Source organism: Mchenga conophoros, linkage group LG7 (assembly GCF_057382185.1).
Source record: "Mchenga conophoros isolate Kocher_MC1m ecotype Shallow Benthic linkage group LG7, M_conophoros_male_GT1.1, whole genome shotgun sequence".
Taxonomy (NCBI): Eukaryota; Metazoa; Chordata; class Actinopteri; order Cichliformes; family Cichlidae; genus Mchenga; species Mchenga conophoros.
The window spans coordinates 53,455,408-53,597,297 of NC_140532.1; the positions used below are offsets into that span (position 1 = coordinate 53,455,408).

Here is a 141,890-nt window from a genome sequence, read left to right on the forward strand (position 1 = left end):
CCAGAGCTATTTATTGTAAGAGCCTACACCTTTTAGCTGCTCTGAGGATGTTGTTAATCTGTAAGTACCTGCAAAAAGCTTTGTACTTCTGACACCTTCCAATTTATTAAATGTTGAAGAGCAAATGATTTCACATAGCAAACATTAACTTTTTGTAGCTTTTACCGAACGAGCTCGATGGACACTACACACTAAATATGCAGATATATTTGTGTGATGTAACCCGTTGGTTTGGGGACTGCTGACGTGAAGCCTTCAGTGATTTGTTGGAGCGCTAACTTGTCAACTAACACCAGACAAATGGCTGGGGGTAAAAGAAATAAGCTACAGAAATGAGGACTGACTTACTTTACTAAACAGCATGAAGTGGTAATTAGTGGAACTAAACTTTTGGTACTTCCATGTTGGCTGTTTTGTTCATTTTAAGGGCGTATGATTGAATTAAAGTGGTTCATATAAACTTAAAACTTTCCTTTTTGCTTCACAGTGCAAAACAGCATAGGTAATATAAAGTGGTGGTTGGCAAAGGAAGCAGAACATACAAGCTAAAGAGATGCAGCCTGATCTTTAAAGAACCTTAATCTGCCTAAATCAATATGAAAGAATTAGAAAAAAAAATTATTTGTATTAATGAAACTACAGGCAGAAGATGAAGAAACAGATGAATGTAATATGACACAGAAAAGCACTACTTTTTGTTTTCTGTTTGTTTATGGGTTACATGAAAACCTATGGAGTTGATCATTGAGCTTAGTGAGCAGTGAGTAGCTGTTTAACTTCAATTTTCTTTGGTTTATTCAACAGATATGAGCCTGCATCAGTCTAACTTTCTGCATGAGAGCTCCCAGCTTTGCGTCTAAAGCCTTGAAATTCTTTCTAGGGTAAATTTCAACATATAAATCAGTGAAGGCTTCTATGCTATGTATGTTTGTTTGCTGTTTATCTTTTCTAAATAACACGAATTGAACGTCTTCAAGATGAGCGACTGGGTGGACACAGATAGGCTGTGACACTGCCACAGATGGGCCCATATGTAACTGCTGTAACACTGGAGAACATGACTGAAGCATATGCTAGAGCTGTTGATCACAATTTACCGTCAGCTATACCTGGTTCCATGAGCACATATGGCAAGAGAGCTAAGAGCTTGTGCAATTTGTGCATGCCAGTCATAAATCCACTGTCCATCTCACAATTTTAAAGAAACTATTGATGAAAAAGTGCAAAATTTGGTTTTTAGGGTTTTCTCTATATTACTGTACGCTATTGTAAGCTCTTTACCTAATAATATAAAGCACCTTTGGCGCTATAATAATAACATTAAATTGCACTACATGTAAATATAAACTTAGCATATATCACATTTCTTTGCATTTATTTCTTATACTATTTAAATTGCTACATGATATTGTACAATGTATATTTCAATGAATTCTGTCTCTGTATAGACAAAGATCCAGACAAACGGTTCTCTTGCACCATCTATTGGCAGATTCTTTATATACAGTTCAAATACATAAACATTTTAACATCTCGTTCTGCTCACCGGGTTAAAAATAATTGATACCAACCAGTGGGACTTTTTGGTAAAATTTATTTTGCAAGTGTTTAAGTGATACAGGTTTTTGAGGGATTGTCTTAACAATGATGTCTTTCATCCTCCCCAAATAGTAGGAGAGTAAATGAAAAGAAATTTTGTTATTTTTCACACAAACTGTACAATATGTGAATATACTGTAGCACAAGGGATACAAATGTTTGACTTAAGTACCCCTGGTTAGATCCAAACTTATTCCATCAAGTATCAGAAACAAACAAAAGGCATACTACCAGTATTTGTCACATGTCTTTTTACTTGTATCCACTCTAAAAATCACATTCAGAGACTTTAAACAAATCTAATTTGCTCATCTCCGATTCATTAAACGGACCTTCCTGTGTGCTTCGATGCCCTGGCCCTGAACACATCATCATCAGCAGGTTTTCCTCTGGAGGAGCCAGCTTCAGGACAGAGATACATATCATGCTCCAAAGACATATGAAGGCATTTCATACAATCAAATATATTGATTAAAAACAGTCAATGAAACTGGTGCTTTACATTATATCTGCAGAAGCTATCACGGGGACTAAAGCAGATAAAACGTAAATCATAATTCTTATAAAAGACCAGCTAAATGAGAAGAACAGCACTGTGCAGCAAGATGTGTTTGAGTGATGTGAGTCATCTAAAAAACAAGCACTGTTTTATAAGTGCTTCACACTGAGGAGTCCTTTCACGGTTATTTTCAAAGAGCTTTCTTTTAATTAAAAAAACACAACAACATAAAGAAACCAATGAAAAGGGATGTGGCAGAGAATAGACATGGACAAGGATACAAAAAGAGCAGGGTCTTTTAGTTCAACCTTCATCTTTTGTGGTGTTATCCTCTAGATCCTCATCGCTGTCTAAATCACTGTGAACCCTCTTGGCCATAGTATTTCTGCTTCTCTGCTCCTTAGCCCCCTTCTTGATCTGAACTGGTAATGGTTTCACTGGTTATAAAAAGGGAAAGAAATATATGATAAGTCTAATACAAAACACTACTGCAGACAAACAAAAATGTTACTCCTTTTTCTCCATTCACCCTAGTTATTAAAACACAGCCCTCACCTGCTGATGGAACAAACTGGTCTTCAGCTCCACCGCCATTATTGCTGTGACTGGCGCTAACCGTCTCTTTCTGTTCTTCATCTGTGACGATTCTCTGTCTCGCACTCTCAAAAACAGACTTAATGACAATAGAATCCTCATAGATCTGCAGTGATTTACACACACAGACACACACACACACACACACACGCGCGATCAGAGTTTTTATAACAGGAACTGTGGAGAAAAACTATTTTGCTGCTTGTGAATGAAAGAATTCCTCCTGAAATCCCTTCACCTGTGATCCCTCCAGATTATAAGTCTGAGCATTGTGACACAGAAGGAAAATGTCCTTCTCCAGATCTCCCACACTTCTGTACTTGTGATTGCGAACACGTTCCTATGAAATACAGTAATAAAAACAGACAAATAACAACAACAATAAAACTATAAACTGATTTGGTTCATTATTTAATTTTTTAAAAAAGGACAAAAATACAAAGATACTTGATTGTCTCCTGAACTTTTCTAAAACACACTTATTCAGTTTTTTGCTGAGAATTAAATGAGAAAAAACTCACTCACTTCAAGTCTGTACACTAAATAAGAAATTAGACTTGTCAGTCATCTTAGCATTAAGACCTCAAACAGAGAAGGTAACAAAATAGCTACCAGCACCGTCACATGTCACATGACTACTGTTAATCTTTTTGCAGCAAAGCCAGAATGTAGACACAACAGGTTGTGACTTTATGGGAAGTTTGGTGCTGAAACTACATTTTGGCTGGCAAAGTGATATTCTGGAGTTAGTGCAGTGTATAAAATCTCACCACTAGATGTCAGTAGATTGCACATTGCAGTCAACTGAATTATGTTTTCTTACCTCTCCCAAGTGCATAAATCTAGCTATGGTGGCTGTTGTAGGACAAACAAGTCTGGTCGCCACCTACACTCACTGACCTCAGCTGTCAGTATGTGTCCATGTCTGTTAAATTTGGAGGAGGGTGTAAAGCTTTACAAAAGGAGTCCAATATGACTCAGTTAAGCTAACTTCTGTCCAATGACGGCGATACTGAGGTGAGTTGTTGAGAATATCCTGAACTTTTCTGTCGCTAAGTGCTGCCATTTTTGCTGTTGTTAGCCTCTGTTAGCTGCTGTTAGCCATTGTAAGTACGAGTTTCTTTGAAGTGGACTTGGACACTTAGTGAATAAATTCTCCTACGCTGCGAGAACGAAATCAAACTGTTTGTCAGAGGCAACGTTTGATTTTTGGGACATTCGAGCCTAACATTAGCTGGCATAAGGTTAGCTTATAACCAGCTGTTGTTGTTAAGTCAGCTTATTGGAGGCACTAATCTGTTGATAATAAGTAATTGCAACAACATTGGGTATAAATGAGCCTGTTTATATGTACAACATTTGTTTTTTCTAATCCTCAAAAATCAACTGACTTTAACTTTAGTGTGTAGTTGGCCTTTGTTGGTTGTTTTTATGTGTGTATTACATTAATTAAAAACAACAACAACAATTTTACACCACATGCTGTCTTTTCTACAGTCTGACTGTAAGGATGATGGGGGGAACATGGTAAACCTACGTGCTAAACCATCAGCTTAATAGAAACATGCTAGCGTTTAGCTCTTACAATGGCGATAAATAGAAAAGTTCTAGTTTTGTGGAGTCTGTTAAGCATAAAAATATTAAGGCTCTTTCTGTTCAACCCATGTGTATTTAACATACATTGACATATTTGTATTATATAGTATACCTAAGCTCTAGTTAAGTCCTCATAATCACTGTTTACTGAATGAAGGTTTTGAATACTGAATAGACTCCCACTTGCCATTGATGTATTATGGTTCACCCCCTTTTCATTCAATTTTATCTTCGTAGAAAAGGTAACTGTGAAATCTGTATTGTGTCGGAGTTGTGAGGGTATTCAGTGACACAAACCCTGATCCTTCTGAAGTCCACAGGCTTTCGGATCAGTTCGTAGTACTCAGGTACCTCCTTCTTAGAGGGAAGCTGCACAAAGCCTTTACTGATCTGCCGTCCCAACCTAGAAACACAATGTTTCTTTTAATCTCGTGACAATAGGAAAAATGTTTAATTATTCTGTCAATATCTGTAAGACATTTTGTTTTCTTATTCCTGATAATGTTTTCTTGCAGTCCACACTTACATACAATGTCTTTTCATGACTAAATTATGAAGGAGGCACAATCCCAAAATAAACTGCTGATTGATTCAATGTTCAGCATTCAAAACTTGACAAAGTGAGTAGGTGCACTGGGATTTTTAAGGCAGGTTTCCCTGAAATCCCTGTGAGGTATTAGGTTAGACTCGCAAAATGTTTAAAGCTGAAATTTTTTACTTCTGCTTCAATCCAGCAGCAGGGGGTGAGAGAAATAAGTGTTCTGGTTCCTCACTGAGTCGCTAGGCTAAAAAACTCTCTTGTTAAAACTCTCTTGTTAAAATATCCCACTGCACAATCCGTCCATCCATCCATCCATCCATCCATTTTCTGCAATGCAAAGATCATGCATCATACAGAAAGGTCCGGCTAGCTTCTTGCTGAGGCAACAGAACTAACCATTGCACTACAGTGCTGTTGTCCCTGGATAGACCAATTTACTTAAATATAATACTTTTAATAATAATGATAATATCAAAAGAATCCCTTAATCAATCAGTTTTAAAGGGGACCTACTACGGTCATTTCTAATTCCGTATTTCTAGTCTTGAATTCAGCTACAGTAGCTTCATCCTAGACCCTGGTGCAGTACCACAGTTTATTCACTGTATGAACTAAACTATTTTGGCCGCTTCCTTTGAACCAGCTTTGTTCTGGCTGGCTGTTCCTCGCAAACAGAAGGTTTGAACAGCAGGTGGGTGGGGGCCACTGGGCCTACGTTCGGAGCTGAGTGCCTGAAATGACTGCATCAGGGATATCCCCTCGCTTTGACACCATACAAACACAAAGAGCTGAAAACTCTGAGTGTGTTTATACTGAACCCTGAGCTTTAGCCTTTGGGATTACTTACACATATGCTGACTTCATTATACAAAAAATTGTCTAATAGGGTATAACAGGTCCCCTTTAAGCTGTAATCAGGTGTACAGTTTTGTAGGAATTGCTATAAGACCATCTCAACAAATGTAATTATAGAATCTACATGTGTTCTCTATTTGTCACAAGTGAAATATTTCAAGCCTTTTTTGTTCTCATTTTGATGATCATGGCTTATAGCTCACGGAAATTGGAAGTCCAGTACCTTAGATTAACAGAATCTTTTTCTTAGAGTTTAAATAGTGTGTATGTCTCATTTGAGTTCAGTACATAATGCCACAGTCACAGGAAGGATTGCTGACTTCACAGTTGTCAGAGGGCAATCATCAACACCCTCCACAAGGTAGGTAAGCCACAGAAGGTGATTAGTGAAAAGGGGTTGCTATATACAAAGTGCTGTACTAAAGTATATTAATGGAAAAGTTTATACAAGAACTTGGGAGAGCTTCACAAAGAGAGTCAGAGCCACTATGCAAAGACTTTCTTCAGGAAAGGGGCTACAACTGTTGCATTCTTGACATCGGCCAACTGCTGAACCAGATACAGCATCACAAACGTCTTACCTGGGCTAAGGAGAAAAAGAACCGGACCGTTGCTCAGTGGCCCACGGTCATCTTTTCAGATGAAAAGAAAATGCCGCATTTCATTTGGAAATTGAGGCCCTAGAGTCTGGAGAAAGCGTGAAAAGCCACTGAATCCAAGGTGTCTAGTGCAAAGTTTGCAGTCTGTCTGCTGTATTTTATCAAGGCTAAAGTCAACACAGGTGTCTACCAGGAGATTTTTACACCACTTCATGTTTCCATCTACTCATAAGCTTGAAGGGGATCTGGTTTTCCTTTTCCAGGAGGACTTGGCAGCACAGGCCCAAATCTATTTCCCAATTGCTCGTAGAATACATGAGGTTTCGTCAAACCGAAGATGAGAACCACCTAATACAGGCTAAGCCCTGCTGTCAAAGCTAACCGGGCTTCAGTCGCACCTCAGCAGTGCCCCAAGCTGATCACCTCCATGTCGTACCACACTGATGCGGTACAAGCCATAATAGTCAAAATAAAATCAAAAAAGCTTGAAATATTTAAATTTATGCATAATGAATATAGATTACATGGAAAAAAACTAACATCAATCAGTATGAATGAGATCATGCTCATCAAAAGGTTAATATTATCAAATAAAACATTATATTCATTTTTGTAATTAAAAAGAGATCTAAAAATAGTGACTTTTTTGACACAGCCCAAACGTCTTTCACATCCCTCACCCATCTTTGTAGTTCATGACCATATCCACCAGTGTGTTCAGTGTTCTGGTGAGTTCAGGTGGATTTGGAGGGAGTTTCTCAGCTGGTGGGCGCCCTCGCTTCCTTTTGACTTTCTCGCCAGTTTCTTGCCCAGCCTTCAGGTCTTTCACTGCTTGATGATCACCTTTACGCTTCTTCAGACTGATGTCCTCCTCCATGTCCTCTAGAGAACCGTTCTCTCTTGCCTCGAGCTGTGGGTGGGGAAATCTTGTAAATGCACATGTATTTTCTTTTTGTTTAGTTCCTACTTCAGCAACACAAAGACTGAGGAGGAGAGAGAATATTTGCTAGAGAATGGGAGGAAAGAGTTCATTTCAAAACTTCTATTTTCTGTTTATTCTAACTTGGCCTCTTTGATTTTCATGTCAAAGCTCTCGGGAAAACGCATAGTACGTGTTTTTCCCAGACGCAAACCTGAAGCGCTTAAGACGACAAACTGCAGATTCTAAATTTAAAACCTCCAAATTAAAGCACTCTAAGTCTCCATCTAATTAGCAGCTGGAATTCAGGCATTTGGAATTACAGAGCATGGTTTTGTATTCAAATGAATTAGGACTCATTTATTTATTACAATAGCATCTGAATTTATATGGACTGAAGCAACCCAGTGCCGTCTCTGCAAATTTAGGACAGATTATTTGATCTGTGGGCTTTGATGTGAGATGATTATCGAGGGGATGCTTATTTTTTAATGCACGATGAGTCGGAATGGATTCGAGGAAGCCCTTTTCTGTCAAAGCACAGAGTCTAAAAATGCCATTGTGCCATAAATATGAATCTATATTTTGCTGCTTTGCACTCAGCCTTGTGCATGCAAGACAGAGAGAAAAAAGAGAGCCGGAATCATTATTTTAGGTGTGTGGTGTTTGACAAGGGTGCGTGCTGCATCCCGAGTTATGTTCAACCGTTTCATCCGCTCCTTTTCGATTATGCAGCGACCACTGTGTTTTCCACAAAGGCAATTAGAGGCCAGAAACAAGAGTGAGTTGCATGCAGCACAAGCAGCTCTTGCAGCAGCAGCTGGAGGGGGGGGGTAGAGAGGGCATGCTGTCCAATCTGAACAGAATATTGATGCATCAATAATACAGGATCATACAGTACACACATCAGCCTTCACATCATATAATACAGCACGCCTGCTGATCTCTCAAGGACGCAAACTTGAGATATTTAACACACACTGATCCGAGGAGCAGCGAACGGTGCCATGCAGAATTAGAAAAAATGGAAAAACAATAACAATAACCCCCCCCTTCCCCCCACCTCAAAAAAACAAAAAAAAAAAAACAGGACTGAAGATACATGCCTGCACTTCCAACCATAAAAAAGACATAGCAGAAGCTGACTTAGAGGAGACAACAGCACTAGAGACAACAATAGAAATCCTGCTCATCATTGTTCGGGGCTCAAATGTAGGCTTTGAAAAGCCCCGCTACTCCCTCTAAGGGGAAGCAATCGTTCCAGCGGAATACTGGAGGGATAGAGGGTAATCCTCAAAGATGTATAACACAGCTGAGAGCTGCCTGATTGACTGTGCATGTGGAGTGGAAGGGTGTCAGAGTGTGCATGTGATGCTCCATGCCTGTGCTATCTCCTAACAAGCCTGCCTCTTCCCTGACTAATCTGGCAAAGATTCCCTCTCATCTGTTACAACACACACCTACACACTCTCTCTCCCTGCCTCTTGCGCACACACGCATACACTCTCTCTCTTTCCTTGGCGTGCGCGCGCACACACACACATACACACACATTTTATCCATCTCTTCCTCTCTTCCCATGCGATGTACCCTGGCTGAATCCTGAGCCTGTGAAGAAAAGACATGGAGGAGGATATTTACCTGACTGCAATCTGCAGGCTGGTTATCGGGATCGGCTGCAGCTGTGGGGGAGAGAATTAGCAAGCCAGCATAGCGGCGAGCTGCTAGTCTCTTCATCAGCTGATCACTCAGAAGCAGAGCCCAGAAGGGGGGAGAATAAAAGCGCTATGTTTTCATATACAAATCATTGGGCAGGGGGAAAATACAAATGCCATACCCATCTCCCGTCTGCAGCTCTCCGAAGTCTTTTTCCTGACTCTGGAAGGCCCCGAGCTTGTCTCCCTCTGCATGTTTTTAATATCGACTGTTGCCAGACGTTATTATTTTTTTCTTTCCTCTCTCTCTCTCTCTCTCTCTCTCTCTCTCCCTCTCTCTCTTTCTCTCTTCCTACCCCTCTGTTAAAGTTGTCGGGTCCTTTTTTATTTTTATTATTTCTTTTAAAAAAAATCTGCACTGTATTTTGGAGGGATCGTACTGTTCGTTATCAACTAAGGCAAGCAAGAAACTCCTGCTGGAACCAGGAGTCCAAGCCTGAAAGCAGCACGGACATTCATGAGTTCACTCGAGAGCACGTTTGAATGTGCAGCCGCCTCGGAATTCCAGCAGGGTGATTAATGCATAAATATTGACTCAGATTACACTTAATTCCTCAGCCGAGACAGCAAGGAAAGAAGAAAAAAAGTTCTCTGCAAAGTCCGAGCCGCTGAGCTGCAGCAATTGCAGAAAAAAAAAAAAAAAAAAAAGGGAGTTTTTCTACTTTAGGCAAGTATTCAAAGCCACGTGGTTTCTGTAAAGCAATTAGTTTTCTTCCTAACATGTGCACAAAAAAACAAGCCAAAAAGGCTGCTGCTGGATAACAGCACATGTAACAGCACAGAAAAACATATGCAAAAAAAATTTAAAAAAATGTCTGATGTCAGAGCAACATCGTTTTGTCCAGTGGAAATACTTGTGAAGTGGAGGATCTCAGCTGAATGGAATTCAGTGAGAGAAAATCATAATGCACGAGTTACAGACTATTTGTCATGCCATGCTACCCTACTACAGTATACATACACTCCTATATTCGTCCACTTTATTAGGTACGCCTACTCTTATGCGCCCTAACACGAATATATGGTGAGCCAATCATATGACAGCAACTCAGTGCATTTGGGCACGTAAGCATGCTCCAGGCGATCTGCTGAGGTTCAAACTGAGCATCAGAATGAGAAAGCGTGATTTAAGTGTCTTATAATGTGGTATGGTTGTTGGTGTCTGATGGGCTGGTAGGAGTATTTCAGAAACTGCTGATTCTCTAGGGATTAGCAAATGGTCCAAAAAAAAAAAAGAAAAAAAGAGAGAGAGAGGGGGGAAATAGTTCTGGGTGAAAGTGATTTGTTGATGCCAGAGTTCAGAGGAGAATGGCCAGACTGATTTGAACTGACAGGAAAGCAATACCAACTCGAATAATCACTGCAGAGATGGCAGAAGAGCATCTCTGAAGGCACATCACATTGATCCTAGAAGTAAATGGACAGCAGCAGCAGAAGACCACAATGGACACAATCATTCAACAATGAAGGAGACACACACACACACACACACACACACACACACACACACACACACACACACACACACACACACACACACACACAACATATATATACATATATCTGAGTTTGATTGGTTTATCGCGAAAATATTGATTATAGCTGTTTTATATCAAACTGATTCAGGGAAATATGTGACATCACCTTTGCCAAACAACTCCCACCCACTTCAATAAACCAGTAAGAGAAGCACATGACCAATGGCTCTGAATGTGCGGTCAGCATAAAACCCAGTACGTGGTGCCACATTTGATTTAACTTATTCGATTTGACTTGTCCACAGCAAATCAAAGTTTCTGCACTGTCTTTTCCGAATCCAACAAATGCATTTATTAGTTAATTTAGTGTTTGTGGTTTGTTGGATCTTGGTCCCAAATTGACAAATGGCCCAAAACATCAAGAATGTTTCACAGACATTGTTGCAGCGACTGTTTTTCAAAACCTTTCAAGTCTCAGTTTTATGATATGGCACAAAACTAATAATTACTAACTCTTACAGTATTTTTATCACCCAATATGTAACCTGATTTAAATGTGAGCCTTATTATGACATATTGAGCTGCACAGTAACCCAAACATATACACAAGGATGGTCTGCACCATGAAATAACGAACCATCTGATGTAGAAGTCCATACATGTCACATGCAACATATTGTACTGAAGACACATGTACCCTTCTGACAGGAACATCCATATCTTTTGATGGCATGTGTCAGTGTACAAAGGGCTTCACTGGCATGAAACTGTGACTGCTGAATGTCCTTGCATGCCAGCTTCATATGACATTCATTAGGGTTTTACAAAACAGTTTTGTTTTGCTTTCAAGATTGCTTACATCGGCATCTATTCTACTAAATAACATGGTAGCGGTGACGCTTAAACAAACGGGGAAATTAAATGAACGGATTAGCTAACCTCGGTGAAATAGAGATATCTTTCCAGACTAATGTTCCCAAGAATCACTTGCTGAAAACTGCTGACTGTTACCATGGCAACAGCAAATTTTGATGGTGGACCTTGTATATCATTGTGTTTTATTGCTGTTGCTGGGAAATGATTCAGAGTGCTCTCAGTCACACAAGCGCTCAGGAATTGGAGACAAAGTGGTACACTGGGGAAACGAGTGCAGCGGGAAGCCGAACAACATAATTTTATAATCTGTCTTTTCATGGAAGCTTTCTGTCTTGTGCACCCAAGCACTGCTTTAAAAAAAAAGCTCTGGAAATGGGCAAAATATAAATCACATGAGTAGATGAAGAAAACAAAAGGAAGAGGAAATACAACAAACTGACTGTGAGATCGCATGTTTCACTGATGAAAACATCGTACTTCGTAAACGGTTAAAAAAAAAGGTTGAAAAAAAACGAGATACCCCTTAATCTGTTCTTTCTTTTATTTTATAACTTGTCACATGTTCACTCACCAACAGTGCTGTAGCGTAAAATTAAACAATGATAATCTCTGAGCTGCAGGACTGCTGTAGAATTGAATTATCACCACACGCTCTCTCTTCTCACACCAATGAAGCTCGTGGGGAATATTAATTAAAATGGTGAGAACTGTAGGGCACAGGTTATTCTGAATGGTTGATAAATGATTTACAGCTCATTCAAAGCTGAAATTCGCTTTTAATTTCCAGTAGTACAAACGCCAAGAGAGGCAAGACTACTCTGATGAGTTATCAAGGCCAGGTTTTGCAGTCTAAGGTCACAAACTCACCTAATAATTCAGTCATTAATAGTCATTTTTTGAAAAAGGTCTACATAATCTTGCTTATAGGGGAAAAAAGGCAATGGTACTTTACTGATAGACATCATAGTCAACAGAGAAGGGACAGGATGAACACTGGGGGCAATGCCTGGTGAGGTGGTAGAAACGAGGTGAGAATGGTGGGTAGTTTCTGTGTAAGAGAGCTCACAGCGAGCATCAGAGCCATCTGACCGGCCTGGGCAGCAGAAGGCAGGAGTCAAACACAGGAAGAAACAGGGTAAAAGAGCTGGGTGTCAGGATGAAGAAAAATTGGTGCCTGCCAAACCAAAAAAGGAAAGAAGTGTTCGTGCTTCAGCCAGGCACGAGCCTGGTTGAGATACTTCAGGTGGAACAGTGGTAAGCACTGCTGTCTCACAGCAAAGAAGGTACTGGGTTTGAATCCACCAGCTGGTTGATAAATCTCTTACACAATGACAGAGCTCACGTGACCCTTCCTTTGTGTGTGACTAAAAACATTATCAGAGGCTCCATTTTTCCTTTCCTCCAGCAAATGTGTAACACATATAACACAATAACGTGCTACCTTAAAATTCCTTACTATTAAACAAACATGGGACTAATCTTGTCATCTGTCAGACTGTATTTATTTATTACATTGCTGATATTTATTTGTACATTTTGTCCATGATTGGTAGAAAAGGATGTGCTACAGATATGTAGTAGTTTATGCTGCATCTTCTTACCCTGTTTACATAGTATAAAGTAAAAGCTTTGCCAAAAAATAAACAGTTTTTAAAGATTACAAAACATATAAATAAAAAGGCCACTTGGGTTGAATTGAACTTTTGTTGGAATCATGAACAAAAAGGGTATTTTGACATTTACAGTAAACAACAAGTAATCATGCATTTCAACATAATCTATAATCCTTATGAATTTAAAATAGTAAACTATGTTGCCATGCATCTATATTCCTGTAAGTTATAGTAATGTACACAGTATGGTGTCAATAACTTTAGTATATTTAATGAAGTCATGCAAACCTTTACTATGGTATCATGGATATTTTCTGAGGTACAGATCCTTTAAGTACGAAAGGGCTGGGTCAAGATTTTGCACTTTGTAATTTTTGTTACTTTTACCCCAGCACATTTGAGCCCTGTGACTTTACAAATAATATGAGATTTAAAAATAGTACAAAATTTCACCTTAGCACCAAGTAAAACCCAATTCCAAAACTGCTGGGATGCCGTATAAAAAATAAACAAATAAATAAAAAAGCTATGATTTGCAAATCTCTTAAACCAATAACTTTTCACAATAGTACATAAAAAATAAATCAAATGTTTAAATAAAATGTACTATTTAAATTTTAATTTAATGGAGCAACATAACTCAAAAAAGTTGGGAATGGGCAACAAGAGGTCAGAAATTTAGAGATACTAAAAAGAAACCGCTGGAAGAACAAAAGATTAACTGAGAATTTGTCAGTAACACGATTGGGTAAAAAAGTGCAGCTTAGAGACGCAGAGTTTCTCAGAAGTGAAGATGGGAAGTATCTAGAAGATACAAATTATGGAACAATTTCAGAATGATATTTATCACTGTGAAGAGTTACTCATCATCTACAGTATATAAAAGGATTCCTGCAATCTGTAGAAATCTCTGTGCAGAAAGGAACAAGTCTGAAAATCCAATAGTGGATGCCTGTGATTTTCAGGCCCTCGGGCATTGAAAACAGCCACTATTTGGATTTGTTATGGAAATCACTGAATGGGCTCAGGAACACTTCCAGAAATCACTGTGTGTGAACACAATTCACCGTCCCATCCACAAACGCAGGTTAAAGCTCTATCATGCAAAAAAAGAACCCCTATGTGAACATGATCCAGAATTGCAGCTGTCTTCTCTGGTCAAAGCTCATTTTAAGAGAACTGAGGCAAAGTAGAAAGCTGTTCTGTGGTCAGATTTTTTTGGAAAACATAAATGCTGCATCCTCCAGACTAAAGATCAGAAGGATCGTCTGGTTTATTATCAGCACGCAGCTCAAAAGCCTGAATCTCTGATGTTTTTTTGACATTAGTATCTATGAAACAGCAGCTGGCACTTCTGAAAAGGCACCATCAGTGCTGAAAAGTATGTACAGGTTTTAGAGGAAAATATGTAATGTCTTTGCTGCTGATATAATCTTAGCATACTTCATATGCTGAGACCATGCTACTGCATCTATTGCAGCAGCATGGCTTCATAGAAGAGTTTGGATGCTGAAACAAAAAGTACAACAAAGACAACACACAACTGTTGAGCAGTTAGAATCGCCTATCAGATAGGAATGAGGCAATTCTCCTCTACCAGAGGGTCTAGCAGCTGGTCTCCTCAGTTCCCAGATGTTACAAAGAGACGTTACAGAGTGTTGCTAAAAGAAGAGGGGATGCCCCGCAGTGTTAAACATGGCCTGTGCCAAAGTTTTTAGATATGTTCTGGCCATCAAATTCAAAATAACCTGATTTAAAAATAAGAATAAAAGGTTTGACATGTGTTCTATGTTCCACCTTCAATAAAAAAAAATGGGTTGAAATGATTTGCAAATCATTGCAATCTACTTTTATTTCCATTTAACACAGCATCCCAGCTGAAGTGCATCTTAACTTGGGGACTTTGGATAATTTTGCATGCTCTCCTTAAATATACACACATGCACTATATTAAATTTACTGTAATACACATTTCTTTGTATGAAATATGAAATTAGCAGTCTTATCATATACACATGTATGCATACCGTGCTACTAGATAATGAAAAGCATTTTGTCAACTGCTGAATTATGACAGATAAATATTCAACTGAATTCTCTTGATAAGATTGAAACTGACAAAGTTATACACAATGTCGGCTTTGATATTGAATCATCTGAAAATAAGTTTCATGTAGCATCAAATCAGAGTTTGGGGGGATCCCATCATTCAAAGACGTGTCTATCACTGGAAGAAGAAAGAGACCTGCCACTGTGACGACCAGTTGCCTGATAAGAAACACACAAACACCAAAATGCATACAATGTAAAAAAAGATGCAGAAACACATTTATATTGTGTGTTAATGTAAAAATTGACTCACATACCCCTGCGTGTCCTTTGGAGAAGTTGGCATGAGCATAAAGAAGCACTGCAATGTCATTGTGTCCTGCCTCTAATGCGATGGACATGGCTGTGCTTTCATCCTGTTTATGCACAAAATACACCACAAGAGCTTCTGTTGTTTATCGCACAATAACAGACAGAAAATAAACAGCCTCAGTATATTTAATTACATACCATTTCTATCCCTTTTGTTTTCTCCTGACACACTGAATGTGTCTTCTGTAACAAATGGTTACTCTCTGCTTTTGTAATATAATATCTAAAACAAAGTAAGAGCGCTTCTGCTTCACAGCTTGAGGCCACCGGGCTCACAGAAGCTGCAAAGTAGAGGCAATGACTCACATACACTGTCAGTCAGGGTGGCATCGCACTCCGGCTGTGCCAGCAGTAGTTTAACAATGTCAGCGTGGCCATGCTCGCTTGCACACATCAGCGCTGTGGAGCCCTCATCATCCTGGAGATTGACCTCCGCCCCTTGTGCCAGGAGTGCCTGCACCATGTCCATCCTGCCATGGCTCACAGCGAGCATCAGAGCCGTCTGACCGGCCTGGGCAGCAGAAGGCAGGAGTCAAACACAGGAAGAAACAGGGCAAGTAATACTGAGTCACACATCTCCAAATATAAAGATACAGTCAGTAGACGACTGGGGAAAGGAAAAAAAATGAGCGGGACAGTGAAGCTAGTTCAGTTATTTATTCTTTCTTATATTGATTCACTGAATTTCAACTACACAACACAAATGTAGCCACTGGATGAATATTTTCATCTTTTTGAAAGTTTACATTTAATTGAATTATTTGCAAAATGTTCTCAGTCTCGTGGTTTGTTCTCTCTTCTTTTGGACACAGGAAATGTAATCAAACATAAAAGGTTAAACGTGCATTGCAGATTCTAGCTTGTGATTCATGCAGTGAATGGAAGTCGGCTTAGGACTGATCTTTTCGCGTAGGAGTGTGGCCGCTCCTCTGTATCAGCATATCACAGCAGCTGCGCCATCGGTTGCTAAGCCAACAAGCCTCGGACGTAGCATTTCCTCAGAGGTGCATATCCAGTAAAAGTGACAAGTTGCAGATCTCAACTTTGTGAGGAATTCTGACGCACATAATCAGGCGTTTGTTTGGCAGTGCTGTGATATCTGCAGGATTTTTTTTAAGCAGCTAAAGACAAAGGAAAGACTGTTTTCATTGTATTTATATTTATGCAAGCAGTTACATTTATCTGTCTACATAAAATAAACTCCAAAAATTATTAAGATTAAAATCAGTCAATCATCTTATAAGGAAAGTTGCTTTAAAATAAAATAGTTGCACACAGTTCCTCCTATGTTTCATCTTCTGACATCACATAGGAGAGTAGGTTGAGTGATGCATTAAATCATTTTGACAATACCCACATTGACTGAAAGCCATGAGAGCTGCAGCAATTTTTAAAAAATTGTAAAACTAGTTTGTAAAAAACTTAAACTATAGTGTAATGTGAGAGCCAGCTAACCACTCCTCACCCACAACCTGAGAACATACTGACCTGGCTGGCCTTGGCGTTGACATCTCCTTTAGTGAAGAGCTGCTCGACTACTTTCATGTTGTCTGGATTATCCACAGCAGCAAGTGCAGCCAGCATGATGGGCGTGTAACCTGCTGAATTCTGCTGATTCACGTTGCACACCTCTGTAGTGATTGGCGGTCAAATGGATGGCAGTGGAAAAAACAAGCAAGAGGAAGAAGAATGTATATTATTTTGTACTGATAACAATTCACACTTGTTTTAATCATACAAATGCCAAGTTTTATTTTGTAAGGAAGACCTGTTCCAGATAAGCTTTTGTGGTGAGTGACTAAAAATGACAAAACTGTTATAATAATAATAATAATAATAATAATAATAATAATAATAATAATTATGCAATATAGATTCACAGAAAAAGGCTGGCGCTTAGAGATATATATTCTGAGTGATATACATACACAGAAGCTGTTCAGTCGGGCACCCAGTGCAAATATCAAACTGTCCTGACAAACTAAATAATTAAGTGACTGTCCAGAATAGTGTTTCTGCCTTTCGATCCCTTTCATACTCATTCACAGCTGGAAAAATGGTTGAAAGGAGCCATTATGATTTTCAAAAGGCAATCTCCAGCACATAATTTCTTATTAAAAAAAAAAATCGTATTTTCCCCCCAAAAAACACCATCTCGTTTATCAGCTACCCAGCAGTCAAAAATGTATTCTATTGCCCATGCTGGTTTAAGAAACCAGGGTCTTCTTTTTTATCAATATTTTCCCGTTTTTGACAGGAGCACTTTGTATCTTACCACACACAGAATTCGCTTGCTGCTGGTATTTTCGCCACCTAGTGGCTATTAGAAAGAATACTAAAATGTTCATATGATATGACAAATCCAGATTATACATGGGCTTCTGAGCAGTACAGCTGAATTACACAAGGCGTTTCCACCCTAAAAAACTGTGAGCTTGCTTGTTTCTCTGATTTGCTGGGAGATTCAAATTAAAAGGACAACTCTTGCGGCATTTTGTAGAAGTTAAAAAAAGCCCTGGCAGCATAATTTGTCTGTAATCTTATTTTAAGCATGTCCAGACTGCAAAGAAATAAACTTAATTCTCGTGACATAGAGGGACAGAGAAAAACAATATGTACTTGGGGTGGTGTGGTGATGTACCTGGATTAAGCAATTTCTTCACAATGCCAAAGTTCGAGTGAGAAACGCTGTAGTGTAGAGCTGTGTTTCCATTGCCGTCAGCCATATTAACTATGTACTGCAATACTGAAGGTGAAATGGCCTGAAACGTAGATAAGTAGTCCTCTACAGTTTCAGGAGATGCTGACTTGTGGCTGGACACAGAGAACCACTCTTGCTGGAGTGTGTGCAGACAGTCCTGCTGCAAGAGGAAAAAAGGATGCATTATATATGCAAAAACAGCACTTCTTTTTTTAAACATTAGTTTAGTAGAGCAATCAGGACTGAATAGACACAATCCTCCCATAATTACAGGGATGTGAATGAAAGAAGACAGACAAACAGCATAAAGCAACAATTCTATAAAAGACATCATAAAAGAAGAGGAATCTGTCATTATTTCAAACATAAAAAGGCATGTCGAGAGTTCTTGTTATTCTTTTTAGTGTTTCAGCTTTCACAATGGAAGCTGTCAAGAGTTACCTTGCTGATATACTTCCCTTGAATTCCACTTCTTCTTACCTATTTTGCATTTTACTGTGAAAGTGAGTAGTCTATTTCACTTAGAAAGAAAAACATTCTCAAGTTGAAGCAAATGATATGGCTAAAAATTCTTCTACTGACGAATTCTTTTCATATCCAATGGCAAGGATACTTCTTTAGAAACGATATACTTTCAACCACCATGGCCCAGCATCTCTCCGCACCCATGCTAATCAAAACACATACAGACAAACAAGGCCCGTGGTGACTTTCAGTGGCTCTCATACTGAATATAGTAAAACAAAACATACCATTTCCCTGTTGGATAAAGCTGTGTCATCACTCAGGTGCGTCTTTAAGGCTTGACAAGCAAAAAACATCCGTTCGCTCATCCTACGTCTGAAAATAACCAAATTCTATTGGTTACTAGATGTCAGTTCAGATTTGAAAGGACTCCCACAGTAATGCAGACTGCTGTTGCGAAGCTTTTTATTGTTGCAGTTTTATTTTCTCCCAGATTACCTCTGCTGTGTATACACTCTCGCAGCTCCTTTTGATCCCTTGTTGTCTTTTTCCTTTCGTGATTGGGCAACATCTTGAGGAGATTCCCTAAATGTTCTTTTTATCTTTCTGTCCACATCATCATGCTCATAATTCGACACTGGGTCCAGCCTAAGGACAATAAAACAAGAGCTTAATATCTATGAACATACCACATCCATCATTTCAGAAATAAAACATTTGTTTAGACATTAGACACCTACCCTGTAGTCACACCCAGAAACTTCATGCTCTGCCTGTTGCTACTACAGCACTGGTTACCATTCTGTTTCTTTATTACATTCCTTGGCTTACCAGCATTATCTGACCTGTCTAGAAATGAGTACAAAGCACTTTTATTCTTAACACAAATCACACAGTATGTTGCATTAAATGCATGTATAGCAAAACAGTTACAAGGCTAGCTAGGTCACGTTCAGAGTATATGAAAACACACGATTCTTTATGCATTCGTTCACATCTAAAAGCCTCGGTGGAAAAGAGAAAGCATTCTTTTACACCAGCTCCTCCCACAAAGCAGTTCAATTTTAGATCTTAAGCCACAAAGTGCTATGTGGCACACAACGTCTTCCAAAACCAGATATCATTCCACACATCGCAAATGCATCCCTCAAAAAGGGAACTTGCCCAGCTGAAGCCAGCCACTTCCCCTGAACCTAGTTCAAGTTTAAACTGGGCGCCGGGAGTGGCTTCAAAATAAAATATTTTTATACTAAAAGATTTTTAAACTTCCTTCACTGAGACAAAATTCCTACTAACTGGATATTTACTAAATATCTCATGAAAAAAAGGATTTGGATTTATAACTAAACATAAATAAATAAAAATATTACCTTGTAAACCAGAGGACGTCTGCTGTTCTATCATTTTAATCATTCTTTTCACCTCTGAATCATTACTGCTCTGTTGACACAGTCCTGCTTTTGCTTTGTCACACTTAGAGGAGACAAGTGAAAGTTGAGACTGGGACTGAGAGTCTTTGTTTGCTGCATGAAAGTAAGATAATAGTAGACAGAAACGTATAAACATAACATTGCAGATTTGAAAAAAAAAATGTTAATTGCATCACCTACTTTGTGTAGATAAAGGGTTTTTTTTAATGTGTAAAAATCTGGAGCTATGTCATTCTATACAAATGACAGCAATAATGCAAGCAATACAAGCGCAAACTGTTCAACCTATTCAGAATGTATAGTAATAAATTAGCAGGAAATTTGGTATCAGCTTTGCAAATGTTTTATGAAGAATCAATGTTTTTGGTTTGCTGTGTTACCTGCTGGTTGAGAACTGAACATGTGGATGTCTGTCCCTCCTTGTGCCATAGGTTTTCTATTGCAGGAGCTGGGATCTCCTTGGCCACTGTTATGATCAGGACAGTCCTCTGTGAGCAGGTCCCCATGCTCCATGCTGAGGAGCCTCTGCAACTTCTCGATGTAATGGTTCAGCTCATGGTCCCACTGCAACTGTGCAGGTTTCTGGAAATTTTGTCCAGGTGTCCTGGATGAAACTGAAAAATCCCTTATCCGCCCTTCCCCTACACCAACACTCTTTGTTTTGACAGGGTCAGGTAGATGGGACGGTCCGGATGCCATATTTCGAGTTTTCAGTCCAACTAGGAAATTCTCATTAATGTCTGTGAATCCAACTCCAGTGTCTCGAGTTACCCTGGTGACCGCTTCTGGTGTTTGCTTTGAAATACTTTCTACTGCATTTGCAGTTCCTACACCGATTGTTCGGGTCTCTGTGGTGCATCTGATGTCTCGGACCCTATTGCCTACAGATACTGTCCTAGTTGAAGTGTGAGTGGTGTTGGTGTGCTTGTCTTGGGTGCTGAGGAGCGTATTCGTGCTGGAGTCAGTGCTGAAGGCGTGCTTGGTGTTGGTAAAGCGAGACACTGAACTACATACAGTGTTGGTACGCTGCGATGCTGTTTGGGGTGATACCATGATTCCGAGCTCAACTCCTCTGACTCGATCTGTAGTCATACACTGTGAAACTGCTTCCTTTGCCTCGCAAATGGTCACATCGACAGAACAATCCCCACAAGCCACTGAACAATACTCTTTCTTGGACCTCAGATTTGCCAGTGGCGCCTCTGTGTTGCTTTCTGCATCACATACCCTTATCTCTGTCCCAACTCCTTGTGTGTTTGTAAAAACGTGCATTTCCACAGCCTTGTCGCTGGTCTCCACTCGCTCCCTGACCTCCCAGAGGCTCATGGGTACATCCAGTCCTGTGCAAATACTCCTCATCATAGGTTCACAGGATACTCCTACAGTTTTTACCTCCTTTTCCTCGCCTGTGGAAGAATCTCTGAGCTCTGTGTGATTACCCACTCCCTGGCTTTTGGTGTGTGGCCTTGCATCTGAGCCTATGCTTACAGTGGACGGTCTGGCACAGCAGGCCTTGTCAACCCGGTTCCTGGCTCCTGCAGCCTGAAGTTCCAGTTTCAGACGAATCAACTCCGTCTCCAGAGCTGATTCTTTCAACTCTATTTCTAAGTGACAAATTCTCTCCTTTAAGGCACTGTTTATTAATTCTTGGGCATCACGCTCTGCCTCCTGTTCTGTGTAAATTCCCAGACTGACTTCAGATACTTCTGTTGCAATGGACCTCATCTCTACCTGCTCAGTGTATGCATATTTGTTTTCTTTTGGTGGCTTAGACAAGATGATATCCATATCGTTGTCAGTTCCCACAGCGACTGACTTAAATGTTTTGTCATGAAGAGGGTTACATTTTTCATGCAATGTTCCCAACTGTCCCACTTTGATGGACCTTTCCAGTTCTCGCATGTCTTTGGTCAATCGCCCAACCTCCTTCAGATCTGTGCAGCTACTTTTAACTTCAAGATCTTTTTTGGTATTTCTGTTGATCTCAATTTCAGACCCTTCAATGGTATACGGGCTGTTCCAGGTTACATCATTGACGTTCTCTCTCTCAATCAAGTCCTTGAGCTGACAGCTTAGTTGCCTCTTTTCCTCCTGAAGGACTGAGATCTTTACCTGGAGGATTGGGATGATTTTCACTTGCTCCTCTAACTCTTTCAGTCTTTGTAGCGCAACCACCATTTGGTCACGGACATGTTGCAGGTGCATGGGGACTGGAGTTGTTCTACCTGAGCTCTGTGGACTTACTCTCAGACAGCCTGTGCTGCCTCTACTGCCCAGGGATGAGCCGAGTTGGACCTCGGGTCCAGTGCCAGTAGGCTTATTGCCATTATTGTTCTGATTATATGCACCTAGGCCAGTGAAAGGTGAGAGTGACCCAGGGGAGCTCACACCTCCGAAGCTGGCCAGTCGTCGACGGGGATAGGGCTGGGGTGGAGAAAGTCTTGTCACCTCCTGATTCAAGGGTTTGTGGGTCTCCAGAAAGGCCCTCTCCATCACAGGGCTTTGACTTTGGAAGAGAGATCGTGCAGCTGGCTGAGGCTTTGGCTCAGTTAGTATCTGAGAGGTTCCCAGACTTTCATTTCTTTTATTATTATTATCCAACAAGGAACCATGTGGTGGAGGAAGAGGTGGTCTACCTCGAGCTGCAGAGGACATGCCCAGTAGTTTTGAATCATCAGCACTAGATGATGACAAGGACTCTGCAGAATACCACTGACTAGATGAAATGCCCCTCTGCGTTTTGTCCACATTACTGCCGGCCACCCTGGGCCTCCTTTTTAGGCTTAGTCGCTTAATGGTGGCGGCGTCTCAGAAACTGTCCACACGCTTGATGCAGTCCACTTCAGACTGATAACTGTAATCAATTTCAAGGTGGTTAGGGAACCAGTGCTTTGGCCTGTTAAATAGTTGGACAGCTGTACTTTAATCTTCCTCTCTGAAAAGAGTAGTCAGGGAAGCAAAAGAATAAAAATAAAACAGCAAAAATCCAGACCAAACATTATGCAGAAAGGTGGAAAATCTTTAAAAAAAAAATACAATAAATAAATCTTACAGAAAATAAGAAGTTGTTGTAAATTTAAGTTTTAAATAACATTTAATCATCATGAATCATCATGAATACACAGTAAAATCTTGAAGGCTTTAGGCTATATACTCTTCCCTTTTCTTTCCTTACCTTAGTATGTGTTGATCAGTGACCATTTCTCTGAGTCTCAAGCCTTCCTTCACTTCAAAATGTTTCTGACTCTAATCTCTCTGAGCCTGTCCCACAAGGGGAGGAGGGAGAGAGGAGTGTCTACCAATCCTGCAGACACTTTTTTCAGTAGTTACTTCTCTCCCAATGGTATGTCTCTCTCTACATAGACTGAGCCCACTCTATAATTACTCTGCAACTCTCCCTGTAAATGCCCAACCATTCTCTTGGCAGGACTTCTCAACCACAAACATATTCCAAGTATTTTAGCCACTGAATATAAAAGCAAAGAAAATACCTAGGACAACACAATTCTAACCTATAACTATATTTAAATAGTAAATGTTAAATGCATTAAGCTGGAATTGCAATAAATTCCATCATACAACCCCTATTATCAAAAAGTACATTTCATGCATTACTTCCAGAAGCATGTACAAATTACAAACATTTTTGTGACTCTAAAGCATTTAGGTTAGTGGTAATTATATCAGTTATCATTACCTGACATATTCCTCAGGACTTAAAAACCTTGAACGTGTTTCAGAATATCTCAATAATGATTTAATTCCTTTTTCATTCAGCCTAAACTTTGAATAAGTCTGCAAATAAAAGAAAAACACATCAAATTAACTTTGAACCTTGGTGTTGCTGTCTCATTCGTATGAGCTCCTTCTCTCTCTCATCCCAGGTCTGACAGTCGATAACAGCTAACATTACAGTGCTTGCATAAAGGAAATGCAATACTGAGACATGGTTATTTCTGCACAACTACAGGAGGATGGGGCTTAGCCTCAACACACTGTCATTGCAATGCTATCCCCTATCACATTTTCATTGATAAGCACCTTTCGGTTCTCAGCATGCTGGTGTTTTGAGAAGGCTTCCTCTCTTCTTCTCCCTTCATAGAAAGTCAGTTTAAAGAATTACTGAAATCTATATTTAATATATATATATAATACAACAATCTACTCTAATATAATATAATCTGATATAGCATTTATAATTAACATGCATAAAATAATGACTTATGTGAGGAGCAAGCCAAGTGGAGTTGGAAAAGGAGGATTTAACAACTTGATATCTTTTTTGTAAGCTGCCTGCATTTTTCTACATTTTTTAGAACTTGATACCCCGAAAGAGTCAAAACTATGTGAAGCCCAGCAAATGTGTAAGTAAATTGGTGTGTACAAAGTCAATCCAAACTAAACATCAAAAACACAGACAAGTTGCTATTGCATACTACTGAGACATAAACAATCTGAAAAATACTGTTTATTTTGCAGAACCAATGAAAATGGTATTACTATGAAATAAATTACAGTTTTCTCTGGCTGGAGGTAAGGTTGACTAATCATCTGCTGATTCAAGTGTTTGTGGGTCTCTGTAACAGCCTGTTCCATCACAGGGCTTTATCTCTACAGCTGGTTTATCTGACTTGACTCATCTGTGGCTAATCTGAGGTTGCTGGACTTCTCAGTCTTTTTGTGTTATCCACTGAGAAGCCACGTGGTAGATCCACCTCGAGTTGTAGAATGAACGGATCGTCATTCTACAACTCGAGGTGCTCCCTTCAGGATTTATTTGTTTTTCTTATTTTTTATTGTGAACAAGTGAGAACAAGTTCTTGCCCTAAACTTAATAACTGGTTGTGCCACCCTTGGCAGCAGGAACTGCAATCAAGCATTTGTGATAAGTGGCAATGACTCTTTCACATCACTGTGGAGGAATGTGGAGGGATTTTGGCCTAATCTTCCTTGCAGAGTTGTTTAAATTCTGTCACACTAGAGGTTTTTTTTGTTTGGTTTTTTTAACATGAACATCCCATTAAAGCATCTTAATTGGATTTAAGTCCAGACTTTGACTAGTCCTGCTGCATAACCTCAGTGTGCATCAGCATCATGGCACACATAGATGATGGGCGGACATTCTCCTTCAGGATTTTGTGGTAGAGAGCAGAATTCATGGCCCCAGATCATCACACTACCACCACCATGTCTGACTGCTGGTATGATGTTCTTTTCATGAAATGCTGTCTTATTTTTACAAAATATGTAACAGGAGACAACCCTTCCAAAAAGTTCAGCTTTTGTCTCGTCAGTCCACCGAATACTTTCTCAAAAGTCTTGCAAAAACATTTTGAGAAATGTGATATGAACCTTTGTGTTCCTTTTAGTCAGCAGTGGTTTTCTCCTTGGACCTCTTCCATGGAAACCCTTTTTACCCAGACTCTTTCCTATTGTTGACTCATGAACGCTTACCTTAAGTAAGGGAAGTGAGGCGTGCAGTTTTCGGTTCTTTTGTGACCTCCAGGTTGAGTTGTCATTGCACTTTTGGAGTAATTTTGGTAGCCCTGCCACTCCTGCCAAGATTCACCACTGTTGAAATTTTTCTCTATTTTGGATAATGGCTCTCATTGTGGTTTGCTGGAGTCCCGAGGCATTAGAAATGGCTTTATAACCCTTGCCCAACTGATAGATATCAATGACTCTGCTTCTCATCTATTCTTGTTCCTTTAAATTGTAGCGAGATGTGTTGATTTTTAAGATCCTTTAGCATATTTCATTTTTTCAGACAGATTCTAATTAAGTCACTTCCTGATTCAACAGGTCCGACAGTAATCAGGACCGGTTGAGGCTAGTGCTATCCACAAAATGTTATCAATCACAGTTAACTCGTGATTTAACAACAGGGCCAATTACTTTTTCACACAGGAGCAGATAGGTTTGGATAGGGGACTGCAGCCACCAGCAAAATGGAAAAGCCCTACAAACTAGAGATGGCACGATACCACTTTTTAATGTCCGATACTGATTCCAATATCATAAATTTGGATATCTGCCGATACCGGTATGAATCCGATATAACGTATTTTGTAATCAATAAAACAGTTTTTTTTATAAATATCTTGCTGCATTTTGTATAAGTTCATACTCAAGTTTTAAAAAACAAGAGACTGAAGCTATTCTGTTATACCTTTATGCACAAAATACACTCCACCCAAAACATTTTATAGTTCAGCAACACTGATCAATCTAATAAATTTAAACCTACACCATCCTCCCTATTCTGGTATTTTAAAGAGTACTTACCTACCTAACAAATAGGGTTGCCAACTCCCAGCAAAAATATTAGGGAACCACCCCCTTAATCGATGTAATCAACTTTAATTTAATGCAAGTGTAAAACAAATGCACAGAAATCAATTATTTTTCTACAGTAATTAAATAGATTCAATATCTTTCTTCAGCAGAATTGCAGACTGCACAGATGGTACCTTCCCAAAGGAAAAAGTACTATAGCTTACTAGGGTGTATATTAGACTTATTAGTTACTATATACAATAATGGATTCTATACATTTACACTATAGATAAAATTGAATTGAATTGAATACATGTAATCAGATGACCACTTTTTTTTGTAAGATTCAGATAATTATTTATTCAAAATTTTTAAATGACATAACAAAGAAAAATATTTCTTTGTGCCCCCCTCTCCCTGTTAATGCCCAACCTGGCTCCCGACAAAACTTTGCTAGACCCGCCCCTGCACAGTTACCAGCCGTCAGCTACTTAGAAAAGAATCCTGGTGTTATTTGTCTCTCAGAAACAGTTCATAACTTTCCTTCAACTCATTCATGTCACCTAGAAGGTAAACCTGTTTCTCCATCACCTGTTCAGCTCTGATGATTTAATAAGAGCATCTCCTGGTTTCATCTTCATGCTTCCCTCTCACCACATATCCAAACGGATATCATGACCAGCAGCTTTTACAGCTGTGGCTCCAGCAAACATCAGCTGATACTAGAAAGTAATATTAAATAAATTCTAACAACAGCTTATCACGCTTAAACGTGTTGCTGTTGTTTATCCACTGGTCTCCTCTTGCTAGCGCAAAGTGGGCGATAAACAAACAAGAAAGACGGGACTTGCAGCAGAAAAGCCGATCAGCTGATCATTGATCAGTTTCATGTTTGAAGTAATAACAGGAGAGCAAGGGGGAGAGAATGAGCGAAGTAGATGCAACTGCGCAGCAAAGACAGAATAACTCCAGCTTTGTGTCTATTTTTTAATTCTAGCTGAAGTACGGGACAAATCACTTCCTTTTCGCCTCAATATGGAACTCCAATGGCCAGTCCAGCTGTGGCTCCATATATCAGTTGTTAAGCTTAACATGGAAATACTATGCAAACATTCAGGGATGAACTTATACACTTGCTTTACTTCTCTGGGATTCTTCTCTGATTTTGTGATACTTCGGATCGGATTACATTTTTTTTCTCTCCGATATCCGATCCAGTAATTTAGGTAGTATAGGACCGATACCGATACATAATATGGATCAGTCCATCTCTACTACAAACGCACGCTAAATACAGAAAACAGAACATGAAGGATTGCATCGTCACACTTCAAAGAAGCAGCGGTTTATCAGTGATGTGAAGGAGCAAAGTAAAGTGTGCTTTAATTGCATGAGTGACATAGTAGGGGAGACCGGGGATAGTTGTAACGTGGGTCAGTTGTAACACTTCCAATTTCTCCAATCAGGGCTAAGTTTCAAATGATGTGACTCATCCTGTGCATGCCCAATTCAGTTCTGCTATCACACGTGAAAAATCAGCACATTTTGTCAAATACAGACAATTTAACATGAAAAAAAGTAATTTGTATGCCAAAAAGTAAGTTTTTCTACTTTATTTCAATTTGTGATAGCATTATCTGCTTTGCAGTTAAACTCATCAAACTTAAATTATGTTATTTGTATGTCTATGGGGATATATTCTGTGTAAGTCTTTAGTGCTAATGTTTTAGCCGTTGGCTGTAATGCTAGCTAGTTCATGGCTATAGGAGTCTGGGTCAGTTGTAACAGCAACAGTCTGGGTTAGTTGTAACAATAATGCAGATGTTACAACTTACCACACTATTACTTTAACTTATATTAAACAAGTTGGGGCAACGACATCAGCAGAGAGAGGTTCACTGGTCGCATTTGTATATGCGGTTAATGCCATTGGCAACACAATTCCTCCACTGTTTGTGTTCCCACATTATGCAGACCTCTGTGTCAGAGATGGACCAGTAGGAAGTAGTGGTAGTGGAAATAAATCAGGATGGGTGCAAGAAACAGATTCCCTCATCTTTCTGAAGCACTTTGCAAACCACACCAAGGTAAGCCATGATAAAAAGTAATGGAATTGCGATGCTGGTGAACAACTACATTTTTTCAGCTTCATTGTTATGTTCAAAATTGGTGCAAGAGTTGTAAGTTATAATGCCCACTGAGCCAATGAGGCCAAACTCAAGGAAGACCAACCAAAATTAATGAAATATTCAGTTGCAGAAAATTCCATAATATGTCTTTTTTGGGGGGTTGGAATATGTTCAAAAGCTAGATTTCTGCATTCTGTCACACACACACACAGCTACATAAATGGATGTAAGTGCATTCATGTGTTGAATAAACAAAGATTACATGTTAATGTTTTGTTAGTACCCTTATTTCATTGTGTTACATTTTACCCCAGGATGTGTTACAACTAACCCAGACTATGGGGTTAATTGTAACATTTCACTCTTTGTGTTTGAGACCATACCATGCAATGGGTAATTGTGCTGCAGAGAAAATAGCTGCATTATTTAATAGCAGAGACATGTAAATACTTTGCATTACATTTTGAATCCACTACCTTAAAAGAGCTCCAATTTACAGACAGAAATGTCAAAAATGTTACAATTATCCCCGGTCTCCCCTACTGTCACTTCCACAGCTGTTTCCCCAAAAACATGTCCGTTTTGTTTCACTGTTTTTTGTTTGTTGTTGTTGTTGTGTTTTTTTTTTTTGTTTTTTTTAATGGAAATTCCGTTGGGTTTTGTGCCTTTTTGCAGCATTTTTTAATTTGCTGGTGTTTTCTTCAATTACAGTGCGTTTGACCTCTCAGGGCCACCATACATTTCTCACTGACAAAAGTGCCAAGCGATTATTAATAAAGGGTAAAACTTTGTATGATAAAAATATAACTAATATTAATATTTGAACTTTTTATAAATTGACAGATAACTGCAGCCCTTCCTCCTTCCTTACTTCAAATTGAATGTTTTATTCCGTCGTGTTATAAAAAGTTAGCCTCTGTTTGCTTAACATGAGAAGAAGTAAATCACCTGTGCATTCGGAGAGGAGGTGGACAAATACAACATGCTCGTGTGATGCAAAGTTAAATATTATGAGTATTATTAACAGCTTACCTTATCAGTTGGCACGTGTTTTTTTTAAACGTGTATTTTTGACGCTAACAAGACCGCTTTCCCCCCCTTTTCTCCTTTCTCAATAATTTTTCGATATTAGACGAACTTTTCCTCTGCATCTGTGAGATGCAGACCGCGCATGCGCGCAGAGCTGTCGACGCGCACAGCAGATGCTCACGGGAATCAGTCATTAAAATATTGATGAGGCGCTTTCTTCTGTTGACTCGATTACACAGCATAAACACCACATCATTTCGGTCTCAGAATCTGGTTTCAGGGGTAGTAATTACCGAACTAATTACCTGAGTTATTTTTTTTTTCCAGTGACATAACCGGGAAATAAAGTTAAACAGTCATTTTTATGTAGTTTCCATATATTTAACTGTATGCTTGGGATAATGGCACCTGCTAAAAATAAGTCACTCTTACATCCTGCAGGGTGGTGCTGTTTGTAGAGCTGTTTTAATAGTGTGAAAGTTTAATCGATTCGGAGCACCAGAGAGCTCTTATGGAATATATCTTTTACCAGACATTCCACATTTTCAAGCTGAACTGCGACATCATGTGGACATAGTGCAGCAATACATCCTGCACTCTAATACACTTTGAGTCCAAAGTTGTTCCTGCGGAGTTTTTGAGGTATTCCCATGCGAAAAATATCCCCCAAATGGATTAACTGACTGATGCTTACGGACAAGGTGTCTAGCGCCTGCTGCATAGTTTTCTCACACGCTAGCCTTAAAAAGTCTCTCTGAAACCTCTTGTTTTTTTGTGTTTGCTTTTTTAAAATACTTTATTGACTTGAAAGCATGCTTGCAGCATGTTACTACCCACCTCACATTACATTACACTGGAGGTTTTTATCCTACCTGCTATCTTTTAAGTCCAAAGTTTAACTTTGGTTTGTGAAACAGCTCTCTAACTCGTTTTGTGTAAGCTTAACTCAAGCAGCACCATTGATTGTGTGGAGTCCTTTAACTTTTTTAAAAAGTTTGATGATTTCCCAGACAGAGACTACCATAACCTAATTATCTGCATGCAGAGACACAGTGACACACTCCACCAGTTCATGTGAATAAATGTGACTGTTTATTTTCTCGTACATAGTTGTATTAACCCATCGAAAATTAACACAGAAGTCAGGTAAGATTGCCTCGTACAATGAGTCCTATCATTTGAACTTTGCACCTCTTCAGGATCACGCAGGGAAAACATGTTTACATGCTTGAAAGTGCTGAGTTCGTTGGTCCGGTGTAAGGTGTTCACCAGATTTTCTATAATGATCTGAAGGTTTCTGAGTAACAGAAGTTTATTAAATCTCACAAACTGACAGGGGCAAAACTACAGACAATACATGGTCGGTTTAAAAGAGCATCTGTAAATGAAATGAGCTTGGTGCTGAAAAGCTTAGCTGTTTCTATTAAAAGATCTGAGTGCAGTTACGTACTTCAGTGAAATGAATGCAGTTAAACAAAATCAAGTTGCACTGAGACTGAAATCCACTTTAAAATATTGAGTTGTGCATGCTGATAAAAAAAACTAAAATGTTCACTATCTTTGAACTTTGCTCTTCAAACCCACAGTCACAGAAGTGATCCAACCAGCATCAGAAAGGACACTAGTGATTGGTTAGAAGAGTTGCACACCCCGGTCCCTACCCCTATCTACAGTCCACCCTTTTTAAACTTCGGTGAAACACTTACCTGTTTCACTCAGGGCATTAGGTCTCAGTCCCACGCCTGACAGCAACATGTCTGACAAAGGAGCTTTTGATACCAATGTGCAGACGCTCACCAGGTTTGTTCTGGAGGAAGGCAGAAAGGCCCAAGGAACAGGCGAACTGACAAACCTGCTCAACTCCATCTGCACAGCTGTCAAAGCCATTTCCACTGCTGTCAGAAAGGCTGGGATTGCTAACCTGTGAGTACTACATTCTTTTTTTTTATTCAGACTCTGAAAGGTAGCAAAAAAAAAACCCCAGATGCTTCTGAATATTCAGGAAGTTTTCACCATTTAGCCCTGCAACCAGTGGTTATTTATTTTTCTTATTGAATATACTGTACAGTTTAATTATCTTTTGATATTTGGCTTTAGTGCAGCTACATGCACTGCAGCATGCAATCCAATAAAGCAGTTTTAACTTAACCCCAGGCCAAAGGTAAACCTTGCACAAGTGTGCACAAATCCACCTGGGGTAGAGGACAAGCAGATAATAGATTGTAATAGAATATTGTTATCATATTTATTTTATTGAGTTCTTAAATAGCTTCAGAGTGAATAGTTTGTATTTGTGCTTTGAAGATATGGCATTGCTGGGAGCACCAACGTGACAGGGGACCAAGTAAAGAAGCTGGATGTCCTCTCCAATGACCTAGTCATCAACATGATCAAGTCTTCCTTCACCTCCTGTGTGCTGGTCTCAGAAGAAGATGAGAAGGCCATCATTGTGGAACCGGACAACAGCGTATGTGGACTCACACCTATAGATGTATATTAATGTCTGAATAGGTCTATGTGTTCTTTTACTTTGAGAATAAAAAAAATCCTCTTCTCACCTGACAGGGAAAATACATCGTTTGCTTTGATCCGCTCGATGGCTCCTCCAACATCGACTGTCTTGTCTCCATAGGAACAATATTCGCCATCTACAAAAAGGTCAGTGATGCTGGTAATGCATGCAGATTCCAAGCACATCGGCTTGTTGTTGTTCAACACTGTAGAGCGGTGTCCCGATCAGCCCTGAGTGAACTAACAACAATTCGAATGACATTTAAGATAAGATAAGATAACCTTTATTAGTCCCACACGTGGGAAATTTGTTTTGTCACAGCAGGAAGTGGACAGTGCAAAAGTTATGACGCAAAAATTAGAATACAATAAGAATAAATACAGTACACAGCTGTACAGAATAGAATAAAATAATATACTATATACAGTAGAATAAAATAGAATAAAAATATACAATAAGATAAAAATAGAATACGAATGCTATATACAACTGAGTAAAAATACAACGATGCCAGAAAAGATTATTGCACTTAGTGTTATTGCACTATTTATCTTTGCAGAGAAATAATTGGTCGTCAGAGAATTAAATGTACTCAGTATGCTGACATACCATAAACATAACAGCCAATTCAGTACCAGATCAACACACATTGCTGTCCCAGGGTTAACTGAGAACTAAATAACAGCTGCCAGTAAGGTGTCCTTGTCCTTACCTGTCCTAACAATATGTGATAGCCTGTGGTTCCAATAATAACTTTAAAGTTTTTGATATCTTTCCACATAGACCACAGATGGGGAGCCATCTGAGCAGGATGCTCTGCAGCCAGGAAGAAACATTGTAGCAGCTGGTTATGCCCTGTACGGCAGTGCCACCATGATGGTCTTGTCCACTGGTCAGGGAGTGAACTGCTTCATGCTCGACCCTGTAAGTTAATAGATGTCGTCAAAACTGTCACCTGACCGTGCGTATATAAGACAGTATACTGCTTTTCCCCCCTCTGTTTTCCAGGCAATTGGCGAGTTCATCTTGGTGGACCAAGATGTGAAGATAAAGAAAAAGGGAAAAATCTACAGTCTGAATGAAGGATATGCACAGCACTTTTATCCAGATGTGACCGAGTACCTACAAAAGAAGAAATTCCCAGAGGTAAAGCCAATAAAATAAATAAATGAGAATCCTAATGTGGAATTGACCACCATAAAGGTCAATCTCTAATGCTGCATTGAGGAGTAATATGAAGTTAATCTAAGCATAAATTCTACATTTACTTGTTTTCAGGATGGCTCTGCCCCATATGGCAGTCGATATATTGGATCAATGGTGGCAGATGTTCATCGTACTTTGGTGTACGGAGGAATCTTTTTATATCCTGCTAATGTCAAGAGCCCCAAGGGCAAGGTGAGGAGGTGGAGCGTCTAGAAATGGTGATTTAAAAAATAAAAGAGAAAGATTTTCTGATACTTCATATTCTTATCATGTCACTACTGTTTTGTTTTGCTTTTCAGCTGAGGTTGCTTTATGAATGCAACCCCATGGCCTTCATCATGGAGCAGGCAGGAGGCATGGCCACTACTGGAGCCATGAACGTTTTAGACATCAAGCCCACGAGTATCCACCAGAGAGTACCCGTGGTCCTGGGATCCCCTGATGATGTGCAGGAATACATTGCCATCTACAAAAAGCACAACAAATGAGGTACTTGTGTGATTTTGCTTTGTGTACTCATGAAAGGATGTAACATGTAGGACAATAACTACATTTTTTTTTCAATTTCCCCAAATTTAGCAGGTCAAATGTGGTGGTGAGCAGCCTAAATCGGCAATGACAACACAATCCAGAGGCTCAGTCAGCACATTCACTGCATTTTTCTCGGTCGCTCTGTTGCACTGATGAAGAAACCAGGGGCTTCAGTGGATCTATGAACTCATACTGTGCTGATTCTGTCCTGTTAAAGGGTGTTATTTGTGGAGCGTTACCCTGTATTTTTTAAATAAAAACAAAATGTTTTTCCACGTTCTTCTTACTGAGGTTCCAAAGTCCAGTATGTGCATATGGGTTGTTAGGTATGTCTTCGTGTAAAAACAATATTTTTTCCTATAAGGACAAAGGTCACATTTCAGATCTGAAAGAGAAAGAACTGCTGAATCCCAGTTTACTGAACAAGCCCAATATTCTGGAGTGGACACTTACACATATTTACATGAGAAAGAAGTCCAGTACATCAAGATTTTTGCTTAAAAATGTGTTCAGTGATGGTAGCATGGGCAGAGCCTGCTCTTTTTCACGCTCTCCGCCCAGGTTTGAGTAACCATGCTAGGAATGCAAGCAGTCTGCTTCTTTATGAGCTCTGACCTTTCCTGAATTTGAGCAGCTTGTGTCATTTATACATAAAAACAATGGTTTCCTTTGATACCGCTGCTAAAAATGCTAAGCAATCAACCCATTTCATTACATCTTAACTCAATGGAACTTTAAAAATGAAGTCCAGACTTTCCAGGACAAGGAAAATTATCCAATTACTTCCCAGCTGTCTAAATACCTATAAATCAGCGAGGAGAGGAGTTGATCAAATGTTTAAACAAACCAAAGCAAAAATACAGAAGAGAAATTTAAGATAAATCATCCCGGAAGAGACCACTCCTGTGACGATTAGGGTTGCAAAGGGGCGGAAAATTTCCGGTAAATTTCCGAAAAGTTTCCGGTAAATTTCCATGGTAAGTTAAGCTTGGGAATTTTGGAAATATTCCATATTGGAAACTGTCCATGGAAATAATGGGAATTATGGAAATTAATGGGAATTTAGGAGAACTAACTGGGAATATATTATTTCCAAGCATAAATATAAACAGAAATCATAAGAAAACCTCCATGCAAAATGTTTTCAACAGTTATTTCAACAGATTTATTTGTAAGTACAGTAGAATAGAACACGTTTCAATAACTTGTTTCATGGATGAATAAAAACAGAAATGTTGAGTTCAATATTACCATCCCCTAACCCCGCTCATTCAAAAATGCCCCCTGTCCAAAAATCTCCACAAAGTCCCATTCTAAAGGTTAAAAGAAAAATGCCACTTATCCTCCAAAACGTCCCATTAAACATGCAAATCTTCCTTCAAGCAATCGTCTTTTCTCATTTTTGCTCAGTCAATAGACTCTTCCTGGACCTCATCATCATCCAACAACATGTTCACTTCCTCAGCATCCAACTCTGAGTCTTCCTCTTCAGTGTCACTTTCCAGCCTTGTTGAGGATGGCTCTGTGTCAGGCTCAAAGAGCCGTAGGTTTGCCCGAATGCCGACCAGCTTTTCCACTCTCACATTTGTGAGCCTGTTGCGAACCTTTGTGTGGGTGTTGCCAAACAGTGACCAGTTGCGCTCGGAGGCGGCTGATGATGGTGGGATTTGGAGGAGGATGGAGGCTACAGGTGCAAGGGCCTCAGATTCACATAGTCCCTTCCACCAGGTGGCTGCAGATATGTGCTGGCATGACTGCCATATTCCATCCCCTTTCCAAAGACCTTGCTTTGTTCGATACTTTGCCAAACTGCCTAGAACTTTGCCTTTATCGAGACCCAGGTGGTCAGACATGGCTGTAATGACTGCATAGGCACCGTTGATCTCTTCCCCAGAAAGTATGCCCTTGTCATATTTGGGGTCCAGCATGTATGCTGCATGCACTGGCTTCATGCAGAACTCCCTCCGCTGTTCCAATGACTTGACCACAGCTGTTTCCTCTGCTTTCAGTAGTAGGGAAGTGGGCAGAATTGTCTGGATTTCTTCTTTGAGTTCTGCAAAAAGGCACTGGACATCTGACAAGATGGCACCATCCCCATCTATCTTCGCCATTGCTGCTGCAATAGGTTTGAGGATTTTCTGACTGCTAGATACTCTTTCCCAGAACACATCATCCAAGATGACCTTCTTGATGTCACTGTCGATGCCTACAGACTGGGATATGGCCATCTCTTGCAGAGACTCCTTTCCCTCCAGAAGGCTGTCAAACATGATAACAACACCACCCCATCGCGTTATGCTGGGAAGCTTCAGTGTAGTACTCTTGTTCTTTTCCTTTTGCTTTGACAGAAATGTAGCGGAAGTTACTTGTTTGCCTTTAACATATTTCAGAACTTGCTTCACTCTCTTATTCAGAGTGTCCATTGGTTTTAGTGCCATTATGTCTTTTAGGAGAAGATTTAGTGTATGGGCTGCACAGCCAATAGTAGTTATATGAGGGTAGGTCTCCTCCACATGTGCCCAGGCAACCTTCCTGTTGGCTGCGTTGTCAGTGACCAGTGCAAAAACCTTATCTGGTCCAAGGTCATTGATGATCACTTTTAGCTCATCTGCAATGTATTGGCCTGTGTGTCTGTTTTCCTTTGTGTCTACACTCTTGTAGAACACAGGCTGAGGAGTGGTGATTATGTAGTTAATAATTCCTTGTCCCCTGATATTGGACCATCCATCAGAGATGACTGAAATACAGTCAGCTTGGTCAATGGTCTGTTTCACCTTTGCTTGAACTCGACTGAACTCTTCATCCAGTAGATGAGTAGACAATGCATGTCATGGCTTATTTAGCATCTAACAGATGCTAGCATTTTATTTAGCATCTTATCAGATTGCTATCTACCAGATTAATACATTTTATGTGATATTCACAATTTAAACATTTAATGAATATATTTTCCCATAATATCATCAAAACTTACCTCACTTGTTAAGTCCACAGGCTCAAATGTGTGCCTTCAATACTCTTTGTCCTTCAGGCTCAAAAGTGTGGTCCATGTGTACATGTGATGGAGGCATGCACAGTGCCAGTAGGTGGTCTCAATAGCCATGCAGCAAGCTTGTGCTCTGTACATGTGATTAAGGAATGGCATGGATATTCAAGTGTATTTGAATTGCATTTGTTTGTTTTTGTCAATATTATGCTAAAATATACTTTGCTCAACTATATTTAAGTTCCCTAAGAAGAGCCAACCTTCAATTTTGAAAATTCCCACTTTATTCCCATAAATTCCCACTTTATTCCCACTTTATTCCCACTTTATTCCCACTTTATTCCCATAAATTCCCACTTTATTCCCACTTTATTCCCATAAATTCCCATAAATTCCCGTTAATTCCCGTTTATTCCCATAAATTCCCGTTAATTCCCATGGAAAGATTCCATCTTTGAAAATTCGCAACCCTAGTGACGATAGAAATGTTCCATCTTAGGATAAAGGTTATCAGAAGAACTTTCACTTTAAAAAAGGATTACTTGTGAAGAAAGTTATTAATGAGGTTTTCTGGACTAATTTGGGACTAATTTGGGATACACTGACTTCATTATTGCTGGCACCAGGTTAGAGTCCCTTTTAGCTTCAGAACTGTCTTCATTCTTTGTGGCATACATTTATTGTATTGAGATCCAACATAGCATATTAGACTCTGAAGACCATTTCAGTAGAGTGAATTCACTGTCGTGTTCAAGAAAGCAGATGATTTGAGCTTTCTCACATGTATACTCTTACTGGAACTCAAGTCATTAGAAGATGGGTGCACTTTGTTCATAAAGGAACGGGTATGTTTAGCAATGATCCTTAAAAGTCCTGACCCTTTTTAGCCAAAGGACAAAAAATGGCGACTTCCCAGAAATGGTGTAAAAATATCACACAGTAATATTTTTCCACTTTAAATGACACAGTCATTTTAAAACTACTTCAGCCTGAAATATAAATATTAAATATTAATTATAGTTTGTGGACTCCAGCTGAGGTGGAGCAGCGGCTGCAAATGGACACACCGTGGTCTTTGCAAGTAAGCGTCCCAGAAGGTGCTGCCAGGTCTTCTCTTTTTCATCCGTGCAAAAGTCACACTGCCCTTACATTGGCTGAAGAAAGGGGCTTGCAGCAGCACCCTGCAGATTTGAATTGATTTGTTTTTGGACCTGTAGACACAGTCCAAAATGAGCATCCCTACATAAGCCTGCAGTTCCTCTGTATCCACATGAGCCTCTAAGTGTTTCCCATGCAGGTTTGCCTTGGCCAGGATTTCATCCATCGGCAGCAGTGCATAGCTGGTGGTTACGTGTGTAGGTCCCAGAATCAAACCTCTGGCTGCTGGGACGTAGCGCTGCAGCCTTTGTGGGAGACCAAAATATGCTAATGACCAAAATATAGAGATGAGTCAGAGTTGGATTCCAGCTGATCTCTTTCTTCATCTTCACACGATCATTTCCAGAGCCTCCTGTGTGCTGTAGTCTTGCCATCTCCAAAATGAGTGCATGAGTGCACTACTGCTCATTACCAAAACAAAGTCCAATTTTGTTTTGGTTCTTGCTGCTGAGATATCTTTGAAGCTCTGAAAGGTTGTTTTTTAAATTATTGAATTAGTTTATAACACAGACTGTGGCCTTTTAAGAGAAAAGACTCAAAGGTGGATGTTACACACACACACACACACACACACACACACACACTTGGAATGGAATGTTTGAATGGAAAAAATAGTGCCACCTGGTGGAAAAATCCAAAAAATGAAATTGAAGGCCAGTAGTCCAAAATAAAATCTTAACATAAAGAAATGCATTAGTTGATGTCAAAATAAATGTGGGCTCAAAAATTGTATTTTGAAATATTTTTGGCCTTAGGATAAAATGTGGCAGTTTTTGCGTAGCTTAGAGATATGCCACAAAAAATAACAAAAAATAACAATATCCTCTGGGAAATATCAGATTCATTCAGCACAACCAAAATAGCCTGAAAATAAACAGACAGAATGGCACAAACTATCTCCAGGATCCCTAACCCCCAGGTTAAATGGTGTTCAGTTAGTCCATTATTGTAGGGTATACCTTACAACATAAAGCACCTTGAGGCAACCGATGTTGAGACCCAAGTTAGCTGTTTGTCCCGGTTTCCCCTTTTTACGCTGAGCTAAAGTAACTGGCCACTGGCACTGATCTCAAATGAAAACTTCTGTTTTAAAAAGTGAGCTTTAGCAATGAATGGGGAAGAATATGACACATTTGAACAGGTTTCCCCTCTTTATGCTAAGCTAAGCTAACTAGCTTCTAGCTCCAGCTAGAGGAGGCGCACTTGAGAGCAACAGCAGTCTGTACAGACCCTTCTATTATTCATCCATAATGCTGAGCACATTTCATTTCTTTGAGCCTTTGTGGTTCTTTGCTAGCTCCTGGTGATCTTTGGCAGCAGCAACATGCTGACAGGCTTCAGCAGTGCCAGAAATCTTTGAGCTTTGCCACAGCACTAATGAGCCATAAAGACTCACAGAGAAAAACAAAAAGATCCAGCAGAAAATGCCTCATTCAATCAATCAAGTTTATTTAGAAAAGCAGTCACTGCTGTGTGTAGAACAACAGCGACTACAAAGTCAGCATATACAGGCTGAATTATAGCCTACAGTAGCTTCCATCACGGAAAATAAAAATAAGTATGTCTGGAATACATCTGAATGAATTGAACACTGTCGCAACACAATAATAACATGGTTGCGTGCATCGATGGCTGCTGATGTCACTTGGAAATTTACTGTGAAGTCTAAAGCTCCCCTGAGAGCATAATGGAATTATTATTACTTAAATTAAAAAATAAATAAGATGTGAGAAAATTGTATGTGACTCATAAAAGCTAACCGTTGTCAACTTACAGTTTTTTACAGACGCTAGGACACATTTCTCAATACTTAGGTCACTTTTGCAAAACTCTTCACACAATCCTCCTAACTGACCGTCAGCTTGGCAAAGCAGTTCATTTCACATTCAAAATGCACTACAACTACCAAAACACTTCATTCAGGTCTCAAATAACCTCATTCTTCCAGAACACTAGCAAAGGTTGACAGCCGACAAACACACTTTGTCACCCACAAAACAATGACCTAAAAAACACTAACAACATGTAGCATTACACAGTGTTTTCTTGTGTAAAACAAGGACACATCTCTGTTTATAATTTCAATATATGTTACTGGAATGAATCAGACATCATGCAGAATTCGTTAATATTTGTTTATGTATTTTTTTATTTTTTTGCACTAAGTAATCCCAAAATACAAGAATTTGTATACACACCATCCACTGATACACATACAATAGTAATGCTAATCTACTCGGTCTTCTCCATTTGGCCACAGGTTCTCATCCACATCACATCTCATGTCATCTAGGGCAATACACCTAGGAAAGAATCTTCTGGCATGCCAGAATTGAAGGAGTTGAAAAATTGAAGGAGTAACACCTGTGTAGATGTTCATCTACAATGAGAATAAGCTGTGGCTGGTTAAACTGCATTTTTAGATTTAAAATATGTTTCAATAAAATATTGTTGTTGAATTTTGCTGTCTTTTCAAGTTTTGCATTGTGTTATTGTTTTGGCCATAAGTTTAACAGTTTTGAAAACAGTATGTAAGCACATGCAAAATGTCCTGTCCGTACAAAGATTTTTGGCAGTTGTTGTGTCTGAGTGAGAAGATAATTCATGAAATTTGAGAGATGTAGTCATTGAATGCATTTTGTGCCAAAACAATGATAACTGATCCTCAGTTTAGCCCACATAGACTTCTGTTGTGCTCACTGTGTGAGGAGTTTTGCAAACGTGACCTAAGTATTGAGAAATGTGTCCTAGCGTCTGTAAAAAACTGTAAAGCAGATGTTTGATCAGAAGCTGAAGGCCCGGTGCTTTTGAAGGAGCTCTTTTGTATACAGAATGCAGAATAATTTATGTAGCCCTAGTATGCTGGGTGGAATCCATACTGTCTGCTTTTCTCTGAAATCTAAACCACTTCCTTTTTAATGTGCGTTTGTCAGTGTCAGCATTCAAGGGCCTCGGTGCCCATGAGACCGCCTAACACTTACACATTTCAGGCACTCTTGTTTATTTCAATTTTGTTCAGACTGTGTATGATTATAGGTTACAGAGTCAATATTTAGATTCTGCAGGAAAAGCAAAACTCAGCCTGTTCATTTTCCCCTGGCTACTGTGTGTGTGTGTGTGTGTGTGTGTGTGTGTGTGTGTGTGTGTGTGTGTGTGTGTGTGTGTGTGTGTGTGTGTGTGTGTGCGTGCGTACTGTTTGTGTTCGCTCATGTATAAGACAAGATAACAGTCTTATTCAGTTTGAATGATTGGAGTATGTTTGGAACAAGTATTTAAAATGTGTGAATTACTGTGTTTTAAAGAAATTTGTTTCCCAAAAAAGAGCTATCAGACAAAAAATACCACATTAACAGAGGGTTGAAACAGCAATGTTAGCCAGCATGAAAGAAAATTTCAAATAAATCAGGTATCACTGACATTTCTGATTTCAATTTTTTTTTCCTGTTACATTTTGTTTTTGCCTTTTTCCCTCCTTAACCACAGCGGGCCACTAGCTGCCGTCTGCTTTTGGAGTCACTTCACTAGCTGACTGACATCCAGCCTATGTCCAGACAGGCTCTGTTTATCTTACACTCTGATGAAGAGTGCTATAGTTGTTTGTCTGTGGTGCATCTGCGGTGCTGACAGCTTACTCAATAAAATCAACATCCTTCCCCCTCTATCCCACATCAGTTTTGCTTGTGTCGACAATCACAAAAACAGCAGCTTCTCCAGTTTATGTCCCTGCAGAGTAGCATGACCAGAATGAAGCAATGATAGCTACTCTATCCAGTTAGAAATGCACAGGACTGACTGGTTGTAATCAAATTTGGTCCACAGATGAGAAAAAAATGAAGATAAAGCACTTGCGTTGGATGTTATCAGTCCATTCAAGGTGCGTTAGTAGAAATCGATAAAGTAGGGTTTATCTTTAGATCTTAGCGTGCTAAAACAGCACACTACTGACCTTTTGTAATAGTTTTTGAAATATTATTTCCATCTGGTTGTGCAACACAAAGAAAGAAAACATAAAAGCGGTTTAAAACTTCTTCCATGATGCTAGATATTAGACCTGCCATCTGACTGGCAAAGCTTTTCTCTGCACAGTGACAGCACACAGACCCAGAGAGCCCATGTTTAAATTAAACAAACTCTGTGTTCCCAGACCACCCTGACTGGAGCTGTCACTGCAAATACTTAATTCCCCATCCAGTAAGAATCCATATTTGTACCCAGTACTTCATTCATCAAATACTTTTTTTTCTTGGAGTTTCCATGGTCACTACACATGAGACCCCATTTCATGTTCCCACATCTAAAAGCCAAAAGCTTCAGTCTGACATCCGAGTGACTGTAGTACAATAAAATACCCACTCCGGTAATCCACCCAAAGCTTTTTTTGTAACTATTGCTTTTCTCTTGTGTAAGCTGCCAGAAAATGTTTTGGCCACTATTTCACTAGGAAATATTAATGCTCATGAGCACAGCATGACCAAAAACACATAAGAGATATAGAGTATATACATAATGACTACTTAATGGCAGGAAAATAGTTGGCATGGATCAGTACATCAGGACAAAACATTATCCTGCTTGCGTGTCCTTGAAATGATTCTGCAGAAAGGTTGGTGTCTCTTATTTTTATTTGAGGTGGTTCAAATCGAGTACCGAGGTCTTTTGCAGCATTTGTATACAGAAGCAGAAAAAAGAGTCTCCTCAAATGCTCTTGATTTATTCTGTGGTGTCATGGATGAGGACAATTGAGCCAGACCACCACCAGTGCTGCGCCTTAAAAAGGGTGGTGTGTTTGGATTAAAGGCATGCATGTGGTTACTGTCACTGAAGATAGCCTCATCTGAGCTCTGACCACAACGTCTTCATTAACTGAAGCCTGTATTTCTTCTCCTTGTAGGGTTAGTATGTATTGTAACAAAAGTAATTGTACATTTGTAGATGTTTTTGTACGAGGAATGCCTCACTGTCCTAACACTTATTGTGCATGTCTTGGTCTACACCATATAAAACTTTGTCAAATTGAGTTGTACAACAGAAACTGCTGACACTCAGCAGGATCTCAGAAACCAGCCAGTATATATTTACTATGTCTAGCCCCAGCTTTCCAAAAATACTCTGCCAGAATCTTCTGGGAACAATGGCCCATGCTACTCATACAGTGTCTTTAATTCTGAACATCATTGTGATTACGCAGGCAAATGTTAGGATAGGCCACATCTTGTCTTCGGTCTCCTGAAACAGCAGCTATGCCTGAAAGACTGAGTTTAAACGTGCCTGTCACTGGCAAGATGCCAGGTGGAAAGGCTTACGTGTACAGAATCAAAACTGGCTGTTCTGCATCCTTCTCACAGCCCTGCAGAATTCACGACCTCTTTTTAATTTGTGAGAGTCGTCGCTTCTGGATCAGCTCCTCCATTGAAGGCTGCTGGTGACATTGACTACGTATCGTGGTGTTGCTGAGACGGTCACAGAGGGACACTCGGAGAATCTGATGCAAACAGCACATTCGGAAGACCTCGAGCTTGTTGAGGTCATGCTTGAGAATGAAACAGGTCTCAGATCCACAGAGAAGAATGGGCAATACCAGTGTGCAGTACAGGTGATGAGAGTGGTGAGGGTGTCTTCTTCCAGATGCACCATCGGAGGGAGGCGAAAGCCGCCGCTTGACCGACTCTTGAGTGCATTTCCGTCATTGATGCCACTTTGTGATGGCAAAACGAGTGTCTACTGCTCTATCTGAAGCTTAACTCTCTGTTCCAATCAGTTTAAGAGGCCCCATTTGATTTCTTCCAAAATTGTCAAGAGGAACACAGAACACAAGTCTTTTGTAATGTTGGCTTACTCCCTGTGGTGTTAGTGTGTTCCATAAAGCAAGCCAAAGGAATTTTTAAAGTCTTGCTGATGGGAAACCAGAACAGCAAAACAAATCTGTTATTCCTCACATCACACACCAGGATGACCTGTGTTTGAACTTATAGTTTTGTTCCCGTCTTTGAGCTCAAAGTCAGTCAAATCTTTTTTCCTGCTGTGGTGCACCGCTTCCCACACAGGGGTGCAATAAATCACAGAAATGTGGTATGATCCTAAAAACTATGTGGTGTGATAAGAACAGGGGGTGTGCTAGAGTCTGGACAATATGAAAAGAGAAAGAATATTCTGCAAGCATATATATCAACATGCCTACATATATAAAACTATCTACAACCATGCAGACAGGTCTGTGAGTACACAGAGTAGGCATTGCAATGGGTTTCTCTAATGCTAATTCATTATGTTAGGATGAAATCTAGTACAAGTTTACCAACAGAATCATCTTGGGCCCCCAGTCCCTCAGGCAGTCATCCGTCTCTGTGTATTCCCCAACTGGTTGGAAATTTGCTGTGAAATCTATTGCTAAAGTCCCATTCACTCAGGGGTAGAGAATTTTGAAGGTTGACTTTGGCAGTCAACTAGAAATCATGACAAGGAGCCTTTTGGTGCAATACCTTTTGTGTGAATGATTTCACACGGTGACAGCCAGTAACCTCCAGCAACTGCTTGCAAAAAGGGTTGGGGAGTAGACATTTTTTTCTAGTAACCGGAGACTGACAAGAGGTTGCTGACCAGTTTCTAGGCCTATGTGACTGAGAGCTTTGATAAGCAAAAATTAAATTAGTTTCAATTCAAATATATGTACAAAGTGCAAAATCATATCAACAGTTGTCACAAGGCACTTTATATTGTACAGTAAAGACCTTAAAATAATGAAGAGAAAACCCCAGCAATTAGACAAACCCCCATGAGCAAGCACTGGAAAGGAAAAACTCCCTTAATATCAACAACTAACTAACTAACTAACTAACTAAGAGGTCTTTGATAATAATTAACAAAAAGTTTCTAAAAAATTCATTTATTTAACGTTCATGGTGGCCCTTCCTGGTCTGAAATGTGAGGTCAAATCAAACCTCCATTAAACCTCCGTTCTCTCTTATGGCCAGCAGGGGTAACTCTCCTTGTGAAAAGAAGTTGAAATGTACAAAAGTCAATGATCAAATTTCTCTGCTTTTAACTTGATTTATTGCCTCTCTGAGCATATTCCTAGTGAAATCACGGTTCTAGTTACTATTTTCAGGTCTTCTTCATTAGAGCAGGATTTTTTGTTTTGTACATTGTGGTCATATTTAAACTTAAAAAATGATAAAGCAGAGTATGCTTACATGTGTGGTTCCCCTGTGATTGACAAGTTGCTGCTATATGGGTGTGTAGTGTACGTGGCTTCACAGTGAGATACACCCAATGGGTTTTTTTCACCTCTTTCTCCAAGGAGAGGACTGTAGATTATTTTCCTAACCTTCTTCTTTTTCAGTATGAATCCCAGTTCATACCAAAGTTAATAATGGGAGGTTCTGGGACCAGCGTTAGGTGTTTGCTTGACTCTTGGACACATACAGTCAAGTCCAGTTTCAAAGCAGTAGCCCAAAACTAGTGTGTGACATAATGGTGACTGTGTCCATATATTCTGTTTACATTCTATGGGTGACAGAAAAGGCAGGAAGTAATCAAAGTTAAGATTAATTTAACATAACCCAGAATTCTTCAACAAAATTAGCCTAAAAACAAGACTTTCAATCCTTTAATCCTCTGGGAACGATCGTTTTCATGGCACTGGATCCAAAGTTCTTATAACATCTCTGATTCTATGCCACAGTCGTTGGTTTTTTTGGGGGTTTTTTCATTGTGTGCCGACCTTGCTGCCATTCTGTTAGCAAAGCTAAAATTACTGAGATCCCTGAGATGTGATCCCTCTCGTGTAATCTTGCAGATGCAGACCTGGAAAACCAAATGACTTGCTGTGTTTTCACCCTAATTTGAGATGACACTTATACTGCATATGCATGTAAAACTATCCACCATCAAGACTAAGCTGTTTTCTTGTTTTCACAAAACTGTATAATTCCTGCCTTTTGTGTAAGAACCTCTGAATCCAGCGTATTTGAGACAGACATCTGAGAACTTTCCAGAGGCAGAGCAAAAATGAAAAAATGTCGACAGCAAAACATTTGGCAGCTTCTTAATACTGACTCCTTTTCTGCCCCCCACTTCTTTTGCTGCCTCTCTCAGGACTTGGAAGCACTTGAATACAAAGTCCAGTTAATTGTTCTGGCAGTTCAGCTTGTGTGTAATGACTTCTGACAGCAGTGGAGACAAACTGAGGAATATGTCTGTCTCTGCATGTGTATTTACAAATCTACTCTGGGGAACCGCATTCCAGTTCTGGAAACACTATTACTTACAAATCCCCCTGAACTACTGCATGTCCAGGATCTGGGGATACTCGTTTGAAATAAAAATGAACAGAATGAAAAGTAGGACAAGACCATGCAAGACGCTGGCCTTGTATTTCCATCAGAGCAACGTGAGAAGTTTTGGTATAAAAGCAGAAAATGTAAGTGATCTATTGGAGTAATTTAGGAGGTACAGTTTGGGGGGAGAGCATTTGCCTCGTCCATCATAAGAGCGGCTGGCTCCACTGAATCTGGCTGTTGTTCCTAACTGGCTGTAATCCAACACGGATGGGAGTTGGGTTCTGCTGTGCATTATGAACTCCTTTTAAAGAAGTGAAACACAAGTGTGACCAGGCTTTTTTCTTTAATTCACGCTCAAAAAACCATTTGTAGCAGCTTTGTATTTCTGAGAATTCTAACCGAACTTTGAACATAAGGAACAAACAAACAAACAAATAGAGTATTGTTGGTCTGCAGCATTTCGATTTCTGCTAAGGGCCGTGTTTTGCCTAAGCAGTCCTGGATGATGTCAGTGTCTTTGTAGTTAATGGGAATCCTTGAGCAGTTCACCATTTGAGCTTTCTCTAACCTCCACTTTGATGTTGCTCTAAATTGAGTCTGTAGCCAGCCTGTTGCTCTGGAATGCCAGCTGGATGAGGCTGAAGGAGGGTGTTTGGGTTGTTTGGCTAAGAAACTACTCTGCACTTGTCTTGACTCCTTTCTAATCTCTCTAATTGGAATCGGGGGTCCAAGAATCGAGAGCTGCCAGATCTTTGTGGTCATCGTTTGGTGAAGTGACGAGGTCAGACGTGGCTTCTTTCCCTACACTTTGTTCTCCTGGCCCCCAACAGATCTATTCTCTTCTTATTTGTGGAGCCTGCACGCTTAATGTTTGTTTACATTGCATGTGCCTGCAGTTTTTAATCCCTCTTTTTCCTTGCTAAGTGTTATTGTTAGGAAATAGGAAATACCCTTTACCAAATGGTAAAGAACTGGATTTTGCACAGCTACTTGCTTACACTTGCACAAAAAGAGCCATATCTAATTTTTTTTCTTTTACTTTTTTTTTTTTGCTGTGGAGGCATCTGGTACTTTCCCAGCTTCATATGTGGAAACCATAGCTCTAAAATCTCTGAGCTGTAATGTTATTACTAATGCGTGTGAATGTGTTAGTACAGAACTCTTGGGTATGGTGTATCATATGGACTCCATGCTAGTTTTATGATGGAAAGTGTAAGACAGGAGCGCTGCATGTGTTTTAGCAGCTGTTGTTTCTGCCTGCAGGGAGGCTGCAGAACTCCGATGTTTTCCAAAGACATTCTGCTTCATTGTACCCAAGTCTCATCGCAGGGATGAGCAGTTTTGAATGACTGTCTATTATGCATGTTTTAAATTCTAATTTTAATCTAGGGTAATTTAAAGCTGCAAAGCAAGACATTGGTACAGAAAGAACATAATTTCCATAATGACTGCAACGTGTGGTGTCCTAAAACACAAATGGGCAAATATTTACCTTTATAAGAGTTTTCACTAGAGGTGGATCCAAACATCAATAGTATCGATAACCAACGCTGGTATCAGGGAGATACTAGCGCGACAGTATCGATACTTTGCTTCTATTGTCTAAGTTCAGTAAGTAGCCCACTGAATTGTCTTAAATTGTGTGTGTGTGTGGGGGGGGGGGGGGGGGGGGGGGGATATGAAAAAATGTACCCCAAATATGCACTAGCTTTTGTTGTGTTGATTTGTTATTATACAAAGTATCATTAAAATGTTGAAGATTTAAATCACGACAGGCTGATCTTCCCTAAGAAGGCTGCCTTTATAGTTTAAAACTCAGAACGTATTTACTTTGTATCATTCCAAAATTTGCAGTATTGCACAGTACTCATTTCATCACAGTGAGATGACAAACGTGTAAAAGATTTCTACACATACATCAATTACGGTCTTCAGCGGTCTGCGTCACGACCGCGTGTGACGAGCGAATCAAAACAGTTTATCGGACCAATGGGACGCGGTCCCTGCGGAACCTAGTCACCCCACAACTACACAACCCGCATTTCAAAGCGGTTGCAGCTGGAGTGGATGTGGATTAATAGTGAAAAGAGTGACTTTAGGATCGAGTGTTCCCAGTTGCATGTGGAATAAACAAACTGTGGGTCTTTCTTTTTTCTTTTCTTTTTTTCCCTTGTAAACTTCACCAAAACTTTTTTTTTTGTGGACGACAGATGCAAAAGTGAGGCCACTAGAGAGGAACCGCACGGACGGAAGGGGGGGAAAGTGGAACTTTGTTATGGATTTCGGAACTTTTAGGATCTTAACGTGATGCGCTTGTTGTGCCTACTTTGTGGCGCACCGCTAACTTCAAGTCACCGACTTGTGACGTGATCTAAAATCATCAGGCAGTAGCTCTCTGAACTGTTGATGCGACAGGATGGAGTAACGCTTTTCTAAGATTCATTCTCGGAGGAAATGGGAAGTCGTGCCACATTGATGGAGCGAACAACGGTTTTTATATACGGCGTGTTGATCCTAATCCTCGGTCTCTGTGTCGGATCTCCCAACCACAGCCACCGACTGGTCTGCTGGAAAGCCATCCTGAAGTGTCATGCAGAGCCAGAGTGCCAATACGCCTACAATCAGTACATCTATGCCTGCGCGTCTGTTTTGAGCGGGGAACGCAAAAAGTGCCCCAGTCACTGCGTGTCCTCTTTGATTCAGCTCAATTTAACCCGGAGCGGCCCGGCTCTGGAGGACTGCGACTGCGCCCAGGACCCGAACTGCAGAAACACCAAACGGACCATCGAGCCGTGCCTGCCGCGGACTAGCACCATGGGCTGCACCGAGGCCCGGCTGCAGTGTGAAATGGACCCGCACTGCAGCTCTGCCATGGGGGATTATTTATATCACTGCCGCAAACTTTTCGGTGGAGAAAGGTGCTCAGATGCGTGTCGCAAAGTGATAGCCAACATGCGTTCCATACCTAAAGCGCAGCAGCTGGACACCTGTGTGTGCGACGGCACCGAAAGGAACATATGTGAGTACATCAAAGTCAGCATGAAAACTTTCTGCTCCGACTCCAGTGACAGGTACGCGGGAAGCGGCTTCTCAGACTCCGAGGAGGACACTGAGAATGATTATATGGATCTGGAGGATGAGCCATATGTGGAAAACTCAAGTGACACCGCACATTTTCAGACTGCTGTGTTCAATACTCTGACTACCATTCTGGTTTTAGCCAAAATTATCTGAAAAGAGTGGGAAAAGGTGCCTACTATCGGGGACAGTTAGACCAGACAGGAGCCTAACCCGTGGGACTGGACACCAGAAACAGAGACCAAACTAAAAATGTGTGTTCTTCTAATCAGAACATTCTATTTTATAACTCAACCAAAACCTTCTACTTCATGTCTACAACAATGTATTTAACAACAGGGCTTATGACGTTTGTCAGTCACTGTTGTGGATCAGATAGTAGTTATATTTCAATTACACATTTAAAAAAACATCTTATACTTTTAAAGGAAGCTATTTTTGTATGTTGGTATACATAAATTGTATAGTATATTGTAAAAATAATAATAATAATTTTGTCTAAATATTTGTTTGGGTGTTATATATATAGAGAGAGAACATGAGATTTTGCACTGTATCTAAAAGAAAGTCCTGTACTGCATTATCACCACAGAGGAAGGAAATGTGCTTCATTAAAATCCAAAACAAAAAAAAGAAAGCAAAAATGCCTCAAGGTCGTTTTTATTCACAAGCAAGACTGTGAAAGCTCTACAACACTTTCACTTAAAAAAGTAACCCCAAAAGTTGATTAAAACCACTAAAATGTGTTTAAATCCCAAGGCGGATAATGAATCTGTGTAAAGAATCTCATGACCTTGAAAACATGGTGTTTGCTTAAGGTATAAAGTGTTAATTCCAAACTCAAACAGACTGCAGAAGGCCAAAACCCTCCTCCTTGGGATTTGTGGAGAAGTATTCAGTCGGTTTGTTTATTTTCACCCCGTGTGTTTGTCCAAAGTCTTAACAAAGGCACACTGATTATAAGACAACATGTCTGTGTTTGGGTGAATGAAGATATTAAGTGCCCATTATGAACACAGACCTTTGAATGTACATGCACATTAAATAAATAGCATTTTTTAAAACTATTTTTGTCCTTGGACTTCCGTGTGTATTTCTCTAGTATATAGAATAGAATAATCCTTAAATTGTCCCACAAGGGGAAATTTGGGTGTAACAGCAGCAAGAAAGACACATGTACAAACAAACAGTACACAAGACACAGATCAGAAACATACACAATTTTTACATATTTACATCAAGGACAATGGTTACCAAAAACAGAGTACCGTACCGTTATTAAATTGAATAAAATTAAATACAGATAAGAGGCAAACCCTGGTTATAGTGCGAATCGGTTGATATAATAGTGCAAGTTACAGCGCTGATGTAAACATCTATGTTGGGAGTAGTTCTGTTTTCATATAAGCATAGTTTTGGCGTTGTGTGTATTCATCAGAGGAGAATGCTGAAGTGGTTTATTCACAGTATTCTGTTTTATTTTATAACATAAAATAACACAATTTATGGTTTTCATTCTTCAATGTCGCAAGTAATCATTTCATTCATTCGTTGGTCTGCATTTACACCACTGGTATTTTTTTGCTATTTAAACCATACCTGAGTTGCAATATTAAGTGTCAGTACCACTCAGCAAAATCTAGAGCTAACTTAACCCAGATTAAAAGGTCAGTGGTATCATAATAACCTGTAAAAATCCATATCCTGTACTGTGTTGCAAAGATGTTGCCCAGAGTCATTGAATTGTTTGTGACAACTATGTTTAATCAGTGATAGCAGTGACACATGCTGTCTGTCTACATGCCTGTGACTCATGCAATGAGTCAGTCAGCTCAGTATACCGAAACAGCCAGTGTCCTGTCCTTCTGGTGTTTTGAAACCAATAATGGCAGCCATTTTGCTTTTAAATAAAAAGAGATGGGCCCATTGTTGAAGGAAAAGTCAAGTGGCACCTCTATTATGCAGAGACAACCCCCCACCCCCCCCACCCCCCCAACACACACACACACACACACAATGGTGCTCTGGCACAATACGAGTTGCACTTCATTCACTCTGTCCTAGTGTTTGGGAGTGGGGGGGGGGGGGGGGGGGGGGGGGAGCATGAAGAGGCAGCTACCTCAGAAGAAGAGAGAGGAGTTATGTGAGAGAGTTTAGCTTAATGGCTCAGTCTAATTCCTGCTGACGCTCTGTTAACAGTTCTTCATCTGTTTTGGTTTACTTATAAATAAGTATATAGAAGTATATAGTCATTGTCTCCAACTTCTATCAGAGGCTAGGAGGATAAATTCCTTCAGTTTTGTACACTGACTACACTGTGGAAAACATCAGCTGTTAATTGACAGCTGTAAACAGAATAACCCAAATAATAAATCCTAGAAAGGTCGTAACTGTTTAAAAAAAAGTTATGCAGAAGGGGCCTTTCTGGGTCTTTGTTATGAAAAGAAAAAGGCTGGTACTGGCACTTTAAGAGAGCAGGCCTCCAATCCAACCATTAATAATTGTAATGCCTTTTTATTATTGTTTGGGATAATGAAGGGATGAGAGTCATATGGGGGCCCCGACAATACATTGCCCTGAAATGTTTTCAATTAACTTTTGGTACCAAAGAAAAATGGGAAAGTAGTGTTTCATTCCCTGTGCTGAAACAGAAAAGAGTCAACAGGGGCTTTTTTCGTGCACGGAGCACAACCTCATTAAAATTGCCTCATCATAACTCAAACTGTTGCTCGGCCATCCTCCCCTCTGGCCCACCTCAAATCATTCGACCTCTAGAATATGCCGTGTCAAAGCAGACAGGCACATTTTTATTACTTTTATTGTTTACTTTGCAGACAATATTCAGGCAGTCCACGGTCGTTCATATGCAACTTCTTATCATTTTGTTATTTTTATGCTTCAAATGTTATTGGCTAAAAATAAAAAAAGAACATCTAAACTATGAAATATGTTATTTGAATTCAACGTATTTGGCCCAATCCCGTGGTTTATTTTGATGTCCCAACCTGTTTCTTAGCTCAGTGGCAATAAAATAAGTCATTTCCTGTGACAGTGCCACTGGACTTCTAAAGCAGCTCAGTCGCCAGCCTGACTTTTTTCTGCTGAGCTTATTTGGATACTCGCAGTCTTGGAGAACTGCTTTAATTCAATTATGCTCTAGTTTGCCTGAGGTGAACCCACAGAAATGAAGTTAAAAGGGACGAAACAAAGAAAGTAAGAAAGTAAAGAAAGAAAAAGAAGTTTCAAGGGCAACAAGTTGTTATGTTTAAGAAAGCCAAAGCTGGAATAAACAGAGGTAAACAAAAAGGAAAAGGTAAGCAAAAGCAGCAGAAACTACCACTGTTCTCCCTTTTATTTTGAAACCCATGCAGACTCTCAAACAGTGAGTGAGGCATCTTACTTGGTTAGACATTAGACATCCCTTCAGTCTCATTAAACACATGTAAATGATTAATCTGAAAAAGGATAATAATAACTAGAACTATTTGTTGTAGCTCTGTAAGATCAAAGTTTGCACCTGCAAAATATCAACATGTTCAGTTTGAGTATTAATGTAGCATAACCCTAAACTATAGATCACAAAGCAGCAAAAGATTTGGGAGAATCTATTGTAGCAAAAGGATAGTTTCATTTTTTGTGAATTGCACAAAAAGTGACAATAAAACTCAAATGAAATGACTTGAATTTATTGATTTATATTTTGTGGGAGGATGATTGTTTGATTTCATTCCCAAAAAGCTACAAGCATTAAAGTTTCTAAATGCTTCTTTAGATATGGGCAACCCTTTAGCTGTGATCAAAAGTAAACAAACTTACTGCAACAGCAATGTAAAGTGAATAAACCCCAGTGACCCACAACAAGAAGAGGTTATGAGATGAGCCTGAGGAAGGGAGTACCCGGAGCTTTAGAGAGGTTGGGAAGGTGGAGGAGGGGGTTGATTTATGATTCAGGGTTAATGGGGGAAGGGATTGGACTGGGAGAGGGCGTTGAATGTCAGGGGTTTTCTAGCCTCTCTGAATTATGATGCAAAGAGGGAATATTTATTCAACCAATCAGATCAGGTTCTCGTGGATAGCTGGAGAGGAATTATCTTTTGGTTCCCTCCCCCCGGTTCCCTCCTGCAGTCCTGCTGAAGAGCAAGTTCTCAAGGAGTTAGAGAGGGAACACAAAACATCGCTGACAAGGGGTATAACTTCATTTCCACGGTGCTGGGACAGCTGTGTGAAGTAATCTGCCGTAGCAGCCCTCTAAAATTTCAATGCATTTAGTGACCCAGGGAAGAGGGGTGGGGGCGACTCCAACTGTGTTAGTCATTTAAGAGTGTGAGGCGGGGTAGTTTCACACTATTCTTCGGGCTTTTTGTTACCTGTTCCTCACAGAAAGCAAATGTTTGCGAGATTCAAAAACAATGCCACAGAAATGGAAACTGAGCATTTGTTCTGCAGCTTTGGAGAAACAAGCAAAGTGAAGAACTTTCTGATTTAAGTTGAATCTTTATCAAGTAGAATAACTTGCATGTTATAACTATATCACAGTGAAGTGTATTTTATTTAAGTGACGCCAAATCTTATTTTCCCCCATTGTGCATAACCAGATACTTCACAGACCAGCGGTCCCCAACCCCCGGGGCACGGACCGGACCGGTTGCTGTATTTATCCGCGACACCTTAAAGGCTGGTCCGTGAAAATATTGTCAGACATAAACCGGTTTGTGGCGCAAAAAAGGTTGAGGACCACTATCATACACTATTTGATAAAGGAAAAGCATATTATTATTTAGTATTTATCACAGTTCCTTCATAGCACATCAAATACAGATGTATATAAAAATATGCAGTATGCAGTTTAAATATGCATAAATATTGTCCCTCTACAAAAAAATGACTACAACATTGTAGAATTTAAACTATTAAGTTATCCAAACGAGTTCTTAGAGTGCAAATTTTCACACGGTCCCGTGTGATTCAGCATGTAGTATGTGTTTAATATTTCTTAAAAAGAAAAGAAAAAAGAAAGAGAGAACTGGGCAGTCTATTGATGAAGAGGAGTTCATTATTTTCTGCAAATGGTGCTGCTAAGGACGGAGTTAAGAACAAAACGTTTTCCACTAAGATAATGGCTTGAGGCTGGGTTGCTGACTGCAGTGAATGGAGTTTCCCTGGAGCTCAATACGGTCCCAAAGTTTTACTCCATTATGCTGACATCCTAAAGGCCAGGGGCCACCACCCCCCATGGTTATTTCTCAAGTATGCATTCATTCCCCCACACACAACCTTCAAGTAGACACACACCCATTTACTCACACAGAAATGTACACATATGCACGCTCACACAAACACACAATCTTTTGGACTTACTCTTTAAGCAATGACAGCAAGTGATACTCCCAGAAATCTGATATTGGAAAATGTAATACATACAAAATACTTCGCCACAGTATGTCAAAGATGAGGCCTTCTGCAGCACAATATTGGAAAAACCTCCCACTCCAGTGCCAGTATTTCACAAAAGGAAGGAAAACAGTGAAAAAGAGGTTGGGCACTGTATATTACAGCACCGGACTTCTGACTTCTCACATTATAAAAAGCACAGGTGTTTGTAATATTATTGGCAATAAGATTGATGCTTTTCAAATGTCCTGGACAGGAAACGGAAACCAAAACACATTTCATTGACATTATTTCTCTGATTTGGAATTTGTAAATCCAAACTACACACAATTTGTAAACTACACATGCTATGTACTTTTTTCAGGAAAATTTCAACCGGGATGCAGCATTCTCCTCTCAAACATGTACGTATCGAACATGCTGCATACCGAGTTGCAGGCATGTAAGTAAAACGAGTAAAGTTTTGATCCAAAATCCACAATGGATCATGTATTCTCCAGGAATGGCAGCATACAAGGTGTATTTTTAATTTTCATTAGCACTCATAAACAGTATTAAACACAAGAATTACATTTATTTCAAGTTCCACATTCATAATATAGATATATATTGTAATATATCTATATCATAGCTAAAGCACTTCTGGATGGATGCAAACTGCATTTTGTTGCCCTGTACCTGTGACATGTGCAATGACAATAAAGTTGAATTCTATTCTATTCTATTCTAATGCCTTATGATCCTTTAAGATTTCAAAGATATTTTGGGGGCTTTTAATTACATATAAACAAAGAAGGATGGTCATCCTTTATGTTTGCTGTATGTCCAGCACCTCCAAATCTCTCGTCTCTGTCCACTGACGGTCTCTATTTGTCCTCAGTTGTCAGTTTTCTTTCCACCCAGTTGCCTTCTACTCATCTGGTTCTTATTTGCACGGTACAGCCAGATGGAATGTGGCCACATGCCTTTAAGGATGAGCTATTAGCCCATTAATATAATTCAGCCAACACTATCTGAGTGAAGCAAAGCTGAAAGATGCACACTGTTAGAGAGAAAGACAAAGACCATTTGAACCTAAATGTTTAATTTAGATCCCGATAACATGTTTTTTACACCTTGACATGTCAAAAATATGCCTTAAGATTTTGATGGTGCCATATATGTATCAGAGAGAATAAGATTGTGAAAGAAACTCTCTAATTTAGTTCTTTTGCTATTAGCAGTACTCTTCACTGTTTCTGTCTCCACTGCACGCAGCTCCCGGGACACCATCTGTGTTACAGCCACGTGTCCTGGTGCGTTTCCCTCCACTGCAGTTGGACCAGGCAGACCAGCAAGACCAGTTACCTTCATGAACAACAGCCGGCCTTGTACCTGGCACACATTTTTCAAATTAACAAATGCAGGGAAAATTACTTAAAGCAACATGAGCGAGGCCTTGTTAGAATGATAAGATTTACGATCCCAATTCCAAAAAGAAAGGTGGGACGCTGTGTAAAATGTAAATAAACCAGAATCCAGTTATTTGCAGATCTCATAAACCCATATTTTATTCACAATAGAACATAGAAAACATATAAAATGTTTAAACTGAAATTTTGCTATTTCATGGAAAAATATTAACTTGTTTTGAATCTCAAATCTCAAAAAAGTTGGGACAGGATGATGTGGCATCCATGTTTTCCATAAGGAATTTCAAATATCAATTAATCTGATCACAGAACACTTTTCCGATTTGTCTCAGTCCATTTTAAGTAATCTTTGGCCAAAAGAAGACCGCAGTGTTTCTGGATCATATTCACATATGGCATCTATTATGCACAAAAGAGCTTTAATCTGCATTTGTGGATGGTGCAGAAAACTATGTTTCAGTGCTGATTGTGTAAAGAGCTGAGGCATCCAATATTGTGTTCCAGTTTCTGCCTCAGGTTTCTTTTTTAAATCTTATCTACATTCTGTGACTAAGATATGGGTTTATGAAATCTGCAAATCATCAAAATCTGCTTTTATTTAGCATTTACTTAGCATCCCAACTTTTGTTGAAGTTGGGTTGCATTGAGAAAACAACTGTTTAGGCTTACCTTGGACACTAGTTCTATCACGCTTGTAAGTCTGGCAAGCGGCGCCTTCAAACAATTGCGAGCACAGACAGATACACTTTCCATCCAGCAGAGCAAGAGTGCCTCCATTTTGACAGGGCCTGCACTTGCATACGTTATATTCTGCCACATACTCTGCAATAGCCCGCTTCAAGTTTGATATCGTGGAGTTAGCGCCTGGGATTTCCAGTGGAATTAACATGTGGATGGGCTCTGGCTGCCATAAACAACAAAATATATGCAATATGTTAAAATACATTAGAACATATATTAGAAGGAGTTTTGTTAGAATATATTAATATTTTTTCATTTCATATTTATCGTAATTTGTTGTGTTAGCATGCTAATATTTAGCAGTGAGTGTTGAACACAAAGTAGCCTTTAAACTTTGAGCCTTTGCCTTTGCAAAGTCAAAACTATGACTGATAGAAAAGCTCCAATTAAGGCTGCACACACTCAAGGATCTAAGTTTTAAAAAAAATAAAATATAACTTCTTCATCCCTTTCTTGGTCTTCCATGTGAACCTGTTGATGATGTGGACACCGAGGTACTTGTTCTCCTTCTCCACATCAACACATAATTTCCTTAGGGATTAATAAGGTATTCTGATTCTGATCCTCTAACAGAATAGACATGGAGGATGTAGCTGCTGATGCATCTAAAGTCAATTACCATTTCTCTCGCCTTATTTACATTCAGAAGAAAACGATTCCTCCCAGACCACTCTGCACAATCACCCACTGCACTGTTCCTCTCGCCAGCTGCTAATAATATCCAACCACTGGAGAACTGTCAGGGTATTTCTGTAGGTGGCATGACCCCGCAATTGTATCTTGAGTCTGAGGTGTACAAGGTGAACAGAAATGGAGACAGTACAGTCCTCTGTGGAGACTCTGTAGTACATATAATCAACTCACACTGAGCACTGCTCAGTCACACATACTGCAGTGTGCCTGTCCGGTAGGTGGTAATCCAATAGGTCAGAGGTATAACAAAACACATGTCTGTGTTAAGTTTTTTAGTAAACACTCATCTATCACATTGCAACTGTTCAGTGGCATTTAACAATTCTATGAGCTCACTACATTGTTGTCTACATAAGATTCCCTAAAGTGAAAGTGTAGAGTCGGGAGTATGGCAGTTCATTTTAAGGATGACATTTATGTGTAAAGTTTCACAGCAATTCGCAGTTGAGAAAGTTTAAACCATGTGAGTGCACCAGAAGAAAAGTAAATGTCATATGTGTAGTAGAAGCTACCTGCATAAATGCTGTGCTGATTCATTGAGTTAGGTAATGTCACCAGTTTAGTGAAGACACTGATGATAGCCCTAGATAATATAAAAGTCTGGTTTGATTACAGTCATTAGATCAAATTTCTGCAATAGCAATCCCTTAAGAGATTTTGGTAACACTTTATACTACAGCCAAAGGAGCTTTTAATGAAATCAATTCAATATTCATTATGTTGGTGTGCATGATGAATTTTATTAGTCCATTATTCTTTTATTTTACCTTATACTATATACTTACTGCATATTTATTGTTGTTTCATGTAAAAACCTGACTTGTTACCCCCTTTTTCCACTAGGCCTACCTTTAAGCATTTGTATAATTTGTGTATCCTTTCTGGTAAAATACCCAGAATGTAGGCATTACAGTGGTCCCTCGCTATAACGCGGTTCACCTTCGGCGCCTCGCTGTTTTGTGTGCAATTTTGCACACTTTTGTTTTGTTTTGTTTTTGTTTACAGCGCATTGTGTTCTGCATCCTGATTGGCTGTAGACCATGGGCCAGTCAATCTCGTGCCGTGTCTCCTGTACAGTGCAGAATGCGTTCAGCTTGTCAAATTTACATAAATCTTCGATCACTAGCAGTGTGACTCTGAAGTGCTGGACCGCGGGTGCCTTTGGTTTCATTCTATAATACTGGACTTATTTTTCTACAAAGGTTTGAACTTTGAGAGAGTTTAAACAAGAGAGAAAAGTGTGAAAATGTTAATGCCTTTCTGAGAAAAGTGTATAAAGTGTGTAGTGAGGGGTTTTGCAGCCTTAAAACATCTATAACAATTGTAAAAAATAAAGTTGGCTACTTCGCGGATTTCACTGCGGGTTAGAACGTAACTCCCGCATAAACACATACATTTATACAGTATGTATATTTCAGTTTAACTTGCTCTCGCCTTGCTGTGACCTTTATTCGTACCTCACTGTGCAGCAATGCAGGGGCCTCTGTGATGGTCCGAGCCCATTCCTGATATGTTGCAAGGTCCATCACTCCATCCCTATTTAGTTTAGCCCTCATACTAACAGCACTTAGTAGGGTACCTCCCTTGACTGATGTCATCACCTCATCCACCATAGCTTTTCCTTCAGCCTTACCTGTGTGGCAACAGAAAAGGAAACTTTAGTGACTTTTCATAATCAGTGCAGTGACTCGCTCCAAATTCAGTTTAAGACTTTAACTTTGGATTTGAACTTTTCTGTTTTAATACAGTTAAGTTTCATGCATGCAGCATTCCTTGAAGTAAAACACCAAAATACACTTAAACTGTGGAAAGTGGTTGGGAATTTAGTCAGAATCATCAAGCATGCTAGCTTTGTTCATTTAACAGGGAATGCAAACCTTCGTCCATTTTTGATTTATTATCACAATGTTTAGGCTTATAGCGTCCGCTTATACTGTCCGTCGTAAGTGTGGAACTGAGGCCTCCTTCAATGCCTAATGTGATGCAGTCTTGAACTTCTCTCTGCGTCATATCTGCAAGAACAATAAAGTATAGATAATTAGTGCTTATCACTTGTATTTAATCAACACACCATAAGGCTGAAGAAGCTTCATAGCAGAAAAGAATGATTTCAAATAGACATACTTCTTTGCTTAATGGTGTCATGGTCGAGGACATAGATCAATTCGTATTCACCGCCGGTTTTCCCATTTTTTGTGTAATGGGTTCCATAGTCCTCCAGGAAGGCAAAATAAATTCCCTTCTCATATTGCAAAGGTAAAGATTTGACATGCACCAGGAATTCATCTGCTACTTTGAGCTCACGGGAGCGCATCCTGTAGGTGCTCAGTTGAACTTTGCCCTTCACCCGCATAAAGTTGTTGTTCTAAGTTTGTGGGGTCAAAAAAAAAAAGAGATGCAGCTTGTCCATAGAATATTGATTATTCTGGGTTGTACATTAGATTCTGTGAAATTATTAGAGGATATTTACCTTAATTTTGGTGTTTTCGGTGACCGTTTTAATCATTTCTTTCCTCTCATACTGACTCGATAGTCCAACATTTAGAGAAATATTCGACAAAGACTCCTCAGTTGGGGTGAATTTGAAAGAAAGACCAGCATCAATGTTGACACTCATCTCAGTGAGGATTTCACGCAGAAGGCTATGAGTGTCTTCAAAGAGTGCTTTCGAAGCTGTTTCCTCCACTAACGTCTGAAACAACAGAATACATATATCAGTATTGGGTGGCAAAACAAAATCCTTTACATGTGTTCACGATCAGTTTATAATACTGAAATTCTTTTTGTTGCCATGGTTAACCTGATAGTTAAGCACGCCGACGTTCCAGGGCAGCCTGTCAAACGTCCCAGTGTTTGGATTCCTCACTCGATCACATCTCCCGTTGAAGTAATCATTGTTGAACGGGTTCATTCGAGGATCTGTACCCAAGATGTTGATTCTGGTGGATGAACATAGAGGCCACTTTAAGACTTTTACAGTGTTACCCCAGTTCAAGAGTTTTAATATTATAGAAGGCATCCTCATTCTCCTTCTTTGTAAGAGTCAGGTGAAAAGACTGATACCACTCGTGCACTCTATCCATCCATTAAACAGGACGTTAAAGTCAGAAGATCCAGGTTAAATGGCTTAGACTCTGGGTAAAATAGCCAGTACTTCCATCCAGACAAAGATTTCCTCTTATGTGAGCTGGTCATCCTTTATGATTTTAGTTAAATATAAAAAGCCATAAAAAAGATTAATTGTCTGTTTAATAGGATAAAGTTAAAGCCTGGCCAAGCATGGTTGGTTAGTGGCACCAAATTAAGTACGCACAGCAAGCTCCCAGTACAAAAAAGTCCATCCCTTGCCTGAAGATTCTGCATTTTTATAAGCCGATATCTTTTTGTAGGTTGTAGGAAACATCCTGCCTCATTTATGACACCTATCAGTGAAATTAACGTGTTCATCAGTCTTTTGGTGAAAAATTTCATAACAGACCAGCTATTGTTAAAAATATTAAGAAAAAAATCTGTGGATTTTTTGCTTAAAAGCAGCTCACATTTAAAACACCAACTCTGCTAGGAAGCTGGTTTTCTGTAAACATTGTCACCAATAGATGTTTATGTGTCTCCCCAATGTAAATGATTTACTCTTTCTACCAAGTATTCATTTTACTGTCATGCTAATTTATAGTGACTCTTTATTTCCCACTGATTGAGCTCTTTAATAACTTACCCATATCCTGCTGTCCTGCCTTGCTCATTGCTGTCAAGGACTGCCGAGCCACAGGGTTTACGCTCTGTCTCACAGTCTTCATCTGATCCATCTTCACAGTCATAGTCTCCGTTGCACATTAATCTTTTTTTAATGCAAGACCCTGTGTAGAGACAGAGAATTGCATGATACTACTCCCCAAAAACAAAGCGATAAAGACTGAGGTACTAATACTGTGGTACCTGACTCGCACTGGAACTCTGAGTCTGAGCACGCACGGGGAGGCGGTAGCTCGCATTGACCATCAGGTACACAGAACTCCCTGTCTCCTATCGATTCCTGGCAGGCTCTACCTCCAAACTGGCCAAATGCTTCTGTACTTCGAGAACGCCTCTGAGGATAATACATAGTGTCACATTAAAGATAAAGACAGAGAGCAGCACTGCAAAAGAAGATTGGCTGTGAGCGGCACTGTGCATAGATAGTAGACCACTACTTCAACCTGTTTAGTCTGATTATTTATTATTATAGACTTAAAAAGTTAAAAGCATTCTAGCTTGGGCACTATTAAGTTCACAGTCTCTGACACTGATCAAAATCCTAATTGACTCACTCTGGTTTTTGTGCAAGGATCACAAGAACTCCACCCTGACCAACGACTCCATGCACAGTCCACAGCTGGCGGATCAGGATTAGCCCTAAAATACACAAATTAGACACAATAAACTCTCTAAACAATAATAGTAAATGATTAAACAAACATCCTTAATGTTGTGTAAGTGAAGCAGGAAATATACATACATGCCTTCCCCAAGAAGTGCCAGAGCTAGACAGAGGCCAGCGAGAGCCAACTGGAGAGCGATTTCAAGCCTCATCATAAACCTTTGACAGCACAAATGATACCGTGCCTGTCCTCCTTTAGTCCTTTAAGCTACCACCTTGTTAATGATTATCCATCTGCTAAAGGACTGTGTTTTTGTTGTTGTCACAGTCAATAATTTGGATTTCAGGTGCAGCAAAAATCAATTCAGTGCTCGGAAACTCCCAAAGCAGAGTTTACAGTGTTTGTCTGCATATAAACATCTTACTCACACAGCCTCAATCTTTATTCTTCACAATGCAAGGAAAGCACCCACAAAAACATAATAACTACTATAAAAGTAAGTAATAAATCGTCTCCTTTCATAATCTATAGAAAGCGGTTATTGTTTACATTACATTCATTTGTTTGATTAGTAATGAGCTAGTGTGTTGGTAAAGAAAGCCATGATTTACTACAATAACAGAGAAAGATTGTGTTTCTAAGTATTACAACTTCCTGCTAAATGCCACCAAAATATAACAAATGAAAAATATACATTGAAATGATAAAAGTGCAAATTGGAGACCCTATTAAATTTATTTGGACGAACAAGGGCTACACTCAGTGGATATTTGGATATTTTTAACAAACAATTTAATCACAGTTTGATCTAATTGAAAATATATGGATTTATTAAGAATCACGTATTTCATCTTTAGCCTAATATACAACAAAAATATAAAAATATAAATATAAAAATGGTTTTTAAAACTATGGGAAGGTGTAAATGATCCTAAGCGCTGGGTTTAAAGCAGATACACACATTTAGAAATTATATTTATTCTTTTTTCTGTTTATTTTCAGATTTCTTCTTTTGAGACATTTTTTTTAAGACCATTTGTTCATGTTCGTGTTTCCAGGACTACGCAACCATGCAAACAAAACAAGTCAGCAGCAAAGCAGAACAAATATTTAAAGACTCAGTTCTTGACTGTTGTAATACATTGGCATGATGCATCCACGGTACATTTAGGTCATCGTCTAAGATTGGAAAATGGAATGACAACACTAAATATGAAAATGAATTTTCATTCAGTCCCACTGCTGAAAAAAGGTTGGTGTGCTGAAGTAGAGCTCTTTGTCCACAAGATGGCAACGCTGAACAGATAACGGCAGTGTTAGTTTTGTCCTCTTGTTTCACTCCGTCACTGTTTTTGGGTTTAGGTGGAAGGAACGTTGTTTACTCTGCAGTTGTAGAGTTTGGAAAGCAATGTGTAATGCATACACATGAATTCAAGTAGTTTTCGAGTATCTGTTTTCTTTGTTAAATATACCTTTAAAAATAAATAAAGTCTTGCACAACGCACAGTGAGGTTTGAACTGTTGCACCCAATCTGTCATGTGATCGGGGAGACTTTTGCTGAGTCTGCAGAACTTTGTTCTTCAAGTGGAGGGAGTGCAGTTTGTATAATTTTTTTTAAGGCAAAATAGATTCGTTCTCAGTGAAGAATGCTGAAAGTAATCTTTAAATGTAGGCCAAGCAATAATTAAACTGCAATAAAAGTTTGAAAAGTTGATTAGTCACGATCAGGGCAATTATTATTAACAGAGCAGAGAGAACGTTTGTAAAGTGCTGGGAGGTGAAGGGCTGACAAGTTTTTGCTTTTGTTGCTCTCAGGGAGTAACACTGATCTTTAACTTGGGGTCTGGCTTGTGCTGGTTCTTTCCCTGTATCTGCAAACAAAGCTGGGGTATTCTAGGGGCAGTGTGGTCGTGGCCTAATGGAGAGGCACAAATATGTGCTGAAGTCACCACTTTTATGAGGTTCCACAGTTTCCTCCCTGCTTTCCCAGGAAACCAGAGGGTAGTTAAGGTGCTTGGCAAATCTCCTGACTAGAAAGACTTCCTGTTTTTTGAGGGGGGGCTGAAACTGTGTGGAAACACTTGTGGAACAGCATACTACACAGTCACTCTACTACCAGTAGAATGCTGTCATCGTATTTATCAGAATACCATGATGGTGCTTCCTGCACTGCCATTTGCCCCACTGCTGTGTGTTGTTCTTTAAGAACTAGCTGCTAAAGACACTTGAGGGTTAAAGAACAAAGAGGGACATAGACAAAAAAATCTACCTCAATTATGGCTTGGAGATAAGTGGCTATCTTTGGTTCTGGCTGTGGTGGCAGGCAGTTCCAGGATTCACGCCCTAAAATGCTTGATGTTTGGATTGTGGCCTTCCTGTCATAAACTAAGGGAAGGACACTTCCCATTAGACTTTCTCTGTCAGCATTCTATCGTGAAATAAAGGCTCGAATGTGCCAGTGCTGACTTTTGCCATCTGTATTTGTTTTTTTTCTTTTTTTTGCCACGAGTTTCTTAAAAAAATGTAGTTTTTAAGTACAGACAGTAGCATCAAACATGTACTTCTGTGTGCAAGTGCTAGTAGCACTGGGTGTGCCGCTGACCTCAACTGACAATGAGTAACATTTAGAAGAACAAGGAACCATATCTTTTATCACTGAACAGTGGTTCTGAATTGGAAAGACACGTCATGGCAGGAAAACATGATTCTTGTACTGATATGCAAGAAGAAAAAACACAAAACAACTAACCATACATAATAATAGACACTGCCAACATCCGTCTGAATACAGCATGTTGTCACATGCATATTCTTTCCAGATGATCTGCAAATAAAGGCAAATATCTGATAACATCAAAGTGTTTAATAAGAGGTTCAGAAAAAGACCATTCCAGCGGTTGGTGACCAAATGGGAAAACACTCTCAGCGAGACAGTAATCTGGCTTCCGTGGGGCTCATCTCCTAAAAACCAGCCTCTGTCAGCAGAACACAGGATACAGAGTCAGGAAAGACATCCTTCCTCTGTCCTTTTCTCTCTCATTTCTCAGCTCTAAACCCACAAAACACACTATACTGTACGTCTGTTAACATCAACAACACATCACGCTTGCACTTTTTGAGAAATCTGCACCGTATCAGGTTTGAAGTCCTCATGCAGAATTTGGTGAATTTGCTGAGGTATGCCGAGATTGTGTCTCCTTTTTATTTTACATTTACAATGAATGCAATTGGGGGATAAATAGAAACTAAAAATTATTATCATTGCAAAACTATTTTATTTACTTTTTAACGAGTCAATCATTTTCACTGGATAAAACTGAAAGGAAAATATGAAAACTGTCTTGTTTTGTTTTTTGCAAAACCCAAATGTGTCAACGATCATATCAAGCAAAAGAAAAGCAGTATCTTTCGCACAGGAAAAAAGGTGAAATCAGAAAATATGTGGCGGTTTCTTCAACTGATTATAAAAACAGGGGGGTTTCAGTTGGCTAATATTTGCAGTTCTGCAGCATGGTACCAGCACTGGGCTGTTAACCTGCTGTTTATACTGCCATCACTTCCTATACTTTCTATTTCATTATCAGGTTCACATTAATTCACATTAATTAGTTCACATTAAAACAGGCAGCACGGTGGCACAGTGGTTAGCACTGTTGCCGCACAACAAGAAGGTCCTGAGTTCAATTCCACCATCAGGCTGTGGTCTTTCTGTGTGGAGTTTGCATGTTCTCCCAGTATTTGTGTGGGTTCTCTCCGGGTACTCCGGCTTCCTCCCACCGTCCAAAGACATGCAGCTTGTGGGGATAGGTTAATTGGATAATCCAAATTGCCACTAGGTGTGCGAGTGAGTGTGACTGGTTGTCTGTCCCTATGTGTTAGCCCTGTGACAGACTGGTGACCTGTCCAGGGTGTACCCCGCCTTTCGCCCTATGACAGCTGGGATAGGCTCCAGCGCCCCCCGCGACCCTGAAAAGGATAAGCGGAAGCGAATGGATGGATGGACATGAATTAAAACATAAATAACATGAAATGAAGAAAATAAAAAACATTTGCAGAAGTGAAACTAACCATTTCTCAATTGAGAACCACATTGACATCAGTAGTCATGTCACTGCGGATGTCAAAGCTGGCATTTATTAGTTCTGTAATAATTACACATACTTGCTTTCCTTTCCCAACAGCTTGCTTCTGCTAAATAAATTGGAGTCCTTGGTCTGTGTAATTGTAACCATCTCTGCTTATACATACACTCCATCTTTTAATTATCCCAAACAAACATCTATTGATGCCTCTGCAAACATGAAACAAACACACTTTCTATGTTACTTGAATATTTTCCTCCTGGGAACGCCACACCTGCCACTTAAAAGCAGCAAATGTAAAAACGGTTATTACATGGCTAAATCACCATATGGCATCAAAAGCAAAACAGACAAAGGAAGTTTGTGACCCATTTTCAACCTTCAGCTTACTGTAATTGTGGTGAGATTAGAGCATAGCAGAGAAAATGTTGGGCCTGCACTTTTAGAAATTTTGCTGCGTTAGCAACAGTTGAGCTTTGCCACTCTGGCTGACGTTCCCCAGTTCCCTCTCATTCCTCCATTTAATAATACGATGATCAGCCTACATATAGTGTATGCAGCTCTTATATCCTCTATTATTATTAATTTTTAAATTCAATAGTCAGTATGTACTGTAGACCCACAGTGGCGGAGATCAATGGTTGATGTAGCTTAGCTTAGCAATAAGAAATCTGTTCTGTTTCATGTCACATGTTTGGGGGGAAAATACTAATGATGAAAGTACAGCTTTAAATAAGCTGTGATGCAGTGATGCACACTACTCAGAAAGAGATTTAATTACAAAATTCAAGAACATTCAACATAATTCACTGTCTGAGAGAACTAGAAAATCTTCAGTCAACGCACCTTGGTTTTTTTTTAGTGTTATTTAGTCAGCATGACTCACCCAACAGTTTAAAAGACCAATCACTGAGCAAATGCTAATTTTGCCCTGCACACACTTTAGTCTTTTCAAATGACTCCAATTTGAAAAATAAGAATAATTTTTAAAAATAAAAGTGAAATTGACTTTTTCACCTTTTAACCACGTTGTAAAGTTGTAAACACAACATTGACAAATCCCTTTTCAACAGACATCTCTAGCAGGCTAATAAATAGTTTGTTTAAACTTCATACAGTAAAAGCTCAGCTCATATCTGCTAGGTGAAGTGTAACGCCAACTGTCCGACTACTTGTACCAACTGTGAGGCAGGGTTAATTTTTGTAACTGGGTAAGTTGTTTTCTTGGAACCACGCATTTCATTACATCATTTTAAATCTAGGCTGTAATACCTTTCCTTTTCATTATATTGACAGTTTTCATAATACAAATTGATGATAAACAAAAACATAAAGCCAAAGGAACTCAGGAGTTTATAAAAACAAAGAAGTGGAATATTCTTGATTCAGTTCAAGATTCAAGGTCTTTATTGTCAAATGCCATTTCACCCCAAGCCCCCCATGGGCCATTTATAAGAATATAAAAAATATATCTCCAAGAGATATAAAACTAGAAATGACAAATAAATATTAACTCGTTAAATTTGGGTAAAATTAAGGAATAAAAATGTACTACTACTAACTATATCTATGTACAATAAACAAAGAGAGGACAGAGACAATATGAAGTGGTCATGTGCAATTACAGTAAAATAAGATGATTGTGCAGTAGTTATTGTATACCAGGTTCAAGTTATGGTCAGGATATTGTAGATAAGACGAAGACATGTGCAAGATGCAAAATGTGCAAATGTGTTCAGTAACTATGTGACTGAGTATGAAAAATAAGCATATTGTTCCTAGGTCGAGTTTGTAGTGCATTTGTGGAAGTTTGTGTTGTTTTTGAGTCTTTTGGTGAGTAGTGTATTGTAAGGTCTTTGTAAAAGTGTTTTTCAGTCCTTTGGTGGTAGTGAGTTGAGGGCTCTGACTGCTTGGGGGAAGAAGCTCTTGCAGTGTCGGGCCGTTACGGTTTTAATGCTGCGAAACCGTCTGTCAGATGGAAAACTGTCTGTCACCCCTCACTTTCCAATGTGAGGGGCGGAAAGTGTCCTTCAATATGCTGTTTGCACGTCGGATGATGTGTTTGTCGTAGAGTTGGGAGAGGGCCTCCAATGATCCTCTCTGCTGTCGTCACTATCCGCTACAGAGGCTTCTTTTCAGCAAAAGTGCAGTCCCCGTACCAGATAGTGATGTAGCAGCAGAGGACGCTCTCAATGGTTCCCTGGTAAAATGATGGGAGGATGGGAAGAGGGAGACTGGCCTTCTTCAGTTTCCTAAGAAAGTGAAGTCGTTGTTGGGCTTTCTGCATGATGGTGGTGGTGTTCAGGTTCCAGGAGAGGTCATCTGATATGTGCACACCCAGGAACTTCATACTGTTGACCCGTTGATGTGCAGTGGGGTGTGGGCCATTGAGCTCTTCCTGAAGTTAACAACCATCTCTTAGTCTTCTGAACATTTAGAGTCAGGAAAATTCTTGAATGGCCAAGTTAGTCACCTGATCTTAACCCAACTGAGCATGCATTCACTCGTTAAAGACTAAACCTCAGACAGATAAGGGCCCACAAACAAACAGCAACTGAAAGCTGCTGCAGTAAATGCCTGGCAGAGTATTAAAGAGGAAACCCAGCATCTAGTGATATTCACGAGTTCAAGACTTCAGGCTGTCATTGTCAGTAAAGGGTTTTCAACCAAGTATCAGAAATGAACATTTTATTTTCAGTTATTTAATTTGTCTAATTAGTTTTGAGCAACTGAAATGAAGGGATTGTGTTAAAAATGCTTTAGTTACTCACATTTTTATGCAATCTTTTTGTCCAACCCACTGAATTAAAGCTGAAAGTCTGCACTTAAACTGCACCTGAGTTGTTTCATTTAAAATTCATTGTGGTAATGTACAGAAAAACGTTGTCTGTCCAAATGTTTATGGATCTAACTGTACATACACAAATGAACCCATGTATAGGTAATAGTAAACAGTAATATACATACAGTAAAAAAATCTGTTTTGAATTGTGTTTGTTCCTGTTCCGATACATTCTCTGTTTAGATACAGATGGCATCAGTTCAAAGAGTTGTTATACTGAGTTGGATGAGTCTGTTGAGGCAGTGGGGGCTGTAGATGTCTCAAGAGGGGAAGTGGGCAGTTGAAACATTTTTGACAGTGTAAATGACCCTCTGAAAACTCTCCTGTTTCTCCTGAGGTGCAGCTGGTTAACTATGCAGAGATGCAACCTTCAGAATGCTCTCAAAGGAACGTCAGCAGAAGAAAACCAGTGGGGTTTTTTTTTGTTTATTGGGTCTTTCAAAGAATTCTCAGAGGACAGAGTTGCTGCTGAGCATTCCTGACTACCATGATGGCATTGTTGATCCACTGAATGGTAACAAACACTGGTGATATTGCCCTCCTATAGTCTGTGAGGAGTTCTTTGGGCTTAGAGGTGTCAGATCTGGATTATTCTTTAAGCACCAACTAGCCAGCCTCGCAAATTCTGTCTCACCTTTCTTTGAGAAGAGCCCCATCATCATCAACGTACCATCTATGACCGTGATGATAGCGCTTTTAGAGGTGCAGTCAGATCTATAGAGTTTGCAAAGTAGGAGGCTCAAAAGGCAGCTCGAGTGGAGCTCAGGATGAGCACACAACATGAATATTCTTGAATTAAGAATCAGTTGATCAGCAAAAACCCTAAAACTGCTAATGTAGTAAACATTCTCCCTGAAGCCTACAAAGCGCACTTCACATAGTGCCCCTGGCATTCAAGATGGCACACTGCAATGTGAATGGCTGTGATGGTGTCCTATGAAGATCTGTTATCTCAAACTGATATTAATCAAAATGGGTACAGGGTATAGGGTGCATTGCATATGGAAAATATCCACAGCAAATCACTTGTTCTACATTTTGTCATTTTACAGCCTTATTCCAGAATGACTTTAATTCAATTTTCACCTCAATTCTACACACAAAACCATTGAGTCTTCACCAAATCTTCTCCCACTTACAAATGATGGAGGCCATTGTGCTCACTGGGATCTTCAATTAAGGTCCCAGTGAGCACAGTGGGAAAGGCTACTGAAATGTTCCTGTACCCTTTTCCAGATCTGTGCCTTGATACAACCCTGTCTCAGAGGTCTACACACAAATTCTTGTACTTCATGACTTGGGTTGTGCTCTGACATGCACTGTCAACTATGGGACCTGATATAGAAAGGTGCACCTTTCCAATTTATGTCCAATCAACTGAATTTACCACAGGTGGACTCCAATCAAGTTGTAGAAACATCTGAACAGTTGAAACAGGATGTGCCTGAACTCTATTTATTTTTTATTTTTTATTTTTAATAAATCTGCAAAAACCTTTTCACTTTCTCATTATGGGGTACTGTGTTTAGAATTTTGAAGTAAACATTTTTTTCATGCATTCTGGAATAATATTGTAACCTGACAAAATGTAGAACAAGTGAAGCATTGTGAATACTTTCCAAATGCACAGTGTATTGCTGGACCAGCTTCTCAAAACATTGTATAATAGCTGGTATTAGCACAATCCACCAGTGCCAGTCCCAAATCTAGAATAGGTCCCACATATTTCTACCAAAAATAGATGGTCCATGCATGAAAACAGTGACGTCAGTGGCTGTGGGAGGGGTAATGCAAGAAATTCACTAATGAATGGCGGCTGTAGCCCACAGGCTTCTTCCACCATGTTTTAACAGCAGTTTCACTTAGAAAATAGCTCAACCTTAACCAAATTCAAATGTACAGAAAAACACATAAAAAAATATCAGTTTTATGCCTCAATTTATACCAGCAAGATCTTCAAGTTGTTCCTGCTCAATCTTAGGCCAACATATTTTTACTTTACACATTATTTGTTTAGAATCTGACCAATTCCTGCACCACTGCTACCTGTGACATGCATGTAGACTATAGGTGTAGCATTAAGTTGAAATGAATGACTGAATAAATAAATAAATAAATACTATATTAATTGGCTCTTTCTGGCATTTTTTAAAATTATTTAAAAGTTTGTGTTGTTGTTGTTTTTTTTCAAAGAAAACAAAAAAATCCACAAATTTGATATAAATACACGCACGCATACATACATACTGTACATCACGCACTTCATTTTTATGACCCACTTACTAAAGCCGATGGCGATATTTTGTTGGCCTGCATGTAAAGAGCCCGCCCCCCTACCAATTGAAATCTGCAGCGAGTTAGCCCTGTCAGTCAGTCAAGGGTTAAACGAGGAGTTTGCAGCAGTCTCTCCGTTCTGTCCAAGGCAGTCGGCGGAAAACATCACACTCTCGCTCATTTTTGCCAAGCTGTGTTTGATTCAACTCATTTCGCAGCCGAATCGCGAGGCATCACGGCAGAGGAAAAACCCGCTCTCTTTCCCAGAAGGCGTATTACTGCGCGTTTCCAAACACAGGTAGGTAAGTGTGGTGTTTAACTTTGTTTTCACATCCCTGCATGAATTAAGATTCCGCAGGAGGACTATCCTACAGGTAGTCGTTTAAAAAGCTGCGGGTATTTACAGGAATGTTAGCCTGAAATGTTTTATAAGCTTAATAAAAGCTAAAGGCAGGCAAGCCAAGGTTCAGTTTTAGTCAAAGGCTGAACTGTCTTACTTTAAATGTTCCAAATTTTGGAAGAAAACTTCGTCATAATGATTTTTTTTTCTCCCCTCTGCTGCCTACTTTGAGATTCTCTTTTGGGAGTCCAACACTCTCCCTAGGTTTCTTTGTGAACTCAATTTCTTTCAGCTTTAACCCTGACTTGGAAAATTGTATTTGAATCTTGAGAGATTTCACATAATTTTTATTAAGCATTCACAATTCTGTACCTTCTATCACTCCTGTGTCACTCCTGTGTTTGAGTGCAGAACCCTTTAGTATGAAAGTGCTCTGTGTTCAGTGCCGTGTGTTCACAGTGGGCCTGTGGTATTTCACCATCTCATACACTTGCAGACTGAGTCATTCCCTGATTTCCTCCAGATGTGCAGCAGTTTACGTTTCCTGACGGGGCCAGGATTGTGACATTTCTGCCTTTTGCAGTGCTGTGATTCTGCTGACAAACATAAATTTATGCTTGCTGTCTGAGGCTGAGTGTTTGTGTTGTGACACGGCTGGATGCTACACATCCCCCCCCCCCCGCACTTATCTACCAGTTTTTGTGGCTGTTAAAGAGCTGTTAAAATGTAATCCTTTAACTTAAATCTTCAATCAACTGCTGACATTTTACCCTTTTTATAAGACTAACTGCCAGGTACTGGGACTATGACACCACTCTTATTAGAGTACAAGTGCAATCATGTGTCATGCTCGTGAAGGCTTAATGTGTTGTGCAGCAAGTGTTAAGGGTTTGCTCGTTCTATGCTTCCAAGCAGTGCAGGCCAAACAGCATGTCTGTCAGTGTGATTTGTGGTAACTTGCATGACAGCATGGTGAACCAAGCAAACAAGGGCTTACGGCGCTTGTTTCTCTGCCTCAAAAACTGGTACAGGCAGATGAAGTTTTGTTCTGGTTTTTATTGTTTGTGCAGTAGCACCTGTGGGACATCTCTCATGGTATCAAAATTAACTTGTTTGTTTGTGTTTCTCTCTCACACACACACACACACACACACACACACACACACACACACACACACACTTTTGAGGGGAAATAAAATGATAATTTACAGAATTTTTATTTTTTGTCTCTCTGTTGTGGTCAGGTGTTAGGCAAAAAAAAAAATAGTAAAAGCTGCCACAAAGCTAGATAAAGTTCTCTTATCTTATCCTGAATATCTCTCACTTCCTTTATGGCTTTTGGACAGTTGTCTGGTTAACTGGTTTGAGCCTAGGCAGTTATTTTTAGAGTAGATATTGTTCTTTACGTTTTTGCGTGATCTCACGGTGCAGCTCTGTTTTCGCTTGTCTTGCAGATGGTTTATTCCTTGTTATTCTGGAGTATCAGAAGGTCAAGTGCAACTTTTCCTTGAAAGTCAGAACTGTGTAGGTAAACTCTTGTTAAAGGCTCCAATTTCCGTTTGTTCTTGCTTAGCTCAACATCACGAGATCTTTTGCTTTTCTAGCGTAAGATTAACTTCAGGTAATTGCTCAACCTTTGCTCGTTTTCAACCTTTGGACTGTCCTACGGTACTCACAGGCTTTTTACCCTGATATTCTAGCCAGTGTAGCCTCTGGAGCTGGACCTAAAGGTATGTACGTTCTACACGTATAGAGCAGGAATCATTTGGGTTTTTTTGAGGGAGAAAGCTCTTTTCTGTGTGGTTGTTTTTGTTTTGTTTTTTTTGTCAGAACACACATGTGTCTAAGTGATAATGGATGTGTTCCAAGTAACAGCAGTTTGGTACATCTAACATGATAAGAGTAAGGTGATGCTGTGGCTTCATCTATAATCCTTTGTGATGTTGTTTGTGCCTCATGTAGGAAATGCACACACTTGTGACAATGCCATGTAAAGGAATTCATTGATTTCATGTAGCATGGAAGGAAAAACTTTATTATTATTTTTTTTTTTTTAAAAGACATGTTTTCTATATGTTAATATTCTCTAAAGCAGTTTACCAGCATGATACTGCTAACTCAGAGTTGACTGGTATTATGATAGATATGCCAAGATGTCTCTTTAAGCAGGAGGTTCTTAAGCTTTAGGACAGTTTACTTCTTTATAGAGCCAATCAACTGACACAGCATGCTTTTAAAGCAGTGTTAAAGTGTCTCATGCCTTCTTATGAGCTGCCTATTTTATTGGTCATATGTTTTATGCTTCCCCTATGTGTCCCTCTCGTTCTAAATGTTTACTGTGTTGTTAAATACAATAATTGCTTATGATGTGGAAAAAATTGTTTCAGTGGCAGACTGTAGAACGGTGCAAGTCTCCCCCCACCCACTTGTTTTTTTTTTTTTTTTTTTTTTTTTTTTCCCCCTAAACAAACGGGTTTACCAGAAAAGACTGTAGTGTGCTTTATTTAACTTATCATAATCTTTCTTTCCCTTTCTCAACACACACTTGGTGTCCAACTTCACTTTTTCTGCCTCAGAGCAACGCCAAGAGAAGCATGTGTGGGTGTTAAGTCATATGCTTGGACGACCTCATTGCCCCTGAATACGGAGCTGCTTTACCTCTGATTGCCCACTTGTCCACAGACTGACACCACACCATGTCTGCAGAGGTAGACAGAGCGCACGCATCTTCTGCCGATCCCAGCCTCACCTCTACAGTCTCAACCTCCAACACCCCTCCCAACTCTCCTATAACACAGGCATCCAAAGTCCCATTCAGGAAAGAGAAAAAGAAAGGTGAGTGGAGGAGAAAATGGTGCCGATACTCCTTTCATCAGCTATTAAGATGTGGCAGAGATTATAATTTTACTACTTTCTTTGTCTTTTTAATCCAGTAACAGAGAAGACGGATGAATACCTGCTGGGCAGGTTTCAAGGGGATGGTGTCAGGTACAAGGCCAAACTGATCGGCATTGATGATGTTCCAGAGGCTCGTGGAGACAAGATGTGCCAAGATTCCATGATGAAACTTAAGGTACAACTTGGGATCAGAAGCTCTTTTCTTCTATCGCTGATTTTCATGAAGAAAATATCAAAACTGTTTCTTAAAGCTGTTAAGTTGAGCTTTGGTGTATATACATCTGTTTGCCTTCAATAGAGTAGTGTTTTTGTTTTTTCTCTCCAGGGTATGGCAGCAGCTGCTCGGTCGCAAGGCAAGCACAAGCAGAGGATCTGGGTCAACATTTCCATGTCAGGCATCAAGATCATTGATGAGAAATCGGGCGTGAGTTCTGATTACTATTGCAATATAATCTGGACTTCACAGAATTTATTTGCAGTGCTTTAAAAAAAAAAAAAAGCAAACAAAACCGAAAATCCTTGTCCACATTTCTCAGGTGATCGAACATGAGCATGTGGTGAATAAGATCTCCTTCATTGCCAGAGATGTAACGGATAACAGGGCTTTTGGATATGTGTGTGGAGCTGAAGGACAGCATCAGTTCTTTGCCATAAAGACTGCACAACAGGTAACACACAGAACTGCCATAGACAAAGTGTGTCAATCTGGTCCATTGGACAGGTTGGAAAATGTGAAGTAGAGCATAGACTTTGTTTTTCATAAGTTTTACTTTTCTTTTTTTTTTTTTCTCCTTACAGATAATGACCACACACACATCCATTCATACCAAGCCAAAGTAATTGGGTACTAGATAAACAATTAAATGACGGGAAAGTTCCTGTTTTTCTAATTCTAACTAAAGAATTGTTTTTGCTTTTTAAAGCGGATCAACCATAGAGGAAAAAATAGTACATTTTCTGCAAATTAACACACACTGTTTTTTTTTTTTTTTTTTTTATGATTGTAGGACAGTCAAGGCAATGAGCTACCAGAACACTTTCTGTAATTTTACACATTAATTTGTTACAATTTGGGCCCAAAGAATCATCCTGATGGATTTCTATCATTTACTACAGTAGCATTTCCTTATCGTGTCAAACACCATAAATTTGTTATAATTGCACTTCATTTTTTCTTACACTAAGATATGAGGGATTAAATGTGTAGTTAAACTTCTGTACACTGACAGAAAGGGGAATTTCACTGGTCTGTATCACTTAAAATTAAAGGTTGCTGTTATGTGGCTCATGATATAAAATGCCATCCCTGCCATAGACTCTCCATTTTAATAAGAAGCCTAGGCACTATAGTGCCACCTACTGGCTTGTGAACGTTGTCTGTCAAACCTGAGTTTTAACATTATAGACAGAAGCGGCCATGTTTGTATGAATGAGTGCTTATTCATCCAAATATATTTGTTTGCTAGCTAATGCTAGCAAACAAATAAAATAGAATTTTACTTGCGTAAACTAAAGCATAAATTTTGGTCAGTATACACGTCATGTTGTTTTAGACAACCTTAAAGCATGGTTGAGAGGTCAAGTTGATGACTCAAATTTGCTCAGGGGAAAGCTTAACAGCTCGCTACCTAGTTGGGATGTAACTGTCAACCAGCCATGTGTCTAATGTATAACTTGATGTCATAAAACGGCAGTTCACCCCTTTATGCTTGTCATGAAGGTAAAAGGTTTACTTAAGTAACTTTTTTTTTTTGTATGTGGTTGTTTAAAAAAAAAAAAAAAAAAGATATAGATATAGATATAGATAGATATAGATATATATAGATAGATATATCATTTTTTTTTTTTTTTTTTTTTTTTTTTTTTTTTTTTTTTTTTTTTAAATTTAACTGAGAAGCTGGAGATTTTAACATTTGAGCCTACCTTCTTTTGATAACTGCTAGAAGTGGTACTGCCACAGGCACCAAAGACAAACTGACTCCAATTTCCTAAGATTTTTGGTCTTTGTTTCCATACAGGCAGAGCCACTGGTAATCGATTTGAAGGATCTATTCCAAGTCATCTTCAACCTGAGGAAGAAAGAGGCCGAGGGCACACAGAAGGTAATGGAAGCAGAAGCATTTAACTTCAGACTGGAAAAAATTTTCTCCAAGTGAATGGCAGCATTTTCTTTGTGAAAGAAAAACACTTTCATGTGGTCCTCTGGGAGTGCTGACAGGGTACACACTGTATGTACCGCTTGAAAGTCAACACTGCCTCTCTGTGTTCTTTCAGTGAATCACATCCTCAGCCATTTTTCATTTTAGTGATGAATGCGTCATTTCAATGGAAAGTCTGTTCGTTAACAGTATGCCTCTGTTTACAGGTTGAAAATGGCAGTGATGTAGTGGAGGTAAGCAATTAAGTTTTTTTTTGTTTTTTTTCCTTAAAGCAGTTACTGACTTTTTTAAAATTTATTTTTGTACATTTTTACTTTCTGTCTCTAGAATGGAAATGCCTTGCTATCTATGGGCAATGACGTAAAATCAGCTCAAGTAAGAGTTATTGTAATGTGTCCATCTTAACAGTGAATGAAATGTTGGAGTGCTTTATTTTCTTAAATGGCATGTTTCTGTTTCATTTTCACATCCAGCCAGTAGAGCAACATGACCTCTTTGGAGATATGTCAACCCCTCCAGACATTCAGGCTCCAAATGTAAGTATCACACCATGATGGTAAATATTTCTTTTAATATGGGGATTGTAATTGGTGAAGTGTATTATTACTGTATTTACACAATTGTGTACCTGCTAATTATTATCACTCTTATGTAATGAACGTATTTGTAAGAAATGACTCTATAGTAAAATCTCAACGCCCTCTGCGAACTCCATTCTGAAAAGACTTGTGAAGTCATCAGATTCTGTTCATTTTAAGAATCTATGAAGAGTCTTTTAGGAATTGAGTTTATGCTTTGTGTTTTACTAGTCTCGTTGTTGTTGTTAACTTTAAAACTGCTACAAGTAGAATCTGTTAGACTTAGAGTTGTGGCAAATCTTTTACGTCGGTGCTGCTGAAATGTCTCATTAACCTGAATTTATGGGTAAGTACCAAGCGCCGGCTTTGACTTGTAGTCCAACTTGTTGTTCAGAGCAAGTAGGATTACAGTAAGTGAGTTAGAAGTGGACCCTAGACCTTAAAGTTGTCAGCATTAAATTGACAGCGACTCTTCATAATCTGCAAGTAGCAGTTTTAAAAAGGCATTTCTTTTTCACACCATGTGATTCATTGTTCATCTTGTTAACACATCATTACCTCCCTTCTGCAGAAATGATTTATCCTTCTCTTTTTCTCACTGTCCCCTCTCGTGTTAACCAGGACTCTAATGACATTCTCTTACTGGACTTTTCTGCTGAAGTTGACAGCAATCAAAATTGCATAAAGGGAAATTCCTTTGTAACTTCCTGTGCCCCTGACTATAGGGCATATCCCCAGACAGAGAATCCATTTTCCTCAACTTTTGGCTATTTCCCAACCCCAGACAGTGACCCTTTCAGAGATGACCCCCTTTCTAAATCACCCACTCTATTGGCAGCTGATAATGCACAGATTCCCGTCAACACCACCACCAATCACCTAAACGGCACTGTTGGCAGCACTAGTAAGACAATTATTAATGGTGGTGTAAATGGAGACTCTGAACATCTCAGTCAGCAAATAAATGGGTTATCCAGGGAAACCATGATCCTCGCGCTCAGTAACGGACAGTGGCCGCTGGGGGGGAAAATAACTCAGGGAAACACGACTACCATGATGGATGGAAATGAATCTGGACAAGTTCTCTCAAACAAAAATCCATTTTTTGACTCTTTGAAAACTTCCCCTGTCTCTAATGAAATGACCCATCGCCCAGAGCTGCCAGTGACTCATAGCAAGGATTCAGTTCTCATAAGCCCGCCTCCGCACAACTCTAAGTCTGGACGAGGTCGAAGGAGCGCAAAGGTGAAATAACACGGCTATGCCAATGGTAGTAGGCTTGCATGTGTTATGCGTTTTAATAAAAAAGGTTTACAACACATTTGGAGCTAACATCTCCCTTGAGCTTTTGGGTTATGCATTGGTGTTCGACAGGATAAGGCACTGAGAATGCACTGGGTTAGGGACTTTAATTTTGGAACTCTGGTCATGGTCTTGTTGTTTGGATAACTTCTTTTCTTTATGCATGCACTGGTGTTCGCATGCTTCTCGAACTGGCTTGAATGACTTTAACAATCAGCTGCTCATAATCTATTTTCCTAATGTTCACGCTTCAGTGAAAAGAGCAGGGGTAAGTGGCAAAGCATGCAATCGTATGCTTAACTATAGTTAATTATTAGTTTCTCTTAAGCATTTGTTAAATCTTAACTGCCACATAGTTGTGACTTGCTAACAAAATGTGTTGCATTATTCATTTTATTATTTATTTGTTTTGTGACTAGTCTACATCAAGTGATCTGTTTGGAGCAGAACTGTTCGCTGCTTCCAGTCAGTCTGAGGGGTCATCTGCTCCAGACCTCTTCAACAGTACACCGGCAAACTCTGCTCCCTCTGCCATAGCTGCTCTGGGTAATACACAGGAGGGGGAATTTGTATTTCACACATCTCTTTGTTTTTTTTTTTTTGTTTTTTTTGTTGTTTTTTTTTTTTTAAAACCTGTTTTGTGTCTGTAAACCTTTTTTCTTCTTTTTGATATATTTAGGGAATCTCCAGTTGGGTCCACCAGCTACCACAAGTGTCCCTGCTGTAACCATGTGGGGAGCCTCCAGTGCTGCACCCAACATGTTCCCCATGCCAGGAGGGACAGTTCCAGGGCCCAGGCCCGCCTTCCCACAGCCATCTGCCTTTGGTCTACCCATACCACCAACAGGTTGGGGTCAGCAGATGCCACCACAGTTTGCTGCCGCTCCTCTCTCTCCACCCCACCTTTCTTGGGGTCAGCCTGCCTCTACCAATCCTTTCCAGCCTAATGCATTCCCAGGTATGGGTGATCCACAGGGTCCGTCACGCCCCCCTCCAAGAGCACCTGCTAAACAGGTCCCTCCGAAAGTAGAGAACAGTGCCTTCACAGCTTTGGATCCCCTCGGAGAGAAAGAGAAGAAGACTGGGAAAGACATGTTCAAGGACTTCCAGCTCGCCAAGCCTCCTGCCATCCCAGCCAGGAAAGTAGAGCTTGCAGCAGGGTCAGATCCAGCTTCCAGTGGCAAACAACCGGGGGCATTTGATCAATACTTCTCCACTAAAGTGGGCCTCGTGCAGGATGCTGCAGATCACGATGACTTTGAAATCAATAAGATGCCATCAATTGGTAATGCTAAACTAGCTGAAATGGCTTATGTCATAATCTGATGACTGTGACCTGTTGGTAACTGTGTCCTGTGTTTGTAATGTGCAAATTTAGATTCCTCTAAACCAGCTGCTGCTCCAGTTCCAGGGCTCTTGGATGTTGCCTTCTCCTCTGCTCCCATCCAAAACAGTTCAGCACCACCCCAGGGATCAGAACTTGGTCAGGACATGTTTGACAAAGCATTTGGAGCCCCTGACTCCAGTCCATTTGGAGTGCCACCTGTAGCTATGGTACAGAGTTTTATTTGTGACCACCTTTTACTTTATCATCCTAATCCCAATGATCCTTTTGATAACAAGGATATTGTTATACTTGAGTTCTTGTTTTTTTTCCCTCAATTTTTTTTTTTTTTTTTTTTTTTAACAGAATACATCTGTCGGTCAGAGCTCTGGTTCAACAGCTGCCTTTGAGGATCCTTTTGGAAATCCTTTTGCTTGACCACAACTTTGTCCATAAGTAAGTTCATGTTTTTATGATGCTCCTCTGATTTCATTTAGAGTGAAGACATTTGTCACAGTTTTTCTCATTTGTCCTCATAGTTGGAGTAAATGGAACAAATGAAGATTTCCACTACCGTCATGATGTTTGGGAGAAGCTGCTCAGTGCACGACAATCCGGAAATGAACTATTATCCCAGACCCACCCTTCTATTAGATCTCACCTCTGATGGTGTTTTGTTTTCTGGGGGGGGGGGGGTCCTCCCTTTTCCAATCAGTAGTTCCCTCATTTTTGAAGACCACTGATCTACAAAGTAAATGTTATGTCAAAATCTGCTGAAGAAAGAGATGTGCTGTGTGAGAGAGGATGTCCAAAGTGGTTCATTGCTGATGCTGTCTTTGTTAAGGAAATAAAATGAATTATTCATCAAGTTGCAAGGTATTTGACTAATGTATTAATTTTTTTCCTTTGGTTCTGATAATGGTTTTTAAAACATCCTTTTTAACAAACTGAAATTATATCTATAGGTAACTTTGATACATTTCTGCTACTTGCTGGTATTTCCTGTTTTGCAAGGCATATTTCCTGTATAGGGGAACATCTACATTCATCAGGCAGAGCTGTGCAGTTGTTTTGCATTTTAGATCCAGAATCCACTGATCCTATCGCCAGTCAAAGATCTGCTTAAGGTGCATTCAGTTAAAATTTTACTGCAGTCATAGAAATCCTAAATGAGGATGAAAGTTGCACTGCTCACTATCATCTGGTGACTATAGCAAAATAAAGTCTTTTCTTTTTTTTTTTTTTTTTTTTTTTTTAAAGGATAGATTTCCTAAGTGGGGCAAATTACTGTAATACCAGTCGCAGGGTGATCTATTAACAGCGTGAACCACTGAATATTAACCAGAATTCTGTCAAGAGCAGCACAAATTGGTATCTCAAAAACCAGCAAACCCAATGAGGGACAGAATGATGTTGGTCATCTAACCAAAATAACAGTGCAAGCTCTGGTTTTTGCTTCTCTCCCAGCCACAAGGGGGCCACAAGCCAGTGTACTCTTAGTGCCAGTGTCCCAGTCCCAAGCCCAGATAATTGGTGAGGGCTGCATCAGTTAGGGAATCGAGCATGAAGTCATTGCCAAAGCAAACATCAGGAAGGAGATCTTCATACTAGATCAGTAATGGCCTGGGTTAACAGTGACTCAATCTGGTACTGTTAGCCAGCTGTGTGTTAGTGGAAACTGTGCTACTGTTGGCTGGAAGATGAGAGAGGGTGTGTTAGGAAACACCAAGATGGAAGGCAAAGCCAGGAGTATTAGAGGTGGATTCAAACTGTGTTTGATGTATTCTCTGGAAAGGGAACAAGAAAACTTAGTGGTGGAGTGGGGAAGTACAGGAAAGTATTCAAAAGAAGAGGTTGACAAAGAAAAAGGGAGTCAGGTAGATGAAGAAAGTAGACAAGGGTATTCGGACTAGGTACTCCTGTACTAGGTGTACAGCAAAGAAAGGAGTAGAAATATTCATAATGACTTGTATGTAAGGTTGGACACTTACAAAGGAGTGAAAGGACTTGAATTGACTGGCTAGGCAGAGGTTGAGCTGGAGAGGATTTGCAGCGGGTTAGGGGGATTAGGGTAGCAATGGAAATGTACTAACCAGTAACGAGAGAAGATTTAGAAGAGTACTTTGAGGCACAGATAAAGAAAATGGGAGGAAGACAGGAAGTACAGAAGATTAGTGGGGAGTACGTGAGGGCAGCTATGAAGTGGATGAAGATTTGAAAGGCAGGTGGCCCAGATGACCTACCTGTGGAAGTATAGAGATGCCAATTTGAGAGAACTGTGGACTCATTGAATAAATTGTTTTACACAATCCTGAAGAGTGAGAGGAAGTGTACTGGTACAAGTTTTAACTTTTGAAAAAGTGTGATGTGCAGAGCTGTAGCATCTACAGAAGGTAATGTTAATAGGTCATAAAATAAAGCTTTGGAAAAGAATTGTTAAAAAGAGAGTTGACAATCAGCAAGCAGTGGTATGCCATCATGCCGAGAAAGAGAGTTACAGCTTTCAGAGTGTTGATAGTGAAGGTCAGAAGATGTTGCACTGTGTCCTTGTAGGTCTAGAGAAAGCACTGTGGTGTTTCACGTCTACATAAGGAAGTGAAGGGAAGTTGGTGCAGGAGATGTATGAGGACAGAGGTGAGGTGTGCAGCTGGAGTGACAGATGCATTCAAAGTTGGGGGGATTAAATTAGGGATCCACTCTGAGCCCCTTTTTGTTTGCAGTGGTGATGGACAGGCTGACAGATGAGTTCAGGCAGGAGTTTGTGGATTATAATGTTTGCAGACGACATTGTGCTCTATATTGAGAGCAGGTGGAAGGGAGAGATGGAGGCAGGGCTGGACTGGGACAAAAAAAAATGGCCCTGACATTTTGGTCCATGTGGCTAAAGCTACACTTTAGCTATTAGCACTAAGCAATGACTCATGGTCAAAGTAGCCATGCTTTACCTGAATTTCTGAAGCTCTCCCCTCCTAATTATGTCACTCCTTCTATTTTCTTTCCACTTTAATTTAACCTTCCTGGGTGGAGGTATAGAATGAAAGTCAGAAGGTGAAGCTCCAAGGAGGGGAGGTAGTGAAGGTAGATGAGTTTAAATACTTAGGGTCAAGCATGCAAAGCAAAAAATAAATAAAAATTGCTTGTACTCATGCTGCCCCGACGTCATGCCAGCACATATTGTGAATGGCATAGGCACCGATCGGTTTTCTATCGCCCATTTGCTGGGAGTAAGGGCGCCCTCCGTTTGCGAGGTGCGCCTGCTGCTTGCGGCACAAGGAGGAGAGGGCGGGGCGGCGGGGGATTCTCTCGCTGGCTGGAGCAGCCTCTAACCCACCCCCAAAATAAAATAGAATAAAAACAAACCAACAAACACGAAAACACTAGTGATGTGCGATACCACTGATTTCCTTTCCGATCCGATACCAAGTAATATTCAGGGTGGTATCGACGATACTGATCCGATACCGATACTTTGTACAAAACGGATTTTATTTATTGTATCTCAAATTATAGCGTCATAATGATTACAGGACATCAGAATACCTTCTTCTTATCACTTAATAATGCAGAGTTCATCATATAGAAATAAAAAAACTAAAGTTGTGTGCTATTTGAACACCTTGCCTGCCTGGAGGACTAAAGGACTCCGTGAGAGACTCTCACCCTAGCAGCACCTGTCCCTCTCCTCCTCTTCAGTTCGCCTCAACATACGCTCGTCATATTTTGTGATATGATTTACTCTGAGGTGTTTGACAAGGTTAGTGATGTTGCCACAACCATACATGCCAACCCTCCCGATTTTTCCGGGAGAATCCCACCTTTCTCCAGATTTTCCACCCGGACAACAAAGTTGAAAAACCATATCGCAGAATTCATAGCGCGGCCCAGCCAATTCCAGTTTCCAACAATGACGGCAGCGACTTAGTTTTAATATCACTCTTATTTCTCTTTCTGGGTCGCAAAAAAACTTTTAACATATTTTCAGGTGAGAATGTAGCTGTGTAAACTTCAAATATCTGAGCCGACCGACACATCGTCTTCAAACCCCCGCGGTCTTTCACCACTCGGGTTAAACATGATGTACAAGTCACTTTGATAACTTAAAAATGTTCTTGTTTGGCTTTTTCAGTGTTTTATTTGTTCGTGAGTAAATCGGTTTGGCTGAGATTAAAGTTATTAGATTAGATTAAATTAAATTAAACTTTATTATTCCCTCGGGAGGGTTCCTCCGGGGTTTTCACACAGCTGAATAAACGTCAAACAGAAAACTGATTAAACAGAAGAGTTTACGTCAGTGTCCGGTTATATTTTAGACAGCAAGGAGCAGACGGCAGAGTTTCACTCCACAGAGGGAGCTCGTGACGTACTACCCGGCTTTCTTTAGACCGCGAAGGCCGGTCCTCAGGTGGAAGCAGCCTCTGAATTTGGACACCCCCGCTGTTTCCGGGCCGGCCAATAATAACGGTGACATTTAACGTATTTTATCCGATAAATAAACCCTGTAAAATATATTTATCCGCCCAAACAGCCCTTTTGAATGTCTCCCTAATTCTGAGGTCTCAAGGTTGGCAAGTATGGCCACAACACCTCACTTTTTTTGCCACATTTATTGCAAACCACGGCTCAGCTGTTTGTGGAGGTAAAATACATCCGCACAATTACGCTCAGCCATTGTTGTGAGTGCGCACGCCAAGGGGCTGCGAGACATTTATACAGCCGTATTTCGCACATGACTATGAAAGGCGGAAGAGGAAGTAGTTCCTTTGAATGTAGGCAATCCGAATGTTATAGTTTCTTTCCACTGTGTTCCTGTTAATGATAAACTACAAATTTACTCTAAATTACTAAAATATCGATATTTTAATGTGAGAATCGATTCTAGAACATAAATGATTGGTATCGGAGGAATCGATATTTCAGGATCGATCCGCACATCACTAGAAAACACCAGACATCATTATACAGACTTATAATTTGCACCGATGTTTTTTCGAAATTCTATACGCGAAAAGTGAGCGCGAGAGCCCTCGGTGCGCCTGCTCGCTGCTGATGTCAAAGTAAACTTTATTGTAATCTCCGCTACATACAGTCCAGTATACAGAGAGACGAGACGACGAGGCTCCAGTTACAGCAGTGCAAGTAAACAAACAATATATGTAAGAAAATAAATATACACTTTAGGACCAGAGGTAAAGGGATCAATAACGATTTAAAGTCTCACACACAACACATCGAGAGGGGGCTGCTTCCAAATAGAGCACATTTCATTCATAATGCTGTAAATCCAAGCCCATTATGTATTCATGATTTGAATACTGGGTTGTGTGAAATCCCAGAAATAAACTCTAGACAAAGTGAATCTGTGAACTAAGGTGTAGGTCTATTAGGTTATGTTGTGGTGATCCTCGAGTTGGGGGATGGGTGTTCATACTGGAATGCAAAATTAAAACCAAGATGGACAAGAACAGTTCAAAGCCATCAGGTGCTCAGTTTACAAAAAAAGAGAAAAGAAGAGGAGGAGAAACGAAAGATACAGGACATTGGATAATGGCAGGTCATCCTGAAACAATCCGAATCAGAATACTTTATTATTCCCTAAGGAAATTATGTGGGTTACAGTTGCTCCAAGAAGAATTGGTAAAAATAGTAACAGTAACAGACTACTCCAAACTCCAAACAATACATTATGTTACAGATTTTAATATTAATTAGTCATTGTCAATTGTTGATTTGTCCTATTCTCATTGTATGACGAATTATGATGGCTGTTTATTAGCCATTTTCATACTATGCATACTCTCTCTCGCCAAACAGGCCAGTACCGCCACTCGATGTATGGTTTGGACACAGTGGTACTAAAAAAAAAAGGCGACAGAGCTGAAGATCTAAAGATTTTCACTGGGAGTGACATGAGTGGACACTAGGGCACCAGCTACAAACGATTATTTTGATAGTCGACTAGTCACCAATTATTTTTGCGATTAGTCGACTAATCAGAACATGCATCCATTGAATGTAAAACGTACAGCTTATTGCACCAGCATGCATCTGCTTTTATATAACTATCATTAGCTTATAGCTTTAAGTGTTTAAGGTATGTGCTAACTAAAAATAAAGACAAGATGATAGTTTATTAAATTTTAATGAAGTTTGCAGATTGTTTTGGTGGAGTTTAATAAACTCAGCCGTCTGCTCCTTGCTATCTAAAATATAACAGGACACCGGAGTATATTCTCGAGCATCTCACACTTCTGATAATCAGTTGTCTGCTTAACGTTTATTCAGCTGTGTAAAAACTATAACTTTAATCTCAGCCAAACTGATTTACTCAGGAACAAATAAAATACTGAAAAAAGCCAAACAATAACATTTTTAAGTTATCTAAGTGACTTATATATCATGTTTAACCTAAGTAGCGAACGACAGCGGTGGGTTTGAAAACGATTTGCCGGGAGTCCGGTGTTCTCACCGGCTCTAGTGAGCCTGTAACCCCGGCTAGCTAACGAGCTAGTGGGTAACAGACCTCTCCGAAAACGTCGGAGCGCTTTTGAAAATATGTGGTGTCTTGATAAACTGAGCAGATATTTGAGGTTTACACAGCTACATTCTCGTCTGAAAATATGTTAAACGTTTATTTATGCCTGCTTACAGACCGCTCGTTAAAGTGACCAAACCGGTTCGTAAGCGGATACAAGTGTGGCCAGAGGGGTCTTCAGAGGCTCTACAGGACTGCTTTAATACTACAGACTGGAACATGTTTAAGCAGGCTGCCACCTATAACAACACCACTGACCTCCAGGAGTACGCAGAGACTGTTACTGCCTACATCAACAAGTGTATTGAGGATGTAACAGTCACGAAAACCATAACTGTCCGGGCCAATCAAAAACCATGGATGACAGGAGAGGTCTACAGGCTGCTGAAAGCTCGGAATGTTGCCTTCAGAGTTGGAGACGAGGCAAGCCTGAGGACAGCTAGGGCCAACCTTTCCCGTGGCATCAGAGAGGCTAAGAGACAGTACTCCAGGAAAATATCTCATCACTTCAAAGACAGCAGAGACTCACGGAGCCTGTGGCGGGGCATTCAGACCATCACAGATTACAAGCCCCCACCACAGACCTGTGATAGCACTATCCCCCTGCTGAACGAGCTGAACACTTTCTTTGCTCGCTTTGAAGTCCAAAACAGCACCACTGCAAAGAAGACCCCACCCCCTCCTGGTGACCAGGTGATGACTCTGTCACCGGACAGCGTGAGGAGATCCCTCAGCAGGATCAATGCACGTAAAGCTCCGGGTCCTGACAACATTCCTGGTCGTGTACTGAGAGACTGTGCAGTGGAACTCACTGATGTCTTCACAGACATCTTCAACATATCACTCATCCAGGCTGTCGTCCCCACATGTTTTAAAGCCACCACAATCATTCCGGTTCCAAAAAAGTCATCTCCCTCCTGCTTTAATGACTACCGTCCTGTTGCACTTACTCCCATCCTGATGAAGTGCTTCGAACGACTAGTCATGCAACACATCAAGACTGTCCTGCCCCCCTCCCTGGATCCCTTCCAGTTTGCCTATCGGCCTAACCGCTCAACCGATGATGCCATCTCCACTGCACTCCACTCGGCACTCACACACCTGGACAAAAATGACTCATATGTTCGAATGCTGTTCATAGATTTCAGTTCAGCATTCAACACCATAATCCCCCAACAGCTCATTCAAAAACTGGTCCAGCTGGGGCTCAACACCTCACTGTGCAACTGGCTGTTGGATTTCCTCACCGGAAGACCTCAAGCAGTACGGGTTGGCAGTAATACATCCAGCACCATCATTTTAAACACGGGGGCCCCGCAGGGATGTGTGCTGAGCCCCCTCCTCTTCACTCTGCTGACCCATGACTGCACTCCATCATACAGCTCCAACCTCTTCATCAAGTTTGCGGACGACACAACGGTGGTGGGTCTCATTAGCAACAGGGATGAGACCGACTACAGAAGTGAGGTGAGACGCCTGGCCACGTGGTGTGCTGACAACAATCTCTCTCTGAATGTGGAGAAGACGAAGGAGATTGTTGTGGACTTCAGGAGAATGCACACCCAACATGCTCCTCTGACCATTGACGGAGCGTCTGTGGAGAGAGTGAGCAGCACCAAGTTCTTGGGTGTGCACATCACAGAGGATCTCTCCTGGACGTACAACACCACAGCACTGGCCAAGAAATCACAGCAGCGTCTCTTCTTTCTCCGCAAACTAAGAAGAGCAGGAGCACCAGCCCCCATCATGTACACTTTCTACAGAGGCACCATCGAGAGCATCCTGTCGAGCTGCATCACTGTGTGGTTTGGAGCCTGCAATGCGTCCTGCCATAGAACCCTCCAACGCATAGTGAGAGCTGCAGAGAGGATCATTGGTGTCTCTCTCCCCTCCCTCCAGGACATTTACAGCACCCGTCTCACTAAAAAAGCCCTTTGCATAGCGGCTGATCCCACACACCCAATGCAAAGCTTCTTCAAGCTGCTGCCGTCGGGGAGGAGACTGCGGAGTCTCCAGGCCAGGACCAGCAGGCTGAAGGACAGCTTCATCCATCAGGCTGTCAGGAAGCTTAACTCCCTCCCGATTCTGCCCCCTCTCCCCTCTCTCCTCCACGGTCTCACTGAACTCTGTCACACACACACAAACACACACACTCTCTGACTCACTCACTGGCCTGCACCAGTTACCAGTCACTTTGTGGAGCATTGGACTGCCATTACCTCATAAGACTTTGTTGTTACACTTTCTCTTACCGTACACTACTAAATCTCCATTTGCACTATTTGCCTATTTGCACTACTCTGCCTGGTTTACACTCAATGTCACTTACCCATTATATTGTATATTATATAGCTTTCTTGTTATATGTAAAATTGTATTTATTTTACTTGCATTTTTTAATCACTTTTATATTTAAATATATTTAAATGTTCATTTGCTATTTATCTAGGGATTGAAGAGTAACGCAATTTCTATTCTCCGTATGTCCTGTACATGTGGCAGAATCGACAAATAAAGTTGACTTTGACTTTGACTTTGACTTTGATTTTGTGACCCAGAAAGAATAATAAGAGTAAAGTTAAAACTAACTAGCTGCCGCCATTGTTGGAAACTGAGCAGGGCGCTATGAATTCTGGGACAGTTTCTTCTTCTTCGGCGTTTAACGGCAGCTGGCATCCTTGTACATGCAGTGCTGCCATCTTCTGTTTCAGTCCGTTATTACACTCTTAAATCCTACTACTTAGTCCTGCGTCTTTTGGGATCTTACAAAGCTTCAAACGACTGTCGACTATTAAATTAGTCGTCGACGATTTTGACAGTCGACGTAATCGTGACTAGTTGACTAATCGTGGCAGCCCTAGTGGACACCATTAGAAAGGAGAACATCAGAGGGACAGCTTAGGTTGAGCTGTTTAAGAGACAAGATTGAAGTGGTTTGGACATGTGTAGAGGAGGAATAACAAGAGATGTTGAATATGGAGCTAGCAGTCAGGAGGAAAAGAGGAAGAACAAAGAGAAGATTGATGAATGCAGTGAAGGGGGACACGCAGAAGGTTAGTGTGGCAGAAGAGGATGCTAGGGAAAGGTGGAGGTGGATAATCTGTCATAATCGGAGTCACCAAAAGAAGATCTTTCTGAAAACAGTGAGCTAAATCAGATTAATTAGAGGAAACTGAATGAGAATCAATATATTTTTGATATAAGGATTAATTCTTTTGATAGAAATTGCTGGGCACGGTGTATGAGGTCCTGTTTACCTAAACCAAACAGATAAATCCTACACAGATTTAGAGTCAGTCATGGGGCTGACCAGTTATTATTCTATCGGTTTAATCAGTTTATAGTAATGGGTAGCGCTAAACCAGTTAATAGTTATAGTTATATAATAGTTAGTACTCTGGAATCTTGGTTTCTTTTTTTAAAGACTACATTTACATGTAAACATAACCTGATAAACCACCATAAAAAATCAAATATTTCCGTGCTACTTAAATATGTATATTAGTTTGTTTCTCAAAGAAATTAAAAGAAATGGGTTATTTTCAGGAGATAAAACATGGTGGAGGGAAGGCAGGCACAATTTAAAATCACATATTTTCTTATACTTACATTTCATACAGACATATTTTATACTTTACACTAAAGCTTTTTTACTTTTTCTTTGTTGTTGTTGTTATTACTATTATTAGTAAAGCGCAGACAGGATTGCTTACAGAGATCGCGGTCTTACCTCATCCAACTCTTTGAACCCAACTACATTTCCCATAACCCCCTTCACTCAGGAAAATATTACGTCACTAAAACATGGCGGATTAACGTGTGCTTTGGGTCCGCTACTTACCACTTCTCGTCGGTAAATGAAGGCTTATTTCTTCCACAAAACGACACATTCTTAGTCAGGTACGTTAATACAAGTAAAGTAAAAGATGTGGACGCGATAAAAATATCAGTGAAGCGGTCTTAGCTTCAAAACGTCATGAAACGGGCGACCCAACGCATGCAGAGCGTCACGCTTAAAACTGTTTTTACCCGAGTTTGAGTCCAGCTTGTGCACTTTCCCAGTCTTTCTCCACCATTAAGATTGCATTTTGCGTAATTTTCACTGGTTTAAATTGTGTTTGTTGGCTTATTCCACGTCTGGCGGTGTTTCCGAGTGATTTTAAAGCGTTTGCCATCAAACTTAACGGCCTCTCGACTGTCGACGTCACCAGCCCTGTAAACAAAGTAGCTGAGTTTTGCATTTTTAAGTAAAAGAAGAGATCATTTAAATACTTTTTGTGCAGGCGAAGTTTATTGTTTTGTAGGCGAAATATGCCTAAGCTGCAGTAGAGTAAGCTGCTTTTTGTCAACACTGAGACGAAGCAAATGCATATTAGTGTCGAACTCCATCCATGGAGAGATATTTATGTGTTCATTTCTATTTAGCAAATAATTTCTTGAAAAGCTATATGTAAAGACGAGATTTGGTGCAGAAAAAGATCCCCACCTGTGACTGCTGTTCTGTAAGGGCATCTTTTCTTGGTTGATTTCCAGAGCACCTTTACAATACCTGAATACATTTTGATGGCGTATTAGGGCGTTAGATGGAGTTTAGCAGTATTTCATTTGCAGATTGATGTCATGGCTATTTGTTCAGTACTGATGCAGCTTTGCTTTCAGGTCAAAATGTTCCGTCGGTCAAGATTTAGTGTGCGTCCCAATGTAAGTACAGCAGGGCGATCAGCACCTCCGGAAGCAACTCCAGCAAATCAGGAGGCCAGTGAGGCCCAGAGGGAGGTTGGGGACAGCAACAATGCTAGTGCTCTGACGGATAAGTCCGACATTACCCTGTCAGAAAAAGCTGCAGCTTCAGTGTGAGTTTAAAGTAAAGTGTCTTTGAATTATTTTAGAAGCCTTAAGACTATTTGTTATGTTTGACAACAATAACTTTTCTTACTACCGTTTAGGGATGGCAGTGAGCAAAATGTGGATGGTACCAGCTCTTCAGTGGCTGTCCAAAGAAGGAAACGATTTTCTGTTAAGCCTAAAGTGGCCCCTGGCCGCCCCTCTGCTCTCTCTCGGACACCAAAGTCTCCCATCAAAGCAGTCTCTCAAACATCTGTTGATTGCTCTGGTGCGGGCCTTGACAAGGCAAAAGCATCCAGTCAAACGGGAACAACAGCAACTCCGAAGGGACTCCAGTCTCCAAGGCGACGCAGGCCTTCAGAAGACGGCAAGCTGCCTAAAATTCAACCTAAACCCACCTCCATTTCTTTGGACGCTTCAGAATCTTCAGCTGTTTCCTCAGCTGTACAGTCAGTAGAACAAACCCATCTTCCAGCAGACAGTAGCAAACAATCAGAGAACATTTCAGACAGACAAGTTAAGGAAGCTCCTCCCAGACCACCAGATAGACCCTCCATACCAGACAAAGAATCTACTGAACTATCGGAGAAAGCCAAAACACTTGCATCATCAAAGACTGTGCCTTCACTGACACCATCGGCACTCTCCCTGAGTAGACTTCTAAATGACCCATCAGACGTACAAAGGCTTGTGAAGGCTCAGAAGCTCAGAGATTTGCTCAGAGAGGAGAGACGCAAAGAAAAAGTGAGTCCTTGTCATTAACTAAGCATTTTTAGCCATCTTTTCACAGGTGTCTGAGTTAAATAATGTATTCATCAGATATAAACTGTTAGCTTTATCATGATTTGTTAACTGAAAGGTGTGATGTCATTTGATTCTGCAGAAACTTAAGAAAGCTAAGGCTGTTTCGAAGGTATTTAATTTAGATCCTGCCAAAATGACCATGCGGGACCTTATCCATTATCTTCCAACGTCTAACCCAATGACGTGAGTATCTTGCAAAGTTGTGAAATTCATGTAATTATGTGATGTTAAAGTATGGGGGAGGCCATTGTTCAGGAGGCAGGCAGGAGGCACGTTGTCTACTATTCAGAAGGTTGGTGGTTTGATGCTCGACTGCTCCGTTGTGCACGCTAAAGTATCCTTGACAAGCAGCTACAAGTTGCTTCCGATGTGTTCATCGGTGTTAATGTTAGGTAGAAAGCACTTAGATGCAAAAATGTGCTTTTATGAATGTGTGTGTAAATGGGTGAATGAGATATGTTGCATAAAGTACGCTCCTGTAGAACAGTCCAGTCCATGTACCATATATTTCACTTATGATGTTTTATATTGACGAACACTGATTTTACTTGAGAAAACTGAATTTTGAAATTCTTCCAGATCTGGTGTAGAAGAATTGACCCAAGAGAATGAGACTGTGCTCCCACCTTCACCAGGAAGAGAAGCGTATGTTTGTCCTGTTCTTTAAATCATGTTTTTTTTAAATGGTTTGTCTATGTTAAGCCTGTAATTCAAATGGAAATTACTTCAATGTTTGACATGCTTTTTTTGTCACATTTTCTTATAATATTTAAGTTTAAAAAGTTATGTTTTTTTTAATGCTGCAGAAGGACACACATGAACCATGTTCTCACTGTGTGCAATTGCTGATCATCTGTTGTTCCTCAAAGAAAGAGTCATAAACACAGTTTTTCATCACAAAAAGTATTATGAAAAAAAATATGAATGAAACAAAACAAAGTTGAACACTAGAATTGAGTTTGTCCCAGCCAAACATTATTCGTTTAACGTGTTAATTCAGTCTGTTTGAATCACTGAAAAGTGACTGCACATCTGATACAACAGAGAACTTGGTTTAAGTGTTTTAACTTTTTGGCGTACTTAAATGTGGAGGCAGCAGTGCATTTTAAACAGTTTGTCTTTCAAAAGCTGTGGCTTGCTGCACGTTTCAGAATGTGTAGAAAGTTTGTATACCAGTTGCTTATAATAAATTGATTTTTCTTTATTTTCTTTCTTCTTCTTTTTTAATGTTTGAAGGTCTCCAGAGCAGGCACAGGAACCTGAAATCCCCCCTAATACCATGGGCAACACAGAGGAAGAAGCAGAGGAGGCAGAGGAAGAGCAGGAAGAAGCACTTATGGTTCCTCAAGTCAAAGTTGCAGAAGATGGCTCACTGATTATTGACGAAGAGAGGTTAGTAGAGATTTGTAGACCATTTGATCTGTATCCCCAGGCAGGGATAGCTCATTAGGTAAAGTGGTCGCGCCATGATTGGAAGGTCGGTGGTTCGAATCCACTGAACTGTTACTCTGAGGTACCCCTGAGCAAAGTACCGTTGTGATGGATTGGTGGCTGCTCACTGCTTCACTGAGTCAATGGGTTAAATGCAGAGAGTAATCGGCCTACAGGGGATTAATAAAGTATGCATTATTATTATTATTATTATTATTTTATTATTATTTTGCCCCATCCATATAAAATAATTGCTTTCCTATTGTGATATTGTAGAACGTTCAAACCATTTATAGGCTTTTTAAAACCCTTTCATCTTATCTCTCAGCTTAACTGTGGAAGTCCAGCGAGCCAAAGGGCCAAACCCAGCAGAGAATCGAGACCCCATCTTTGAACGAGGCTCCACTACAACTTACTCAAGTTTCAGGAAACTTAACCATGCAAAACGCTGGACCAGCGAAGGTGAAACAGCCACAATATTAAAGGAACCTTATGCAAAGCAGCACTGGCTTTGCAGAGCAAAAGCACGAGACATTGGAAACAAATACGTGAGTTGTGTGTAGAGCTGGGCGATAGAACGATAACGATATGTATCGCGATATAACTTTTTCTCGATAGAAAAATTCAACTATCGTGATAGACCTCGCCGCTCTTGCCCCTCTTTAAAAAAAAAAAAAGGTCAGCCAATCCAAATTAAGTAGCGCAGAGCCGAACCAATCACAGCTGCAGCGTCACGTCACGTGACTTGTTACGTACAGCACAAGTGCCAAGCCGCACATGTGTATTTGTTTGGGAAGCAGCCAGCCACCGTACCGCCCGGGTAATGGAGGAAAAGAGTGAGCCGACTAGAAAAATCAACCGAGCGTGACCGAAGGTTACCGAAGAGAAAACAGATGATGGTTCCAATGCCAGAGAGATTGTCGAACGGAAGAGCCATAGAAGTTCCGTAGTGTGAAGGTATTTCGGCTATTTCAAGTCTGACAAAAAACAGAGTAGCATGCACTGTAAATTGTGCCGAAAGCAACTCTGGAAATACAATAAACTGGTGCATGCGCTACGTCCACACGTACCCGGGTATTTTTGAAAACGCAGATTTTTCTATGCGTTTGCACCTTTCGTCCACACATAAACGGCGTTTTTGGTCACTGAAAACGAAGATTTTTAAAAACTCGTAAACTTGCATTTACGTGTGGACTAGAAAAACGGAGAAAACGCAGCGTCAAAGGTGTGCGCATTTTTTGACGTCACACTGTGCGCCACGTTATTGTTTCGGTGAAATGAATTTCTACAATACTGTTAATTCTACTCTCTGCAGTGTTTAAATGCTTACATATACACACAGTTACTGTCCCTCCACACATACGACTCTGTTCTGATTCTATGCCCCAGCTTTGTTTACTTTTTCCCACCGAGGCTTCTAGACTTCTGATTGGCCAACATTTCTGCACGGTTAGGAATCTAGCGCCACCTGCTGCTTTGGCATGTTCATAGCAGCGTTTTCCTTCATTTCTGCCTTTATGTGTGGACGGGATTATTTTTTAAAACGAAAACGGAAAATCTCCGTTTTCAAAAATACCCGTGTACGTGTGGACGAAGCCTCAGTCTCTGACTGGAAGCGCTAATTCGTCATTCGGCTTTTGTCAGACTAAAGTAACTGTTAAAACTGTTTGAAAAGCTAAGCTATACAACAAGGAGAGATTGAGAATTTCCTTTTAGTTCTCAGTTTATTTGATATTGACAAAAGTTAGTCAGTTTTGTCTGTTCTTCTGTAAAACAAACTAAGATTTATTTTTAGAATTAATATTTTGTTTCTAAGTGGAATCGACAATTTAGTCTGTTTCGTTTGTTCTATTTTGAAACTTAAACGCTTTAGCGGCTGCCTTTTGTGTAGTTTGCAATATTTGCCTTTATTTATCTGAAAAAGTCTCATGTTCCTTAAGTACATCTACCCTGTTGAACTTATTATGGGAAATAAATATTTGAATAAAAACAAGCTGCTGATTATTTCACATTTTACTTGTGAGCAACAGCACATTTAAATCTTACAAATATAGTTATTTGGCTTATATCGTGATAGATATCGTTATCGCCTGAAATGAAAAAAACATATCGTGATATGAAAAAATCTTATATCGCCCAGCTCTAGTTGTGTGATGGGTCTTGTTTCCCCGTCCCACGGATACTTTATCAGATTGGGATCTGAGGAGTTCTTAGGTTGGATCAATTCCTTGTGTTCTTTTTTATTTTCCTTGAGTCCTGCTTGAGCAGTTTTTGTTGTGTTGCAGGCAGCATTGTTCTTCTGAGGAGGCTATTGCTGTCAGGGACTGTTGCAACATAGATACTGTATATAATTTGGTGATTAGCAAAGTCCTTTTTTGAAGCCTTTACCTATTGCAGGTAAAGGCTTGTCTGCACTGACTCGTCTTTTCAGGTCCTGAAGCCATCTTTTATATACAGTCCGCAGTAATAGTTAAGAGTGTGGCATGTGTCTAATTGAATGCAGAAAATTATAACCACACAGTCGATGCTGTGCACTTCACATGTGAATGGTTATAATACAGTGGCTTATCAGGTAAGATAAGCCACATATATGGTAACATATTAAGTGTTTTTATTATTTTGTTTTGATGCCTTTTTTGTGACTTTTCTTCTTAAATTTGTTTTCATCAGAGACAGACATGTTCTTCCTGGCAGTTAGCATGGTGGGGACAGATTTTTCTATGATTTGCCAACTGTTTCCACACAGAGCTCGATCAGAGATAAAGGTCAGCGATAAATACAAGTATGCATGGTAAGAAAAAAGAGTTTAAAGTTGAACTAAATACACAGAACTGCAATTTTGAATTTGATCTTTCAGAACAAATTCAAGAAAGAAGAACGAGAGAATGTTTGGAGGATTGACAAAGCTATCAGTAAGTATTTAGTAATAATCTTCAAATGTAATTATTCACGTATGTCATTTAAAGGTTATATTTAATTGAAAATGGTAAAAAGACAATATATCAAATTTCAAAAAAAGAACGAATATAATATTAATTAGTAACATAACTAGAGAGAGAGGAGATTATGCAGCATAGTGGGAAATACACACGCGCACAAAGTTCTGTGTTTTTGTTTAGTTAATTATAGAATCCCAAGTGTTCACAGTATTGTATGTTTTTCCCTTTTTTCCCTTCACATTTTACACAGTTGCCAAACGTTTTGGAATCAAAATAACCGAATGATTAACGTTCTGTGTGTACATTCTTAAATTTAATTTAAGTTGGCTGATGATTGTTTTGTAGGAGAGAGGCGCAAACTGGACATAGAGTACTTCTCTAAGCTGTTAGAAAAGATTTTGGAATATCAGAGAAGTAAGAAGAAACTGAGATCAGTGGCTGAGAAGAAATCGTCCCAAAAGGGCAAGAGAAAGACAAAAGGTAAGATACAGTGGGGCAAAAAAGTATTTAGTCAGCCACCGATTGTGCAAGTTCCCCCACCTAAAATGATGACAGAGGTCAGTAATTTGCACCAGAGGTACACTTCAACTGTGAGAGACAGAATGTGAAAAAAAAATCCATGAATCCACATGGTAGGATTTGTAAAGAATTTATTCGTAAATCAGGGTGGAAAATAAGTATTTGGTCAATAACAAAAATACAACTCAATACTTTGTAACATAACCTTTGTTGGCAATAACAGAGGTCAAACGTTTACTATAGGTCTTTACCAGGTTTGCACACACAGTAGCTGGTATTTTGGCCCATTCCTCCATGCAGATCTTCTCGAGAGCAGTGATGTTTTGGGGCTGTCGCCGAGCAACACGGACTTTCAACTCCCGCCACAGATTTTCTATGGGGTTGAGGTCTGGAGACTGGCTAGGCCACTCCAGGACTTTCAAATGCTTCTTACGGAGCCACTCCTTTGTTGCCCGGGCGGTGTGTTTTGGATCATTGTCATGTTGGAAGACCCAGCCTCGTTTCATCTTCAAAGTTCTCACTGATGGAAGGAGGTTTTGGCTCAAAATCTCACCATACATGGCCCCATTCATTCTGTCCTTAACACGGATCAGTCGTCCTGTCCCCTTGGCAGAAAAACAGCCCCATAGCATGATGTTTCCACCCCCATGCTTCACAGTAGGTATGGTGTTCTTGGGATGCAACTCAGTATTCTTCTTCCTCCAAACACGACGAGTTGAGTTTATACCAAAAAGTTCTACTTTGGTTTCATCTGACCACATGACATTCTCCCAATCCTCTGCTGTATCATCCATGTGCTCTCTGGCAAACTTCAGACGGGCCTGGACATGCACTGGCTTCAGCAGCGGAACACGTCTGGCACTGCGGGATTTGATTCCCTGCCGTTGTAGTGTGTTACTGATGGTGACCTTTGTTACTTTGGTCCCAGCTCTCTGCAGGTCATTCACCAGGTCCCCCCGTGTGGTTCTGGGATCTTTGCTCACCGTTCTCATGATCATTTTGACCCCACAGGATGAGATCTTGCGTGGAGCCCCAGATCGAGGGAGATTATCAGTGGTCTTGTATGTCTTCCATTTTCTGATGATTGCTCCCACAGTTGATTTTTTCACACCAAGCTGCTTGCCTATTGTAGATTCACTCTTCCCAGTCTGGTGCAGGTCTACAATACTTTTCCTGGTGTCCTTCGAAAGCTCTTTGGTCTTGGCCATGGCGGAGTTTGGAGTCTGACTGTTTGAGGCTGTGGACAGGTGTCTTTTATACAGATGATGAGTTCAAACAGGTGCCATTCATACAGGTAACGAGTGGGGGACAGAAAAGCTTCTTACAGGAGACGTTACAGGTCTGTGAGAGCCAGAGATTTTCCTTGTTTGAGGTGACCAAATACTTATTTTCCACCCTAATTTACGAATAAATTCTTTACAAATCCTACCATGTGAATTCATGGATTTTGTTTTCACATTCTGTCTCTCACAGTTGAAGTGTACCTCTGGTGCAAATTACTGACCTCTGTCATCATTTTAAGTGGGGGAACTTGCACAATCGGTCGCTGACTAAATACTTTTTTGCCCCACTGTACGTCAACGTGATTTCTTTTCTCGTGTGATCATTGTAGGCTGTATGTGAATATTTGGGAATTCTCCTTTAGCTTTTCCCAATTCAAAAGTCTATGTGCTCTTATTCCTTCTACAGCCAAAAAATCGGGAAGGAAACTGAGTGATGTGGAGGAGGAAGATGAGGAGGATGAGGATGGGAAAGAGATCCTGGGGTTGGAAGAGGAGGAAGAGGAAGGGGAGAAAGAGAATGAGGATCTCTGTAATGATGGAGAAATTCCTGTTTCTGACGCTAAGACAAAAAGAGGCAAAAGAAAGAACAGACAAGTTGCTCTGGATGAGGAACCAAATGACAAGAGAACCAAACGAGTGAGCACTGAGCAAGGTACAGGGACTGTGAGCGGTTTTGTTGTTACAAAACATGTAGGTATGTGGTGATTTCGTGGTAGCTACCTTTTGTCTAACTGTTTGTTTGTTTTTTTAAATATTTCCTGAAAATTAAGGGTAATAACTTTCCCCCCCCCCAAATCAGTACTCGTTTCCCCATGTTTTCTTGGCTTTTGTTAAAGTGCCACGCCATTTTTATTTTGCTTTTAAATTCTCAGATGAGGACGGCGTATGCGAAGATCCTGAGGCAGAGCTTCCTGACAACCACAAAGACTCAGACACGTAATGACACTAAAATCATATTGCTGTGAATATTATTTTTTTTGTACATATCTCTGCGATTAAAATCAGTTTCTTTCAAATGTTTAGGTCAGAGAAAACTCAAAATGCAAATACAGCTAAGGACACTGCAATCAAGCCAGCTAAACTCTCACGAGGCAGAGCATCAAAACCACTACTGCCTTTAGGCCGCAAATGGAGTAAAAAGCCTTCACCTTGTACAACAGCTAAAAGTACTTCATTGGATGAAGAAGATGAGAGTGTAAGTGGTTGAACTTGTAATAAGGTTATTTCACTTTCTGTTTATAAGCCTTGAAACCTTTTTATGAATACTGGCTTTGCTTTACTGAAACTTACTGTAGGTAAATAAAGATACATCATCTTTAAGCCAAGCCAGCAGGGAGCCAGTCGGTGATGATATTTCCTCAGAAGGGGAGGAGGAGGATGCCATAGTTAAACCTCCAAGACCTACCAGGTACATGAATGTAATTTACTGAAAAACTCCCATTCTGACCGTGTATCCACTGTATCCAGCGCTTAACAAATTTGTTAGACCACCTTTCATAAAAACAAGAAAACACAAATATTTTAGAAATCTCTCATAAACTTTTTTAAAACTAAAAATTAAATATTTGTTCAGCATATTTGTCCAGGAGTGAAGGATTTCAAACTGAATTCATGTTTGTATTCCCAGATTTCAGCCGGCACACTAGACTTTTTTTGAGAAATTAGCAATTAATCAAAACAGTTAATCAATTAATTCAATCAAACAAATGTTTCTGTTCACAAAGCAAGCAAATAGCTGTAATTTGACATCTTAATAAAAAAATAATGTGCTTTACTATTTTTTTTCAGCATTTTTGTAAAGATGGTAAATTTGAAAATTGATGAATTACAATAAAAATTATTCCTTGGCATTTAAAAAAATGACTTTGATTAAAGAGTTTAGACATACTGATGGATTCACCATTACAGAAACATATGAAAATGTTTTTTGTAATTATCAATACTGTTAATACAGGGTTTCTTGTCATCTAACATTGTCTGGTGGGCTGATAGATTTAAGAACAATATTCCTATTGATCATGAATAAAGTGTTTTTATTAGTGTTTCATTTTGTTTTGTAGATGTGGTAGAGTGCCTAAACCCATCAAGCCCTTGACTTATCCAGCCAAAGATGAAGTACACTCCTCTGCATCTGAAACTACACCAGCCTCAGCAGCTGGGTCCACTGCATCTGCTGCTAAACCAAAATCCCAACAGGCAGCCAAGAAGAGAATCCTACCACAGCATGATTTGGCCCCAAAATCCAAAAAGTGTAAACTTGTCACTCTCACAGCTTCTCAGACAGAATTTAGTGACGAGGACAGTCATCAATGGCAGGATGAAGAAGTGGAGGAGGTGGAACTCGCAGGTAGCCCCAGTAAAGACAGCAGTGCACCTGCGTTTGTGCCTGCCGGCCTGCACACTCCTCGTCCTGAGATTAAAGAAGTGGATGAGACAATTGCTGAGGTATGATAAACATTTTCTCCATCACATGCCTCACTAAAACACCAATCATTCTTTTTATTTTGAAATAATTCCCATGACAAACATTTTTATGTTTTGCTTTACTTTTTATTTGCGCATGGTTTTACATTCCAATCTTCCTCTGACTCCTCCTATGCCACCTGTAGCTTGATATCTTGGCCACTATGCCTGATGTTTTGGGCATTTCCCAAGATGCACTTTGCCCCGATTCTGCTTGTGAGCAGGCACAACATGAGACAGGGTCAGCTGAACCATGTGAACATCAGTTGGACCTGTTGATTGTAAGTGACCTATGCTTAAGAAGTAGTACCAAGTTAATTAAATCATTAACCCCAATAACAGATCTGGGGTTAATGATTATCATTCCAGAGCACTAATCTTGAAAACACAATTTTATCTATTATTAAAGGCTCAAAACTGAGTAAGTTCAACCTTTTATTTTTTTCTGCAGTGTCTTTCCATTTTTGTTTTGAATACATGTATTCAGTATGTGGTTGAATTACTTACACAGCAATCAGGCAAAACATTATGGCCACAGACAGGTGAAATAAATAACATTCATTATCTCATCATTGCACCTGTTACTGGGTGGGTTAGTGAACATTTTGTCCTCAAAGTTAAAAAAAAATTGAGGGCAAAATGTAAAAGGATTTGAGTTTGACAAGACTCTTTTGGGACTTTCTCGGTCTGCAGTATTAGTCAATGAAGGAAGAATGGTGAACCAGCGATAGGGTCCTGATAGGCTCACTGCTGCATGTGGGGAACATGCATCAGTGAGCCTTGGCCACCAATGACCAAGGCTGGCTTGTGTGGTCCGATCCAACAGATGAGCTAGAGTATCTCATATCAACAATTTAATGCTGGTTCTAATTGAAAGGTGTCAGAACAAACAGTGCATCACAGTGTATGGAGGTGCATACCACAGACAAGCCAGGGTTCACATACTGACCCCTGTCCTTCACCGAAAGTGCCACTTGAGCATCAGAACTAGACCATTGATAGAAGAAGGTGGCCTGGTCCAAATAATCACATTTTTTTTAATGTCACGTGGTTGGGTGCATTTGCGCCTCTTACTTAGGGAACACCAGGATGTGCTATGGGGGGAAGGCAAGCCGCCAGTGGCAGTGTGATGTTTTGAGCAATACTCTGCTGGGAAACCTTGCGTCCTGCCAACCATATGGATGTCACTTTGTCATGCACCACCTCCCTAAGCACTGTTTCAGACCACCTTCATTTGGCCTCATTTGGAATGATAATGCGCCCCGCCACAAAACTAAAATGGTTCAGGAATGGTTCAAGGAGCACAACAAGGAGTTTGAGGTGTTGACTGACTCCCAGATTCCCCAGACTGCAGTCCAATTAAGCAGCTGTGGAATGTACTGGACAAACAAGTCTGATCCATGGACAGCCCAAATTTGCAACTTATAGGACTTAAAAGTTGCTAATATCTTGGTGCCAGATACCACAGTACAGCTAGAGACGTTCTATTGGAGTCCAAGCCTCGACAGACCAGGGCTGTTTTAGCAGCAAAAGCAGGATTAACACAATATTAGGCCTGTGGTTATAATGTTATGCCTGATCGATGAAAATTATAACATGCATAAATAACAATGTGGTTTGTAGTAAACCAGTTCAGTGATCAATAAGATTAGAAAGGTGCCTAAAATGTCATCTTTATTTGCTATACAGTCAACTGTAGATGTACATATCTGTACAGATGTGTACAGATGTAGAAAAGATATTGTAAATGAAGCAGTGTACTGTACTTCATGTTTTTGTAAAACAGCTTTTGTGAATAGAAAGGAGAGCTTTTGGTGTTATTTATGATATGTGTGTTTGCTTTGCAGGATGTTATAGAATTTATTTCTTCAGAACATGCAGAAGGTATGTTGAAGATGTTTTATGATTATTTGCTTATGAATTTTATATATAGTTTTAGATTTAAAGTTCATATTTTTTGTTTGTCTTTTTATTTCAGTATCTGAAGATCAGAGCTACAACGAGGCTGCTCAAACCCTGCTGACCATCGGAAACCTGAGTCACGTCTCTCAGTCGGAACAGAATCAAGTAGACATACGAGATCATGTAACAGGTTAGAAAGACAGAAAAGAGTCCTTATAATGGACAGTTTCATTTGTTGTTAGACTGAGCAACAGTCAATGTAAAATGTGCCATTATATTTAACTGCAGGGACGGCATCAGCTGATGTGAATGAAACCACCCACCTAGAAAAAGGGCTTGTTTCCGATGCTGCTGTACAGGAAGAAAGTGCCACTCCTTCCGTGTCTGCATTTGATCATGATGTCACACAGACATCGGCGACTGTGGCCACTGTGGAACAACAAGTTAGCAAAACAGTCAGTGATGAAATGGCAGTTAAAACCAGTGATGAGCCACATCCAGAGAGTTCAAACAAAAATACTCTACAAACTAAGAGAGGTCACTTTTCCAAAATAAAACCTAAACCTAACCTTAACCGAGTCTCCAGGACTGTACAATCCAAATCCCAACCAGATATATCTGCAGCAAGGACAGCTGAAGAAAGCCACAGAGAATCTGCTAACATTAAAGACTGTTCTCCAGCATTGCTAAAAGCTGACATTTCCTCTACTGAAGTTAAACTAACAGCAAAGCCATCTGAGAGTCAACCAGATATTGTTGGGGTTGAATCAGTTGCAGAAATCCAGTTCCAGAGTCACAGCTTTTCTGAATCTACATTTGAACCACATAGGGATCAGGCCACGAGAGAGACAAAGTCATTATCTGAGCCCACAGATGAAAAACTTGCTTCCCATGTTGAACCTTTTGAGACTGGTTTTAAGGATCCGCCAAACTCTGACTCACTCATCACAGAGGTTGAAGAGGAGTTATGTTCAATTGTGTCCCCAGCCAAGGAGAGCAGTGATAAACCTACGGGTGAAACACACGCAGGAGAATTATCTGTCACTGAAAAAGGAGAAAGTGAAGTCTCAAATACTTGCCAATCTAGAAGGAGTCGATTACCAAAATTCAAACCCAAGCCAAATCTGCTACAGACATCAAGAACTGCAAGATCTAAATCCCAAACCACAAAGCAGCCTGAAGAGAGAGACCCCATCCCAACGCAAGACCCCAAATCTCGCAAACAATCAAGATGCTTAACCACAGAGGATGAACAACCACGATCATCATGCTCTGCTTCTCCTGAAAAACATGTAGAAAGTGTAGATACTCTTTTACCAACAACCACAGATGGTAGACCGGACTTAGGTGCAGTAATAACGGATTGCGGTCCCTCACAATGCCAGAACTTGGAATCTGAGTTTGATCTCAAAGGGAATCAAGTCACTAATGACACAAAGTCGTCATCTGAGCCCACAGAGGAAAAAGTTCAGTCCTGTGTTGAAACAGCCAAGAGTGTTTTCAATAATTCAGCAACATCAGACTTGGCGATCTCAAAAGTTGAACAGGAGCCATGCATAGAATCAGAACCAGGTCAAGAGAGCGCCGAGAAACCTCCTTCATGTGTTTCACATCCAGAAGATTTACCTGTCAGGCAAAAAGAAGTGAACAAAGACACAACTCCTTCACCATCTAGAAGGAGTCGAATGCAAAAGGTCAAACCTAAACCAAATTTAGCACAGTCCTCAAGAATTTCAAGGTTTAAACCTCAAACTGTAAAATCGGTTTTAGAGAAGGACTTAAGCCCAACTTCAAACATGAGATCACCTGAAAAAACAACAGCAAAGGTGGAACCACAACTAGTATGCACCCTGTCCTCCGAAAAACTGAGTGAAAACGCTGACCCTGCTTCAGTTTTAAAACCATCAATAAATATAGTTTCTACACCTACACTCTCGGAGGAGCTATCAACAAATGAGGAGTCTAGTTTAACAAATGTTAGACTAGACTTGGGTGCAGCAACTTCAGATCAGAGTGCCTCAGAAAACGTGAACCTCTCTGCATCACAATTTGAACCCAGCAGGGATCAGGTCAGCAGCGAGACAAAGTCAGCATCTGATCCAGAAAAAAATATGCCTTGTATTACCACATCTGTGAGTAGTTGTAAAAATGTGGTAGCACCTGACTCAGCAGTCACAGTCTCACAAGCTGGGGAAGCAGGTGATGCAGAATCAGCCTCACCCCAAGAGAGCAGCGTCCACCAGGCTGTTCTTGTTGCACCTGTTCAAGAGTCACCGCTTAATCAAGAAAAGAGTGAAGCTGCTTCTCAGTTGAGGAGTCGTCGATTGCAAAAAATCAAACCCAAACCAAACCTGCCACAAACACCAAGAACTATGCAGTCAAACTTGCAATCCACAAAAGACCCTGTTATACACACGCAGGTTGTGGAAAAACCCTGTAGCCAGACTTGTGTGTCTGAATCAAGTGACTACAGAATGACAGATTCAGAAGCCCAGCCATCTTGCAGTCCTACCTCTCCAGAAAAATCAAATGAATTTAAAAGTCCTGATGCTTATTCAGTTTCTGAACCATCACTGGAATCTGGCTCTTCTAATAAATGCCGAGAGGAAATATCTTCATCAGAGAGGGAAAAGACAGATGCTGTATGTGGCCCAATGTCAAGCTCAGTGAGCTTGGAACAAAATATCCCACAAAGATTGCGGCGGTTTCCCAAGGTCAAACCGAAACCCAATTTGGGATCATCCTCTAGAATTACACAGACAAAACTACAGCCAGCTGATATCAGTAAATCTGCAGAACATGTTGATACAATCTCAAATATAGCACCAGCACAAGACCCTGGGGACAATAATGATGCACAGAAATCTGTGAAATTGCCAGAGAAAAACCTAACATCAGGACATTGTTCTATAAATGTAGAAGTCTGTTCAGTAACATCTCAACCTGTAGACTCGGAGAAAGCACTGGGCACCTTAGACAGTAAGGATCCCCATCCAAATGATCCCAGCTCTCCTCTTGGATGTTTGGCACAAGTTAATGAACAACAAAGTGAACATGACCATCATTCAAGTAATTCTGAAGTCCCTCTGGTTCCTGTGAACCAAGTGTCTTCTACCCAGGTAAGCTCAATAATGACTCTGTTTTGTCTGGTCTTTAATCCTTTTACAAGCTTTGCAATCAAATCTGTTAATGTTGTGTCAAGACTTGCTAATTAATACAAGTTAATATTATATATCCAATTCTAACAGGGGTAGTTAGAGGTATTCTCCGGTAGTCAGTAGTTTTAAAGTGAAAAAGTCTCTCTTGAGTTTCCTTAAATGTTTCTCTAATTCTCCTAATCCTAGAATACATCAACATTAAGTACAAACGACATCCAAAGTTTTCCAATATTTCAAGAGAGTAAGTCAATCATATATTATGTTCCAGTCATATCACTTAAGTTTTGTGTAAACTTTATATAATGTTCTTCTTGATTTGATTATTTATTTATTGGTTTTTTTTCTTTTTTTAAATTTCAGTGCTGCCAGAGAAGGTGCCTTCAGATCCCGACGAACCATTTTTCATCCTCTCTCTGACTGAGATCCCGCTGTCCTCATCAGGGGAGGTGGTGAACAGTGCAACTGAGAACCCCTCTTGTCTTTCTGTAGCAGAGTCATCAATACCTCAACCAAGGTTTGTCTGCTTTTAATCAATTAGCTGTGTGAGCAAGCATGTTTAGTTTGGTGTCTAATTCTGTGCCTTTCTTCATCCTTTAGTGGTGTTTCTGGAGAGAGTGTGGCAGCGGCAGGAGAGGGGTCTCTGTCTAATGTCCCCATGCCCATGTTCAAAGAGATAAAGAGTGTGACAGGCCTCATCAGTGTGGAAGAGACTGTGCTGAACCCATCTACACTGATTGTAAGTAAAGCTCTAAAGAAGAACTGTTGGCGGTCAGAATGTGATTTTTTAATTTTTTTAAATCTTTTTCACATGCTGTGTTTTTCCATCCATCAGGATCATAACATTCAGAAAACAGTGGATCCACAGGGTAGAGTGACTGCATTATTCTGTCACTTTCAAGCTACTGATTGTCATGCTGATTCATGCTGTGTAACTTTAATTTTGTGCTTTAATTGAGCAGAACATACTACAGACAATCCACCAAAGTTTCCAGATGCCGTGGACAATAATGAGCCCGAAGCAGCACTTAACAAGCAGAGACAAACAAGTATTGGAAGAAGAGGTATGCAGAGGATAAATACATACTCACCAAATGCACTTTAAAAAATGTGTGAACATTTTTCTAATGTGAACATTAAATGTTGCTTTTTCACCCTGTATGAATCTTTCAACCAGCCAAACTGCAAGTTAAACCTAATGCAGCGAGGAGAAAACAAACCAGCAAGACCAAGTCAATGAAAGCAGCGGAGTCAGCGCCTACCCAAACAAACACCACCCAGGAGCCAAAAGCCAGTGATGCTGTCATGGAAGCACAAAGGGGAAGCTGCAGCCGTGATGAGGAGATTGTGACAGATGGAAAAGGCACTACCAGCAGCTTAGAAGCTCAAACTTCACAGAGGCGTGTGAGGTGGGTGAAGAACGGTTTCATTTTGAAAAAATTCACATTGGCTTCTATCAATTATTGAGAAACGTTTAATTTTTCCTAATATCTAACAGAAAACCCAAAGGCTCTCTTTCCTCGCTTTCTGTAACAAAGAAAACCAGCCTTCCACAAAATCTTCCACCTAGCAAACCAGTTTCCAAGCGATCTAAGCTTAAAACGCCACTGACTGAAGGACAACAGTCTTTGCTAGAGCCTGTAGCCTCCACATCACATGATGTCCCTTCCACACAAAGCTTGACACAGACACTAAAAGAAACCCGTCCAGCATCGATTACACTGCTAACACAAACAGCAGTGAACATCAGAGAGACCTGTGATCAAAGTCCCAGGAGCCCAGATCCTAGCACTTCACAGTGCACAGAGGTAAGAAAGCTACAGGTGGATTGAAGCTGTTTTTCCATTCAGTGTAATTCATACACGCTCACATGGAGATGTGCTCTGTTTTGTTCCTTCTTAGCAGGATGACTGTGTGGACAGCTGTGCTCTTGAAGAGGAGCCCACCAGTGTGTCTCAGTACTTCTTAACCAACATTTTCACAGAAGTGGATGAGGGGTAAAAGCCACCTACGTAGTTGGATTAAGAAGTGGAATTTGTTGGCTTTTCAAATTTTTATTTCTGTAAATAATAATTTATAACTGAAAAGTTGTTGTTGTTGTTTTTGCTTTTAGTTTTAATTCTTTCTTCACCATACTGATGAATGCAGTTTCACATTTGCAAACATTTACTAGAGTATCAGTTTGTTGAAACAACATTTTAAACCTCCGTTAGTTTAAATATTAAAGCACTGTACAAATGGATAACAACATTTGTGACTCATAGTTTGACTGAAGTGGTGGCAGCTTTTGCTGAATTTTTCATAAAAAATACTTCAAACCTCAGATGTCTTACCTATTTTTTTTTCTTCCTTTTGATACAACTGTGAATTTGTAAATACTGTACATGGTAGCAACTTCTTTTTTTTATATATATATATTTTTTGTCCGTTCTTGATTAATTTTCAGATGACTTTGACCTCAGGAAGAAAAACACAGTTCGGTAGATTAAGACCATGTACAGTTGTACATTTCAGTGTAAAGCCTTTTTTAATGTCTCTTCTGTGTACTTTAGAAATGTAACATATGTGGAAAATAAAGACAGAAATTCTGTTTAAAAAAAAAAAAAGGAACCCATTCAAAACAGAATAATCAAACTATCAAAGAGTTTCTGCTGTATGTTAATATGTTTATATATAGTGTTGAAATAGTGACTGTACCACACAGTTATGCACCGTTTGACTTCTTGTTTCATAAAAACACATTGTGTTTTCTACCCTAAGGGTTACATTGGCTCACTGAAAGTGAAAGATGTAATTCTGTAAGATCTGAATAAAAAGTATTACACCTAGATTTGTCTTGTCTTAATGTACATGCATGCTAGTTTGCTGTTGAAAATGGGTTTACAGCCTGCTGATGAAACAAAAAAGCAAATGATAACAAAGATGCTTAAGAATGAGTTAGGACCTAACTGTAAGCTAACATGTTGAGCATCACTTCCCTTACAACTGCTGATCCAGGCACCTTGTACTAACTAGATAATGACAAGTTGCTAAACCCAAGTAATCATAATTTGTGGCATTAAAACTGCTAATCATGTATTATATGTTACCCCAACATGTGCTGCTGATTAGTTCTCATTACTCAAGTACCACTTCACCATTACTTACCAGTTCTTTGTAAATTTTAACAAGAGTGAAGCCCTGCACACTACTTCAGGATCACCTCATTGCTATGCAGTAATTCTCCCTAGTTTGCCACAAAGGTAGCCGAAAATGTGTTTAATTGACAAGCCCTGGTTTATTTTGAGTGTCGCCATTAATTTCATGATAATCTATAACAGGTTGGCAAATATGTCATGTAGTTTTGGATACTGGATGCATATTTACAATGTTCCCTTGTTTATTGTTGTTCCCCAACGGTATCATTGTTCTGAACAAAAATAGTTCTCTTATATTTTATGGTTTGCCCGTGTTTGAATTGCTCTATATTTAGGTGTTTGTGGTACTTATGCTGGAGCTGATGGCTAAAAGACTAAAACGTTTGAGACTTTAATCCCTCATGCTGCAACCTCTTGTAGGGAGGCTTAAGACTGTTTTGATCTCTCTGTTGAGCAACTGACTGCTCCGTCTGCAGGTCCACTCTTAACGCCGTTTCACTCAGCTATGAGATTATCAGTTCGCTCGGTGTACTTCCTGACTCAGCGGTGGTGGAACAGTCCTCTTACGTCCTGCACACAAGGAAGATGAATAATAATACGCAGGTTAGTAAAACCATATTATTTTTATATTGACTGACTTTTAGATTAATGTAAATAGTGATTTGATACATTACTTTTGATGATATCTAAAAATCTAGGTGTAAAATGTAACCTTAATTGTTAACTTCATAGATCTATAAATATCTGAACAAGGAATGATGTCCATGCATAACAGACAGCCTATCAAAAAAACCAAAACAATTTTAAATGGTATTTTTAGCACCTTGTTGCAAAAACTCATCAGAATGCCAAAACTATTTAGCTAGCATGGTGTGAAGTGTGACCTCAAAGAAATTGAGGAAACTGGACCACCTGAGCATAAAAGAAGATGTTGCAGGCCTAAAAACTATCTACAGCAGAAAACAGCATTCATTAAGAAAGGGGGAATAAAATTAACCTATTTCCCATTTTCCATGCACACATTTGCCACTGTACTATATGTGAAAGAAAAATTAAATTACTAAAACATATTTCTAGATCTGGGAGAAAAACAACTCTAAAACTAGAGTTTGTTTAATTATTTGAGCTCTGTTCATAGTGAATTACACATACCAACAAGGCTTAGACTCAGAAAACATGACTGAATTATGCAACAGTCCTCTGATCATTAAAGCTGTACTTCACCTCAAATGATGACTTGTTAATCACTTCAGAGGAGTGTGAATAAGAGTTCTTTGTCAAACAGGTCTGATAGTTAACAGCAGTAAGTACATAATGATTGGAAATTTACTATTGATAGTCATGCTTCCTGATGTGTGTCTACTCACGTGCACTTTAGATCTTTATGTTGTAATGCCCACATTGTGGAGTAATAAACCAGTACTCTCAAACAGAGAAAAGCTCATTAGGAAATGTGCTTCTAAGTGGATGGTGCATAAAGAATTCCTTGAAGGAATTCAATCTGCTGCACATGCACTTTGTGCTTGAAACACACTACTATATTTATACTTCTCAAAAACATCCTTGTTAACACAAACCTTTAACAAGAACCTTGGCACTGCTTATATATCCAAGGATTAAAGTGATGCACCAACATCTTCTGAGCTCTTATGTAACAGCTGGTAATTAAAGTCAATAGCACAAAATCTTCGACAATGTACATAAGATCATAGTTCTAAAATGATGTAAGATGTAGCCCTTTGAATTCTGATATCATTGTCTTTTCTTTTACACAAATCTGTGGCAGGATACTGCAGTGCTTCAGCACATTGAGAGGGAGGTACGCATGCGTGAAGGAGCTTGCAAGCTACTGGCAGCATGTTCCCAAAGAGAGCAGGCCCTGGAGGCCTCCAAGAGCCTCCTAACCTGCAATACCCGCATTCTGGCCTTGCTCAGCCAACTACAGAGGATGAGGAAAGTACAAATCCTACAAAGTGTGGGATGCAGGTCAGATAATTGAACTATATACTGAGGATGATGTAAATATACACTTGTATCATAGAATAGAAACAAATCATGTTTCTGCAAAAATCCATGCCTCTAGCTAGCAATTAGAGTTCAGCTAAGCTGACTGTTTAAATGGACCCCAACCCCAAACCTAACCTTATTCTGTGTGGTTGATTGACATACTACGTGATTTACTGCAGGCCATCTGACGATCTGGTGCCATGTACAGGAAAAGTAGCACTTTCAGGTGTGTTTTAAAAGATTTCTAAAAGTACTTCAACTAGCCTTTTACATTTCTAACACCATGATGTGCACTCTCTAGACCTGCGAATCCCCCTCATGTGGAAAGACTCAGAGTACTTCAAAAACAAAGGAGGTAAGTCAAAATGAAAAAGAGCATGTGATAGCATATAACAAGTGTTTACCTAAAGTTCTTACTTTCAGAACTACATCGCTGTGCCGTATTCTGCCTGATCCAGTGTGGCACAGAGATCCATGACACTGACCTGGTGATGGTAGACAGGACACTAACTGACATCTGTTTTGAAGACACTATAATATTGTGAGTCAAGTGTTTTTTATTTCAGTTTGAAAGCTAAGTTTCTGCTTTCTCATCCTCCTTAAAAACACATTCGCAAGCTTTTGTTGAAAAAAAAAAAGTAAATGCATTTTCTCTGTGTGAGCAGCAACGAGGTAAGTCCAGGGTTTCAGCTTCGCGTTGAGCTGTACAGCAGTTGCGTGGTCGATGAATTCTCCCCTGGGGCCATAGGATCCTGGAGAGTGAGCCGTCTGGGGGGCTCTTTGGGATGCTCCTCTGGGAAAAAGATCCGTGCTGCATTCGAGTCTGCAGCTGTTTGCGGATCCATTTCCAGTGGAGATGTAAGATCCGGAAGCGTGCCACCAACATTATCACCTGACCTGTTGGCACTGTGAGTATGACACTATAAGGAAACATTTTATGGTGTCGCTTGGAAAAAAAAAGCAACAACAAAAAAAAGAATGATTGTGCAAAGTTCTTTCTTTCTCAAGGGGACCTAAGTACAACCTTTTGGCTCACACAACCCTGAGAATTGAGCATGTCCGGGAAGGTTTCAAAACGCACGATTTATCACTTTCAGCGACAGGTGAGTCTCCTGTCCTGTCATTTCCTCTCCTCTCTCCTCCTTAAAATCTAAATATACATAAATAATGAATCTTTTTAAAATTCCTAATCCTTTTAAATGTTTTGCCAGAGGATAATCCATTCTGGTTGCCTTTGTACGGAAGTATGTGTTGTTGCTTAGTTGCTCAGCCTCTGTGCATGATTCAGCCAGTGATAAGTGGCCAAATCAAAATCAAGGTGACAGAATTTTTTTTTTTAATTGTTCAATATTGTTATTCATTTATCATTATTATTCACATTATGACTTTTCTCACTGCTCTTGCTCAGCTCAGCTCAGAAGAGGACTGTAATTATTCTGAAACTGTCTATGGTGTCCTCAAGAGGCAAGCCCTTCTCTGTTATCAAAGTCAAGAAGGCCTGGAGTCTGAGGACAATCCCTTGCTTGAGATTCCAATCACAAAGGTTGGTTCTAAACAAGCAAAGTCTGATGAATAAAGGCAGTGATTCATTTAGCATTTTGCCAGTGTTGATTATAATTACACACCAAGGCCACTAGAGTGCACTGACGAATTATTTAGTGGAGAGGAAAAGTGTTGTAAGGGTGAGGAGACTGAAATATTTTGCACAGTTCAAAACAGCTTTTTTAAAATTATATAGATAGCTCTAATTAAAATCAGTCATGTATGTTCAAAGCTAGAGATAAAAAAAAAAGATAGCATCTCCTTGAATCCCCTCTTATTTCTACCCTTTTAAAACCAAAAATAATTTTCTGTTTCGGCAGGGAACAACACTGAGATTACGAGCTCTTTTTAAAAAGATGTTGGTGTATCAGAATCACCACTGTTGCAAGGATAGACTCACCACAAGACAGACTAGGTTCAACTGAAGAAAATCTGAACTGCAAACACTTGAGTATAGATTTTCTCTTTACGTGTGAGATTTTCAGGGAGCCTTGTTTTTGAGAAGCTCAATTTTAACATGTGATACAATTAAATGGTGACTTTGTGTTGTGGGTATGCTCAGAGCAGCATACCCACAACACGAAGCTTGGCAGCTTTTGCAGGTGAGCATCATGGAAACATACCATGGAATTTCTCTCTATTAGCTAACAATGACCATTCAGCCTTTTTAATGCAGTATGGAATGCAGTGATGAGCAGTTTATTGCCTGTGATGAAGCCATTTAGGTAATACAAAAGGTATTTCAGTAGATCAGCTGTAGCGTTGAGGCTACCTGCAGTATCTCAGCTTATTCTTTGTTTTTCCTCCCAGGATACCGTTGTCTGTATGTCTGACAGAGATCCTGCCAATTGCCAGAAAATATACATCAATACACAACGTCAAGGGGAGGACATAACTTATGTGCTTACCACATACACACTTGAAGACACACAGCACTGGAGGAAGGCCCTCTGTCAGCACATCTATAGCATGAGTGAGGCCTGAATGAACTCTTTGTTTCTTTTGCTTGTTTTTTTGTTTTTTTAAGTTCTTTGGGCTTTACAAGCACGGACAGTCAAATCCCTGGCATGACCTACCAGCAGAACTTCTTACACAATCTTTACACAGAGTGACGCTGGATTTGCAAGGGAGACGTTACAGGGATGTTTGGTCTGTCCTGTTTTTACTTCAACGAAATTATGAGTACGTTTATACAAGAACAGGGTGTGCACCAAACTAAACCAACAAGTGTGAACACTCTTTGAACAAAGAAAGTTCACACTTCTGCCAAGCTTGCATAATCCCCCAAAATACGATATCAAACTTGCAGGATGATTGTAATGAAATGTTTTGGAGGTGTGCATGCACCAAAAAGCACATGTGCAGCACAGTTCACAAGCCCATAGACATCTGAAACTGATCACACGATTTGTTGTTCTGTTGCAACTTTGGATTTTTTATGATGCTTTTTTGAAACATAAGGAGTTTAAAAACAAAAAAGACAGCATTTATATCTTCATTAAACAAAGAAGGTGCAACCGGTAGGTGAAATAACCTCATATCACAATCTGTTTATTAGTATTCACGTGTATCTCGGCTGTAAGAACTTCTGTTTTCAATTGGATGTACGGAAAAAGTGACGATATGATTTCATTAACTTTTATCGTCTTTGGGCGGAGCCACGGTAGTTGTTTTCCCCACTTTTTTTTCAGTCTGCATACATAAGATAGTTGATAGTTGCTTGCAGTATCGTGTTGAGGCCTGATTACTGAGAATGTTGTAGGTTTTCATGCCTAGTGCTAAGTTATAGCAGGGCTTTGCCAAAACGTAAAAGTATTATTCTAAGATGCACAATCTTGTTTTTGATAAGGTTCCAGGAGCACAAAAAGAAAATCAAATCAGAAAGTAGCAGCGTGGAAATCAAGTAACTCATAATTAGCTTCATTCTAACTTCATTCTTATTTTTGGGCGATGCTTTTTAGCTTTTATTTTGATAGGACAATGGTGAGAAGGCAGGAAAGCTGGGAGAAAGACTAAATGGCTGCTTCAAGGCAAAGCCAGGCCTCTGCATTTAAGCTGGTGGTTAACTAACACATTACAAGGTTTGCTGTATCAGTGGGTGCAGATTCATACAGTAAATATGCAACACATACAGTATGCCACCTCCTCATATTTCTTTGCATGACTGACAAAGAAAATACAGATTAACATAGTTGCAGTCACACCTGTGTTTTAATACAATAGAGCTAGACAAACAAAGTGAAATTGAATCAAACTCAGTCTCCATTCTTATGAATGGGTGGAGGCTACATATCAGGTTTACAGTCAGGTCAATAAATATTGGGACATCGACACAATTCTAACATTTTGGGCTCTATACACCACCACAATGGATTTCAAATGAAACGAACAAGATGTGCTTTAACTGCGGATTGTCAGCTTTTATTTGAGGGTATTTACATCCAAATAAGGTGTAGGAATTACAACAGTTTGCATATGTGCCTCCCACTTGTTAAGGGACCAACAGTAATGGGACAATTGGCTTCTCAGCTGTTCCTTGGCCAGGTGTGTGTTATTCCCTCATTATCCCAATTACAATGAGCAGATAAAAGGTCCAGAGTTCATTTCAAGTGAGCTATTTGCTTTTGCATAAACATTAGGAATGGCCAAAACAACTGTTTGGAACATTCTCAAAAAGAAGGAACGCACTGGTGAGCTCAGCAACACCAAAAGACCAGGAAACAACTGCAGTGGATGACCGAAGAATCCTTTCCCTGGTGAAGAAAACACCCTTCACAACAGTTGGCCAGATCAAGAGCATTCTCCAGGAGGTAGGTGCATGTGTGTCAACGTCAACGTCAACAATCAAGAGAAGACTCCACCATTGTGAATACGGAGGGTTCACCACACGATGTAAACCTTTGGTGAGCCCCAAAAACAGGAAGGCTAGATTAGAGTTTGCCAAACGACATCTAAAAAAGTCTTTGCAGTTCTGGAACAACATCCTATGGACAGATGAGACCAAGATCAACTTGTACCAGAGTGATGGGAAGACAAGAGTATGGAGAACGAAAGGAACTGCTCACGATCCTAAGCATACCACCTCATCAGTGAAGCATGGTGGTGTAAGTGTCATGGCATGGGCGTGTATGGCTGCCAGTAGAACTGGTTCTTTTGTATTTATAGATGATGTGACTGTTGACAAAAGCAGCACGATGAATTCTGAAGTGTTTCAGGCAATAAAATCTGCTCATATTCAGCCAAATGCTTCAGAACTCATTGTACGGCGCTTCACAGTGCAGATGGACAATGACTTAAAGCATACTGCAAAAGCAACCAACGTTTTTGAAGAAAAAGAAGTGGACTGTTTTGTAATGGCCAAGTCAATTGCCTGACCTGAATCCGATTGAGCATCCATTTCACTTGCTGAAGACAAAACTGAAGGGAAAATGCCTCAAGAACAAGCAGGAACAGAAGACGGTTGCAGTAGAGACCTGGCAGAGATCACCAGGGATGAAACGCAGTGTCTGGTGATGCCTATGTGTTCCAGACTTCAGGCTTTAATTGACTGCAAAGGATTTGCAACCAAGTATTAAAAAGTGAAAGTTTGATTTATGGTTCATATTTTGTCCCATTACTTTTGGTCCCTTAACAAGTGGGAGGCACATATGCAAACTGTTGTAATTCCTACACCTTATTTGGATGTAAATACCCTCAAATAAAAGCTGACAGTCTGCAGTTAAAGCACATCTTGTTCGTTTCATTTGAAATCCATTGTGGTGGTGTATAGAGCCAAAAATGTTAGAATTGTGTCGATGTCCCAATATTTATGGACCCGACTGTACATAGCATTATTCTATATAACATGCTGATACCTGCTACCTACCTGCATTTATTAATGCTGTTCATAGAATCAGATATATTTGCGTGACATTTTTTGTACTTTGTGTTATGGAGAAAAAATCTCTCTTATGTTGAACTGAAATCTGATAAGGTGTTTCAGTTTGTTTCTTATCTGGAAAAAAAGGGAAAAAATGCAATAACATATTTATCTATACATGGGGACGAGTGTAAGGGTTATCTACTGCATCAACATATCATTCCACCTGTATCCACAATGCTGCAAGTGACATTATAGAAAGTCAAGAGACCAGCTGACGAGTATTTGTAATATTGTACATCGTGAGATGTTTAACGCTTTACGCTGGTATTTCCCAAACGGGTGCCCACGGTGAATCGGGATAGATTTTACACCAAATGCCCTTCTTGACATAACCCTCTGATTTATCTTGTCTCTCTTCCTGGTGTCAAACTGAAAGGGTTTTGTTCACGTGCAAAGTGAGTGCGCTATCTGAGTTTATAGACACCGTTTGGTATGTGACTCTTCACACATCAGTAGACAGAGGAAGCATCAAACAGTTCACATACTTTGTTGTATTATTTCATTTTAGACTGCCATCAGTGTACACTCAATAACCTATATTTAAACTTAAAAGACAACTAAATTCTTCTGCATATAATTAGAAGCCAAAACAGAGATGCAACATTGAACTCCACACGCGATCAGGTGATTTTCCATGAGATGTGTCTAGGGCTTAATTGGATTAAATGACGAGGCCTGGAGTCACCCGGGTTCTTTCTAGAGGTGTCCATGTGGCCTTGTTCACAGATTAACCAAGCAGGGAGGGTCATCAGCACATTTATTTGACTAATCCCACATACACAGGGAGAGTCCTGTCTGTCTTTCTTTGGAAAGGTCATGCATGTAGAAATCATGATCATTAAAAAAGGTGTGTTTCTAAATAAAAATACATTCTGCATACCTCAGGGCTATTACTGTTAATCTTCATTGTAATCTTCTTTTAATAAGGCAACATGTTGCTGCAATGATATTGTGAGTAGGAGAATGTGACATTACGTCACTTGTTGATGTGAACAAGGGAGTTCTTGTTTGTCAGTGATCTGTCAGTGTGGATTTATTTATAAATTTTATCGAGTTTTGAAAGAAAGTATTCAGAGAACCATCATGTGGGCTGCAACGTGCAAAAAAAAGATGCAATGACAGAGCACCTTGTACATCTAATATGTAATTGTGATTAAATTACATATTATTATGTTAAACAATCATGAACATAATAAATAATGTTAAATAGGGAAAATAAGCATAAGCTTATTTAATTCGAATTGCACACAGACAGTGTGCACACAAGCCAAATCTGAGTGCAACACCGTCATGAAAAAAAGGCCTCTTTGTCTAGATAAGCTTGATTGATGATGCCTTGCAGTTTTAAGAGTTTTTGTTTTTTTAGTGGCTTCAGTCTGCGCTGCCTCTTGTCCAGCAGGTAAATCAAGACCGTGTCATCAGATGAGAATGTCTTTCAATGCTCAAGAATACTGAAATTACTGTACAATGTAAATCTGGTTTAATATTGGTCAATACTGAAATATTGCTTTTTAGCCAATGCAAACAATTATACTACTGATATGCTTTTAAACACCCATTCAGGGCAATAACAAACATGCTTGCCAGCTAATTTCAAAATAATTTGACAAGATAATTGCTGATGTCAATTTTGGATTGAATTCTTTTCTATTCATCTGCTACATAATTGTATAATATTTGTATTATTATTTTTGCAGGCCATTGGAAACAGTGCTGTGACAACCTCATGAAGATACAAATGCCGAGCTCCAGGAAATCAGTAATGACGAAGCAGGGATCTCTATACCATGAAATAGGTAGAGTAACATGCGCAATGACTGAGTGATGCCAGCTTATGCCACAGCCCCAGAGATGGTGTTCAACTAAAATCTTAAACTATCTTACCAGTCATTTGGTTTGCCTGACTTGGCCAAGGACAGTCTCATTCTCAAGTGTTTCACTTCCTGGTTAAACAACAACAACAAAAAAGTAACTGATTTTAATTTCTACATCTGACAGCTTTAATTTTTTATCATTGGATGTTTATTTTAAATTGACTTTAAAACAACCCGAAGAGGAGACATGGGCGCATCCTCCCGCAGGCCCACCACCCGCAGGAGGCGCCATAGGGGTCGGGTGCATTGTGTGCCGGGTGGCGGCCAGGAGCGGAGGCCCTGGCGGACTGACCCCCGGCTGCCAAGACTGGCAATAGGGACATCGAATGTCACCTCTCTGGTGGGGAAGGAGCCTGAGTTAGTGCGTGAGGTTGAGAGGTACCGGCTAGATATAGTCGGGCTCACCTCTACGCATGGCTTGGGCTCTGGAATCAGTCTCCTGGAGAGGGGCTGGACTCTGTTTCAGTCTGGAGTTGCCCCTGGTGAGAGGCGGCGGGCTGGGGTGGGTATTCTAATATCCCCTCGGCTTGCTGCCGGTACGTTGGGGTTTTTCTCGGTGGATGAGAGGGTTTGTTCCCTGCGCCTTAGGGTCGGGGAACGGGTCCCGACAGTCATCTGCGCTTATGCGCTGAGTGGCAGTTCGGAGTACCCAGCCTTCTGGAAGGTGCTCCACCTGGAGACTCTGTTGTCCTGCTGGGAGACTTCAATGCTCACGTGGGTAACGACAGCGAGACCTGGAGGGGCGTGATTGGGAGGAACGGCCTCCCTGATCTGAACCTGAGCGGTGCTTTGTTATTGGACTTCTGTGCTAATCACAGTTTGGCCATAACGAACACCCTGTTCGAACATAAGCGTGTCCATAAGTGCACGTGGCACCAGGACGCTCTAGGCCGTAGGTCGATGAACGATTTTGTAATCGTATCACCAGACCTGCGACCATATGTTCTGGACACTCGGGTAAAGAGAGGGGTTGAGCTGTCAACTGATCACCACCTGGTGGTGAGTTGGATCAGGTGGCGGGGGAGGACGCTGGACAGACCTGGTGCACCTAAACACGTAGTGAGGGTGTGCTGGGAACGTCTAGCAGACGCCCCAGTCCGCGACAACTTCGGCAGAGCTTCAACAGCATTCCGAGGGAGACTGGGGACATTGAGTCCGAATGGACCATGTTCAGCATCTCCATTGCCGAAGTTGCTGCATTGAGCTGCGGCCGCAAGGTGGTTGGTGCCTGCCGTGGTGGTAATCCCCGAACCAAATGGTGGACACCAGAGGTGAAGGGAGCCACCAGGATGAAGAAGGAGCCCTATCGGGCTTGGTTAGCCTGTGGGACTCCGGAGGCAGCCGACAGGTATCGACAGGCCAAGCGGAATGCGGCTCGGGCAGTGGCTGAAGCAAAAACTCGGGTGTGGGAGGAGTTCGGAGAGGCCATGGAAAAAGACTTTCGGACTGCCTCGAAGAGATTCTGGCAAACCGTCAGGCGTCTCAGGAGGGGAAAGCGGTGCTCTACCTGCACTGTGTATAGTGCTGGCGGAGCGCTGCTGACGTCGACTGAGAAAATTGTCATGCGGTGGAAGGAATACTTCGAGGACCTCCTTAATCCCACTGACACGTCTTCTGAGGAGGAAGCAGAGTCTGGGGATGAGGGGAATGACCTGCCAATTTCTGGGGGTGAGGTCACTGAGGCAGTTAAACAACTCCTTGGTGGCAGAGCCCCTGGTGTTGATGAGGTCCGCCTGAGTTCCTGAAGGCTCTGGACGTTGTAGGGCTGTCCTGGTTGACATGCCTCTGCAATGTTGCGTGGAGATCAAGGGCAGTACCTGTGGACTGGCAGACCGGGGTGGTGGTCCCCATCTTTAAGAAGGGGGACCGGAGGGTGTGTTCCAACTACAGGGGGATCACACTCTTCAGCCTCCCTGGGAAAGTCTATGCCAGGGTTCTGGAAAGGAGAGTTCGTCCGCTAGACGAACCTCGGATACAGGAGGAACAATGCGGTTTTCGTCCTGGTCGCGGAACACTGGACCAGCTCTTTATCCTCTCGAGGATACTTGAGGGTGCATGGGAGTTTGCCTAACCAGTCTACATGTGTTTTGTGGACTTGGAGAAGGCATTCGACCGTGTCCCTCGGGTTGTCCTGTGGGAGGTGTTGCGGGAGTATGGGGTGTCTGGCCCATTGCTACGGGCCATTCGATCGCTATACAACCATTGCAAGAGCTTGGTTCGCATTGCCAGCAATACAGCAATAGGTCGGACTCGTTCCCGGTGGGTGATGGTCTCCGCCAGGGCTGCCCTTTGTCTCCAGTTCTGTTCATAATTTTTATGGACAGGATTTCTAGGCGCAGCCAAGTGGCGGAGGGCTTTCGCTTTGGTGGCCTCAGAATCTCATCTCTGATTTTTGCGGATGATGTGGTTCTGTTGGCTTCATCGGGTGAGGGCCTCCAGCTCGGACTGGAACGGTTCGCAGCCGAGTGTGAAGCAGCGGGAATGAGGATCAGCACCCCCAAATCTGAGGCCATGGTTCTCAGCCGGAAAAGGGTGGAGTGCCCACTCCGGGTCGGGGATGAGTTCCTGCCCCAAGTGGAGGAGTTCAAGTATCTCGGGGTCTTGTTCGCGAGTGATGGGAGAAGGGAGCCGGAGATCGACAGACGGATTGGGGCTGCAGCTGCAGTAATGCGGACGCTGCACCGGTCCGTTGTGGTGAAGAGGGAGCTGAGTGTAAAAGCGAAGCTCTCAACTTACCGGTCGATCTACGTCCCTACCCTCACCTATGGCCACGAGCTGTGGGTAGTGACCGAAAGAACGAGATCGCAGATACAAGCGGCAGAAATGAGCTTCCTCCAAAGGGTGGCTGGCCTCTCCCTTAGAGATAGGGTGAGAAGTTCGGCCATCCGGGAGGGGCTCAGAGTAGAGCCGCTGCTGCTCCACATCGAAAGGAGCCAGCTGAGGTGGTTCGGGAATCTGACAAGGATGCCCCCTGGGCGCCTCCTGGGTGAGGTGTTCCAGGCATGTCCCACCGGGAGGAGGCCCCGGGGCAGACCCAGGACACGTTGGAGAGATTATATCTCTTGACTGGCCTGGGAACGCCTGGGTATTCCCCCGGATAAGCTGGAGGAGGTGGCTGGGGAGAGGGAGGTCTGGGCCTCTTTGCTTAGGCTGCTGCCCCCGCAACCCAGCCTCGGATAAAGCGGATGAAGATGGATGGATGGATGGATGGATGGCTGGACTTTAAAACAGACTTTTTCACTTTGACTTAATATCAAAAACAGATTGAAGCTACATTTACTGAATCTGTTTGACCACATGGCATAAGAGGAATTTAGCAGTAGCCTGATCTGGTATTACCTGGTTGCACATCCTCAGATGCTGAACTCCATAAGCATTTAGACTTATATTTCTACACCCTGATGTATGAATTAAGTATGCACTGTTCCTTACCAGTGTTTGGTTTGTTGCCAACTTACAGGTGAAATATTTGTCTCTAATATCGCTAGCGTTGATATTTTTGTTGCGACTGGCTAGAGTTGAGGATCCACTCCAATCTGATCTATTTCTGACTTTGGTTCGCTACTATTTGTGAAGAGCATATTCAGAGGGTTGTTTGAGGTTAAAAAACAATGATGTTGCATAAGAGTGATGCAAAACAAATAAGCTTAGTAGCTCAGCCCAAGCCAAATGCCACTGGCATATAACACCTACACTATATTGTCAAAAGTATTCACTTGTCTGTCATTACACGCATATGAATATGATTCTTAATCAATAGGGTTTATTATAATATCAGTCCACCCTTTTCCAGCTATAACCTTTCTTTGTGCACTGGTGCGCAGTCATGTTGGAACAAGAAGGAGCCATCCCCAAACTGCTCCCATAAAGTTGGGAGCATGAAGTTTTCCAAATGTCTTGGTATGGTGAAGCATTAAAAGTTCCTTTCTCTAACTGATGTAATGGTGGCAAAGAGAGAAAGTGACGTAAGATTTGCGCATGCGTGGTACCCTATTGGTACCACGCAATCTATGGAGTCCCTTGTGGGGCTCCATAGATTTGTGGTAATTTTAAAAAGTTTACATTTCTTAGGCTTTCTTGTCTGAAGTCATTTAAAAAACCAGCGGCCAACAGCGCTGTACACAACAGTAGACTGGTGGGTAATAAGCAGTGTTGGGCAAGTTACTTTGAAAAAGTAATTTATTATAGTTACTAGTTACTTCTTCAAAAAAAGTAACTGAGTTAGTAACTGAGTTACTAGATTCTAAAAGTAATTAATTACTAGAAAAGTAACTATTGCGTTACTTAAAAAAAAAGTTTAACCCTCTGGGGTCCAGGGTATAATTGTCCATTTTTGATTACTTTTGATTTTCCCGCTACATTTCACCTTTAAGTGCGCCCCAGGGCAGCTGTGGCTACAATGTAGCTTGCCATCATCAGTGTGTGAATGGGTGAATGACTGAATATAGTGTAAAGCGCTTTGGGGTCCTCCGGGTACCCCTGCCCCCAGAGGGGCAAACCGTACCCGGATCCAGGAGATGCAACCCTTCTCTCTGGGGTGGAGGAAAGCAGACCACCTCCTTATCTGCAGTAGCAGGGAGGCCCCGCCCACTCATATGTAGTGTTGCTGCGTGTTGTTGTAAAGTGCATTTAAAACAAAGGGAGGGCATGGTGCTTCTTGCCAGAGAGCAGCACGGCTCTTCCCGAAAACCCTGACACACACAACAAAACTATTGACTATACTACACACTAACTACACAAGATTTGCACTAAACGTTGCAAATCTCTCACTTCTCAAAACACCGCTGTCACTCCTAAAACTTCCCCTCTTCTTAAACAACTAAATAACCTGAGATTCTTCTGTTTATGGCAAAATACATGTATATTTAAAAATCGATGCAGGATTTTAATGAATCAATATCGCTTTATTAAAGCTAAAATCAATTTTAATCAATAAATAGATTATTGAAACCCTCTCCTAGTAGCAATGTCTCTGTGAATGGTACTCATGGCCATTGATCAATGGTCTTTGATCAATGGACTTCGATCAGTAGTTGTTAATCAATGGTCATAGGAATTTGCATCAAGGAACTGACCTCCCAGCACATTGTTCATTCGGTGGTGCTAGTTTCAGTCATTGTGCAATGTACTCTTTATAAGGTTGGTCACTTGGATGAGTGACAATACGTTTCTCCCACTGAAAACACTTTCTCCAGATGAACTAATCAACCTTTTGGGATTTACAAAATGATCATACTATATTGAATAAGACTGTGACTATAAAAGGTGTTAATGGATTTAAATCAAGTAAGAAGAGAATCATTTACACATAGAAATCTATTCATTCATCTCTTTTTTGCAACCAGAGAAGGCGCCCTGTGCTGGTAATTAGAAAGCATGCACGTTTAAGAGACTTTGACTTCATTTTACAGACTGTGAGATTACTTCTATCTTTTATATACAGACACATAATTAGGTGGATCACATGGCTGCCTAAAATAGAAGAAGTGTGATCGATTTAAAAGGGTATAAGGACCGATGAGACTACACAACCTGTGTAAACCCAGTGATTTTTTTAAGTGATTTACAGATCATGTCGAATTACCAGGGAAACACTATTTTCCTCAATCAGAAGGGAGATGTGCTGTAGAGTACGCACTAGGGAACAGTTTTTTTTGTCTGTCTCTCCATAACAGGAATTCAGACAGTCTTCATCTGTAAAAAGCTGGAGAAACACCTTGACAAACGAGTTTGAGTAAATAGCAGGATGTAAAAGACAAATAATACTACGGAACAATGACACAAAAGAACAAACCAGATACTGTTGACGTGAATAGCTGCATTATCTCAGACACCTGCTGACAAACATGTCAGTCAGACCAAATGACAACATGTTATAAATGAAGCACCTTAAATACGGGTGTGTTTAAATAACAAAATCTTCTCTTCGAAACTACGTCCCTATCACTAAAACAAGTCACACAGAAAGAAAATGTCTCTAAAAGGAAAAAGAAAATGCTGTTCAGTCTTTTAATTCCTTCTAGTTGACTACTTATCAGTTTGAAACATCTCCAGTAAGAAATTGAGTTAAGATAATCAGCCAAGAGTTTTACAACTGAAAAATTTCAAATGATTGTTTCCTTTGTTCCTTCCATTTTTTTTTCTTTCTTCAATATTTTCAGCGACACCCTCCTCGCCCAGAAAGCAAACTGAGGTTCCAGATTTATCTACTGATATCAGCTCTTTGCTCTCTACATACTACAAGGAAAGGTAGGTTTTCTACACCTCTGTGCGTGCAGTCTTTTTAAAGCCTGCCAAATACACCTGTATGTATTTGCCAGCAGGATTTGCTTTCTCTTCAGTCATATTAAATAGTAAATCCACTCCTAATGCTCACCACCACACGCATAATCACTTGTTGTATTATGACATTCCAGCACAGCTTACCTCGTAACTACAAGCAATGAAACATTACACTTTGCAATTAATATTTGTTATGACCGTGGTAAGTTTTCCGTAGGCAAGGCCCAGGACTTAGGTATATTTTGTGGGGCAGATGTGGCTACAATATAGCTAACAATATACCTAACTGTAAGTGGAAACTTACAGTCACAAGTTGCACATTAAACCTATTTGAGTGTCAAGTTTATTCTCTGTCATATAAAAAGCATGCACAAAGTTGTGTATAGCAGGCCACAATTGTGTCTTTCTCTGTCATCTTTCTAAAGGACATTGTTCCAGCTGTACTGCGCTTTGGTTAAATGCAATGCACGAGAAGAAAGTTTCCAAACAAGTCTTTGTCTCACTTTACTGTCATTAACGTAAACATTTAACATGCTAACTGAGGCCTGTAGAGCCTGAGATGTAGCTCTTGTGTTCTGAGCATTGCACAGTCTGACCTTGCGGTGAATTTGCTGGGATGTCTGCTCCTGGGAAGATTGGCAACTGTCTTGGATTTCTTGAACTCTTCGAGTTGGGAATAATATATTACTGTAAGAATAATTAAAATGAAAGGTGTGATTTTCATACTGTACTGAAGCTTACAGCAAACATGCACATAGACAAAGCGTGCAAAAATTCAGTGGCATACAGGTCACAATTGGGTCTTTCGTGCGCTCGTCGACGTCAGCAGGGACAGGAATTAACACAGAAATGCAGGTCAGGCTTAAGCAAGATGATTACCTCTTAAAGTTATACAAGCATTGTCTTTTGTAATCTGGACTGTTTTTCAAACACTAGCTGATAATTTAACTTCTTAGCAAACAAAACTTACAAGTTCAAGTGTGCACATAATAGACCTTGTCAAAAGGAACATACTGTGTTCAGGAGTGTGGTGATTTGTGTACAGAGCTAAGGCCAGAGATCAGTCAAAAGATGTCTCAGAGAACAGGTTTTACAGTTTGATAGTTGATATATGCGAGGTAACAACCGGAGAAGACAACTAGACAGGCTTTCACAGTGCTGGCTTTGTTTAGTTTTCAGATACTTTGTGTTTGTGGTTCAACCGTGTTTCTTTTAACAGAATTCCATAGTGAGTCAGACTGTTACACTGCATGCATAGCTGTGGGATAGAGAATATAAAACTACCTGACAGATTTCCAGCTTTGCATTAAGAGAAAGATGCTTGGCAGAGAGGTTATGAAATAAACTCACATCTCAAAAAATAATACAATTTTGGACTCGAGGCCTTTAAATGGCCAAAGACAAATTCTGCAATTCTGAAATATTCTGCACCTAATGAGGTTGCATAACAATTTAATCAGTTAGGTAATAGACGTATAAGGTAGATGTATCTTTTTTAAATAACAAAACACAAAAAAGAATGGTATTTTCTATATATTAATTTATTCTTCTTTGTTCTTTCAAAGATACTTTATACAAAGTATAAACATGTGCAAAGTGCAGGCATTTTTTATTTGCACCACTGAAACCCATTTTAATATACTTGAGCAGAATTATTATTTCTTTAACTTATTTTGTGGCGTATCGTAAATATGTAACATTCATGTCATTGTTTAAAAGAATTAATTTGGATTTTTGTAATACATATTAAATGAGAAACATTTGAACATAAGTTTATTTTTGTTTTCCCGAAAAATAGATATTCAGGAACACTGCACATGCCCTCAAATTGCTACGTTTTTAAGTGGTTATAACCTGTTACTGCAATGTACATAAAAATTAAAAATTTTTCAACTATACTCAAAAAGTACCCCATGGCAACATGTTCTTTTTAATATGAAAAGTTATTGTCATTTTTCATCAAAATGTACAACTTTAGAGACCTGTACTGCATTACGATCACAATAATACAAATATACAACTTTAGTGATTTGTGTGCAAATTTCTGCATTGCGCTGAAAATACACAACAAGTTAACCTAAAAGAACTCGGTGGATGTAGTAGAAATTTTAATGGCTTGTTAACCGGACCCCACGCTGCACCCCTTTAAAGTTTGATCAGTTTGATCAGAATTCGTTCAAATCTTTTTGAGCTGTCGTTCTTACAAACAGAATGACATGCACACAAACTATACCAAAAATGTAACAGACAAACACACACACACAAAAAAAACCAAAAAAAAAACCCACTTGGACTTACTTGGAAAACAAGACAAACTGACATCCTTGTGACAGTAATCTAGCAAATAACCTGCGCTTATTCTTGTAAGTGAAGCAACCATATCCTCATACCAGCAGATCATCTGATAAGAAACTTGCAGTTGGAGTTGTGGTTTCAAGACCCATTTGTTGAAATCACTTCAGCTGCCAAGAGGGTGTGATGCTTTGGTACATAATGGAAATATTAATGGGTGAGGGAGAGGGAGGATGATTTTTCATGTCAATTTATCATCCAGACACCTATATTACCCAACAGAGATAAGGTGCATTAGATGGCAACTGTTTTGTTTTCTTTGATTGATTCTTTTTTTTGTGTTGTCCCATTTTTTACAGTTATTGATCACCCTGCCAAGTACACTGGGAAAGAGCGAAACACACTTCTCAGCAGCCCAATTCTGGTTACCTTGCCCGGTCAAGGAGTTGGAGAAGGACATGATAATTGGTGGTCTTTCATGATTTGGAAGGTCACCAGAATTACTCAACTGTGCTTACTTTTTCATGCTACTCCTGAATGAATCCAAACTGTTTATCCAACAACAATAGCTAGCAATTTTTGGAGTCAAGGTGATATAATGAGATTCCACTCTAATTTTGATTCCATTTACCTTGGCCCCTTATCTTTAGTTACTGTGATAAACATGAAAATATCCATTTATTAGGCACCCACTGGGATAAAATCATGTCTCACTAATTTGAGTATCATGTGCAGCAACATGTGCATTTATATTTTCACCTGGTTTTATTGTTACACAGGAAGACATGCGTTAAATTTTAGTTGTACTAATGTGGATTAACAATAGCATTCTGCTATTATAGAAAATAGCAGAAGTAGTCTGGCATATTTCTACTGAGTCATAAGGCAAATACTCTAGGAGGAAAATCTTTTTACTGTAAATCAAGAGCACACCTTGCATTGTCTACAAATATTTTTCACTGATGTTATGCTTGTTTTGGCCACACCTCTTGGAAGCATATAAAACTCTACACTTCCAGTCAACATCCTGTGGAACGAGAAAAAGGTAATTAGTATTCGTGGAGAAAGCAGGTAGGAATCAGAGAAGGGTTTCTCAGAAGTTTGTCACTGGGTGTGCCTTAATGCTAAAGAGGACGTGTGAGAATGCAATAAGCAATTAGCGCTAATCTAATCTGTTATCTGGAGATGCCAAGGATGCACAGAATCCTTCGAGGCCTCACGTCATGATCAGGAATTGCTAAAATCTTATCTTATGTTAAGTATTGTGTTTTAGTATTTTGTTTTCGTCTTGCTTTGTGAAAAAAGAAACTTGAAAATTCATGGATGACAAAAACAATTACATTTCATTATTAAAAAATATAATTTTGATTACAGAGCTTGAGCATACTGGTAGATAACAATTAGAGATAAGACATTATTTTGGTAATGTTTATTTATGGCAATTGTGACATGAACCTTACACTGGATGGTGGTCTAATAAATTTGTTGAGCTCTGTACATTATCATAAAGGACTTTTAAACAATTTGTAAATGTAAAGCTAAAAATACACTGTGTGCTTTATTTGAATTAATACAAATTTCCTTATAAATTATGAATCTGAAAGTGAACTTTTGAGATAACTTAGTTTGTTCTTGATGCCAGTGCACACGTTTGAGGATGTGAAGCACAGTGCATTCCACTCTTTAAATAGAATATGTGTAACACGGAAGCACTAAATTACATTTGGCTCGAGGGTTTCCTGGGCTAGTACTCCTGTCAACAGCTTTTACATAAGAAAAAAGCTATTTTTGATCAACCTGTCCAGGGTGTACTCTGCCTCTTGGCCTATGACAGCTGGGCTAGTCTCTGACCCTGGGTAATTGGAAGAAAATGGATAAATGGATAGACAACACACGAGTATTATATGATTATTTTAACCCATACAAAGGCCCGGGTTAAGCAATACTGTGCTGTGTAGTGACAGTCAAATTCCTGTCTGAACATGTCACATGTCTCTCAGGCACCGTTGGGTTTTTTCTTTTTTCAAGCATTTTGAAATGTCAAAAATGCATTTAGGGGAAATAAAAAGAAAAAAACAAAACAAACCCAGGAAACATTAGGATCAACTTTGATCTACTCAGTATTGTTCCCACTGTTAAGCACTGTTCAAAAAAAAAAAATAAAATAAAATAAAATTTAATCATAATAGATTTCGCAGCACTTTTGTGATGTTAATTAGCAATTTGCACGTAATAAATTAACGTCTAAGTTTACTGCAGTGGGAGTGTCGCTTCTTTCTCAATGTGGTTGTCAAACCTTAAAATTCCACGCTTTCAATCAAAGAGTAGTAATTACATAAATAAAAATTAAAAGAGATACTGAGCTGCCTATGTATCATTCAGGCATGACAAATAAAAACAATGCTCACTAAAGGACAACTGACGTATCTTCTTTTCACTAAAGTGAAAACACGTCTTTTATTCTACTGCAACTATGAAAATGTTAAATAAAAGGAACAAGTAAATGTCACATTTGGATAGTGAAGTTCAGATATAGCATCATGCTTTAAAAACAAGTGAAAAAAGAGGATTAAGAGAAATGATTCACAAAATGAAAGGATAAAATAGTGTTCACTACATGTAAATGTGTAGAGCGTTGCAGTTATAGCTTACACATCTTTCAAAAATAAAACTGTCTCCTGAGCCAGCTTTAACATGGTGTTGGTGTGTTTGTGGTATTGTCTTAACTGGTCTCTACAATGAGTTTGAGATGATTTTTTTCAGCTTCATGACTTCTTCAGTGGTGAGCTGAAAGAGAGGAGCAGAGCTGGAATTGACCATGAGCATAGCTGAAGGCTCCGTCTCCGCCTGCTGCTTCCCTCCCTGGACACCTGCGTAGAATTTATAAGAAAAGTCTTGGTGAGTCCTGGGGGGACTAGGGTCGCTCTCCACTTCAATGGATGACTGGGTCTCTCTCTTATGGGCACCCCAGAAATTGGGTGACTTGGAGTTGTATGACTTATTAATATCCTGCTGATCTTCTGACAAGACATCCTGGTTTACTGCATTTTTCAAAATGGCACCTGAAGGCAAAGGCTTGTAACTCATGAATTGGTTTTGGATTTTATTGTTGTGACTGAGGTTTGGCACATTTCTGAATGTTAGATCGTCAGCAGAACTTTGGCGTTGGGGATTTGTGTGAAATGTCAGTTTGGTAGGGAAAGTGTTTGCGTTAGGCCAATTCCTTTCTGCAGGGTGTCCTTCCTGAGTAGGCTGAGGAACCTTACTTTCATGCATCATTGCTGAGGACTTGCACATCTTGAGCAATTTATGAAACACTGACAGGGGTAACTCAATTTCCATTTTGCCATCCTTCTCTTGAGGGAGACTGGACAGTATTTGGCTAAGATTGAGCCCCATCACTTCTGGAATCACTTTTGTCTCTTCTTTTGGCGTGACTGCAAGGTCTGTGTTTGGAGAACAGGGTTTTTGTGCCACTGCAGCAGCCTCTGTTCCCAGTGGCAGAGCAGAGTCATATATGGGTCTGCTTGAGGGTGCCGTAATATCGACATCAATAACTTGTTCCTCCTGTGCTTTCATGGTATAAGGAGAGGGTGCAACTCCATCACTTGACTCCCCATCTTGTGTCTCAGAGCCTTCATTTGTCAGAGCCCCAGTATGATGATGGGCATATAGTGTGGATGGTTTGTTCAAAAACTTTGGGTTCTTGCTGGCTGAAGGTGGAGCAAATGATGAAACAGGGTTGTTGCTGATGTCCCGGCCTGATGATTTAACGCTGAGGTTCAGGGGCTCAGCCAGTCCGGATGAGGTCTTGTACCGCTCAGCCAGGTAACGCAAGTGCTCTAATGGTTCCTTCACCCTCTCTGTTGAGTTTACACAAGGTTGACTGTAAGGGAATTGGGGCTTGGGAGCAGGTGGGTGTTGTGTGGCCAATATTGAGGGGGGCATAGGGATGTAGGGAGGCAGAACTGTGGGGCTTGACTGATAGTAGGGAGGGTAGTGGACAGACAGAGGGAAGAGATTTCCGTGTTGGTCTGTCTGGAGGTTATGAGGGTTCTGCTGGAGAAAAACACAACAGTTCATCAGGTGTTTGAAGAGTAGTTATGGAGCTACATAAGAAAGTAATTCCACTCTCATTCCTGCTTGATAAAAATTACACAGTGTTGCTGTTAGCCTGATAGTTGTTCATTATTTTCTTTATGCCTTCACTTTAACAAGGCTTTGGCACCTGTTACATATTTTCAGTACAATCCATGAGGTTCTTAACTTCCTATGTAACCCATTCTTCAAAAAAACAAAACAAAACCCCCATAAATTTCCTTCAATGTAATGATTTATTTATTGTGTTTTAAAGATAAAATATTTAACTAACAATGAAAGGTTTTCTAAATAGCAACAAGAGTAAATTGTTCAATATGGAATACTTTTTCATTTAATATAATAAATAATATTTCTATAATTTTAATCAATGCAAAGCAATAAATCAATTTTGTTATAATTTTTTGTGTGTGTATGTCAGTAAAAACCAATACCAACCTGATACACTGGTATGGATACCAGCCTGCGTTTCGCTGGTCTCTGGACACCGTCGTCTTCTTCTTTACTGTAGCCGGCAACAAAGTGGAATGGCTTTAGCTGATGATGAGGCATCATGGACCTGATGGAAATGCCTTTCACGTGGCATTCATAGGGCAGCAGCAGCCTACACAAATAAAAAAAAAGGATCAGATAAAGACAATATAACACCCATTCACAGCCAGATGGACGGACAGGCATAATTTGAACTTACTTCTCGTAGTGTCTGCGGGTGCAGGTGGCTGCGCTTGTACTTCGAGGGTTTCCACCAAGTGTATTGTAAACCTGTTTCCACAATTGCTGAGCAGTCACCTAGAGTAATACAAAAGTGTGACTGTGAGTTTTGACATCTTAGCAATATTATTTTTACTGCAAGCTTAATTGAAAATACCTTTAATATAATACTACTATACTATAATACTAACTTACTATTACAATGACAATATTACTATTATTATTATTATTATTATTATTATTATTATTATTAATGATAATAATAATAGCCATCATGATCATCAAAATTATTCTCATAATAACGAGATTATTCGATTATTACCTGGTGGTAGCCGCCCAAGTCATTGACAGTTTTGAACATCACAAATAAATCAACTGAAAAAAGGAGAGACATACATGTTAAAATAAAATTGACACAGTTGCAAATTTAGGAATATTAATTTCACTAGAAACCCTTTAAAAAAAAATTACTTTCACAAAACATTTAATAACTGAGAACTAAATATCACAGTTTCTCGGAGCTGAAGCTAATAGCAGTGGTTTGCTTTAGCACTTGTTTTAAAACAGAATGAAGAAACTGTAGCAAGAAGAACATGTTCTTCATGGCATCTTCATAGCATTTAAAGAAAAGGCATTTATGATGGATGAATTTTAAAGAAACTGGATTCGATAATTGTAATAATTCATCTTTGTTCAATGACCTGATGAATAATTTAACAAATATTTATATCTTGATTACTAGCTCAAAATTTAACCCAAAGTTACATCTACAAACATTAGGAAAGAGAAGCAAATTGCAAATCAAGCATAGTTTTACAGATGTTTCCTTTACTCTTGTCGCTACTACTGATTTATTGGTAGGTTCTCTATCAAAACATGTTGTACAGACACATTTCCTTTTTGAAATATTAAAAATATTTCTAATGAGAATATAACATACTTTCTAAAGTGTTTATACATTATTTTTTCTCACATTAAACAACAGTGAATTAACACATTCTTGAGCTGTGAATCCAAATGTGCTGTAATAGATAATATTTACTTTGTTTGAAGCCCAGATGTGGGATCCTTTCTATTGGTGTTTCTCTCTTCTTCATAAAAAGGTAGAGATTTTTGAGAAAGTGTTCCTCTGTGATCTCCTCCACCAGTTCTTTGGTTTGCTCCTCTTTGAATTCATTGTGTGCCATGTTCACTTGTTCCTGGAAATGCAGTTAACAGGAGAAAATATTTTATGCTGTGAACTTTTTATATTTGTGTGTTATTTATGTGAAATATGATAAACACCTCTATGTGAGGTTCCTGAGTGACAATGCCGAATCATCAGGACTAATGATCCCCAAATACATTCCAATTTCTGATTATATATCAGAGGTTAATTATGTTTGCACTTAACTCAGTAAAATAAAACTCGTCCCCTCAGATTTGCTATTTTTGTCCCATTAATATGCGATCTAAAGGGTTGCCAGTGCTCTCCTACTATATCGTCGCATTGCTTGTTTTCTCTGACAAATACACAACGGCTCTACCACAAAGGTGACTAGAGACTGAAAAATACTAAATGATGAATACTTTTTAAAACGATTTTTTAAATGCAGTTATAGGGTGACTATTTGTAGGATTCTATCAGAAATATTGTTACTCACCTGTGTTTCCATTAAGAGAACAAGGATAGGTAAGATTATTTCATTGGCCAAATACACCAGAGAAAAAGCTGTCTGCTACTACTCGATTATAGTGGTTTGTACTCTCTCCAGATGATTTGAAACAAACAAAGATCGCTGCTGCTAGTCTGTTGTCGTGTCAGTCATGAACTTATCTCCAGTGCCTGTGTGACAATGTGAGAAACTAGGAGTGAGGGTGTTTACTCTAACGTCTTTGTGCTGAGATTTCTATCGTCAAACCAGTTCAACTTGCTCTTCAGCATGCGCCCGAAAACCGTGTACTCCTGTCAAATGCCTCACAGATTGGTAGAATAATGAGGAAACCAGTGGAAATTATTGGAAATTATAAAAAGGTCCCTGAACAATAACACACTGCTCAAAAAAATGTAAAGAAACTAAATTAATAATTTAAAGTAAAAAACCAAAAAAAAAAGAGGATGCAGCAGGCTAGTCTGTTTTGCAAAAATATCACTGCAGCAACTCAAAATAGTACTCAGTAGTTTTTCTAGCCCCCACGTGCCATGTTTGATAGTGTTTGTGCATGCTCCTAATGAGACGATGATGGTGTCCCATGGGATCTCCTCCCAGGTCTGTCCAGGACATCACTGAGGTCCTGGACAATCTGAGGTGCAACATCAGATGGACCGAAACATAGTGTCCCAGATGTGTTGGATATAGGCCAGATGAGTGTGGGGGCTCATTAGTGGTGTAAATTTAAAGCACCCACTGCCCCAACGAAAAGACTGACAATGGCTTCAAGGATTTCAACTTGAAATCAGCTCTGTGCGTTACGCCCATAATGGAGACATAATCTCCAAATAAAAAATGCTTACAAAGCCAAACAATCTCTAGACAATCACAGATCACACCACCAACCCGGTCATCCTGAACAATGTTACAGACAGCATAACGTTCTCCATGACTTCACCAGACCCTTTCAGGTCTGTCACATGTGCTCAGGGAGAACCTGCACTCATCTGTGAAAAGCACAGGGCACTAGTGATGTGCGATACACTGATTTCCTTTCCGATCCGATACCAAGTAAAATTCAGGGTGGTATCGGCGATACTGATCCGATACCGATACTCTGTACAAAAACTTAATGTTTCATTATATTACATAATACAATATATAATTGTATTATGTAATTGTAATAATAACATAACCATATTGCTTCATAATGATTAGAGGACATCAGACAACTTGTTTTTATTGCTTAATAATGCAGAATAATCATATAGAAATAAAAAAAAAACCTGAAGTTGTGAGCTATTTGAACATGTTGCCTGCCTGCAGCACTATGAACTCCGCGAGAGACGTCTGTCTCGCCCTAGCAGCACCTGCCCTTCTCATCCTCTTCAGTTCGCCTCAACATAAGCTCATCATATTCTGTGATATGATTTACTCCGAGGTGTTTGACGAGGTCAGTGGTGTTGCCACAACACCTCACTGTCTTGCCACATATATCACAAACTGCGTCTTGGCTGTTTGTGGAGGCAAAACATGACTTTGTTTGCGCTCAGCCATTGTTGTAAGTGTGCACGCCAGGGGCTGTGACACATTTATACAGCTGTATTTCGCATATGACTATGAAAGGCGTAAGAGGAAGTAGTTCCTTCCAAATTAGACGATCCGAATGATATAGTTTCTTTCCACTGCGTTCATTTTAATGGAAAAACTACAAATTTACTCCAGAGTACTAAAATATCGATATTATAATATGAGAATCGATTCTAGAACATAAATTGCTGGTATCGGAAGAATCGAACCGCACACCACTACAGGGCACCAGTGGTGAACCTGCCAATTCTGGTATTCTGTGGTAAATGCCAGTTAGACTTCATGGTGCCCAGCAGTGAGCACAGTGCCCGGCAGAAGAAATGGGCTCCCAGGCCACCCTCATGAAGACTGTTTTTGATTGTTTTGTCAGAGAGATTCACCCCACCGTTCTGCTCATCAGATATTTTTTTTTTTGCTCTGACAGAGCTCATCCTGTTCCCTCTTGCACAAAGGAGCAGATGGGTTAAGTACCCTCTACAGTCCTTGTCCAGCTCTCTTACAAACCCTGTAATACAACATATTGATGTGGCATCTTGGAGGAGTTGGACTACCTCTGCAACCTCTGTAGGGTCCAGGCATCGCTTCATGCTACACTGTTAAAAAAAATATCTTAAAAAAAACGGTAATATTCCGGGAGCTGGGTCGCCAAAATACTACTGTAAAATCACAGAAAATAACTTTCTCATAAAAATACGGTTATTTCCAGTAATGACAATACAGTTTGTTGCGCTAATTTTACATGGGATTCTGCCTTTTCCAAGTGCTTTTAGGCATTAAATTAGGAACATTTTAACGTGACCAAACAATAAAAATAACCTAAAAACAATGTCAATGAATGTGGCAATATGAATCATAATATGTAAATGTACAGAAATATACAGTTAACAGTTGGTTTAAATAATAATAATAATAATAATAATTCTGGGGCGATTGTGGCTCAAGAGTTGGGAGTTCGCCTTGTAATCGGAAGGTTGCCGGTTCGAGCCCCGGCTTGGACAGTCTCGGTCGTTGTGTCCTTGGGCAAGACACTTCACCCGTTGCCTACTGGTGGTGGTCAGAGGGCCCGGTGGCGCCAGTGTCCGGCAGCCTCGCCTCTGTCAGTGCGCCCCAGGGTGGCTGTGGCTACAATGTAGCTTGCCATCACCAGTGTGTGAATGTGTGTGTGAATGGGTGGATGACTGGATATGTAAAGCGCTTTGGGGTCCTTAGGGACTAGTAAAGCGCCATATAAATACAGGCCATTTACCATTTAATGGATTGCATGCCCTGGGACAGACTGACAGAGGCGAGGCTGCCATATCGCACCATTGGCCCCTCTGGCCATCACCAGTAGGCGAAGAGTCTTGACCACGGACACAATACCGAGAGTGTCCGAGCCGGGCCTCGAACTGGCAACCTTCTGATCACAAGGCGAACTGCCAACTCTTGAGCCACGATCGCCCTAAATAGCAATGATAATAATAGAGTGGGGCAAAAAAGTATTTAGTCAGCCATCGATTGTGCAAGTTCCCCCACTTAAAATGATGACAGAGGTCAGTAATTTGCACCAGAGGTACACTTCAACTGTGAGAGACAGAATGTGAAAAAAATCCATGAATTCACATGGTAGGATTTGTAAAGAATTTATTTGTAAATTAGGGTGGAAAATAAGTATTTGGTCACCTCAAACAAGGAAAATCTCTGGCTCTCACAGACCTGTAACGTCTTCTGTAAGAAGCTTTTCTGTCCCCCACTCGTTACCTGTATGAATGGCACCTGTTTGAACTCATCATCTGTATAAAAGACACCTGTCCACAGCCGCAAACAGTCCGACTCCAAACTCCGCCATGGCCAAGACCAAAGAGCTTTCGAAGGACACCAGGAAAAGTATTGTAGACCTGCACCAGACTGGGAAAAGTGAATCTACAATAGGCAAGCAGCTTGGTGTGAAAAAATCAACTGTGGGAGCAATCATCAGAAAATGGAAGACATACAAGACCACTGATAATCTCCCTCGATCTGGGGCTCCACGCAAGATCTCATCCCGTGGGGTCAAAATGATCATGAGAACGGTGAGCAAAGATCCCAGAACCACACGGGGGGACCTGGTGAATGACCTGCAGAGAGCTGGGACCAAAGTAACAAAGGTCACCATCAGTAACACACTACAACGGCAGGGAATCAAATCCCGCAGTGCCAGACGTGTTCCGCTGCTGAAGCCAGTGCATGTCCAGGCCCGTCTGAAGTTTGCCAGAGAGCACATGGATGATACAGCAGAGGATTGGGAGAATGTCATGTGGTCAGATGAAACCAAAGTAGAACTTTTTGGTATAAACTCAACTCGTCGTGTTTGGAGGAAGAAGAATACTGAGTTGCATCCCAAGAACACCATACCTACTGTGAAGCATGGGGGTGGAAACATCATGCTATGGGGCTGTTTTTCTGCCAAGGGGACAGGACGACTGATCCGTGTTAAGGACAGAATGAATGGGGCCATGTATCGTGAGATTTTGAGCCAAAACCTCCTTCCATCAGTGAGAACTTTGAAGATGAAACGAGGCTGGGTCTTCCAACATGACAATGATCCAAAACACACCGCCCGGGCAACAAAGGAGTGGCTCCGTAAGAAGCATTTGAAAGTCCTGGAGTGGCCTAGCCAGTCTCCAGACCTCAACCCCATAGAAAATCTGTGGCGGGAGTTGAAAGTCCGTGTTGCTCGGCGACAGCCCCAAAACATCACTGCTCTCGAGAAGATCTGCATGGAGGAATGGGCCAAAATACCAGCTACTGTGTGTGCAAACCTGGTAAAGACCTATAGTAAACGTTTGACCTCTGTTATTGCCAACAAAGGTTATGTTACAAAGTATTGAGTTGTATTTTTGTTATTGACCAAATACTTATTTTCCACCCTGATTTACGAATAAATTCTTTACAAATCCTACCATGTGGATTCATGGATTTTTTTTTTCACATTCTGTCTCTCACAGTTGAAGTGTACCTCTGGTGCAAATTACTGACCTCTGTCATCATTTTAAGTGGGGGAACTTGCACAATCGGTGGCTGACTAAATACTTTTTTGCCCCACTGTACTTATGTGATGTAACACAAGCTTATAGGAATCATGTTATATACTTTTCCATGGCATTACATTTGAATTCAACAGTTCAATCTTTCAAATAATGGACAGATATTTGTGAAATCGTGATACATTTGTGAATCTGTATCTAAATATGCATATGTACAGACAGAAACATTTAATAATCATGAAAATTATGTTTTCTTACATTACAGTGATTTAACGTTAATTTACATTTGAAATGTGAAATCACAGTCTATTTACGTAACTTGATGATATTCTAGAAGAACAGAACAAAACTGTAAAATTCACAGTAAAATACTTTTACATTAGGATTTTTTCCTACAGTACAGCCATACCCGCGACCTTGTGGTTGTTATAGTTCACATTCATTGGCCGATGCTTAGCGTCATGTTATTATGTGTACCAACATCCAATGACATGTCACATTGTTTTCATGGCCACACCCTCACCCCAGGTGCAGAGGCCTATTTCTGTTCAGGAATGTTGTGAACACTTTGAGATATTTTTTTATTTTTTAAAATATATAGTTAGCCGTGCAATGTTTTATATGTTTTTTTTTTAGTTTTTATTCCTATTAATTATATTTTCACTTGTTACCTCTGAATTATTGAATCAGACCTAGATGACATGAAATTTTCAGCAAAAATATAATTCAAATACTCCTTTAATTATTGATTATTCTCATTAATTTTCGATCATTTTATATATTTTTTCCATAGTATTAAATTTGAATTTAACAGATCATTCTCTCACATAACAGACAAATATTTGTGAAATTATGATACATTTTTGAATGTATTTTTACAATCTAAATATGCATATGTACAAAAAAATATATGTACAAAAAAATATATGTAAAAAAACAAGTAAATTGTGTTTTACTGTATTTACAGTGATGTTATGTTATTTTACCTATGACATGTAAAATCACAGTCTCCTTATGTAAATTTAATGATATTCTAGAAAGACAGTACAAAACTGTAGAATATACAGTAAGATACTTTGACATTTTTTGGAACAGTGTACTAGTAGTGACACTGACCCTAGCCAAATGCAAAACTACTGAAAAAACAGCCTGAAAAGATGAAGAGGAAAAAAACTTCAGTGACCTCCATCTGTAAAACCATTCTGGCTTTTGGGAGCTGTCACATTGTTGCCCCTCTAGCGCACCTGTTGTGAATTTCATTAACACCAAAGCAACTGAAACTGATTAACAACCCCTCTATTACTTAACTGGCCAGATCAGTGTTTCAGAAGTTGAACCGGCTCTTTCGGCTTGGCTCACTAAAAAGAGCCAGCTCTTTCGGCTCCGAACCGGCTCTTCAGGTTGTTTTGTTGCTTTAATTTATTTATTATTAACAATAATATAAAATTATGCACAAAAGCAACTAATAATGTAAAAAAAAGTGGTTTTATTTATATATGTTTATATATAAATATATGCAGTGGCCCCTAGAGACAAAGCACGTACAAACTCCAAAACACATTTCTAGCATGAACTGAACTTCCAAAACAGAGCTACTAGATCACTTAAATTACACAGTTGAAAGCATGTGTGTATTGTTTGTGTATTTATACACAGGCACTCATATATATTCAAATAATTTAAAAAAAAAAGTTAATTTACCTGTTACTACCACACACCAAATCCGGTCGTTGGTACTTGCTGGCTTGTGTAGCCACCAGGTAACAAAAGCTCAACACTGCCCCTAGCATCCTGGAGCACTTCTGTTGTGTTTTGTACGTGTTTTGAGTTTTTATGTGCTTCTGAGTTTTTACGTGTTTTAGAGTTTGTACGTGCTTCGGAGTTTGTACGTCCTTCGGAGTTCATACGTGTTTGTATGTGCTTTGTCTCTAGGGGGCACAGTAAATATACTTTTATTTATAAATGTTCAGCTTTTTCCTTTTAAACAAATTTAAAGTGAAACAACACAAAACACTGCAAACCACAACACAATTAAATATAAATTAAAATATGAAAACTAAAAGATGATGCATATTCTCTGTCATATGGGCCTGCATGACTAAACTTTCTGAATCTTTTATCATCTGCAACTGAAAATAGTTGTGGATGATTACTATACCTTTCTAATGTGACGTTGTTGTCCCTGGCTCTCCCCCCTCTTCCCAGCGCAAAACACAAGGCTCGCATGCGGAGTGAAGCGAAAAACAGTGCGAGAGAAAAAAAACCCCACGGCTTGCGATAAGGAGTCAGCTCACGTCGTTCACGTCAAAGATCCGGCTCTAAGAGCCATTTCGTTCGCGACCGACACATCACTAGAACTGACTCAATGCTGTCCTGAAATTTAAAAAGTGCCCTTTCCTTTTTTTTTTTCAGTATGCCTACATAAGTGAACATCAGACACTCCTGGAGGGTTTCCAAATACTATTTCAACACATCATTTTATATTTGGTGTTGTGAAATTTGGAGAAGTAGTCTAAACCGGTTGAGTTGACAAAAAAAAAGAAATTCCCTCGGGCTTCGATTTACTCTGTGGGAGTATTAAAGTAAGTGCGAACATGATAAATTGATCAATAGCAGGTGTTGGATATGATTCAGAATATGTTTCACATAAATATTTTCAAAGTACTAAGTATTTACGAGATTTTTTTTTTTTTAAATGAATCTTATTTGAAATAGAAAAAAGCATTTGTTTCAATTCGGGGACAGTTATTTCATTCTCAGTTCAAAGCTGACAGGTATTGAAACTTACCAAATGATTTTAAAAAAAGTCCTAAAGATGTAACAAAAAAAAAAAAGTCCTAAAGAAACTAAAGATGTAGGTGAATGTAAAATATGGATATTGACCATTGGACTCAAGGGTGGAGCTTTAAAATCAAGTATGTAGCATGAATACCACAAGGTATAACGAATGTCTTCTCAGAATTTGCGCAGAGGAATGCAGCATTATATCATCTGTCTGCAATGACGCCTCTCAGTCTTTGTGTGTTGTTCAGCGTTGGGGTGTGGTGACTGCCCTTATCAAAACACTGCACTTTCACAAAGCATAAATGAAATAACGATGCAATACTGGAAGAAGGAATATGGGTGAAAGTTTTAATCCTCTTGAGTTCCTCTTCAGAATATTATTTGTTGAAATTGTGCTTCACAGACTAGGGATTTGTCAACAGTGTACTCAACAGTGTACTCACACAAAACAGGCAAATTGCAGGTGTATGCATGTATGTAGGAGTTTGTGTACATCTGAGGTCCTTTATCTATCAATCTATCTATCTATCTATCTATCTATCTATCTATCTATCTATCTATCTATCTATATATATATATATATATATATATATATATATATATATATATATATATATATATATTAAATATATATATATATATATATATATATTTGTAACAATACTACAGCAGATCTGACAATGTTTGCATGCTTTTCAGCATCTTTATTTTGCACTCGCTTGCTTTACACACAATTCGTGGCTGCAGCTATCCAGCGAGGTGAGATTGCAGAACACGTGCAGGTGCGTCCATCTCCCCTGCAGCAGCACCGTAAACCACACCCCGCCACAATATTTTAATTGTATAGACTCCATACATGTTGTTTTTATGCCTCATTGACCACTGAAATTAAAGTTAACATTCTAACACATTCAAAATAGCTTTGCAAATGAGGGCCTGGAGGTATTTCAAGATGGTGATGACATAGCAAGGCTTGCTTTTCTTTTTAGTCATGTAGGTGGTGCTGCTGTGAATCCAGTCTGGGCCATAATCCTTGCTATAATTGCAGCAGCCTTATTATGCCTATCCCAAAGAGATTAATAAACCTTTTATGTACATTAATTTCTGTGGATTATTTTGTCTGCTACTTTTTATTTCAGTTTCAAGCAATTAATGTCCGACTCTATCTTGAAAGTGTCACGGTGGTGGAACGGACTCAGGCGCAGACTGAGAAAGCACGGTTCAACAATACTTTATTAATCACACTGGTGCGATATGTACACGTGAAGGGGGGGGGGGGGACACCAGGGCCCCTGCCTTAAGAAGAGCTGCAAATCACCGGAGATCAGCTGCAGGTGCGTGGGCCCAGTGTTGCCAACTCCTCAGTAAGGAAAATCGCTATTGGTTGTCCTAAAAGTCGCTAGAAGTTGCTAAATGACGTCATCGCCTAATTTGCATAATTGGTCATGCTAATCTAATTGTAACCTATGTTGTTGGAGAGAGAAATAACATCGTGGAAGAGACATAAAGTGAGTAAAAAACGTCCTAAATGCATTTAGAGTTTATTTAGAACTACAAATTAAATTTCTTTTAGCAATTTTTTTTTTTTTTAATGTCACAATGTCACAAAAAGCCAAGCCTCCTTTACCCGGGCTTGGACCGGCACAAGTGACCCGAAATAGG

At 40.0% G+C, this 141,890-nt stretch overlaps 9 protein-coding genes across 30 annotated transcripts; 5 read left to right on the forward strand and 4 right to left on the reverse strand.

Annotated features, from left to right (window-relative positions):
* Positions 1-1,580: 1,580 nt before the first annotated feature.
* Positions 1,581-9,344, reverse strand: LOC146571131 (SWI/SNF-related matrix-associated actin-dependent regulator of chromatin subfamily A member 2). Of its 2 annotated transcripts, none has more exons than XM_085280144.1 (6): positions 8,844-9,344; positions 6,964-7,193; positions 4,586-4,691; positions 2,931-3,032; positions 2,654-2,798; positions 1,581-2,535 (listed from the first exon to the last, which is right to left on the reverse strand). In XM_085280144.1, exons 1-6 carry the CDS (start codon positions 8,937-8,939, stop codon positions 2,402-2,404), a joined length of 813 nt encoding a protein of 270 aa, XP_085136270.1. In that variant the 5' UTR covers positions 8,940-9,344; the 3' UTR covers positions 1,581-2,401. The 2 variants fall into 2 exon arrangements, with proteins under 2 accessions (XP_085136270.1, XP_085136271.1); XM_085280145.1 differs by lacking the exon at positions 8,844-9,344 and adding an exon at positions 8,309-8,749.
* A 3,198-nt stretch (positions 9,345-12,542) lies between these two features.
* On the reverse strand, positions 12,543-29,453 carry LOC146571132 (KN motif and ankyrin repeat domain-containing protein 1-like). 7 transcript variants are annotated; one of them, XM_085280138.1, is made up of 12 exons: positions 29,339-29,451; positions 23,943-23,995; positions 20,282-22,836; positions 19,842-19,994; positions 19,212-19,320; positions 18,970-19,119; positions 18,759-18,846; positions 17,947-18,166; positions 16,794-16,936; positions 15,616-15,816; positions 15,251-15,349; positions 12,544-15,152 (listed from the first exon to the last, which is right to left on the reverse strand). In XM_085280138.1, the coding sequence occupies exons 3-12, from the start codon at positions 22,554-22,556 to the stop codon at positions 15,090-15,092; spliced, it is 3,501 nt and encodes a 1,166-aa protein (XP_085136264.1). In that variant the 5' UTR covers positions 22,557-22,836; positions 23,943-23,995; positions 29,339-29,451; the 3' UTR covers positions 12,544-15,089. The 7 variants fall into 7 exon arrangements, with proteins under 7 accessions (XP_085136268.1, XP_085136264.1, XP_085136263.1 ...); XM_085280137.1 differs by lacking the exon at positions 23,943-23,995 and adding an exon at positions 23,599-23,696 and having other exon boundaries at positions 29,339-29,368; XM_085280142.1 differs by lacking the exon at positions 23,943-23,995 and having other exon boundaries at positions 12,543-15,152; positions 17,947-18,163; positions 29,339-29,397.
* Positions 29,454-31,034: 1,581 nt separating this feature from the next.
* On the forward strand, positions 31,035-33,870 carry fbp1b (fructose-1,6-bisphosphatase 1b). The gene is made up of 8 exons (XM_085280146.1): positions 31,035-31,258; positions 31,640-31,802; positions 31,901-31,993; positions 32,631-32,771; positions 32,856-32,993; positions 33,126-33,245; positions 33,353-33,542; positions 33,633-33,870. The coding sequence occupies exons 1-7, from the start codon at positions 31,089-31,091 to the stop codon at positions 33,539-33,541; spliced, it is 1,014 nt and encodes a 337-aa protein (XP_085136272.1). The 5' UTR covers positions 31,035-31,088; the 3' UTR covers position 33,542; positions 33,633-33,870.
* Positions 33,871-47,985: 14,115 nt separating this feature from the next.
* Positions 47,986-49,729, forward strand: gas1b (growth arrest-specific 1b). Its single transcript, XM_085280148.1, has one exon. It carries the CDS (start codon positions 48,462-48,464, stop codon positions 49,239-49,241), a length of 780 nt encoding a protein of 259 aa, XP_085136274.1. The 5' UTR covers positions 47,986-48,461; the 3' UTR covers positions 49,242-49,729.
* Positions 49,730-55,543: 5,814 nt separating this feature from the next.
* On the reverse strand, positions 55,544-61,965 carry c9 (complement component 9). Its single transcript, XM_085280147.1, has 11 exons — positions 61,818-61,965; positions 61,630-61,714; positions 61,259-61,409; positions 61,038-61,179; positions 60,123-60,261; positions 59,793-60,014; positions 59,447-59,687; positions 59,200-59,334; positions 58,780-58,955; positions 56,558-56,792; positions 55,544-55,850 (listed from the first exon to the last, which is right to left on the reverse strand). Exons 1-11 carry the CDS (start codon positions 61,892-61,894, stop codon positions 55,693-55,695), a joined length of 1,761 nt encoding a protein of 586 aa, XP_085136273.1. The 5' UTR covers positions 61,895-61,965; the 3' UTR covers positions 55,544-55,692.
* A 9,004-nt stretch (positions 61,966-70,969) lies between these two features.
* Positions 70,970-80,359, forward strand: dab2 (DAB adaptor protein 2). 5 transcript variants are annotated; one of them, XM_085280150.1, is made up of 15 exons: positions 70,970-71,181; positions 73,796-74,054; positions 74,153-74,292; positions 74,443-74,541; positions 74,654-74,785; positions 76,136-76,219; positions 76,483-76,509; positions 76,604-76,651; positions 76,750-76,812; positions 77,476-78,099; positions 78,576-78,702; positions 78,836-79,441; positions 79,535-79,710; positions 79,847-79,936; positions 80,020-80,359. In XM_085280150.1, the coding sequence occupies exons 2-14, from the start codon at positions 73,916-73,918 to the stop codon at positions 79,916-79,918; spliced, it is 2,337 nt and encodes a 778-aa protein (XP_085136276.1). In that variant the 5' UTR covers positions 70,970-71,181; positions 73,796-73,915; the 3' UTR covers positions 79,919-79,936; positions 80,020-80,359. The 5 variants fall into 5 exon arrangements, with proteins under 5 accessions (XP_085136276.1, XP_085136278.1, XP_085136275.1 ...); XM_085280152.1 differs by having other exon boundaries at positions 73,902-74,054; XM_085280149.1 differs by having other exon boundaries at positions 70,970-71,177.
* Positions 80,360-89,791: 9,432 nt separating this feature from the next.
* On the forward strand, positions 89,792-108,176 carry LOC146571137 (uncharacterized). Of its 7 annotated transcripts, none has more exons than XM_085280155.1 (27): positions 89,792-89,912; positions 90,672-90,865; positions 90,959-91,601; positions 91,741-91,844; positions 92,241-92,306; positions 92,898-93,053; positions 93,421-93,554; positions 95,763-95,857; positions 95,950-96,004; positions 96,377-96,511; positions 98,240-98,527; positions 98,706-98,769; positions 98,857-99,028; positions 99,129-99,241; positions 99,894-100,278; positions 100,443-100,577; positions 102,144-102,180; positions 102,275-102,388; positions 102,487-105,317; positions 105,543-105,597; positions 105,717-105,870; positions 105,954-106,092; positions 106,189-106,222; positions 106,316-106,417; positions 106,531-106,762; positions 106,852-107,161; positions 107,256-108,176. In XM_085280155.1, exons 2-27 carry the CDS (start codon positions 90,678-90,680, stop codon positions 107,352-107,354), a joined length of 6,840 nt encoding a protein of 2,279 aa, XP_085136281.1. In that variant the 5' UTR covers positions 89,792-89,912; positions 90,672-90,677; the 3' UTR covers positions 107,355-108,176. The 7 variants fall into 7 exon arrangements, with proteins under 7 accessions (XP_085136281.1, XP_085136283.1, XP_085136284.1 ...); XM_085280157.1 differs by having other exon boundaries at positions 107,259-108,176; XM_085280158.1 differs by having other exon boundaries at positions 102,284-102,388.
* Positions 108,177-108,948: 772 nt separating this feature from the next.
* On the forward strand, positions 108,949-134,645 carry LOC146571138 (rhotekin-like). 2 transcript variants are annotated; one of them, XM_085280166.1, is made up of 13 exons: positions 108,949-109,093; positions 110,277-110,476; positions 110,677-110,723; positions 110,799-110,852; positions 110,921-111,038; positions 111,163-111,405; positions 111,506-111,600; positions 111,709-111,815; positions 111,906-112,040; positions 112,850-113,012; positions 117,659-117,757; positions 123,997-124,084; positions 126,769-134,645. In XM_085280166.1, exons 1-13 carry the CDS (start codon positions 109,076-109,078, stop codon positions 126,773-126,775), a joined length of 1,374 nt encoding a protein of 457 aa, XP_085136292.1. In that variant the 5' UTR covers positions 108,949-109,075; the 3' UTR covers positions 126,776-134,645. The 2 variants fall into 2 exon arrangements, with proteins under 2 accessions (XP_085136292.1, XP_085136291.1); XM_085280165.1 differs by having other exon boundaries at positions 111,709-112,040.
* Positions 124,690-133,072, reverse strand: arid6 (AT-rich interaction domain 6). Of its 4 annotated transcripts, XR_014893072.1 has the most exons (7): positions 132,862-133,072; positions 132,261-132,417; positions 131,541-131,593; positions 131,199-131,296; positions 130,946-131,111; positions 126,416-130,468; positions 124,690-124,804 (listed from the first exon to the last, which is right to left on the reverse strand). XR_014893072.1 is itself a non-coding variant. In XM_085280163.1 (6 exons), the coding sequence occupies exons 1-6, from the start codon at positions 132,871-132,873 to the stop codon at positions 129,143-129,145; spliced, it is 1,809 nt and encodes a 602-aa protein (XP_085136289.1). In that variant the 5' UTR covers positions 132,874-133,072; the 3' UTR covers positions 125,746-129,142. The 4 variants fall into 4 exon arrangements, 3 of the variants coding, with proteins under 3 accessions (XP_085136289.1, XP_085136288.1, XP_085136290.1); XM_085280163.1 differs by lacking the exon at positions 124,690-124,804 and having other exon boundaries at positions 125,746-130,465; XM_085280162.1 differs by lacking the exon at positions 124,690-124,804 and having other exon boundaries at positions 125,746-130,468.
* Positions 134,646-141,890: the final 7,245 nt, after the last annotated feature.

Excerpts from the sequence above, each read along its gene's own strand:
- LOC146571131 (XM_085280144.1), bottom strand. The coding sequence starts at position 8,939 with ATGAAGAGACTAGCAGCTCGCCGCTATGCTGGCTTGCTAATTCTCTCC. Across the intron at positions 4,692-6,963 it reads GTCATGAACTACAAAGATGG|GTTGGGACGGCAGATCAGTA; the intron begins GTGAGGGATGTG and ends TTGTGTTTCTAG. Across the intron at positions 3,033-4,585 it reads TGGACTTCAGAAGGATCAGG|GAACGTGTTCGCAATCACAA; the intron begins GTTTGTGTCACT and ends TGTATTTCATAG.
- LOC146571132 (XM_085280141.1), bottom strand. The coding sequence starts at position 22,556 with ATGTCCTCTGCAGCTCGAGGTAGACCACCTCTTCCTCCACCACATGGT. Across the intron at positions 19,120-19,211 it reads TTTCTGGGTGTGACTACAGG|GCTGGACCCAGTGTCGAATT; the intron begins GTAGGTGTCTAA and ends TATTGTCCTTAG. Across the intron at positions 18,847-18,969 it reads AGAGTGTATACACAGCAGAG|ACGTAGGATGAGCGAACGGA; the intron begins GTAATCTGGGAG and ends GGTTATTTTCAG.
- fbp1b (XM_085280146.1), top strand. The coding sequence starts at position 31,089 with ATGTCTGACAAAGGAGCTTTTGATACCAATGTGCAGACGCTCACCAGG. Across the intron at positions 31,994-32,630 it reads TATTCGCCATCTACAAAAAG|ACCACAGATGGGGAGCCATC; the intron begins GTCAGTGATGCT and ends CTTTCCACATAG. Across the intron at positions 32,994-33,125 it reads AAAAGAAGAAATTCCCAGAG|GATGGCTCTGCCCCATATGG; the intron begins GTAAAGCCAATA and ends ACTTGTTTTCAG.
- gas1b (XM_085280148.1), top strand. The coding sequence starts at position 48,462 with ATGGGAAGTCGTGCCACATTGATGGAGCGAACAACGGTTTTTATATAC.
- c9 (XM_085280147.1), bottom strand. The coding sequence starts at position 61,894 with ATGATGAGGCTTGAAATCGCTCTCCAGTTGGCTCTCGCTGGCCTCTGT. Across the intron at positions 61,410-61,629 it reads ATCCTTGCACAAAAACCAGA|AGGCGTTCTCGAAGTACAGA; the intron begins GTGAGTCAATTA and ends TATTATCCTCAG. Across the intron at positions 61,180-61,258 it reads AGAGTTCCAGTGCGAGTCAG|GGTCTTGCATTAAAAAAAGA; the intron begins GTACCACAGTAT and ends GTCTCTACACAG.
- dab2 (XM_085280150.1), top strand. The coding sequence starts at position 73,916 with ATGTCTGCAGAGGTAGACAGAGCGCACGCATCTTCTGCCGATCCCAGC. Across the intron at positions 74,542-74,653 it reads TCATTGATGAGAAATCGGGC|GTGATCGAACATGAGCATGT; the intron begins GTGAGTTCTGAT and ends CACATTTCTCAG. Across the intron at positions 76,813-77,475 it reads CAGACATTCAGGCTCCAAAT|GACTCTAATGACATTCTCTT; the intron begins GTAAGTATCACA and ends CGTGTTAACCAG.
- LOC146571137 (XM_085280155.1), top strand. The coding sequence starts at position 90,678 with ATGTTCCGTCGGTCAAGATTTAGTGTGCGTCCCAATGTAAGTACAGCA. Across the intron at positions 92,307-92,897 it reads CCTTCACCAGGAAGAGAAGC|GTCTCCAGAGCAGGCACAGG; the intron begins GTATGTTTGTCC and ends TAATGTTTGAAG. Across the intron at positions 93,054-93,420 it reads CTGATTATTGACGAAGAGAG|CTTAACTGTGGAAGTCCAGC; the intron begins GTTAGTAGAGAT and ends CTTATCTCTCAG.
- LOC146571138 (XM_085280165.1), top strand. Across the intron at positions 110,724-110,798 it reads AGGAAAAGTAGCACTTTCAG|ACCTGCGAATCCCCCTCATG; the intron begins GTGTGTTTTAAA and ends TGCACTCTCTAG. Across the intron at positions 111,406-111,505 it reads TCACCTGACCTGTTGGCACT|GGGACCTAAGTACAACCTTT; the intron begins GTGAGTATGACA and ends TTCTTTCTCAAG.
- arid6 (XM_085280162.1), bottom strand. Across the intron at positions 131,594-132,260 it reads ACATCTGGGCTTCAAACAAA|TTGATTTATTTGTGATGTTC; the intron begins GTAAATATTATC and ends TCCTTTTTTCAG. Across the intron at positions 131,112-131,198 it reads ACCCGCAGACACTACGAGAA|GCTGCTGCTGCCCTATGAAT; the intron begins GTAAGTTCAAAT and ends TTATTTGTGTAG.